This window comes from Saccostrea echinata, unplaced genomic scaffold, assembly GCF_033153115.1.
Source record: "Saccostrea echinata isolate AGI-Se365-2 ecotype Australia unplaced genomic scaffold, CSIRO_AGI_Sech_v1 ptg000029l, whole genome shotgun sequence".
NCBI classification, from domain to species: domain Eukaryota; kingdom Metazoa; phylum Mollusca; class Bivalvia; order Ostreida; family Ostreidae; genus Saccostrea; species Saccostrea echinata.
The window spans coordinates 9175329-9286663 of NW_026889778.1; the positions used below are offsets into that span (position 1 = coordinate 9175329).

Below are 111335 nucleotides of genomic sequence, written 5' to 3' on the forward strand. Positions count from 1 at the left end.
GTTTAAAGTCTCTAAAACTTTCTCCTTTTCTTTCAGCTTTTGGAATTACACATTTGCTGTCTGATTGCTGGCACTGATCTGTGATTGTCCAAGACAGGGGAGGTTAGTAAGGTGCTCAACATTTCATATGGAATGTTTAGTCCTACTGACTTCCTCTAATCTTGAGGCGTCTTGGACATCATTGTCTATGGTCGCATATCAGACAAAATCATCTTTTTTGGACAAGGACAGGTGTTTTCAAGAATTTAGATGTACACTGTGCAAAAATAGTGATCCACCTAGCAGGCAGAATTTATGTGCATTTTAATATAACTATCTCTATACACCCCCCCCCCCCTTTTTGTTCTTAGTAGTCAACTTCCAAGTAATTCCAGAATTGATTATATGTGACATAGACATGGTATGTATTTTCTGTGTTGAACCATTGAAAGTATATGAAATGCTTTATAATTATTTTCTGTTATTTTGTACCTTTCTATTGCAGAGTTACCTCCCCTTTTTCTACAGCAAAGTGAAGAATGTATGTAGGTAAAATGCATGTTTAAATTCCTTTTCTTGTAAATTCAGAGTTATAAAAACCAAAATTTTATAAAATTTATGGTATTTATTGTCTAATCATGCTTATTATTACATGAAACACCCATTAAAGAAGTCTAAATATGACCAGGGATAATCCAATTAGAGTAGTAAGTACCACTTCCTGACAGAGGCTGAATGAACCAGGTTGGATAATCTGCTTATAACAAAGGTATTAATCTTTTTTCCCTAATTTTTATACTGATTTGTTAAAGCATATATATTGTAGAATTTTTTAATATAAGTTTTACTAAAATTAGAATTTGCTAAACATTTTTATTTTTAAAATTTCCAAGAATTTTTTTGCTTTTTGAAGGTATTTTTTTGAAAAATTGTTTAAAATATTTATTTATGTAATAGGTAAAGTTTGCTTCTTGAATTTTGTATAGGACATATTTATCTAGTATACCAAAATATAAAGAAAGAAAATAATTGTAACATATGTGAGTTGTTAGCATTTCAAATTTGAGAACTGTCTGTCTTATGCTCATTTCATCCTCTGATTTAAGGTGTTCCAGCACATCAATTAAAGGGCCATAACTCTGCTTTGGAACCATCAATTTCAATGAAACATCATCAACTGCTTTGTATAAACAAAAGACACCGGCATGTCAGATTTCAGCAAAATCAGACAAGGTTTGTGTCCTTATTAGGTTAAAGGTCAAAACTCACGTTAATCAATTTATTGGCACTTTTTGGATAATTCATAACTAATTATGCAAATTGTTGACAAATTTAATGAAAAAAAATGTATTTTGGAGAAGTTAAATTGATTTAAAAAATTGAAAAGGGGGAGGGGGCACCTGCTCGTGTTTGTCAAAGGGTATGATGTAATGTGTGCAATTGATAAGTGTCAAGAATTTATGCAATATGAATTTTGATTCTATATTTAATATTGTAGCTGACAAAGAGCACATTCCTCACCTATCCAGTTATTTTAAATTTCAAATGGAGTACAAAAAACACAGGTATGTTATAACATTTTATTGTTCTTTTAGACTGCTCTTAGTATTAGAGAAATGCATTATTCCTCAAAACTTTAGTCTCTTTGTGTATATGTAATTATAGTTGATACAATTATTTATTAATTATGAATGTGAATTGAAGTTAAAAGTGCTTTAAAAGTTGAGTTTTTTTTTCAGTGGCTCATTTTCAGTTGATGTGGTGGGATTGTATGCAGTGGCCTGAATGGGAGACTTCTTTCATTTTTAAAAATTCAGGCCAGTTGCCAGTCAGAAGTGAATAAATTTCTACCAGCAGCAGAGACAAATGAGTATTCAGAAAACATGGAACAGCCGTCAACAATATTACTCTACAGTAGCCTTAACTAAAGGTATATAATCAACTGTCTCTTAAGTTTGTACCAATTTTTTTTTTTTTTTTTTTTTTTTTTTGGTAATGTATTCATCTATCACCATCATCTGTCGCCAAACTGGTTTAAAGTCTCTAAAACTTTCTCCTTTTCTTTCAGCTTTTGGAATTACACATTTGCTGTCTGATTGCTGGCACTGATCTGTGATTGTCCAAGACAGGGGAGGTTAGTAAGGTGCTCAACATTTCATATGGAATGTTTAGTCCTACTGACTTCCTCTAATCTTGAGGCGTCTTGGACATCATTGTCTATGGTCGCATATCAGACAAAATCATCTTTTTTGGACAAGGACAGGTGTTTTCAAGAATTTAGATGTACACTGTGCAAAAATAGTGATCCACCTAGCAGGCAGAATTTATGTGCATTTTAATATAACTATCTCTATACACCCCCCCCCCTTTTGTTCTTAGTAGTCAACTTCCAAGTAATTCCAGAATTGATTATATGTGACATAGACATGGTATGTATTTTCTGTGTTGAACCATTGAAAGTATATGAAATGCTTTATAATTATTTTCTGTTATTTTGTACCTTTCTATTGCAGAGTTACCTCCCCTTTTTCTACAGCAAAGTGAAGAATGTATGTAGGTAAAATGCATGTTTAAATTCCTTTTCTTGTAAATTCAGAGTTATAAAAACCAAAATTTTATAAAATTTATGGTATTTATTGTCTAATCATGCTTATTATTACATGAAACACCCATTAAAGAAGTCTAAATATGACCAGGGATAATCCAATTAGAGTAGTAAGTACCACTTCCTGACAGAGGCTGAATGAACCAGGTTGGATAATCTGCTTATAACAAAGGTATTAATCTTTTTTCCCTAATTTTTATACTGATTTGTTAAAGCATATATATTGTAGAATTTTTTAATATAAGTTTTACTAAAATTAGAATTTGCTAAACATTTTTATTTTTAAAATTTCCAAGAATTTTTTTGCTTTTTGAAGGTATTTTTTTGAAAAATTGTTTAAAATATTTATTTATGTAATAGGTAAAGTTTGCTTCTTGAATTTTGTATAGGACATATTTATCTAGTATACCAAAATATAAAGAAAGAAAATAATTGTAACATATGTGAGTTGTTAGCATTTCAAATTTGAGAACTGTCTGTCTTATGCTCATTTCATCCTCTGATTTAAGGTGTTCCAGCACATCAATTAAAGGGCCATAACTCTGCTTTGGAACCATCAATTTCAATGAAACATCATCAACTGCTTTGTATAAACAAAAGACACCGGCATGTCAGATTTCAGCAAAATCAGACAAGGTTTGTGTCCTTATTAGGTTACAGACTACTAATTTTACCCCTATTTCATTGACCACGCAAGTAGTGCCAGTTTAAAAATAGAGGTTTTTTCTTAAAAATTCTTTGGGGTGTATATGGGGTGGAATGGGGTTATTTTTGGGCATAGATGGAAAGGAGAGGGTCTGAAAAAAATTATAAAATTGATAATAATGGGAAATTTTGCTTTTAAGCGCGTAGTAGGAAGGGTGTAAAGAGGCCCATGTTTACCCTTTCCTCGAAGGAAAAGTGAAATAAGCAGGGTAGGGTTATTTGCGATGCCATAGCAGGACTTGCAGACTATGAATTTTCCCCAGAGCCTGAAAATTTTTTGGACTTGAATTGTTGTTACTCTATGCCAAGTTTCAGGTAAGTTGAGCCGGTGTGATTTTTTAAATTAATTTTAACATTATAAAGGAATGTATAGCAAAATAATTGGTAGTCTGTGTCCTATCAGGTCAAAGGTCAAAACTCACGTTAATCAATTTATTGGCACTTTTTGGATAATTCATAACTAATTATGCAAATTGTTGACAAATTTAATGAAAAAAAATGTATTTTGGAGAAGTTAAATTGATTTAAAAAATTGAAAAGGGGGAGGGGGCACCTGCTCGTGTTTGTCAAAGGGTATGATGTAATGTGTGCAATTGATAAGTGTCAAGAATTTATGCAATATGAATTTTGATTCTATATTTAATATTGTAGCTGACAAAGAGCACATTCCTCACCTATCCAGTTATTTTAAATTTCAAATGGAGTACAAAAAACACAGGTATGTTATAACATTTTATTGTTCTTTTAGACTGCTCTTAGTATTAGAGAAATGCATTATTCCTCAAAACTTTAGTCTCTTTGTGTATATGTAATTATAGTTGATACAATTATTTATTAATTATGAATGTGAATTGAAGTTAAAAGTGCTTTAAAAGTTGAGTTTTTTTTTCAGTGGCTCATTTTCAGTTGATGTGGTGGGATTGTATGCAGTGGCCTGAATGGGAGACTTCTTTCATTTTTAAAAATTCAGGCCAGTTGCCAGTCAGAAGTGAATAAATTTCTACCAGCAGCAGAGACAAATGAGTATTCAGAAAACATGGAACAGCCGTCAACAATATTACTCTACAGTAGCCTTAACTAAAGGTATATAATCAACTGTCTCTTAAGTTTGTACCAATTTTTTTTTTTTTTTTTTTTTTTTTTTTTTGGTAATGTATTCATCTATCACCATCATCTGTCGCCAAACTGGTTTAAAGTCTCTAAAACTTTCTCCTTTTCTTTCAGCTTTTGGAATTACACATTTGCTGTCTGATTGCTGGCACTGATCTGTGATTGTCCAAGACAGGGGAGGTTAGTAAGGTGCTCAACATTTCATATGGAATGTTTAGTCCTACTGACTTCCTCTAATCTTGAGGCGTCTTGGACATCATTGTCTATGGTCGCATATCAGACAAAATCATCTTTTTTGGACAAGGACAGGTGTTTTCAAGAATTTAGATGTACACTGTGCAAAAATAGTGATCCACCTAGCAGGCAGAATTTATGTGCATTTTAATATAACTATCTCTATACACCCCCCCCCCCCTTTTGTTCTTAGTAGTCAACTTCCAAGTAATTCCAGAATTGATTATATGTGACATAGACATGGTATGTATTTTCTGTGTTGAACCATTGAAAGTATATGAAATGCTTTATAATTATTTTCTGTTATTTTGTACCTTTCTATTGCAGAGTTACCTCCCCTTTTTCTACAGCAAAGTGAAGAATGTATGTAGGTAAAATGCATGTTTAAATTCCTTTTCTTGTAAATTCAGAGTTATAAAAACCAAAATTTTATAAAATTTATGGTATTTATTGTCTAATCATGCTTATTATTACATGAAACACCCATTAAAGAAGTCTAAATATGACCAGGGATAATCCAATTAGAGTAGTAAGTACCACTTCCTGACAGAGGCTGAATGAACCAGGTTGGATAATCTGCTTATAACAAAGGTATTAATCTTTTTTCCCTAATTTTTATACTGATTTGTTAAAGCATATATATTGTAGAATTTTTTAATATAAGTTTTACTAAAATTAGAATTTGCTAAACATTTTTATTTTTAAAATTTCCAAGAATTTTTTTGCTTTTTGAAGGTATTTTTTTGAAAAATTGTTTAAAATATTTATTTATGTAATAGGTAAAGTTTGCTTCTTGAATTTTGTATAGGACATATTTATCTAGTATATCAAAATATAAAGAAAGAAAATAATTGTAACATATGTGAGTTGTTAGCATTTCAAATTTGAGAACTGTCTGTCTTATGCTCATTTCATCCTCTGATTTAAGGTGTTCCAGCACATCAATTAAAGGGCCATAACTCTGCTTTGGAACCATCAATTTCAATGAAACATCATCAACTGCTTTGTATAAACAAAAGACACCGGCATGTCAGATTTCAGCAAAATCAGACAAGGTTTGTGTCCTTATTAGGTTACAGACTACTAATTTTACCCCTATTTCATTGACCACGCAAGTAGTGCCAGTTTAAAAATAGAGGTTTTTTCTTAAAAATTCTTTGGGGTGTATATGGGGTGGAATGGGGTTATTTTTGGGCATAGATGGAAAGGAGAGGGTCTGAAAAAAATTATAAAATTGATAATAATGGGAAATTTTGCTTTTAAGCGCGTAGTAGGAAGGGTGTAAAGAGGCCCATGTTTACCCTTTCCTCGAAGGAAAAGTGAAATAAGCAGGGTAGGGTTATTTGCGATGCCATAGCAGGACTTGCAGACTATGAATTTTCCCCAGAGCCTGAAAATTTTTTGGACTTGAATTGTTGTTACTCTATGCCAAGTTTCAGGTAAGTTGAGCCGGTGTGATTTTTTAAATTAATTTTAACATTATAAAGGAATGTATAGCAAAATAATTGGTAGTCTGTGTCCTATCAGGTCAAAGGTCAAAACTCACGTTAATCAATTTATTGGCACTTTTTGGATAATTCATAACTAATTATGCAAATTGTTGACAAATTTAATGAAAAAAAATGTATTTTGGAGAAGTTAAATTGATTTAAAAAATTGAAAAGGGGGAGGGGGCACCTGCTCGTGTTTGTCAAAGGGTATGATGTAATGTGTGCAATTGATAAGTGTCAAGAATTTATGCAATATGAATTTTGATTCTATATTTAATATTGTAGCTGACAAAGAGCACATTCCTCACCTATCCAGTTATTTTAAATTTCAAATGGAGTACAAAAAACACAGGTATGTTATAACATTTTATTGTTCTTTTAGACTGCTCTTAGTATTAGAGAAATGCATTATTCCTCAAAACTTTAGTCTCTTTGTGTATATGTAATTATAGTTGATACAATTATTTATTAATTATGAATGTGAATTGAAGTTAAAAGTGCTTTAAAAGTTGAGTTTTTTTTTCAGTGGCTCATTTTCAGTTGATGTGGTGGGATTGTATGCAGTGGCCTGAATGGGAGACTTCTTTCATTTTTAAAAATTCAGGCCAGTTGCCAGTCAGAAGTGAATAAATTTCTACCAGCAGCAGAGACAAATGAGTATTCAGAAAACATGGAACAGCCGTCAACAATATTACTCTACAGTAGCCTTAACTAAAGGTATATAATCAACTGTCTCTTAAGTTTGTACCAATTTTTTTTTTTTTTTTTTTTTTTTTTTTTGGTAATGTATTCATCTATCACCATCATCTGTCGCCAAACTGGTTTAAAGTCTCTAAAACTTTCTCCTTTTCTTTCAGCTTTTGGAATTACACATTTGCTGTCTGATTGCTGGCACTGATCTGTGATTGTCCAAGACAGGGGAGGTTAGTAAGGTGCTCAACATTTCATATGGAATGTTTAGTCCTACTGACTTCCTCTAATCTTGAGGCGTCTTGGACATCATTGTCTATGGTCGCATATCAGACAAAATCATCTTTTTTGGACAAGGACAGGTGTTTTCAAGAATTTAGATGTACACTGTGCAAAAATAGTGATCCACCTAGCAGGCAGAATTTATGTGCATTTTAATATAACTATCTCTATACACCCCCCCCCCCCTTTTGTTCTTAGTAGTCAACTTCCAAGTAATTCCAGAATTGATTATATGTGACATAGACATGGTATGTATTTTCTGTGTTGAACCATTGAAAGTATATGAAATGCTTTATAATTATTTTCTGTTATTTTGTACCTTTCTATTGCAGAGTTACCTCCCCTTTTTCTACAGCAAAGTGAAGAATGTATGTAGGTAAAATGCATGTTTAAATTCCTTTTCTTGTAAATTCAGAGTTATAAAAACCAAAATTTTATAAAATTTATGGTATTTATTGTCTAATCATGCTTATTATTACATGAAACACCCATTAAAGAAGTCTAAATATGACCAGGGATAATCCAATTAGAGTAGTAAGTACCACTTCCTGACAGAGGCTGAATGAACCAGGTTGGATAATCTGCTTATAACAAAGGTATTAATCTTTTTTCCCTAATTTTTATACTGATTTGTTAAAGCATATATATTGTAGAATTTTTTAATATAAGTTTTACTAAAATTAGAATTTGCTAAACATTTTTATTTTTAAAATTTCCAAGAATTTTTTTGCTTTTTGAAGGTATTTTTTTGAAAAATTGTTTAAAATATTTATTTATGTAATAGGTAAAGTTTGCTTCTTGAATTTTGTATAGGACATATTTATCTAGTATACCAAAATATAAAGAAAGAAAATAATTGTAACATATGTGAGTTGTTAGCATTTCAAATTTGAGAACTGTCTGTCTTATGCTCATTTCATCCTCTGATTTAAGGTGTTCCAGCACATCAATTAAAGGGCCATAACTCTGCTTTGGAACCATCAATTTCAATGAAACATCATCAACTGCTTTGTATAAACAAAAGACACCGGCATGTCAGATTTCAGCAAAATCAGACAAGGTTTGTGTCCTTATTAGGTTACAGACTACTAATTTTACCCCTATTTCATTGACCACGCAAGTAGTGCCAGTTTAAAAATAGAGGTTTTTTCTTAAAAATTCTTTGGGGTGTATATGGGGTGGAATGGGGTTATTTTTGGGCATAGATGGAAAGGAGAGGGTCTGAAAAAAATTATAAAATTGATAATAATGGGAAATTTTGCTTTTAAGCGCGTAGTAGGAAGGGTGTAAAGAGGCCCATGTTTACCCTTTCCTCGAAGGAAAAGTGAAATAAGCAGGGTAGGGTTATTTGCGATGCCATAGCAGGACTTGCAGACTATGAATTTTCCCCAGAGCCTGAAAATTTTTTGGACTTGAATTGTTGTTACTCTATGCCAAGTTTCAGGTAAGTTGAGCCGGTGTGATTTTTTAAATTAATTTTAACATTATAAAGGAATGTATAGCAAAATAATTGGTAGTCTGTGTCCTATCAGGTCAAAGGTCAAAACTCACGTTAATCAATTTATTGGCACTTTTTGGATAATTCATAACTAATTATGCAAATTGTTGACAAATTTAATGAAAAAAAATGTATTTTGGAGAAGTTAAATTGATTTAAAAAATTGAAAAGGGGGAGGGGGCACCTGCTCGTGTTTGTCAAAGGGTATGATGTAATGTGTGCAATTGATAAGTGTCAAGAATTTATGCAATATGAATTTTGATTCTATATTTAATATTGTAGCTGACAAAGAGCACATTCCTCACCTATCCAGTTATTTTAAATTTCAAATGGAGTACAAAAAACACAGGTATGTTATAACATTTTATTGTTCTTTTAGACTGCTCTTAGTATTAGAGAAATGCATTATTCCTCAAAACTTTAGTCTCTTTGTGTATATGTAATTATAGTTGATACAATTATTTATTAATTATGAATGTGAATTGAAGTTAAAAGTGCTTTAAAAGTTGAGTTTTTTTTTCAGTGGCTCATTTTCAGTTGATGTGGTGGGATTGTATGCAGTGGCCTGAATGGGAGACTTCTTTCATTTTTAAAAATTCAGGCCAGTTGCCAGTCAGAAGTGAATAAATTTCTACCAGCAGCAGAGACAAATGAGTATTCAGAAAACATGGAACAGCCGTCAACAATATTACTCTACAGTAGCCTTAACTAAAGGTATATAATCAACTGTCTCTTAAGTTTGTACCAATTTTTTTTTTTTTTTTTTTTTTTTTTTTTTGGTAATGTATTCATCTATCACCATCATCTGTCGCCAAACTGGTTTAAAGTCTCTAAAACTTTCTCCTTTTCTTTCAGCTTTTGGAATTACACATTTGCTGTCTGATTGCTGGCACTGATCTGTGATTGTCCAAGACAGGGGAGGTTAGTAAGGTGCTCAACATTTCATATGGAATGTTTAGTCCTACTGACTTCCTCTAATCTTGAGGCGTCTTGGACATCATTGTCTATGGTCGCATATCAGACAAAATCATCTTTTTTGGACAAGGACAGGTGTTTTCAAGAATTTAGATGTACACTGTGCAAAAATAGTGATCCACCTAGCAGGCAGAATTTATGTGCATTTTAATATAACTATCTCTATACACCCCCCCCCCCCTTTTGTTCTTAGTAGTCAACTTCCAAGTAATTCCAGAATTGATTATATGTGACATAGACATGGTATGTATTTTCTGTGTTGAACCATTGAAAGTATATGAAATGCTTTATAATTATTTTCTGTTATTTTGTACCTTTCTATTGCAGAGTTACCTCCCCTTTTTCTACAGCAAAGTGAAGAATGTATGTAGGTAAAATGCATGTTTAAATTCCTTTTCTTGTAAATTCAGAGTTATAAAAACCAAAATTTTATAAAATTTATGGTATTTATTGTCTAATCATGCTTATTATTACATGAAACACCCATTAAAGAAGTCTAAATATGACCAGGGATAATCCAATTAGAGTAGTAAGTACCACTTCCTGACAGAGGCTGAATGAACCAGGTTGGATAATCTGCTTATAACAAAGGTATTAATCTTTTTTCCCTAATTTTTATACTGATTTGTTAAAGCATATATATTGTAGAATTTTTTAATATAAGTTTTACTAAAATTAGAATTTGCTAAACATTTTTATTTTTAAAATTTCCAAGAATTTTTTTGCTTTTTGAAGGTATTTTTTTGAAAAATTGTTTAAAATATTTATTTATGTAATAGGTAAAGTTTGCTTCTTGAATTTTGTATAGGACATATTTATCTAGTATACCAAAATATAAAGAAAGAAAATAATTGTAACATATGTGAGTTGTTAGCATTTCAAATTTGAGAACTGTCTGTCTTATGCTCATTTCATCCTCTGATTTAAGGTGTTCCAGCACATCAATTAAAGGGCCATAACTCTGCTTTGGAACCATCAATTTCAATGAAACATCATCAACTGCTTTGTATAAACAAAAGACACCGGCATGTCAGATTTCAGCAAAATCAGACAAGGTTTGTGTCCTTATTAGGTTACAGACTACTAATTTTACCCCTATTTCATTGACCACGCAAGTAGTGCCAGTTTAAAAATAGAGGTTTTTTCTTAAAAATTCTTTGGGGTGTATATGGGGTGGAATGGGGTTATTTTTGGGCATAGATGGAAAGGAGAGGGTCTGAAAAAAATTATAAAATTGATAATAATGGGAAATTTTGCTTTTAAGCGCGTAGTAGGAAGGGTGTAAAGAGGCCCATGTTTACCCTTTCCTCGAAGGAAAAGTGAAATAAGCAGGGTAGGGTTATTTGCGATGCCATAGCAGGACTTGCAGACTATGAATTTTCCCCAGAGCCTGAAAATTTTTTGGACTTGAATTGTTGTTACTCTATGCCAAGTTTCAGGTAAGTTGAGCCGGTGTGATTTTTTAAATTAATTTTAACATTATAAAGGAATGTATAGCAAAATAATTGGTAGTCTGTGTCCTATCAGGTCAAAGGTCAAAACTCACGTTAATCAATTTATTGGCACTTTTTGGATAATTCATAACTAATTATGCAAATTGTTGACAAATTTAATGAAAAAAAATGTATTTTGGAGAAGTTAAATTGATTTAAAAAATTGAAAAGGGGGAGGGGGCACCTGCTCGTGTTTGTCAAAGGGTATGATGTAATGTGTGCAATTGATAAGTGTCAAGAATTTATGCAATATGAATTTTGATTCTATATTTAATATTGTAGCTGACAAAGAGCACATTCCTCACCTATCCAGTTATTTTAAATTTCAAATGGAGTACAAAAAACACAGGTATGTTATAACATTTTATTGTTCTTTTAGACTGCTCTTAGTATTAGAGAAATGCATTATTCCTCAAAACTTTAGTCTCTTTGTGTATATGTAATTATAGTTGATACAATTATTTATTAATTATGAATGTGAATTGAAGTTAAAAGTGCTTTAAAAGTTGAGTTTTTTTTTCAGTGGCTCATTTTCAGTTGATGTGGTGGGATTGTATGCAGTGGCCTGAATGGGAGACTTCTTTCATTTTTAAAAATTCAGGCCAGTTGCCAGTCAGAAGTGAATAAATTTCTACCAGCAGCAGAGACAAATGAGTATTCAGAAAACATGGAACAGCCGTCAACAATATTACTCTACAGTAGCCTTAACTAAAGGTATATAATCAACTGTCTCTTAAGTTTGTACCAATTTTTTTTTTTTTTTTTTTTTTTTTTTTTTTGGTAATGTATTCATCTATCACCATCATCTGTCGCCAAACTGGTTTAAAGTCTCTAAAACTTTCTCCTTTTCTTTCAGCTTTTGGAATTACACATTTGCTGTCTGATTGCTGGCACTGATCTGTGATTGTCCAAGACAGGGGAGGTTAGTAAGGTGCTCAACATTTCATATGGAATGTTTAGTCCTACTGACTTCCTCTAATCTTGAGGCGTCTTGGACATCATTGTCTATGGTCGCATATCAGACAAAATCATCTTTTTTGGACAAGGACAGGTGTTTTCAAGAATTTAGATGTACACTGTGCAAAAATAGTGATCCACCTAGCAGGCAGAATTTATGTGCATTTTAATATAACTATCTCTATACACCCCCCCCCCCCTTTTGTTCTTAGTAGTCAACTTCCAAGTAATTCCAGAATTGATTATATGTGACATAGACATGGTATGTATTTTCTGTGTTGAACCATTGAAAGTATATGAAATGCTTTATAATTATTTTCTGTTATTTTGTACCTTTCTATTGCAGAGTTACCTCCCCTTTTTCTACAGCAAAGTGAAGAATGTATGTAGGTAAAATGCATGTTTAAATTCCTTTTCTTGTAAATTCAGAGTTATAAAAACCAAAATTTTATAAAATTTATGGTATTTATTGTCTAATCATGCTTATTATTACATGAAACACCCATTAAAGAAGTCTAAATATGACCAGGGATAATCCAATTAGAGTAGTAAGTACCACTTCCTGACAGAGGCTGAATGAACCAGGTTGGATAATCTGCTTATAACAAAGGTATTAATCTTTTTTCCCTAATTTTTATACTGATTTGTTAAAGCATATATATTGTAGAATTTTTTAATATAAGTTTTACTAAAATTAGAATTTGCTAAACATTTTTATTTTTAAAATTTCCAAGAATTTTTTTGCTTTTTGAAGGTATTTTTTTGAAAAATTGTTTAAAATATTTATTTATGTAATAGGTAAAGTTTGCTTCTTGAATTTTGTATAGGACATATTTATCTAGTATACCAAAATATAAAGAAAGAAAATAATTGTAACATATGTGAGTTGTTAGCATTTCAAATTTGAGAACTGTCTGTCTTATGCTCATTTCATCCTCTGATTTAAGGTGTTCCAGCACATCAATTAAAGGGCCATAACTCTGCTTTGGAACCATCAATTTCAATGAAACATCATCAACTGCTTTGTATAAACAAAAGACACCGGCATGTCAGATTTCAGCAAAATCAGACAAGGTTTGTGTCCTTATTAGGTTACAGACTACTAATTTTACCCCTATTTCATTGACCACGCAAGTAGTGCCAGTTTAAAAATAGAGGTTTTTTCTTAAAAATTCTTTGGGGTGTATATGGGGTGGAATGGGGTTATTTTTGGGCATAGATGGAAAGGAGAGGGTCTGAAAAAAATTATAAAATTGATAATAATGGGAAATTTTGCTTTTAAGCGCGTAGTAGGAAGGGTGTAAAGAGGCCCATGTTTACCCTTTCCTCGAAGGAAAAGTGAAATAAGCAGGGTAGGGTTATTTGCGATGCCATAGCAGGACTTGCAGACTATGAATTTTCCCCAGAGCCTGAAAATTTTTTGGACTTGAATTGTTGTTACTCTATGCCAAGTTTCAGGTAAGTTGAGCCGGTGTGATTTTTTAAATTAATTTTAACATTATAAAGGAATGTATAGCAAAATAATTGGTAGTCTGTGTCCTATCAGGTCAAAGGTCAAAACTCACGTTAATCAATTTATTGGCACTTTTTGGATAATTCATAACTAATTATGCAAATTGTTGACAAATTTAATGAAAAAAAATGTATTTTGGAGAAGTTAAATTGATTTAAAAAATTGAAAAGGGGGAGGGGGCACCTGCTCGTGTTTGTCAAAGGGTATGATGTAATGTGTGCAATTGATAAGTGTCAAGAATTTATGCAATATGAATTTTGATTCTATATTTAATATTGTAGCTGACAAAGAGCACATTCCTCACCTATCCAGTTATTTTAAATTTCAAATGGAGTACAAAAAACACAGGTATGTTATAACATTTTATTGTTCTTTTAGACTGCTCTTAGTATTAGAGAAATGCATTATTCCTCAAAACTTTAGTCTCTTTGTGTATATGTAATTATAGTTGATACAATTATTTATTAATTATGAATGTGAATTGAAGTTAAAAGTGCTTTAAAAGTTGAGTTTTTTTTTCAGTGGCTCATTTTCAGTTGATGTGGTGGGATTGTATGCAGTGGCCTGAATGGGAGACTTCTTTCATTTTTAAAAATTCAGGCCAGTTGCCAGTCAGAAGTGAATAAATTTCTACCAGCAGCAGAGACAAATGAGTATTCAGAAAACATGGAACAGCCGTCAACAATATTACTCTACAGTAGCCTTAACTAAAGGTATATAATCAACTGTCTCTTAAGTTTGTACCAATTTTTTTTTTTTTTTTTTTTTTTTTTTTTGGTAATGTATTCATCTATCACCATCATCTGTCGCCAAACTGGTTTAAAGTCTCTAAAACTTTCTCCTTTTCTTTCAGCTTTTGGAATTACACATTTGCTGTCTGATTGCTGGCACTGATCTGTGATTGTCCAAGACAGGGGAGGTTAGTAAGGTGCTCAACATTTCATATGGAATGTTTAGTCCTACTGACTTCCTCTAATCTTGAGGCGTCTTGGACATCATTGTCTATGGTCGCATATCAGACAAAATCATCTTTTTTGGACAAGGACAGGTGTTTTCAAGAATTTAGATGTACACTGTGCAAAAATAGTGATCCACCTAGCAGGCAGAATTTATGTGCATTTTAATATAACTATCTCTATACACCCCCCCCCCCTTTTGTTCTTAGTAGTCAACTTCCAAGTAATTCCAGAATTGATTATATGTGACATAGACATGGTATGTATTTTCTGTGTTGAACCATTGAAAGTATATGAAATGCTTTATAATTATTTTCTGTTATTTTGTACCTTTCTATTGCAGAGTTACCTCCCCTTTTTCTACAGCAAAGTGAAGAATGTATGTAGGTAAAATGCATGTTTAAATTCCTTTTCTTGTAAATTCAGAGTTATAAAAACCAAAATTTTATAAAATTTATGGTATTTATTGTCTAATCATGCTTATTATTACATGAAACACCCATTAAAGAAGTCTAAATATGACCAGGGATAATCCAATTAGAGTAGTAAGTACCACTTCCTGACAGAGGCTGAATGAACCAGGTTGGATAATCTGCTTATAACAAAGGTATTAATCTTTTTTCCCTAATTTTTATACTGATTTGTTAAAGCATATATATTGTAGAATTTTTTAATATAAGTTTTACTAAAATTAGAATTTGCTAAACATTTTTATTTTTAAAATTTCCAAGAATTTTTTTGCTTTTTGAAGGTATTTTTTTGAAAAATTGTTTAAAATATTTATTTATGTAATAGGTAAAGTTTGCTTCTTGAATTTTGTATAGGACATATTTATCTAGTATACCAAAATATAAAGAAAGAAAATAATTGTAACATATGTGAGTTGTTAGCATTTCAAATTTGAGAACTGTCTGTCTTATGCTCATTTCATCCTCTGATTTAAGGTGTTCCAGCACATCAATTAAAGGGCCATAACTCTGCTTTGGAACCATCAATTTCAATGAAACATCATCAACTGCTTTGTATAAACAAAAGACACCGGCATGTCAGATTTCAGCAAAATCAGACAAGGTTTGTGTCCTTATCAGGTCAAAGGTCAAAACTCACGTTAATCAATTTATTGGCACTTTTTGGATAATTCATAACTAATTATGCAAATTGGTGACAAATTTAATGAAAAAAAATGTATTTTGGAGAAGTTAAATTGATTTAAAAAATTGAAAAGGGGGAGGGGGCACCTGCTCGTGTTTGTCAAAGGGTATGATGTAATGTGTGCAATTGATAAGTGTCAAGAATTTATGCAATATGAATTTTGATTCTATATTTAATATTGTAGCTGACAAAGAGCACATTCCTCACCTATCCAGTTATTTTAAATTTCAAATGGAGTACAAAAAACACAGGTATGTTATAACATTTTATTGTTCTTTTAGACTGCTCTTAGTATTAGAGAAATGCATTATTCCTCAAAACTTTAGTCTCTTTGTGTATATGTAATTATAGTTGATACAATTATTTATTAATTATGAATGTGAATTGAAGTTAAAAGTGCTTTAAAAGTTGAGTTTTTTTTTCAGTGGCTCATTTTCAGTTGATGTGGTGGGATTGTATGCAGTGGCCTGAATGGGAGACTTCTTTCATTTTTAAAAATTCAGGCCAGTTGCCAGTCAGAAGTGAATAAATTTCTACCAGCAGCAGAGACAAATGAGTATTCAGAAAACATGGAACAGCCGTCAACAATATTACTCTACAGTAGCCTTAACTAAAGGTATATAATCAACTGTCTCTTAAGTTTGTACCAATTTTTTTTTTTTTTTTTTTTTTTTTTTTGGTAATGTATTCATCTATCACCATCATCTGTCGCCAAACTGGTTTAAAGTCTCTAAAACTTTCTCCTTTTCTTTCAGCTTTTGGAATTACACATTTGCTGTCTGATTGCTGGCACTGATCTGTGATTGTCCAAGACAGGGGAGGTTAGTAAGGTGCTCAACATTTCATATGGAATGTTTAGTCCTACTGACTTCCTCTAATCTTGAGGCGTCTTGGACATCATTGTCTATGGTCGCATATCAGACAAAATCATCTTTTTTGGACAAGGACAGGTGTTTTCAAGAATTTAGATGTACACTGTGCAAAAATAGTGATCCACCTAGCAGGCAGAATTTATGTGCATTTTAATATAACTATCTCTATACACCCCCCCCCCTTTTGTTCTTAGTAGTCAACTTCCAAGTAATTCCAGAATTGATTATATGTGACATAGACATGGTATGTATTTTCTGTGTTGAACCATTGAAAGTATATGAAATGCTTTATAATTATTTTCTGTTATTTTGTACCTTTCTATTGCAGAGTTACCTCCCCTTTTTCTACAGCAAAGTGAAGAATGTATGTAGGTAAAATGCATGTTTAAATTCCTTTTCTTGTAAATTCAGAGTTATAAAAACCAAAATTTTATAAAATTTATGGTATTTATTGTCTAATCATGCTTATTATTACATGAAACACCCATTAAAGAAGTCTAAATATGACCAGGGATAATCCAATTAGAGTAGTAAGTACCACTTCCTGACAGAGGCTGAATGAACCAGGTTGGATAATCTGCTTATAACAAAGGTATTAATCTTTTTTCCCTAATTTTTATACTGATTTGTTAAAGCATATATATTGTAGAATTTTTTAATATAAGTTTTACTAAAATTAGAATTTGCTAAACATTTTTATTTTTAAAATTTCCAAGAATTTTTTTGCTTTTTGAAGGTATTTTTTTGAAAAATTGTTTAAAATATTTATTTATGTAATAGGTAAAGTTTGCTTCTTGAATTTTGTATAGGACATATTTATCTAGTATACCAAAATATAAAGAAAGAAAATAATTGTAACATATGTGAGTTGTTAGCATTTCAAATTTGAGAACTGTCTGTCTTATGCTCATTTCATCCTCTGATTTAAGGTGTTCCAGCACATCAATTAAAGGGCCATAACTCTGCTTTGGAACCATCAATTTCAATGAAACATCATCAACTGCTTTGTATAAACAAAAGACACCGGCATGTCAGATTTCAGCAAAATCAGACAAGGTTTGTGTCCTTATTAGGTTACAGACTACTAATTTTACCCCTATTTCATTGACCACGCAAGTAGTGCCAGTTTAAAAATAGAGGTTTTTTCTTAAAAATTCTTTGGGGTGTATATGGGGTGGAATGGGGTTATTTTTGGGCATAGATGGAAAGGAGAGGGTCTGAAAAAAATTATAAAATTGATAATAATGGGAAATTTTGCTTTTAAGCGCGTAGTAGGAAGGGTGTAAAGAGGCCCATGTTTACCCTTTCCTCGAAGGAAAAGTGAAATAAGCAGGGTAGGGTTATTTGCGATGCCATAGCAGGACTTGCAGACTATGAATTTTCCCCAGAGCCTGAAAATTTTTTGGACTTGAATTGTTGTTACTCTATGCCAAGTTTCAGGTAAGTTGAGCCGGTGTGATTTTTTAAATTAATTTTAACATTATAAAGGAATGTATAGCAAAATAATTGGTAGTCTGTGTCCTATCAGGTCAAAGGTCAAAACTCACGTTAATCAATTTATTGGCACTTTTTGGATAATTCATAACTAATTATGCAAATTGTTGACAAATTTAATGAAAAAAAATGTATTTTGGAGAAGTTAAATTGATTTAAAAAATTGAAAAGGGGGAGGGGGCACCTGCTCGTGTTTGTCAAAGGGTATGATGTAATGTGTGCAATTGATAAGTGTCAAGAATTTATGCAATATGAATTTTGATTCTATATTTAATATTGTAGCTGACAAAGAGCACATTCCTCACCTATCCAGTTATTTTAAATTTCAAATGGAGTACAAAAAACACAGGTATGTTATAACATTTTATTGTTCTTTTAGACTGCTCTTAGTATTAGAGAAATGCATTATTCCTCAAAACTTTAGTCTCTTTGTGTATATGTAATTATAGTTGATACAATTATTTATTAATTATGAATGTGAATTGAAGTTAAAAGTGCTTTAAAAGTTGAGTTTTTTTTTCAGTGGCTCATTTTCAGTTGATGTGGTGGGATTGTATGCAGTGGCCTGAATGGGAGACTTCTTTCATTTTTAAAAATTCAGGCCAGTTGCCAGTCAGAAGTGAATAAATTTCTACCAGCAGCAGAGACAAATGAGTATTCAGAAAACATGGAACAGCCGTCAACAATATTACTCTACAGTAGCCTTAACTAAAGGTATATAATCAACTGTCTCTTAAGTTTGTACCAATTTTTTTTTTTTTTTTTTTTTTTTTTTTTGGTAATGTATTCATCTATCACCATCATCTGTCGCCAAACTGGTTTAAAGTCTCTAAAACTTTCTCCTTTTCTTTCAGCTTTTGGAATTACACATTTGCTGTCTGATTGCTGGCACTGATCTGTGATTGTCCAAGACAGGGGAGGTTAGTAAGGTGCTCAACATTTCATATGGAATGTTTAGTCCTACTGACTTCCTCTAATCTTGAGGCGTCTTGGACATCATTGTCTATGGTCGCATATCAGACAAAATCATCTTTTTTGGACAAGGACAGGTGTTTTCAAGAATTTAGATGTACACTGTGCAAAAATAGTGATCCACCTAGCAGGCAGAATTTATGTGCATTTTAATATAACTATCTCTATACACCCCCCCCCCCCCTTTTGTTCTTAGTAGTCAACTTCCAAGTAATTCCAGAATTGATTATATGTGACACATGGTATGTATTTTCTGTGTTGAACCATTGAAAGTATATGAAATGCTTTATAATTATTTTCTGTTATTTTGTACCTTTCTATTGCAGAGTTACCTCCCCTTTTTCTACAGCAAAGTGAAGAATGTATGTAGGTAAAATGCATGTTTAAATTCCTTTTCTTGTAAATTCAGAGTTATAAAAACCAAAATTTTATAAAATTTATGGTATTTATTGTCTAATCATGCTTATTATTACATGAAACACCCATTAAAGAAGTCTAAATATGACCAGGGATAATCCAATTAGAGTAGTAAGTACCACTTCCTGACAGAGGCTGAATGAACCAGGTTGGATAATCTGCTTATAACAAAGGTATTAATCTTTTTTCCCTAATTTTTATACTGATTTGTTAAAGCATATATATTGTAGAATTTTTTAATATAAGTTTTACTAAAATTAGAATTTGCTAAACATTTTTATTTTTAAAATTTCCAAGAATTTTTTTGCTTTTTGAAGGTATTTTTTTGAAAAATTGTTTAAAATATTTATTTATGTAATAGGTAAAGTTTGCTTCTTGAATTTTGTATAGGACATATTTATCTAGTATACCAAAATATAAAGAAAGAAAATAATTGTAACATATGTGAGTTGTTAGCATTTCAAATTTGAGAACTGTCTGTCTTATGCTCATTTCATCCTCTGATTTAAGGTGTTCCAGCACATCAATTAAAGGGCCATAACTCTGCTTTGGAACCATCAATTTCAATGAAACATCATCAACTGCTTTGTATAAACAAAAGACACCGGCATGTCAGATTTCAGCAAAATCAGACAAGGTTTGTGTCCTTATTAGGTTACAGACTACTAATTTTACCCCTATTTCATTGACCACGCAAGTAGTGCCAGTTTAAAAATAGAGGTTTTTTCTTAAAAATTCTTTGGGGTGTATATGGGGTGGAATGGGGTTATTTTTGGGCATAGATGGAAAGGAGAGGGTCTGAAAAAAATTATAAAATTGATAATAATGGGAAATTTTGCTTTTAAGCGCGTAGTAGGAAGGGTGTAAAGAGGCCCATGTTTACCCTTTCCTCGAAGGAAAAGTGAAATAAGCAGGGTAGGGTTATTTGCGATGCCATAGCAGGACTTGCAGACTATGAATTTTCCCCAGAGCCTGAAAATTTTTTGGACTTGAATTGTTGTTACTCTATGCCAAGTTTCAGGTAAGTTGAGCCGGTGTGATTTTTTAAATTAATTTTAACATTATAAAGGAATGTATAGCAAAATAATTGGTAGTCTGTGTCCTATCAACGTAAGCGTAGCGGAAGGCAACTCTGGATAGAGAATGTGTTATCATAGGGTTTATTCAAGCATGCGTATTAAACAAAACACGCAATATATCATAACCAGTGGCGGTTGGCAGTAAGCAGCTGGCAGTTGGCAGTGAGCAGTAGGCAGTAAGCAGTTAGCAGTTCGCAGCAAGCAGTTGGCTGTCGCATATGGAATTCCATACGTTTTAGCATTTTATTTTAGTTGTACTATGGCAGGCCCGTAGGAAGAAATTCCAGTTTGGAAGGGGGGGGGGGGTTACGGCCATACATTTTTCAGTTGAGGGGGCACTATTTACTACCAAAAATTCCTTGACAAGCAAAAAAGAAAGGTCATCAGACGTTTTCATTGAGGGGGCACAAGCATATAGTAGCTATGTTTTCTATAGTAATCTATATATAATATTATATAAGTTTACTAATATGTTGATGCAAGGCACCCTATGTTGAAAGTGTGATAGATAAGCTCAATACATACACCTTTACACACTATAATTTTCTCAATGTCCAAAAAATATTTTCCTCTAGTGTATAGAGGGTCCTTAAAGTGAAAAAGATTTAAAAAAAAAAACATTATGAATTACTTAATTATTTTTAAAAATGGTTAAAAAATAATTTCAATGTCATCATTTACACACAAAAGACAACTTGAATGTGATTTCTTATCCTTAATTTATATTACACAAAATAATTTCTTAAATTTTCAATCGTACCATTCTCCGCCATTTTGGATTCAGTGTACACCTTTCAACACATGCCCTAAATTTGGTGTAAGAAAGTGTACATCGGGTGTAACCAAAAGTCTACACCCTGCACTTGAAAGAAAGGTGTACATGGTGTAAAAGGTTTTAGTCAATCAAGTTCGCCCTTTATTTAACGTTTCTATAAATGGATCCTCTATTTATTTAGAACCCTCATTTGCGCTGGGCAGTTGAGATTTTTCTTGTGGCATATTTGAAATATAAAATTTTAGAGATATGTGAAATTCATTTGAAGAAAAAAAAATAATACAACAATTTGACTGGATCAATTCATAAAATACATTATGGCAGTGCTTTTTGACATTGAGGATTTATTTAATTCTATATTATTTCATCCTAAAATCTTAAAGGAAAACTATTACATGATACGTAACGCTTGTTTCTCGAGCTCAGTGAAAAATGATTAACAATACGAGTACACCTTTATTTCTTAATACTTTCTTAATTGCCTGACGCCACGTGCGTCAAGCAGTATAAGGATTAATTTTTCAGGAATCGAAACTAAGCGATCATTCTTAATGAACTAGATTTTGTGCAAGCTGATTACATCGGAATTTGTTACCTGCATTTAAGCAAATACAGTTTGCAGAAGAAAAAATCATATAACTGATGCAAAATACTGATATGTTTAATTCCTTCAGGTTTTTTTTTTTGTGTGTTTTTTTTTTTTTTTTTGTTTTGTTTTTGTTTTTTTTGTTTTTTGTTTTTGTTTTTTTTTTTTGTTTTTTTTTTGCATGCACATGTTTATTCTTTGCGATTCTTTGTACGGACATGTCCTTGTAACATTTTTTTCTGCGTTTTTAAACTACTGGATCAGTCCATTTGGCTTCTATGAAAGGGGTGACTCAATCATTTCGCACCAAATGTCACATGTAAATTATCTTCGCGCCTTTTTCTTGGGTTGTTCTATTGAATGTGTGTGATAACTTCTATGGAAATAAATAAAGTTTATTCTTTTAACATGATTCTTATAATAAGCTGCAGAATTTTTATTAACAGTAAATTTTATCTCATTATTTTAAGAGAACATATTGTATATGGACAGGCAACACTACAGCAATGATTTTGCTGATTATTCTTACTATTTACATGTATCCCATAAGTGGACTAGTCTTATCATAAACAAACTCCCTCCACCTATAGTAAATGGAGCATCCCTTCTTGATTCAGTCTGTTGTCCACCTAGCCTTTCTTTCAATATTACATTTATTACTATTGTACGTTACAAGGTTAGGTTTTTAAAAAAAAAAAAAAAAAAAAAAAAAAAAAAACTTAGAAAGTCAGCGAGTAGCATATTACTCCATGCTTTGTGATGAACAAGGGTTTCCTTTTAATACAGTGACAATTTTAAAGAGTGTAGGTCAGTACCCGTAGAGGAATGGGCTTCACTCCCGTAAGGTTCTAAGTAAAGAATCGGCAAAATGAAGAAGACATCATGATCTTTACTGGTCTTCATTTCATAAAAAAGCACGTCATTATAAATATGAGAAAGGTCCGGAAATCGATTGAAAAGAAAAGCTAAACAATTTCAAAACTGTATAAATTATAAAGATATATTTTAAACTCATTTATAATACATGTACATTTATATGGTAAGACCATCATCGCGTGAGTTTTGTCCCCCGGCTCCAAATGGTGCATTTTCCAGCATTTTAGATTGAATTAGTTAGTTTTTGGCCACTTTTTTTTTTCTAGTTTCGGGTTATTAGTATCTTGTTTTGCGCTACCTATAAAATGTACATGTCATTTATATACTTTGATTTCTAGAGCAGCGTTGAAGCATTTTTGTCTCAAACACTTCAAGACAACATGTTATTATTATACTATGGGTTAAAGAATTTATGTTATACTAGGACTATGGGTTAAAAAAAATTATTATCGAAACAAGCGCCGGTGGTATTTTTCATTACCTCTTATTTATTTTATTGTCTGACGTCATGGCGTCAGACAGTACTAGATTTTGCCAAGGCTTGTTGGTCATGTCGTTCAATAGAATTCTTTTGATAACTTGATCTTGGAAACTTCATACTATCTTAACTATCAATTGGAGAGCATGAGGAGTAAAGGAAACATGCTAAACACCCAAGCAAGCCATAGCATTGGAGCTTGATTGTGATATCACATTATACATTACAGGTTATTTAACTCGAGAAGGCATCATTCATGTCCAGCAAAACAGAAGGAATTAAGCTGGTCAGGTAAACACTTGTCGATTATCTTTATCAGATTAAGTAATGGATGTTTATTTTCAATGCATACCAAGTCTCTCTAACCTTAGAATGTTTAGAAATCTACGCATATTCATAAATTGCAGACGTTTGATCAATCGCCTATGCAGAGTTGTCGTTCGTTCCTCTCTCAGACAGTGAATGTACAAGGTTAGCTTTTTAAAAAAAGCTGAGAGTCAGCCACTGGAATACAGAAAGTTTCTTTCTTGTTTTGTGATGGTATATGTTTTGTTTTATTCATCATGTTGTGTTTCTTAAAAGTCATTGTAATCTAAGTTAAATTCGCCTAAGGCCATCTTTAAAAAAAATTGTTTGGTTGCCCTCTCCCGACCGACTGGCTAAAAAAGGCCCCACTCAAAACATTTTTTAACCTCCAGGAAACAATTATTTTTTTTTATGCATTTCAGAAAATACAATTTGAAAATTCAGCATTGATGTTAAAATTTTTTTAGGAAAAAAAATTTCCCACCTACATGTACCTACCCAGACCCAAATTTCATCGGCATCAGTTTTCTGCATCCAGGTGCTCGTATGACGCATTTTTCAGTTGGGGGGGGGGGGGGGGGGTCGAGGACCTGACATAAAAAATGTTATTCGGTGTTTTTTTTTTTTTTTGGGGGGGGGGGGGGTTAGATCGTAAATGAGCTTAGATTGAATACTTAATACCCCATTCCCGGGACCTACAGATACAGATGTAATCTTTAACAGATATGTCCTCTCTTTCAAGAACAACACTCGTCTGGTAAAAACTGGACAACATTATTAAATCTGAAAACGAGCAAGACAGTTTACATGTGGGGTATTTGTGATAATAAATGGATGTCCCCATTTAAAGGTCAAGGCTACATATAGTACATGTATCTTTCATTCGTTATTACAGTTTTAGTAATAAGGCCATAAAGTTAAATCATGATTATTTTAAAATTTACATGTTTCAAGATGGAAGACTTCTTTTTTGTAAAACGTATTTATTTAATCCAGAACTTCTTTAAATTTCTGCTAGAAACATAGACCTATAGTCCACGTATTGCAGTCCTTTTTTTAAAACTTGTCATGTAAATTATAAGATTTTACTGTCTTACAGTGGTCTTCTGATGTTTTCATAACTTTCATCATTAAAGTGAAACGAGATTCATTTTTCACTGAGCTGGGACCTTTGCACAGGTACTTGTGGACAGGACCCCCCCCCCCCCCCTCCAATATGCCCCACAGGTCAAAAAATATTTTTAAGTATTTTTTTCATAAATCCAAAAAAATAACACAGAATTAACGTTTTACTAAAAAAATCATACCCGCGGTATTATAAAATATAATACCGCGGGTATGATTTTTTAGTAAAACGTAATTCTGTGTTATTTTTTGGATTTTTCTTATGGAATACATTGTAAATGTGTACTAGAAGAATAATTTATGAAAAAAATACTTAAAAATATTTTTTGACCTGTGGGGCATATTGGAGGGGGGCTGGGGGGGGTCCTGTCCACAAGTACCTGTGGGACCTTTGTAGCAAGTGGATTATTGTGTGAATTCCGACCCTTACATGTCTTATGCAAGATATTGATCGAGGGTCTTGCATCAGGCATCCAGAGGAATACACACAAATTCATGACTTGCAACGGCGATTGAGGGTACATATATATATATATATATATATATATATATATATATATATATATATATATATATAAAGCACTAAAAACCAACAACACTGTATATCCTAAGTGTCGGATCTACTAAGTAGATACAAGGTCACGGATGGAAATTTATATAAAGCACTAAAAATGACCAACGACACGAACAATAATAATTGTCAAATTTTCGGGACAACCTGTCCCTTCCTCAGGACAAAGAAAAAAGTTAAGAAGTCATAAAAACAAAGGAAATAGAGAAGCAAAAACAACTAGCACTAATACTAAACTACCAAACACTAAATATTTACAAGGTTACATGTTTAATTTGGAGTTTATAAACAGTTGTGAACAAAGAAATCCGGAGCGCTATGAATTGCGTCCGGTCTATCGGGTGTACTCGGTGAAGATATATATATATATATATATCTCAAGGTTTAAATGTGCTGTACATTTTAACTTATCTTCTATAAAAAGCACCGAAATATTTTCAAAGTACAATATAAAACAGTACAAATTTCCCACTTAGAACAATATATGTCTTTAATTTTCGTCGAAAACGAACAAAGAATAATGCAGTCTATAAATAGATCAAGGTCGTTTCTTTATTCAGAGAGTGTGCGTGAAGAAGCAGGCCTTCTGATTGGAGCAAATAGTAAGAGTTTCTTTAGCAGTGTTTAGAACAAGTCGTGTAAATATTTTTCCCAGAATTCCAAATTACGCAAGCGCACTTGCAGTTTCATCCCACCGTAACTAGTCAGCCCGCGGGCTGACTAATGAGCCGATGGTGGAGAGTGACGTTTGATTTGTTCATAGTTAAACAAAATATCAGGGAAGGATAGCTGTTGAATATTCTTTTGCTTAAATGCCCCCCCCTCCCCCGGTTCCTACGTCCATGAAAAAAAAAGAAATTACAAGTAATATAGTGTATATAGAATAAATTAATGTCCAAGTTTTATTTTATGTTGATGCTACTGAATATTGAACTTTTCTTGTTTCGTAGCAAAAGAATTCATTTCATAACTCAGAGTCATGTTGATTACACTGGATATAACTTTTCTTGATTCTTCACGTAATAATCAATTTGCTCATTTCAGACAAGCTTTTTAGGAAAACTAATTAATACTTGTTTTCTTTTATTTCATTTCATTTTATTTTATTTATAATACGACTATTTAATGTAAGACTTACCTAAAATTTAGAAAAATCTGGAGGACTTCCGAAAGAACGGAAAAGGAAAGTATACGTCAAAAGTTATCAAATTTCAAACAAAACCAAACATGTTATTTGTTGTAACTTGTACTCATCAAATTGGGCTGTTGTATTGATGAAAGTCTAATTTTCACAGAACTGGCATATATCATACATGATGTCATGGGATCTCGGGCTGCTGTACTTGTTAATGTTCGTGAGCTGTGGCGTCGGGGTAAACGAAATGGACAAGACTCAGTACGAAGAAGGTAGAACACAGTTTGAAGTTTTGCAGAGACGTTCACAGAATCCAAAGTACGGTAAATGTTGGACAAACACTGTTGTATTGCTACAGGAAGGTTGTAAGCATTTAACAGATGTAACTCAAAGCAGACTAGCATTGTCCTATCTGAACTGCTTCTTAGAAATTCAAGGGAGGACCACGTACCCGTGTGATGAGACCGTGAGCGTGAGAGAGTGTTTGCTGGATGTTACTGAATCGGACAGAACATCACTGACTAATTTCTTTACGCACACCCACAGCATATGTTACTTTCTGCAGTCTCAGGTCTGGCATGAGAATACGCAGAACACAATCACTAGACTCAGCCAGGCATCAGACGAGGTGGCCGAGAATCTGGCAGCAACAACAGACTTACAGAAAGAGGCTCTCAAAAACCAGGAAATAATCATTCAACAGTCCACAAACCTCAGCAACATTATCAACTCATCCTCTGAAAATCTTCATGCAGTAATATTAGATTTCCAAAAAACAACAGATGAACAACGAATTCTCATTAACGACATATTTGACAAAATTGTCCACCTTCAGAAGACTATGTTGGGAGAATTTTCTGGGTTCTACTCCATTGTGTATTACACTGTTTCTATTGTGCTGTCATACCTAATAACATCAACTCCCCGCACTGCTGCAGCTAGATTCTGGATGTTTGGTATCGTGACCTTCAATATCATAATAGAGAGGGTCATTATTTACATGTTCACCAGTGGTTACTTAGAGGAGGATAACATTGAGGTAACACGGCTTAAAATCTGATACCTTTTGCATGCAGGTCTGCTAAAAAACCCTGTCCAAACTGAAAATAGATGATTTCTCCAAATGGTGGTTAAAATTCCCAAATAAGAAACAGATTGAATTTTTCTGTGCTTTAATTCTATCAACTGTCTTGAATTTTGAAACATAACATAAAGATGTTATGTTTTTAACATAAAGATGTGCCTAGAGTATAAGCCTACAATCTAGCCATGCTAACATTCCTTATTCTACTGTAAAATATAAGCTTGAGATAAGTCATCAGTATTTCTAAATTTTGCAACGTTTTTAACATCGAAATCAAAGGGCTACAGGATGCTGTACATGTCATATTGGTCATGTTGGTTCTAGTCAATGCTTCAGTGTTAACTCTGTTATCTCTAATAGTTTGTAAAATGTAAAGACTGAAAATCAAATTTTGTAGAGCAATTATACACAATACAATTGAATATACGAGGTAATCATGATAATTAATATTCTTGTTTCAAAATATTTTAATTTTTTGATAAATCTTTATAGTGTCATAGTGTAGAAAACTTATACACTTGGTTATACACTTTGACAAGTGCATGGTACATGTATTGCTATATAAACATTATAAAGGAAAAAAAATTGTATTAAAGAAATGATAAAGTTTTGTGATTTTCACACAGGAGGCTGCGTACGGCTGGCATGTTTTCTGTCGTAAAGTCAGTGGATGCCTAGCCATGGTCATACTGGTGATTCATGCTGCTCGATACCGGGATCTTAATGTTGTCAACAATCAACTCCTCATGGACATCAAATCAGAGCTACAACTTCTGCGTAATTCTGAATTTTATAGTTTACATTTTAAATTTATTATTATGTTTATCGATAAATAAGCATGATTAAGTTCAATGGCTAGCCAGAGGCTTGTGATTCTTTGTAGGCCTTAAATCATTCTAAAGAACTTTATAGCTCATTAATAGAGACTATATATAAAGCTAAAAAATTAAACTTAATTGCAATTAAAATTTCCTGAAAATTTTCATTGTATTTTTTTTAATTTTTAACATTATACATGTAATAGGTTATAAAGAAAAGGGACACAATTCAGACGAGGTTGATCACATCCTTCCAGGCGTCCAGGAAGCAGCACTGACCCAGGGGCCAATGATGACACCCTCACTCCTTCACTCCCACACATCAGCTGCTGCAGACAGTAAGACTGCTTCATGCTCTCAAAGTTTGAGTATGACTTTGTGCTTACTTAATAGGTCACCTGAGTCACTCAAGAGACTAACTGAAATAATGTAGCCCTCTCCGATTTTTTTTATCTAGTGTTTTCAGAAGAGCTCTTCCCCCCCCCCCCCCCCAATAAAAAAATAAAAATCGGTGAGGGCTACATTATTGCAGCTATTGAGAGACTTATTGCTGTAAATACTCATCTCTCATGCATTATATGTTGTACACCATGCATACATTTCTCATATTTCCGGTTTCATTTAGACCCATGTGGCAAAATTCAAACAAACTTGCCACAAGTACAATTGGGTGTTTTGCATACAAGTTTGTTCAAATGAAGGGCAGCTTTCAAGAGGAAATAATTAAGAAATAGCATAGGTCAATTTAAATTCTTCTGAAGAAATGATAAACATTATTTGGAAATAAACTTTCTGATATAGAGAAGATTCAAGTATATTAAAAACTTGACCCCTGAGGTCATTATTATAAGCGTTGCCTCAGAAGGGGTCCAAAATTTTACATAGAAATGTATAAGAAAAATCTTTTAAAAATTCAAGAGGTAGAAGACAACAAAATTTTCACCTTATTTGTAAATATCCTCATAAAGTGTAGAATCAAGTTTGTTTAATAAACCTCGGTCTCCGTGCAGGTAAAGGGCCATAATTGTACGCCATAGTCTTATGTATAAATAGATAGTAAAATAAATACAAGACCACAAATTGTTTAACTATTATAGAAGCATCCTTTTGAAGTCTGGATTTCAGTTTTTGTATAAACCATGGTTGAAGTGGGTAGGCATGAGGGCCACCAAATAATTAGGAATCCAGAGTTTACATAGAAATGTCTTTTTTCCAAAGAACTTCAATTGATGGCCTCTTCTTAACTTTAAATTCTAAATAATAACCTTGGTATAAAATTGTTAATACTATTTTGTCTGATATACAGGTACTGAGGGTTATGAATCAGATTCTGCTTGGAGCAGTTCATCCGACATGTCCGAGGAATCATCCTACACAGATGTCAGTTACCATCCAAATCTGACAGAAGCTGTCAGGGGAGATCACTCTAATGCCTCCACTAGTAACTGTGGATCATCGCTCATCGGTGAGGAGGAAATGGAATTCCTTAGAAATTCCACCCCAATCCGAGAAGGAAACTTCCAGAGGATTGAGGAATGGAGGAGGACTGGTTACTACACTACATCAAGAGGAGGTAAGTGGAGTAAGATTTTTGAAACTTTTTATAAGTTGTACAGTAAAATGTAAGTGAATAGCTTTTAGTCATTTCTTTCTTGTTTATTGATGTATTATGCTTTAATTTACCCAGTGATGCTTTATAACATGATAATTTCCAGCTATTCAATGATTTGAATTGACTGTCTTCCAGTGAAATTATATATGTTAAAGAACAAGGACAAAATGTGATTTAATAAATTGGTTCTCTTATTGCAGATGCTAGTTCCCACCCCTCTCCTTCCACCCCTGGTGATTCTAAGGTCAGTTAGATTAGTTACTAACCTAATTGTTAGGGCTGTATTGATTAAAAAAAATGATACAATACAATATTTTATAAAGCATTACACAGTGTTTTGGAGTTTGAATCCATTTTATCAGCGAAGTTTTATCAATCATTTTATACATGATCATTTATGAAGGCTGAGTTTTTTTTTTTAATATCCATCTTGTAGTTCTTATCTTACTGTCATTACAAAATAGACTTCTAATTCAAACTTTTAACATTTGTATAACTAACATATTAAAGTATAGTTAAAGTATAGTGGCCTATATAGATTTACAGTATTTATTTCATTTTCTCTGACACAGAGTGTGCAGACCAAGTACAATCTTAGAAAGAGGACACCGACCCAGATAATGAACCCAGCTTTGAGAGAAGAGTCCCCAAGAGTATTCAGAAATAGAATAAAAAACCTGGAGCGACTTGCCATGCAAAACAGCACTGCAATACGAGAGAGACTCCATGAGGTTATTTCAGATTCCGTCTATAGCATTGAGGAAAGAAATTAGGCAAGAATAACTGTGGTAAATATAGCCTAGCTTTGTGTATATTATGTCAAAAAATGTTTTGTATAAAAGAAGGAATACTTGCCAGATTTTATGGCGTAGATTTTTTTTTTTTTTTTAATATCTTCGCTTAAATTTATTATTTCATGAAAAATATGTAGTAATTTACTTTGGTAGTCTTTTTTTCTAGTGTTTAGAAATGCTGAAGCTTGTTCGCTTTTTTTAACCTACTTTGTAGAGTGTTAGAGGTTGATAATTTTGTTTTTGTTTTTGTTTGTTTTGAATGTTTACAGACATCAATCTAATATATGATAACTTTTTACTTACTTTCAGCAGCATTGTGATAAGTATTTAATTTCTCTGAAATTTGTTATCTTTTTTTTCTTTTGTATATTTCAAGTGCTGTAAACTGATGCATGGTATATTCAAAATATTCAACTTTACTTATTTTTTTAACATTTATTTCTCGGAGATACATGTAGTTGACTAGAGTAAAATTATTGTTTAATTTATTTTGTAAGACCAAAATAAAAGTGGTTTACAAATTATGAGCATAAAAAAGTAGATGGAAGCCCAAATACCAGTACTAGTTAAAAATTGATTGGGTTAGTACAAGTAGGACAGCATTAATTTAGCCCTTTTGCTACTACTGGCATTAGATTGGCAATTTTGGCATGTACCGGTAATATACCTTTCATGGTTTAAAATTATTCATGTGAACAAAAGCATTCCAAAGGCTTCATTGTTTGTTTGTTTGTTTTATTGGGGGGGGGGGGGGGTGGTGTGTCTTTTCTTTCTTTTAGTCATAAAGTATCAAATCTCAGGTGAATTCAGACGTGTTCAAGATTAATTGTGTTCAAAAGCATGTTTAACATATATACTGTAGTCACCAAATTTGCCTGCAACTTATTTTTGTGAGATAGCTGTTTGGTATTTATAAGCGAGGAAAAAAAATCACGATTGCTGGTTATTGCTATATATATCCTAAGCTAATAAAAATATTTACAAGAATGAAATTTTCACAAGCAGTTTGTCTGGCTTAATAACGTGAAAGTAAAGCTCTCTTAAACAAAAGTATACAAGACCATGGTTATGTATGAAGGGGGCATTTAAAAAACAAATTTTTATTAGGTATAACAATGCAACAGTTATATAAATGTATAATAATAACAGATAAGTCTATTGTGAGCATTACATGTATTTGGCCAAAACTATTACTGTTTTTAATGTACTTCTTATTCTTAAATGGGTTTTAATTGAGATACAAGATATTTTGAGAAAGTGTTTCAGATTTTTTTTAATGATTTTTGCACTTCTTAGACTCACACATGTCACAATTTAGTTAGATAATGTTTTAAGTTCATGTTTTATGAAGTGGGACATTTAAATTTGTACTTGCTGGTTGGCTCTGATTGGTTGTTCGGATTTTTGGGTCAGAAAGTCAAAAGTCTGTTTCATCTGTTATACCCACGTCAAATATTGCCCAACTGATATATGAAAAAGTCTTTCCTTGATACATGTAGTTATTAGTTTGGTCACCTATCCATGTATTTGAATTAAAATGTCACTGAATTTTCTGCTATAGGTATGTCTCATAATGAGGAACTCATTGCTTAGGGATCCTTGTAGTTGATAGTCCTCCAAGTTTTTATGTTAGTTTGACAATGATTATGGCATGAACCCGAGTGATAATCAGGTCAAAGGACAGCGATCTTTTATTTTGCTATATTCCATGTCAAATATTGCTTGGTTAATGTCTTAGGAATCATTTTCTTATAACTGTTTTCATGATTCATTCACTGTAAGACATTAGATATGACAAGTAGGGAATTGCTTTATTTTTAAAAATGACAATGGTAAAGGAGGGAACATATATTTCTTGTAATTGACTAGCATATGGACATTATAAGACTAAAGAGACATTCATTTAAGATTTAATTCCAAAAAATTCAGTTTCATACAAATATTGATCGAGAGAGAAGCACTAACAAAAATAAGTGAAATTTGGTTTCTTTTGATACATATACATTTAACAGTTTGAAACTTTACTACAGTACTTCAGTCCTGTTTGATGCTTATGTTTTCTTTTGATGAAATTTTATACTTTACAATCATTTATTCCCTGCATTGTTTTGTAGTATATATATATGTGTGTGTGTGTTTGTGTGTGTATTTTTAAGCAAACTGAGTGCATTTTCATGGTTTTATTGTTTTCTGTTTTTTCCAAGAATACATTTTTTGGTACTGTTTTCATAGATGAAGCCATTCTTCCTATGTTTGTGCAACATATATGTACACATATGTGTAGGGTGATATTGAACTTTTGAAATGGTTCTAGCTATTGAGGATTTTATGTATGTTTTGTACTTTGTTCTTAGGAATATTCTTTTAAAAATCTCTTTTCTTTAGAACAGTAGGACCAAGGCTACTTAAGAAATTACTATGGCCCGTGGGCCTCTTATTATTATTATTAATTGTATTCTTTGTGTCATGTTGATTTTTCATATTAATTTTGTGTATGTGATAATCTATTTTCTGCTGAGTCTAATTTTTTTCCCCATAGATTTTTGATTTACAGAGATTGAGAAATGACCTAGCCTGTTAAGTTTATATTTAAAAATGTTGCTCTTTAAAATTTATGGACTAAGATGTTTTGTTTATTTATTTTGCTTTTTGTTTTTTGTTCTAGTGCTTGTTGTTTTCCTTTCTTCAATGTAAATTATTGTACTCCTATATACAATACAGGAAAAAGAACTTGTAGATTTTTCTTTTCTATTCATTTTTAGGTCACCTGCTTCACTCAGTTGACCTTTGTCCGTTGCTGACTGTTTTGCACCGTCCATCAGTCATAAACTTTTGAACATTTTCAACTTCTTCTCCTAACCACTGAACCAATTACAGCCAGTTTTGGCTTGTAGCATCAAAGAATGAAGGGGAACAAAAATTATGAAATTCATGGTCCTGCTCTCCTGGGGCCTTAGGAATGGGGCTAAATTATCAAAATTATTGCTATCTTTAAAAATCTCCTTATTTACTCCCTGACATCAAACAATGAAACTGTTAGCATGATTGTAATAAGCAGTGGGCCTGTTACCAAAATTATTCAATTCATGGCCCCAGGGTCAGGGGTTCTGCAGTTAGGGAAGGGCTCTAATAATCAAGTACTAGTGAAAATTCTTTTAAAATTCCTTTCCCCCTGTATATTTAGGAAATAAACTAGATGCTTTGTTATGATGATCAAAGGAGCCTCTTCCAAAATTGTGAAATTTGTGGCACCAGGGTCAGGGGTTCTGGTGTGGAGAGGAGAGGCTCTATTGATCATATAGTAAAAATGCATTATTTCTTTGTTCTCTGCTCATGGATATCAAACAAAGTAATATTGCACGGTTATGATGAGCAGATCTACCTATTCCAAAATTGAGAATTTCATGGCCCCTAGGTCATGGTTTCTGTGGGGGGGGGGGGGGGGTCACTGATTTTATAGTAAAAACACATTAAATCTGAGAAAATCCTATTTTCTCCAGCTGCTGCTTATTCAGCAGATAAACCAAGTGCATAGTTATAGTGAATAAGGGTGCTCCTTTCAAATTGTGAAATTTGTGGCCCAAGGGTCAGTGTTCTGGTATTGAGGGTAGTCTGTTGATTACATGTATATAATAAAAATGCATTAGTTATTTGAAAATCTTAATCTCTGCTCCTGGATATTAAGCAAACAAAGTAATTGCATAGTTATAATAATCAAGTGTGCTTCTTCCAAACTTGTGAATTTCATGGCCCCTTGGACAAGGATTCTGGCTCTAGGGCAGGGCTCTAATGATTATTTAGTGAAAATGCATTAATTTTTTGAAAATCTCAGCACCTGGGTATTAAGCATATAAATTGATTGCATGAACAAGTGTGCCTCTTCCTAAATTTTGAATTCCATAGCCCCATGGTCAGGGCTTCTGATGTCAGGATAGGGCACTATATATATCAGATAATTCTTTAAATATCTTTTCTCTGCCCCTGGGCATTTAGCAGACAAACTAATTGTATGATCATGATGATCAAGAAAGCAACTTCCAAAAATATGAAATTCATAACTCCTGGGTCAGGGTTTTGGTGTTGGGACGGGGCTCTGTTCAATATATCCTAAAAATGCATTACTTCTTTGAAAATCATATTATCTGCCTCTGGGTATTTAGCAAACACACTTAGTGCATCCAAAATTATGAATTTCGTGTCACCTGCGTCAGGGCTTCTGGTGTTAGGGCGGGGCTTTGTTGATAATATTATAGTAAAAATGCATTAATTCTTTTGAAAATCTTCTTCTATGCTCCTGGGTATGAAGCAGATAAACTAAGTGCATAGTTATAATTAGCAAAGGTGCCTCTTCAAAAGTGTGAAATTTGTAGCCCCAGTGTCAGGGTCTTTGGGTTATGTTGTAAAAATGTATTATTTTTTTGAAAATCCTCTCTGCTCCTTGGCATCTAGGGGGCAAACAGAGTACCAAGTTGTAATAAGCAAGGATATTTTTAACAGATTTTTGAAATATCTGAGCCACTTGGTCAAGTGTTTTGGTGCTTGGCAGGGCTCTATTAATTGAGAGAAGTTATTCCCCTTTGCTATTCACCTATATATGTATGATACTTAATCACTGTAAATAATGTAGTTGAAAGGTCAATTGAATAAAAGAATTTTATGAGAGGGGGCAAGTACAGGGTAGTAGATGGATCTACTTTAAGATTTGTATCAAACACCTTACTAACTATGATCTCTAATCATCCTATTTGTCTTACTTTTGGGCAAAAAAGCTTCATCTGTAAGTAATTTTTAGCTCACCTCGACGAAGTCGAGATGAGCTTATGCTATACCCCCGGCGTCGGCGTCGGCGTCGGTGTCGGCGTCGGCGTTAGCGTCGGCGTCCCAGGTTAAAGTTTTAGGAGCAAGTCCCATTCCCATGTAACTATAAGCCCTACCTGGACCAAACTTGCATGGATGATGCATCTAGGGATGGACACTACCACACTTGCTTCAGATGCTGGATCTGACCTAGATTTTACGGATGAATGAACAGGTTAAAGTTTTAGGAGCAGGTCCATTCCCAAGTAACTATAAGCCCTACCTTGACCAAACTTGCATGGATGATGCCTCTAGGGATGGACACAACCACACTTGCTTCGGATGCTGGATCTGACCTAGATTTTCCGGATGAGTGACCAGGTTAAAGTTTTAGGAGCAAGTCCCATTCCTAAGTAACTATAAGCCCTACCTGGACCAAACTTGCATGGATGATGCATCTAGAGATGGACACTACCACACTTGCTTCGGATGCTGGATCTGACCTAGATTTTCCGGATGAGTGACCAGGTTAAAGTTTTAGGAGCAGGTCCATTCCCAAGTAACTATAAGCCCTACCTTGACCAAACTTGCATGGATGATGCATCTAGGGATGGACACTACCACACTTGCTTCGGATGCTGGATCTGACCTAGATTTTCCGGATGAGTGACCAGGTTAAAGTTTTAGGAGCAGGTCCTTTCCCAAGTAACTATAAGCCCTACCTGGACCAAACTTGCATGGATGATGCATCTAGGGATGGACACAACCACACTTGCTTCAGATGCTGGATCTGATGTAGATTTTCCGGATGAGTGACCAGGTTAAAGTTTTAGGAGCAAGTCCATTCCCAAGTAACTATAAGCCCTACCTGGACCAAACTTGCATGGATGATGCATCTAGGGATGGACATTACCACACTTGCTTCGGATGCTGGATCTGACCTAGATTTTCCAGATGAGTGACCAGGTTAAAGTTTTAGGAGCAGGTCCATTCCCAAGTAACTATAAGCCCTACCTTGACCAAACTTGCATGGATGATGCATCTAGGGATGGACACTACCACACTTACTTCGGATGCTGGATCTGATGTAGATTTTCCAGATGTGTACCAGGTTAAAGTTTTAGGAGCAGGTCCATTCCCAAGTAACTATAAGCCCTACCTGGACCAAACTTGCATGGATGATGCATCTAGGGATGGACACTACCACACTTGCTTCGGATGCTGGATCTGGCCTAGATTTTCCGGATGAGTGACCAGGTTAAAGTTTTAGGAGCAGGTCCATTCCAAAGTAACTCTAAGCCCTACCTTGACCAAACTTGCATGGATGATGCATCCAGGGATGGACACTACCACACTTGCTTCGGATGCTGGATCTGACCTAGATTTTCCACATGTGAGAACAGGTTTAGATTTAGGAGTAGTCTCGTTCCCAAGTAACTATAAGCCCTACCTGGTCCAAACTTTCATGGATGATGCATCTAGGGATGTACACTAACCAACCTGCTTCGAATGCTGGATCTGACCTAGATTTTCCACATGAGTGAATTTTAGCCATATTTTAACCAAATTAGCATGGATGATGTATCTAGGGATGGATACTTCCAGACTTGCCTTGGATTCTGAATCTGACGTACATTTTCCAGATGAGTGACCAGGGTAATTTTTTGGAGTAGCTATATAATATTATGGCCTGTTATGATAAAACTTGCATAGATGGTGCATCTAAGGATGAAAACTTCCAGACTTGCTTTGGATGTTGGAACTGACCAAAATTTTCTTGATTACTAAACAGGTCAAAAGTTTTTTGAGCAGATCTATAATTAAACCAAACTTGCATGGATATTGATCTTGGGATGTACCCTAACTAGAAAAAAAATATGATGTGAAATTTGCCTTACATGTAGATAACATTCGTCGAGGTGAGCTTCGTAATCTTTGATTACCTATGTTTATTAATTTATATTTCTATATATCCTTTACAGTGTTGTATTATACTCAGGTGACGTTAAGGCCCTTGGACCTCTTGTTATTGGTCAGGTAAGGTTGTAAATAATAGATAAATGAAGAGAAAAAATACAATATCTTTGTACATTAAATGTTTTCAAAGAACAAGAGAGGCCAATGTGAGAGGGAATGAGATAAGGTTTACAAATAGTGCTCAAGCACTTATTTTGTCCGCATGGTGATAGTCACTAATGGGGGCAAGTGCATACAAATAAATAAATCTACTTTTAGATTTTTTACTGGGTGTTAGTCTAATTATTTTGTTGCTCAATGATATACTATTTTTCATGCTTTTGGACAGCATCCTTACAAACAAAGATACATAGCGGGTTCCAGTAAATGGTCAACCAAGCCTCTATCTTTACTCCTCACTAAGATATTAAAAGTGGTGAAGGAGAAACTTCAAGAGTACTGTGCAACAATATATTCGAGAAGTGGCGTAAATCAGATGTGGATACTTAAAAATTCCAAGGAACTTTTGGAAAATTTGAAATCACAAGATTTTACCAAAATCAACAGCTTAAAAACTTACGACTTTTCAACTTTATACACAACCATTCCCCACGATAAATTAAAGTCCAGGCTTTTTGAGATCATTGAAAGCTGCTTTTTCAATAAAAAAGGAACTCGTAAATATACTTACCTTGTCATTGGTCATTTGCAAAATTATTTTGTTAAAAAACATTCTGATTGTACACACAAGTACTCTGAAGTTGACATTAAAAAGATGCTTGAGTTTCTGATTGACAATATCTATGTGGTTTTTAGAGACCAGGTCTTCCAACAATCTATTGGAATTCCCATGGATACCAATTGCGCCCCGTTATTAGCAGACCTTTTTTTGTATTCATATGAAGCAGAATTTGTCCAAAATCTTGTACGTGAAAAGAAGAAAACACTTGCTGTGGCCTTCAACTCGACATTTAGATATATCGACGACGTATTGTCAATAAACAATGGCTATTTCCATTCTTATGTCGATACGATATATCCTGGTGAATTTGAGATAAAAGATACCACAGAGTCTGACACATCTGTTTCATATTTGGATATTTTACTTGAAAAAGACGTTAATGGCAATCTAACAACCAAGCTTTATGATAAACGTGATGACTTTAACTTTTCAATCGTCAACTTCCCTTACTTATGCAGCAATATACCTTCATCACCTGCATACGGAGTATATATCTCTCAGCTGATTCGATACGCAAGAGCATGCTCTACGTATGTACAATTTCTAAAACCAGGTAAATTATTGACAAATAAGTTGATGAGACAAGAATATCAGCTGTCTCGTTTAAAGTCATCATTTCGTAAGTTCTATGGTCGATACAATGACCTTGTCAGCAAATACAGTTTATCATTGAGTTAAATGCTGACTGACGTTTTTCATACTAATTGTTAAGCCATTATTTACACACTGAATTGTCGACGGAATTTTCCGTTATTTCCCGACCATGACAAGGAGCACACGGCGGGTGTGACCGGTCGGCAGGAGATGCTCACTCCTCCATGGCACCTGATCCCACCTCTGATGTTTGGAGGTCCGTGTTTGCTCTGCTCCTATTTTGTATTGTTTTATGGACTTTTGAGCTTGAATACAGTTCGTTATCTCCATATATTTCACAGCATAGCTTGATCTATCAGCTTGTTTTATTTTATACGTATTTCTATGGATCCTTTACAATTTGTATTATACTCAGGTGATCTTATAGACCTTTGGCCAACAGTCAATGATGCCCATGAAAAATTTCTTTGATAAAGATAGTATATTTACATTTAGATACTTAGTATTTCTTTTTTCCGCACTCTAAGAAAAAAATGCGACTATTCAATTTAAATAAACTACTGACAAGAAAGAGTGAGAAAAAGAAAGGAAAAGTGACCCCGTCACAGAGAAGTGTTTATGCAGAACTCGTTCAATAATGTATATAGTAAATTCATAGCTACTGGAATCTTCTCTTAAGAAAAATGAAACACCAATAAGAGTATGATATAACGCCACTTTTTTCTTGCTGTTGATACAGGCGCAAAGAGAAAATAATTTTGACTGCAGTTACATGAATCTGTAAAACCATGTACAGTAAGTTATGTTTTATATCTGTCAGTTATGTCTTTATGCTGTTCGTGAAGTTGACATATGTACTAGCTAATCAAGACAATACTAGTCTCGATAGAATTAGAGTATACATTTAGATATGTAACAGTGAAACTTAAAGCTATATGTGACGTATTTTTAAATCAGATAACCAAAATTAAAAAGACCTTGTCCTAGACCTTAACTTTCTCAAAACGATGTAATTTGTTTCCTTGTTAGCATTTCAGAACTAATTAAAACGTCATTCTTCATTTAATAGATAGAATATATAATAAATATGTATTATTGTTAAATCCCCCCTTTCCGACTGTAAAAGACCATTTCCATATGCTTTTTCTGTACATCTTTAACAGATTACCACGTACTCCTCAAGTATAAATGAAAATATATTTTGCCCCTACATGTTATAAATACACTGAACAACAACATACAAGTTGCGATGACAATGTATTTAAAATTCACAATTCTATAGTGAACTTATATCTTCCTCATATAGGAAGTAATACAACAAACAGTGAATCAATTATCTAAAGGATTGTTGTTTTAAGTGTAATATGGACAGCGTTTGGGGTAAGGATATTAATCCTCTATACCTAGGCCTGCATTAATTAGACTTAGTACAAAGATAATAATTATGTTAATTTACTTCATTGAATTCATTAAAGGATTCAGTTTATTACATTTGTTACAAAGTTCATGTTCACAGTAAATGTAACAATCTGTACAAAGTTCAGTTTTTACGTTTGTTACCAAGGTCAGGTAAATATAACGATCTGTACAGGGTTCAGTCATTGCATTTCGTGCAATGTTCATGTTCACAGTAAATATAACAAACTGTACAAGGTTCAGTTAATACATTTTGTACAATGTTCATGTTCAAGGTAAATATAACAATATGTTCAAGGTTCAGTTTATTACATTTCGTACAGTGTTATAAAATCATTATCAGGACATGCTATTATACATGAATAGTTACTATCCATAGGATGATATGTTCGTTGCAATATCCGTAGAGTATCCATACATTTACGTGTTTAAACTTCATGTGTTTTTCAGTTAAGAATGTACCCAAGAATCTTAAGTTCAATGTAAAAACCTTTCAGTAAAATATATGTGAAAGCTATATATGTCTTCTTCCCATAGGAGGCCGGGGAAGGGGGTAACCTCCTTCCCCATCCATAATTTTGCCAATATATGTACATTGTAATATAGTATGGAAAAGAAAGCTTGAATGGCTATGCCCACCCCCTTCAATGAAACGTCTGATGACCTTTTTTTCTTTTATTTTGCCTTTTTAGTATGAATTATTAAGATCATACTTTAAATTCATAGCAAAAAAATACACTGAATATCCTTTAAGTACATGTATATGTTTATCAAACAGCTCCCATACAAAACTGTGGTCCCGACGCGAATTTATGATCTCCCGATTTGTTATCTACGAGTTTTTGGCGATATTAAGTATTCGCATTAAATAAGGAATCTACACTATTTGGATGAACTACTCCTATCAGTCGTAGACAAATCGATTAGTTCTGTAATAGCAGATGACATAACGAACAATCTCAGAAATCAAGAAAAGAATAATTTGAATCATGATTAAGTCAAAACACGGACCCCTGGAAATTCCATTGGTGGTATCAGGTGCCTAGGAGGAGAAAGCATCCCTTGTCGAACGGTCCCACCAGCCGTGCTCCCTATGTATTGATGAGGTAGACGAAGTGATTTGTAGTCAAATTTCGTGTAAATTAAATAATGACCTAAAATTGGTATGGAACTTCTCAGACATAATATCACCCAACCGTAGGTCGTATTTGCAAACAATGTCATAATGATAACTAAAGATTTTGCGAAATGCTAACTTTTAAGGAGGTTGTTGAACTCTCTGTAATACTACTTATTTGACAGTAGTCTGCCTCAGTGTAAAAATTGATAATAACTCAAAACATGCTCCCGCGTATCGAATCAGTCGAGAGACAGAAATACCACTTGCATGTGATGTTTATGTAATATTTCTACATAAATAAGGAAAATGACGATGGAAAAGCTGAAGACATCTCGTATGTCATACAGTTTAATTGCTGGTTTGCCATTATCGTCTATAGTCAGTAAAATATCCAAATGGGATACAGATGTGCATTATGTAGCAGACTCTGAGGGTTTTTTTTTTCGGGTTCACTGGGATATTTTTCCCCGGGTTCACTGGGATTTATCGAGTCGACATACATGTAACTATGAAAATAACAAAATATAAATTGATAAAACGTCGTCGATATATCTTAATGTCGTGCTGAAGGTCACAGCAAGTTTTCTTCTTCTCATGTAGAGGTTTTTGAATATTCTGCTTCGTAGGGATATTAAAACAGGTCGGCTAATAAAGGAGCACAATTAGCGCCCATCGATTTCCAGCAAATTGGTGGTAGAACTAGTCTCCAGAGACTATATTGCTATTGTCAATGAGGAACCCAGCATCTTTTAAATATCAACTTCAGGGTACTTGTGTGTAGAATCAGAATTATTTTTATTAAAGTTATTTTGTAGATGACTAATAAAAAGATACGAAAATTAATGAAATCCATTTTTATTGAAGAAACATTTGTTCATGATATCAAATGAGCTCTTAAATTTATCGTGAGGAATGGCATAAAGTGTTAAAAAGTAATTTTTTTTATGTTATTTACTTTTGCAAATCTTTGTGATATTAAAGCAAAACATGTGCTTTAACGTCATATTATTATATATATAATATATTTGCATTTATCTCTAAGGTAGATTTTAATTAATGTCATCACAACAGGCAATTTGAGAGTATTCCATAAGCAAAACAATCCCCCTACCGGCATGTGAACCCTGTCTCCCTTTAAGAATTAAGGGTCTGCGTCCATGGGTTGTAGTTCGTTTAAAATCATTGAAGCGGAACGAAATTAAACTTGATCTGTAACTCATCAAAGTAGACTCACTTACCAAGATTAAGATCAATTTCTGCAAGCATGTAGAAAAATAGTCCGGAAAACCAAGAAAGATACGGACAGACAGACAAACAAACTCCCCACTGGTTTCAGCAGTAGGGGACTATTGAGTTATTTTCATGTAAACTGCATGTGTGAATAGCTGTGGTCAGGATCTAATGTATCCATTATCTGTGTTTTAATTTTTGAGATATGAGTTTTCCGAAAGTTCTTATCCAAAGTGTACCATCTGAGTTTGCTGTCGTTTAGAAAATTTCCTTTTTTATTATCTGAATCTGAAGTAAAAAGCACATATTTAGTATATCATACAATAACGTCTTCTCGATTTTGTAACAGGTGGCATTGTGGCAAAACTGATGTTGATAAGATATATTACAGTATCTACAGGGACAAATGAATTGAGAATTAAGTAAGTTTTTGTGTTTCTTTGGAACATAATTAGAAAATTTTGTTTTTACATATTTTTTGGAACTTATCTATGATACTGGAAAAATAAAACTAAATACATATTACTAATTTTTAATATGAAATTATATATCATAAATGATAAAACATTATTATAATATTATCATTATTAATTATTTTGTTTTTAAAAAAATACTCTTATTTTATTTTTAAAAACTAGTGTTCAAACATGGTTCGTAAACTCCTCGTAATGAGGTTATCTTTAGTTATGTTTTATGAAGATATGGTCAGAAAAATTGTCGAATTGCTACATCATACCATTATTAAAAACAAAAGTCCCAACATGTCTGTACTTTTGAAGAAAAAAAAATCAATATAGACTATCAAAACCACAGTGATGTCGACACGAATTTTACATGAATATATTAGATAGAGTAAGTTTGAAATCCTTTGTCAAAGAAAGATAAAGAGATTACTCTTCAATGGTTTTTTAATAAATATTTTTATTTATTTATATTTTTTATTAATTTTTTTATTTATTATCATTATTATTATTAATTTTATTATTATTAACTTCTATGAATTTAAAAATCGATGGGCCGATCAAGGAGGGAGAAACTCCATTTAATATCCTTGGACCTCATAACCCCTCCCTGAACAAGGAATACCCGAATATTTATCAGGAAATTTTCAAGACTTATCATATCTATATTATTATTATTATTATAATTAATATTATTATGTGGATTCTTAAACTTCATAAAAATCCTTACAAACAATGATATAATACCGGGTCCAGCAAATGCTTACCAAGCCCCTATTTTCAATCCTTACCAAATGTTAACTGCTTTTAAGGAGAAACTTAAGACGTACTGTCTTACAGCATACTCTAGAAGTTGTGTAAATCAGATGTGAATCCTCAAAAACTCCAAAGAACTTTTAGAAAATCTGAACTCACAAAATTTTTCAGTAGTCTACAACATCAAAACGTACGACTTTTCTACACTTTATACAACCATACCTCACGATATCTCACGATAAATTAAAAACTGGTCTTTTTGATATCATAGACAACTGCTTTTTCAGTAAAAACGGAATTCTGGAATTTTTACATCATCAAATCACTCTGATTCTACACACAAGACAGTATTCTGAAGTATTCTGAAGCTGATATTAAAAAGATGCTGGAGTTCCTCATTGAAAACATTTATGTAGTCTTCGCAGAACAAGTCTTCCAACAAAATGTTGGAATTCTAATAGGCACTAATAGTGCTGCAGCTCCTTTATTATCCGAACTGTTTTAATACTCACATGAAGCAGAATTCATTCAAAAACTTCTACATGAGAAAAAGATGACACTCGCCGTGTCCTTCAACATTCAGATCTATCGACGACGGTTTATCAATTAACAATTAACGTTATTTCAATTTATATATCGACTCTATTTATCCCAGGAACTTGAAATAAAAGAAAGACACCACAGAGTCTACCACATCTGCTTCATAATTGGATGTTTTACTGACTATAGACGACAAAGGCAGCCAACAACTAAATTGTATGACAAACGAGATGACTTCAGCTTTTCCAACGTCAACTTTCCTTATTTATGTACTGTAATATTCCGCTATCACCTGCATATGGTGTTTATTTCTCCCAACTTATTCGATACTCAAAAGCATGATCTGTGTACGATCAGTTTTTAAACCGAGGCAGGCTACTCACACATAAGTTGATGTAACAGAGATTTCAACAACCTCGTTTCAAGTCAGCATTCCATAAATTATATGGTCCTTATAATGAATTTATAAGCAAATATAACATATCAATGTGTCGTGTTTTGGCTGACGTGTTTCTTACCAATTGTCAGACCTTTGTTTTTATACTTAATATGACTACAGAATGTTCCGTCTACTTAAAGCTCACGGCGGGTGTGACCGGTCAACAGGAGATACTTACTCCTCCTACGCACCTGTTCCCACCTCTGGAATATCCAGGAGTCCGTGTTTATGCCCTATTCACAGATTTGTATTGTTTAAAGTATTTATAAGATCAATCACTGCAATATTCATCCATTCTCATTTATTTAACTTTAGATATAGATTGTTAAAACTGTCCTCTAGGATCGGGTTTCGACAAAAAGTGTTTTGCTATAATTGCATGGTTTTTTTATGTTTCAGCATTTGTCAAAACAGTTTAACCAGCGCAACTTCCTGTCCCTCAAAATCAGTACTGAAGTGCTCTGTAGAAACAACTGCTAAAGATACAGGTTTATATTTGTTTAAAGTGTTGTTAATTGCTGTTAATATTATAAATAATGATTTATTCATGAGAGACTTGAAAAGCAAACACATTTTTTATTGACATGGTATTAGGGATCAAATAAACAAAAAAGCTGTTTAAAACAATAAAATGGAAATTCTGCAAAGCTTTAAGGCTCCTAATAAACATATATCGGTATTCCTATTCTTAAGGACAGATGATCCAAACAAACTTTCATAAAACAATCTTGAAAATAGCAACTTAAGTCATGTTTATATTAGTAAAAGAATATGTTTAACCGCATAGATTTTAAAAAAATTATTCAAAGTTTCACAATCTAGGATTTAAAATGATTAGAAGGATGATTGCAGAAAGGTAGAATTTTGAACATCGTGGAAAGTTAACAATTTTTTAATGTTTTAGAAATTTATTATTTGCATCATTTACAACCAAAATAGGTCCAAAAATGTTTACCAATCCAGGCACCTATTTTTTTGTATCATCTGTCCTTAGATTTAAAGCAAATGATTGTATTACTTTTTATCTTAAATTTTCTTTTTATACATATAGATGGCAATGTTTTGTTGACCAATTTACAAGACCGACTAGAGCAAACACAATGCAGGCTGAAGACACAAAGTAATGGAAGTAGGACCATGGATTGCTTCACACTCAGTAATATCTTTGCTTTATGCTTTAACAGTAAATTCGGACTGTGAATTTCCAAGAAAGAATTTTCTGAAATAAAATGCAAAATTTCCCTGTAATCTTTCTTAAGATCCACAGAATTGTTTACCGACATACTCATAAGTATAGATTTGCGATTGTCCGTTGAATGAGTAACATTCAGTTCAAATTAACGTGCTGTAATTCTCTTTAGATGTCCCTTCTGTGTCAACATCAACTTCACCAAATTGTGTTGAAAGTTCACCACCACGGGTGGAAAATGGTAAAGGGATAATGATCATTCAGTATTTTACAATTATACTTATTGAAAATAAGAAGATACTTTGATACAATAGACATAAGGTTAACTTAAAAGGGATATATTTATGCCAGTAAAATACCTTTTTTTCCTCTCCTTTTTTTTATCCCTGCCTTATTGAACTGTTGCTTTTCTATATGAGCATTGGTTGGGGATATTTATTTTATTTCAATTCAAATGCATGTAACCTTATAAAGGAGATAGGACGGAATTAAAACAAATTAAAGAGACACGATCGTTATTATCAACATGCAATTTATTATTTTTAGAGAATAAAATAGAGAAGAAAACCACAGAAGTCTATCGTATTTCAATAGCTCTGGCAGGTTTTGGCGGGATTGTGTTTGGTGCTGCTGCAGCAATATTTACCATGTCTGCTGTAGCGAAAAGGAAGCAAATCAAAAAGAGGTTATCTTACAGATAATCATAATTTGTGATATACATGTATTATCTTTAGTTTTTAGTACATACACTTTGTATGTATAGCACAAACAGTATGTTCTACATTACTTGGGGAAAATATATATATGTTCATTAGTTTAAAATATTTTTTTATAAGGAAGGGGGCCTCCTTTATAAATGCTACGTACGAACATAGTGATTTTGTCATTCCCGCAACAGTGTCAACAGTGTCCGGAAACATAGTAACAGAACCAGATGTAGGTATACACTATATACATATTCTTCATATTTCTTTAGATCTGTTTCATATTTGGATGCTTTATTAGTCCCCTACCGGTGAAACCGGAGGGGACTATAGGTTTCCTCTGAGTCTGTCCGTCCGTCTGTCCGTCCGTCTGTCTGTCTCTCTGTCTGTCTGTCAGTCTGTACCACTTAGTTTTCTGCACTTTTTTCGTAAAAGCTTGCAGATATTGAGCTGATTTTTGGTATGTGAGTGTATCTTGATGAGTTACAGATCAAGTTTGCTTTTCGTTCCGCTTCATTGATTTTTGACGAAATTACGACCTCTTCAATTTTTATGGGTTTTCCTCATTTTTTTCTAAACGCTTGCAGATATTGAGCTGATTCTTGGTATGTGACTTTACCTTGATTACTTATAGATCAAGTTTGCATTTCGTTCCGCTTCAATGATTTTTGACGGAATTATGGCGTTTTCAATTTTTAACGGGAACCAGATTACACTTGCCGGTAGGGGACTAGTATTGCTAATGCAATACTCTCAGAATGCTTGTTTATGTAGTAATATTACATTACCTGCAAATGGTGTGAATGTTTCCCAATGTGAATGTTTCAAGAACATGCTCTGAGTACAATTAGCTTTTTTTTAAACCGAAGCAGGCTACTGACAAATAAATTATGTCACAGGGATTTCAACAACCTCGTTTAAAATCAGAATTTCGTAACTTTTATGGTAGATGTAATAACCTTGTTAGCGAATAGAACCTATCACTGGGTCATATTTTGACTGATATATTTCATACCAATTTTTAGCCCTTTGTTTTCGTAAATTTGAGATTATTTCGTCTACCTGATAAATACATAGGGCTCACGGCGGGTGTGAGCGGTGAATAGGGAATGTTTACTCCTCCTAGGCACCTGATCTCAACACTGGAATTTTGAGGGGTCCGTGTTTTATGCTTTGCTCACAGATTTGTGTTGTGTGTTGATTTTCTGAGATTGATAACAGTTCGTTATATTCGCCTTTTTCATTAAAACCTCTCTTTTCACCTTTCTTTGTTATCAATGAATATAGTTGAGGAATACATTATTATTTTTAGTCCATTCATTTTTTGCTCTTATTGTGAGGAAAAAGTGTTTGTTTTTCAAAAGACATAGGCCTAACATAGAATTTGTTTTTATATTTAATTATGTAATAGCATTATCTTTCAGCTTTTGATTGCGAATTGTCTCTATATATGAAATGCAGTGATACTGTGCATTCGAGTATTATTTCATATGTAAATTGTATACTGTAATTCATTAAAGGAAAACATAGCTAATTTACTATGATAATTATAAGGATGTCATAAGTAAATTATCATACTTGTGATTTATGTAGAACAGATTCAAGCTGAAGATCCCCATTGTGATACCTGCACTTCTTAAGAAATAATTAAGTATAATTATTGTTATTATCCTTGCCCTATTCGTCCGTCTGTCACATTACAATGTATCTTCTTCCTCAAACTCAACACTTTAAATGGAAGCAAATTCATCTATTGGAGCGTGATTGGTGGTGTCCTGTAGTTGTGCAATAAGGTTTTGGAATTTTCATAGGGGAGGCCATTCGGGAGCAAAATACATCTTCTACAATAAACGTGTTTCCATAATTCTCTTTTACATTTTACTCAGTAGCCAATAATCTTTTAGAAAATTGTTGGCACTGTCATATTATTTTAGAAATTTATGGTCGTTTATTTTTCTTGATGAGATATTGATCTTTCCTTGTCCTGCCTCAGAAAAATATTAAGAATCTTTTTAACACCACATACATGTATTAGTAATTATTGATCGTTTGTCAACAGTATAATTACTGACGTTTTTTTCTCGTAAACTTCTATCACACAGCCTCATCGGTTACGGAACGGCAATGAACCCACGAACGAAAAGGGAAGTCATCTTCCCGGAAAAATACAATAAAACAACTTCCGTAGTGAACCATCAAATACAAAAGGTCCTTAACTTACAAGAGTTACTGACAAGAAATGCAGAGGTAACCAGAGAATAACTAAAGAAGAAACAATTAAAAATCAACTCCAGAGGTCGCTGCAAAGGAGAAAAGAAATTGGGAACAATTAAATAATTGCACTAGGGTACTATTTTTGCTTTAAAAACATTGTTGTGATTCAGCAATGAGTGTGCATGTATGATATATATACGTATACTAGATTTACGGTGTATCTCAAGTGTTTTGTACATCAAAGGTTAATTTCCAAATCACATTGAAGAAAAATGTTGTTCGAATTAAGTACGTAACTTGAACTGTTTTGTTTGTTTGTTTGTTTGTTTGTTTGTTTGTTTTTTGTTTGTTTGTTTTTTTTTTTTTTTTTTTTTTTTTTTTTTTTTTTTTTGATTTATTTTAATCATTTTACATTGGCATTACTGATACAGTAAATAAATTATTACAATTAAGAAATGTGTTAAATGTCTAGAATATAATTAAGATTATTAATTCCGAGGGAAGGGGATTATTTTTCCAAGTATATGACCAAATTATTTGATGACAGTGTACCAATTGAAAAGTATGTATTAATGTACTCAATTATATCCTAGGATTCTTCTGACGGTTTCTGATATATACTTTGAACCGCATGTGTTCTTCAAAGTAACATTTATGCATGAATCTGTAATCAAATTAAAAACAATGTAATGCGGATTTGATGAAGAAACACCATTTGAACTTCAAATTGAATGGGTTTTTTTCAAGAAAGTAAAATAGCTCCTCGCGTGTTAACACTAGATTTTCTACCTTTCATTACATACATGTTACATCTTTGTTAAAAAAGAATTCCGAGAGTATTGCATAAGCAATACTAGTCCCCTACAGGCAAGTGAAATATCTGGTTTCCTATAGACATTAAGGATAAATAACGCAAAGATACTTTTTTTCAGAAATCAGCAATATATCTATTAGATTTTTCTTTCATAAATTAGATAATCTAAATAATAAAGTTTTGTAAGATTTTTTAATAATGTCAAAAAATTATATAGATTTATATAGTAAATGGCACAAAGTGGTATATTTGAAAACCAAAGAAATTTTTTAATCTGTAATTTGACAAACTATATACACTCCAAACATGAAACAGTTCTCTGTGGCATACTAGTATTACGATTAATGTATAGCCCAATTTTCAATATCATTGGGTAATGTGATTAAAATACTTTACTGCCTTTGAAGTTAGTACCTCAGTTTTTATGCTCTGTTTATAAATTTGTATTGTTTATTCATTTTTTGAGATTGATCACTATTTGTTATCTTCACCTATTTCATCTGAAGTGAGTGACAGTTACATCTCTTACAAAAGAAGTTAAATTTAGCAACGGGTGAGCTTTGTTCAGGAGAGATTTTCAATATGTAGAATAGCGATATCTCTCTCTATCAACTAATTTATATCTGACTGTTGACCCTGACTTTTACTGTGTTTTGATGTTCGTATTAAGACCAAGAATCTTATCTTTTTATATTCAGAAGGTTTCCGGAGACGACACTTTCTTGTAATGCATAATTATGATGTGTTTCCGGTTTACTATTTGATATTATAATTCCATAATTTTCGTAATATGAATTTAAACTCTACGAATTCTTTTCAATGAGACTGATCACTTTCCTACTATTAAGAGATGTGTTTTATAGAAGTCTAGGATGTACAATGATTCATTTTTAAATATCGACAAACTCTTACATTGTAGAATTCCGAAATTTTGGTAAGAGTTATAGCTCTTTGTTGTGTTTTGTCGTGATATTTTATCATACTTTAAAGGTGCTTGGACACAGATTTGAAGTTAATATTTTCTCAAATTTTCTGTATAATTTCATGACTTATATGTTGCTATAGCATTTCATACTAAAATATAATAAAAATCTTATTTCATCTCGAAGTTATTGAAACTTCAAATTTCTGGACGCGTTTGATTGACAAATCCTTGCACTTTCACTAATTTTAATTTTATTCTTAATACTGAAGAATAGTGACAATTTTGTTGTGTATTAATGAAAAATATTAAAACTATAATCCAGAAAATTCAGAGTAGAAATGTTCGAAAGCAATTCCCCACTCACAGTATTGTCAGTCCGTGCTCAGTGGTGTGTGCAGACTATAACAATTGAACACACTCGATGAATCGTAAACATTAACAATAACAGAGCTCGTGCCCTGTTAACAAAAACAGTTTACGTTTCACGGGTGTATTCAATTTGTTAAACTCTGTATACAACACTGAGCACGGACTGGCGTTATTAGTGAGGGGGTTTGCTTTCGCACATTTCTACTCCGAATTTTCTGGATTATAGATGTAATATTTTTCATTAATACACAACAAAATCGCTTCTTTTCTTAAATATTAAGGATAAAGATAAAATTTGTGAAAGTGCAAGGATGTGTTAATCAAACGCGTCCAGGAATTCGTAGTTCCAATAATTTCCAGATAAAATAAGTTTTTTTATTATATTTTCGTGTGAAATGCTATTGCAATATGTAAGTCGTAATATTATACAGAAAATTGGAGAAAAATATTAACTTCAAATCTGTGTCTAAGCACCTTTAATCAGAATATTTGTTGAATATTCCATATCCTCATTTTGAATAATATTACCATAAATGTATCATTTTTACCCTATTTCAATTTAAAATGTCTCTTTTATATATCTATTCCTTTCTCCCAATTAAGAGTTTTATTGAAGGGAAATTCATTATTACTACCTCATAAAATAGATTTTTTAAAGTGTGATTTTCACTAGAATAAAATATATGACATTCTGTGAATACTATATAAAATATAGAATGATGTGATTTATGTTTAGAACCATTTTTAAAACAGACACGTAGTATCAGGAGGGGGATAGGGTTATGAGTTAGGGATAAGGTTAGGCCTAACCCTAACCCTTTTAGACATTTTTTATTGGAGCTTGAGTATGAAAATGTTCATTGAAAGGCTGTTTGCCCACCCCCACCCCCCACCCCCCACCCTACACAGCATAGTCAAATTCTTCCATGGTAATGTATTTTAAAATTATTCCTTTTCGAAAAAGGCTGGATCCTACCCCACCCACCCCCACCCTTACGAAATAGGAAATTTTGTGTTTAGGAAAATTTTTCCATATTCAAATGTATATTGAAGTGTACATTCCTTCGGGAACAAAAATATAAAATGTAATCATGTCATTATAAATACAAATGTATATTTTCAAATGCATTGAAATATTAGCTTTTAGCATAATTTTAGCCCAAAATAGAGATTTCATCAACTATTGACAAGCTACCTTCTGAGCCACACCAATATACCTCTCCAAAATACAAAATTTTGTCGAAAACCGAAGTAACTGTCAGAAGAAACGTGTAATGTTTCATTCATAATTTATGATATTTAATTAAATTCTGACACCTGTTTAATCCGGCGTGGTTCTTCTATAACAGTGCAGAATTTAACTTCAATTGTGAATATTTCTGCTCTGTCTATCTTCAATTGTGCAGAAGATTTATGAACTCAGTACTTTGAAAGCATACATGATCAATTATCCATTTTAAACAACCTTACACACAATGAACACTTCATGAAGCTATGATAGACCATATACATATATTAACCTGATTTGATATCCCCACGTCATACGGGTACCCGTAAATTAGGGGGACGTGATTTAGACTTTATTGCCCGTAGACAAATTAACACAATGAAATTGACAATGCACCTTAGATTTTATATCAGTAAATCATAATTTTGTCTTTTATGTAAGTGAAATTCTTCGCCATTGAAGGCATTTTTACCAACAATTAATACCTAGTTAAATAATATTTTTCCTGCACTTATATATTATCCTAAATATTTTTTATTTTATAATAGAATGATGCTATAAATAGTTTTCTGGTTTAGAAATCTTTTATCACATGTCTGTCCTTTTTTTTCACTACTGTCAATGATTCTTCTACCCTTGAGTGTTTACAAGGATCCTATGAAAATACATGGATTTCTATATTGCGTAAAATTGAGAAATTGCTCTCTATATTTCTTTTTCTTCCTTTTGAGTTTGGCTTGATAATTACAGTTAGTTGATAATTACAAAAGCAGATTATGCGAACTTCTCATCAAAGAAGTTAAATATAACTGTTGTAAATCGAATATATTGAAAATATATGTATCTGAGAAGACTGTTTTGTTTTTTTTTTAATTGCAAACATCTATAAGCTATCTATTTTCCATATTTTAAATGCTGTACAACTGCTTTTCCAATGTCTATTTCATGTAAACATACATGTACCTAACAAAAATACTTTCGTAAATTCTAGTTTTATAACCACACTTTATAAAAGTTACTATAGTATTTTTTGTTGGGAATGCACCGATACACGTTACTTTAAGTGGTTTAGAGTGAATGAAGTATCATTGCTTTAAAAAAAAAACAAAATAAAAGGCTATGGTAATTGATAACATAATTATTGGTTTATTCTAGCAGACTTACATTATTTGCAGTCTTATTGTGACATTTTTTTGAAACAAATAATTATATGCAATTCTCTATCACTTCCATAAAAAATAAAATACTATATCATTTTTGGGCTAATGAAACAGTAGTATACCTTGTCCTTTCTTATTCTGTAAATATACATGCAAGTAATAAGTAATGTTACTGGTACCTTTTCTATTAAAAAAAAAATCATTTATGAATTTGAATGGAGTGCAATGCATTTTTGTTGGGAAACTGAAATAAAACTGATAGTGTCTTCAGTATATTCAAAGATAATTATTCTGTTATAATTTTAAATTTAAATAGTATCCAGTTTTGAATTTTTATATTCTCGTTGATATTCTGTGTTCTTTTGTGATTTCTCTATTCAGTTTGTACATATATTTTGCAATCCTCATTAAACAAAACACATATAATATATCGTGACTTCATTGCCTGTAGACAAGGGTACCACAAAAGAAAGATCAACTGCCATCTTTACCGGAAGTCATATACCACCCATGCTTATGCCGGAACATGTTCAGATGGACCACGATAAACCTCAGATAAACACGGGTGGGCAGTAAATTCCCGTAAGACATTACACCAAGTCAAGTCAGATCAAAGAAAGAGCATGTTGTTCTGTCAGAAGGCGATGCTTGTTACCTTGTTCATGATTCTGAGAAGGAAACTGTTCTCTTCCTTGTAATATTATCCAAAGAGGAGTGTAAAAGAGACAAATTTATTTCTTTTAGATGTAAAGTACTAGAATCTTTCCATCAACTCACCCAATCTTTTATTTTAACATTGTACAAAATTTATGTCTGTTTGAATATATCAATAAAACATAAGAATTATATTACAATGAAAAATACATTAATTGAGTTTTACTTTAAATAGTCAATGTAATTAATTTTCAATACATTATACAACCATTCCATATGCAAAACTTAAAATCAGGCTATTTGACTTCAAAGACAACTGATTTTTTTTAAATAAAAAATAGAACGGACATTTACATGTCTCTACAAAATCACATTTATTTAGTAAGAATCATTCCGATTCTACACACAAGTACTCTGAAGTTTAAACACGATGCTTGAGTCCTTTATTGAAAATATCTCTCTAGTCTTTAGAGACCAGGCCTTTCAACAGTCTCTTGGAATTCCCATGGATACTAATTGTGTCCCTTTATCAGCAGGCGACGGCATTTTATCAATTAACAATACTCATTTTTATTCACATTCTGATTTGATATTTCCAAATAAACTCGAAATAAATGGCCAAAAAGTCTTATGCATCTGCATTATATTTGGTTATTAAACAATAAAAGATATTAATGACTGTTTAACAATTACACTCTATGATAAACGTTATGACTTTAACTTTTCTAACGTCGGCTTCCCTTATATGTATAAAATTGTGTACGGATCACTCTTTTTATCCGATTAAGAAAAAAAAGGTTTGTGACCTATCAATAGGGAATGCTAACCTCTCAATGGCACCTGATCCCTCCTCTGATGTTTTCAGGGGTCTGTGTTTGCTCTGCTCTCCATTTTTTTTTTGTTTAATTAGATTTTTGAGCAAGATTATTATTCGTTATCTTTACATTCCTTTCAATCCTGTGCATTTTATTGATTCAAAAACAAATATCTTTAGCATATAATCAATTTTTAATACTGTGCATTTTATAGATTTAAAAAGAAATATTTTGAGCAGTGTGAGAAACTGAGGCAACTGACAAAAATCTTTTCCAAACATTTGTTTAAATATCAAGAAACATATGCTCCGAATGTCGTTCTTCGATTTTTTTTATATTTTGCATTTTATAACGTTAAAAATGCTCAATGATCAAACAAAAGTTTGAAACTGGTAACGTATCTGGAATTTTTACAGTTTCAACGAGCATACAAAAATTCACTTTTAACTATGCGATTTCAAAACATATATTTGTTTACCATTCGAAATACTTGTATTTACAAAGTGTAGCGATGCAACATACATAAAATTCTTTTTATCAAAGAACAACACACACCCTTGACGGTTGAGTGTAAATATCTTGAACAATGTGTACCTTTATGTATTTGCTTGTTTTATTTTTTTTTTTCGAAAAAAGGACTTTCCTATGATCCGTACTGCATTTTTTACTGCATATTTCACACGACTTGAGATAAACAGTTGTTTCTGTCTCATCTTCTCGTCAAATTGTGCAAGACAGTGCATCTCCTTGTAATAAACAGCTGTTTGCAAGTTGTACATAATGTACTAGGAAGGATTTCGAGAATATTAAATTGAAAATTATTGCATAGGCAATACGTACTCGTATTCAAAAGAAAGTTTTGTCCAAATGTACTGTTTTTGAACCATTTATATATCACTACCCCTTCTAAAGTCATGAAGATTTGTTTTAATTAAGATAATCGTAACAATACTCATTAATTTTTAAAGTAAATGGCGAGGACTCGGCAGAAAAGTTGTTTTGATGATTATGAATTAATTGACTCTTCTCGAACTGAATAAATTTACTGGTTGTTGAAGCTTTTTTACTCCTTTTTAACAAAATTTTGTCTTCCAGTACTTTCCTCCAGAGAGAAAAAAAAAATAATCAAAATTAATGTAAATCATCGATGCTGCGTAACAAAATTTAACAAGTAAACTATATGTACATGCAAAGTTAATTGTGAACAAGAAATCTGATTCTGTAAAGAGGTAAATACTGATAAAACTGCAGCGTGGTCTCTGCATGGAATTAATATTCTCTTCGTAAAAACTCAGTTGCTGTCTCTCGGGGGAACGTTCTCTTGTTTTTTTACTCCTACGTCTTGATTATGATCAACCCTCTCATACGTTTAATGATGCAATCCTTCACTTCTGACTAAGTACATAGAAATATTGTCCTCGTTATATTAAGTGAAAACATCGTAACCATTCACGGGAACCAAAGTAAAAATTCATCAGAAAACACACAGTTGGATTTCATTATTTTAAGGCAAAATATTCGAATCTTTCGAAAACCATCTTTACAACGATGTTCGTGAAGAGATGCTCGTACAGTGTACACCTTCAAATATATTTTCAGGGAATATTTCATTATATACATGTACATTCTGCTGCAGTGTCCATGATTCAAACTTGTACACATATTTCATTTTAAATTTCTGGTTCTGTAATATAATTCCGGAATACAAAAGTTTATATCAGTTGCTGTGATTTTTTTTTTAAAAATTAAACCTGGATTTATTGAACTATCGACGTTATGTACCTGATATAATGTATGGATAATGTGGGGGTTTTTTTCCGCTTATAATTCTCGTTGCAATATTCGTTTATAAGGTATACTTACATGTACACAGTCCTATTGCACGCAGAAATCACAATAAAAAGGAGTTAAAAAAATTTTTACAGTTGATAAACTAGGTTAACTAAAACTTAACATTTTTTAATCAACAATTTAACATTTCTAAACCATACTCAGTCTACTATTAATAGTATGATTATTAATTTGAAAAGTTTAAATAGCTATTATGCATATTTTAATTTACATATGTAAAATATAGTACATTGTAAATGTATATTTTAAATAAAGGTTCACAATTGGGTAAACTATGAATAATTATATAGTTCTTAATTTCAATAAATAAATATTACAAATATGAATTTATATTTATCAACAAAAACTATCATGATTATTTTTCATTCACAGCTAGATAAACTTGGTTTAGCATGCGTAAACTATATTATTTACAAATGTTAGATATAGTTAACAAATGAAAAATAAAGTTAACCAATCGTAACCTACTAGTATAGTATACTCTTTGCAATCAGGAGTTACAATTGATTAATCTTAGGCTAGTTTTTCAGCTATAAAACTACAATGTATAAAACTAGCTTATTTTTGTGAATTGGTGTGTCATATTCCTACACATCAATCTATACTATAGCCTCTGGGTGTTACACTCAAACATATATAGTGGTGTTCAGATGGTATTAATTACTTAGTCTATATGATTCATCTCATACTGGGATACTTAGTGTGATGAAGTTGTAGAATAAAATAGGCCAGTGGTCTAGTTTCAAAGACTGAGTTTCTGACTCATGAAAAACCAATTTATATGCTATTCACGGCGTACAGTAAGGGGACGATGTCATCAAAATCGATATACATGTAAGAAAACATGGTTATCAAGGGTGCCAGCTGGGAATTTTTGTGTAAAAACTAAAAGAGAAAATTATACTAGTATTTTAATACCATGTGTAATCTACATTGACTTTTAAACATAGGCAAAGTACCCTCTAGGTATTATATAGGGACCGTCTCAATGTACAGTTACATTAACCATAGAATTTTGCATAGGAAAATGTAAGTTTTGTGTACATGTATGAAGTAAATCATAAATACTAGTGTACCATAAGAGCTTTTTTTCTCAATTGTAATTCCACAGTGTACATTGTACATTATACGCATAGGCGTCGAAACCGTAAACCAATTCTTTACAAAGAATTGGTACTGAAAGAAATTCGAACCCCCCCCCCCCCAAACTAAATAGGATTTTCGGGTTTGGAAGATTTTCAATTTTCTTTTTTTTTTTTGGGGGGGGGGGGGGTGTCAAGTTTTTTTCGGGTTTGAATTTTTTCTCTTTCAATTAGCCTCCCCCCTTTCAATTTGCTTCTGACGCCTATGATAAGTAAGAAGGTCAAAATTCTACTGTCTGGTTTTTTAAAGGAACCATCTCAAAATATAAAAAATTACGAAATTTTCCTATTTTTATGGCCAGGAGCTACTACAAAAGATTATGGATACAAAGGATTCATACTGAAAAAACAAAAATGCCTACGTTTAAAATTTCAAAAAGCATATATTTCATCCTTTGTAGTTTTGATTATAAAACCTTCCTCAAAAGAGATCATTTTGCCAGAATGTCATGAACACAAAGACAACGTCTATCTATATATACCTATCAATCAAAAAATCGTTAAAAAATAAAGATCTCAATTATAGTTTACCGTCTGTTTCATGGTTAAGTCTGTTAAATTTGTTAAGTGATGTTATAATAATTTCTTTAAAATTGTACATAGTCTGTATTTCACTAAACTGAGCGAAATATTGCGCAATGAAAACAAAGTCGGTCCCCTTAAATAACCTTGCACATTTTTTTTCCCGAATAAAATCTTCAGCCTTTGATACAAATTACACAAGTAAATTAAAATGTTAATTGTTGCTTAATATATTTACTCATAAATATAATAGAATAATATACTAGGGGGAGGGAGGTAATTATCATGATGTAAATTTTTAATTAATTTACTAGGGTTGTCATGTAATTGTCATATTGTAATTTTTGTATTTACTACCACCCGGTAAATTCAAAAATTACAATATGACATTATATAACCATAGGAAACGAAAGAAATGACTCGAACTATTATTGAAATGGTAAACCTCTCGACTGTGAATATATCCGCTTATACAGTATGCTTCAAAATGCATTGGCTATACAAATTTATTTTGAAAACCCTTAAACACCTAAAATGTAAATGAAAGATAAAAACATATCAATTTCCCTTGCGTAATCTATTTAATTTATGAAGCCCTTTTTCTGGTACATTGTATTGTCTAAGATTTTTTTTCGAAGACACGTGTTGATCATATTCAAGAAAGACAATGACATACTATTCACTTCTTAGTAGGGTAACAGGGTATACAGGGCGTGGATTCAAAATGTCTGACAGACTTTTTTTCTCAGTAAATCTTAGTTTACAGTAATATGTTATCTTTAGTATCCTTGTATGCACGCAAAGATACATACATACATACATACATATATATATATATATATATATATATATATATATATATATATATATATATATATATATATATATATATATATATATATATATATATATATATATATATATATATATATATATATATATATAAACTAATTATTTTTCTAACTAACAGTTATTCAATATTTAACTAAATTTAACAAATGCACCTTGATCTTTGGAGAAAACGTTTATAACTGTTGTTCAATATATACTCTTTAATTTAAAAATCTTGTTCTCAAGAACAGAAAAGCCATGTATAGTCATATTACTAAGGAAACATCCTCAGGTAGTGTAGATTCAAGCTTGTTTAAATCTTGACCCTCACCCCCACGCGATAGGGAGGGACCACAGTGGGGGAAATTTACATATAACACCATAAAGTCTGTGTAACAAATGTGAAAAACATTTATTTCCAATTTTATATCAAAAAATACCCTGTATGTTAAACTTACAGTGCTTATATTACTAGTATACAAATATGAGGATGAACAGTGCATATAAAAATGCTCAATTAAAACAGAGATTTGATAATGAAATACAAACATATAAAACATAATTGATAATTCCAAAGAATAGAAAAATATATCTAAATATAATAATTTAAAAGATGGCAAAGGTTGCCTACATTTTTCTTGATTTTAGCACTGAGGGTACAAAATGCAGACCAAGATTAATTATGGCCAATTCTTAGATCTTGGATGGAAGTTGACAATTAAGTGAGTTATTTTAAATAAAATATTAGAAATTAAAATTATTTTTAAAGAAAATTGAGAGTGTTCATTTATGTTTTTTGGAATCTAATCTGAAAATTCATTTGATTATTTTTAAAATCCATTCAATAAAAAGTTAGAGCTTGAATTGTAAAAACCTGTACAACATCATATTTATCTTTATGTATATAAATGTCAGGTTCATCAAAATTGTATCAATCCTGTATACATAAAAAAACTGCAAAAGAACATTATCAAATAAACATCTAGTAACCGTTAGACACGTGATATGCTTGTATAATTCTTAACCTTCTGTAAACTTGTCTCATATCACTTTAATAGTAATCATAGAGAGGCGATTAAACACGTCAGTACGACACATTATACGTACAAACTGATAAGATTAAGTCGATTTTCCACTTATGTTAAAAATCAAGTTCGATGACCTTTTCCTGAACTCTATATCTGATATTTAAATGAAATAAATCATCATAATTCATTTGAGTTATGGCAGAATTACTGACATATATTACAGAGATGTAAATGAAAAAAATTAAGAATCTTAGGAATTCCTCGTTTTTTGAAAGGGGAGATAAAGATTTTTTTTCAGCATTGTTCAACAATTTACAACACAAAAATAATTGTTAGTTAGTATGTTCTTGATACCTGGCTTTCCTGTAAATGAATGATCATTTTCCATCATTTGAAAAAAGTTTTTTTTCTATAAATGTCACAATTCTTTAAACAGAAAACGATCATCAATTATATTTAAATGAATAAATTAAGGATTCATGAGTGATGATGACCATAAGTTAGGAGCACAATGGAAACAGGTGTTAAAAAATTTTCAAAATATTTACACTTTACGTTTTATAAAAAGGAAGAAAAGAACAGGGCACATGACTTAACAAATGACAAAAAATACGTGTTGCCCTGAATCTATGTACAACTATGTGCAATGCTTTAGAATGAATAAAATGCATGATTGTAATTATATGATTTTAATTCCACACAGTTGCGTATTCAAATAAATAAATGTGTGTGCTTCTTAGGTTTTCAGATAGACCTTAGAATTTCTACATGTACAAATCAAACAAAACGACCCTTACTTCCTCCATATAAACCTTTATGATTTTCAGTAATATTCTACCTTTCTCCGGTAATGTTTCTATATAACTTCTTTTTTTTTGTCTTCTCCAGTTCGATAAAGGATATTGTATTAATGTTTCTGAGACTCGTTACCTAATATCTATACAAACATGATGAAAAATGAATTGATATGAATAACATTCTATTTTCGTAAAATAAATCAACAAGTACTTGCAATAAATACAAGTGTTTATGATAAAATCAGTATATTGAAGAGACGATCTGTCATTGGTCAACTACAGCAGTAACAAATGTTCTGGCAGCCAATCGGAGTGCTCGACACATTTTTCAAATGCACGAAACAGTTTGCACTATGAACCACGAGTCAGTGATTTTTTTTCTCCTCTGTTTCACAGTATATCCCATCATATCTCATTGATAAAGTCGTATTAGCACTTTATAAATGGGCGGAATAAAAAAGCGTTATTTCACAGAGAAGTTTCTATCTCCGTAATGGGGTGGCAAGTATTTGCTTACGCAAGGTCTGACCTCACTTAACGGCAAAGGAGATTTATCCCATTCCGAGAAATATAATAGTTCCTCGTTCACTTGCAGATATACACATCTTCAATTCGTTCACATGTCTGGCACTCAACATAACAACACCACTTAAATTTACACTTGCATCGTTCAACCACTTTCCGTTTAAAAGTGTTATATCCGCGCCCACAGCACAGAAGATTACAACCGTCCATTCCGCTAGACGTTTTACTACACTCCCTCCCTACTGTACCACGTGACCCTGTTTCTGGGTTGGCGTTACAGTAGTCTGGGGAATTCTCAAAGTACACAAGGTCCTCCGACGTGGGTTTATTGAATTTCTTGTTCCTACGAATGAGTTTTGTTCCCCGTTTGTTGAATCTGACCTCCACGGCGCCATCATAGCGCTCCTTCAGCCTATCCCCCACATCTCGGAAGGCAGGTAACTGCTGCCAACACGTCCTTAAACTGCACGAGCCGGAAACTCCATGACACTTACAGGCCACCATAGCGTAATTATACACCGCCTGTAAAAAAGGAGATTGATTAACGTGTTGTTAAGCGATTCACTTACATTAAGATGGACAGAATAAAGTTTGTGAAAATAATAAAAAGACCTCCGACCCATCCCCCTTAATTGGGATTTTATTGTCATTTCAAAATTATAGGAACGTGCTCTGTAGCAGATATATTGACTAGATTGAAGCATTGTCCATATCAAAGGGTGTTCGAAAATAGTTATTGCATTATGCTACTGTATAAGGAAATATAGAAGATAGGGCAGCTGTTTATATCGATGAATGAATTCTTGTTTGTTTTATTCCGGCATACCTGCAAAATAAGGTGAAATGACAGTTCGGAGTTAATTTTTATATCAACAAAATTCTCTATTGTCCCTGTGCTAATTGTCACGAGGCATTGCACAGATTACCAAACCGAAATGTTTGGTGAAGTAAATCGTAGCTTTGAATAAAAGGGGTGCAGTTCGATGTGATCTAAACATTCAAGTATTCAATACCTAAACTTCTGTAGCCCTTTTCACAAAAATTCTTACGAGTAAGATTAAAATTTTACAACTCTGTAATTTCTTTGTTTAATAAAGAAAATTATTTTTTCAGAAGAATAATTCTCACTCAATATACTGTAATGTAATAGAAATATAAGATTTTTTGTAACATACTTCAATTTAGGTACATACAGAAGAATTGGAAAATTTTAATCTTAGTCGTAAGATTTTTTGTGAAAAGGGTTACTGATTACTTTAGCAAACACTCGCTCCACTAAGGTAATGCATCGGAAAATACAGAGAGAGAAAAAAATCTCAACTATGTGTTTATAATCAAATAAACATGTCATTCCCTTATCGCATAGATTTCATAATTCTATATATTTTTGACATCCGTGTAAATATATCTATATGATAGACATTTACAACTTCCGCTTTATTTTTGGAGATTTCACAAGCAAGGTTATGGGAGATTCTTGAGTTTGTAATGAATTCAATATGCAGATATGTTACAAAGTTTTTAAACAATCTTCACTATATGCGTCAACAGAAGTATTTTCCGATTTGACGGAATTAGAAAAGCGCAACATCGAACTCCCTCTATTTCTCTTTTTAAAAAAATGACTTAAGGTGCGAGTACCATACTTGAAGACATAATGAGGTGTTATGTATTCTCTTCCGACATCTTAATTCCAAAAAATGCGCTAAATGACCTTATATCGTTAATCTGTATTATTAATGACCTTTTATCGTTAATCTGTATTATTAATGACCTTATATCGTTAATCTGTATTATTAATGACCTTATATCGTTAATCTGTATTATTAATGACCTTATATCGTTAATCCTTATTATTAATGACCTTATATCGTTAATCCTTATTATTAATGACCTTATATCGTTAATCTGTATTATTAATGACCTTTTATCGTTAATCTGTATTATTAATGACCTTATATCGTTAATCTGTATTATTAATGACCTTATATCGTTAATCTGTATTATTAATGACCTTATATCGTTAATCTGTATTATTAATGACCTTATATCGTTAATCCTTATTATTAATGACCTTATATCGTTAATCCTTATTATTAATGACCTTATATCGTTAATCTGTATTATTAATGACCTTATCTGTATTATTAATGACCTTATATCGTTAATCTGTATTATTAATGACCTTATATCGTTAATCTGTATTATTAATGACCTTATATCGTTAATCTGTATTATTAATGACCTTAAGCTTATATCGTTAATCCTTATTATTAATGACCTTATATCGTTAATCTGTATTATTAATGACCTTATATCGTTAATCCGTATTATTAATGCAATTTTCAAACCATGTTCTTGAGATGACTTGCACTTAAATTCTTTGTGGGGAAAAGTACAGAAATTCTTGCAGCGATGAATGACGTATTTGCTCGTTATTTGCCTCGACACCCTTCTAGTCTAATAGCAGAAAACTTTTCGTTTATCTTCATAAAAGTTATTGTTTTTATTGATGATTTGTTGTTATTTTTTTTCTTACCTTTTTTGTAACAGTTTGAAGCAGTCGGTTTGCATTTACAGGTATATTAGATTTAAAAAAAAATTAGTTACTGTCACAAACCAGATAATATTTAATCACATTGAATACTTTTGTTTGATGAAAAAAGAATACGAGATATGAGAATGTCTCTATAATTCTACCGATGGCAGAACTTGACACATCTGGTGTCAGACAAAACCATAATTCCTGTAGCAATCAGAAAAACATCGATCTTTACTACAGACATGATTTATTGCCGAATTTCCTCCTAAAACCCCGATATGACAGCTCTCCATCAAACTACACAGATCGAATACATTACATACTCAACATTTAGCAAGGTAAACGCTGATTAACTGATAACTTTCTGTCTTTAGCTAACACCTGTGCTCTGGGATTTCAGTGTGTTTTTTTTAAATGTTTAAGTGAAAGCGATTCGTCAAATTTGACAAATCTTTCAAGAATCTTAAAAGTCTCGTGTTTATAACCGCCTTTTCATTATCACCGGTTGGTATTTTCCCTAGGCATTTTATTTCTCAAGGACTCGTTCAATGTAAATTCAACTGACGTGAGAGAATTTCTCTTAATTTGGGGTTAAATTCGAATATTTAGTAATTAACGACTACCTGTCTGATTTTTTTTTCAAAGATGAAAATATAAATCGGTATATTTCTAATTTACTGAGATGATAAGAATAAAATCCCCCTCCCCCTTTTTTTCACTAAAACACATATTTGAGTTCAGAGAAATCTGTATTTTATTACCTTTTCTTATTTTATATGAAGTGTAATTGATTTCAAGTATTCATGTATAATTTCTCTACTGCTTCTTCACACGAATCGCTTGGTCTACTACCCCAAGTAATTAGATGGGACGGCATTTACAACTTTTATGATATTCTCCAATTATAAACTTAAAACGGACACATTAAGATATTTTATGAATGATCAAAGTTCTGCCTTTCTTTGACTTTCATCTCATCACCGATTAACTTTCCCTATTCAATTTAAAAGCTCACAAACTGGGTACTACTTTTTTCTCATACGAAAATAAGGCTAGGAAATACATGTATGTTGAAAAGAATTTGAAAATAAAAATCTGCCATTCAGTTTTATTTTGACCGAAGGCTTTGAAGTCTGTGATCAATAATCAATCAAAAGAAAATAAATACATTCCCTAGAACATGAATACTTAATTACTGCTTATTTGAACAAAAAAATAAGTCCCTGTTTTTGATAAATTTAGTTGGCAATCAAATCGGTTATCGATTTTAAATATGAAATAAATCCCTGAGGAAAAATCTTTTATCTGTTACGTAGCTTAAAGCAAAATAAATTTAATAAAAAGTAAATTTTAAAATCTTGCACAAAGTTGTTCAATTTTGTATACGTTCAGATACCTAAACTCGATTGATTGCACAGTACTTGTAACATATCCAATTTTAGCAATTTTTCCTTATTTCATATAATTATTCTCTTGAGTGTGGAGACAGGATCTTCTTCAATCTACTTCTATGAAACGTTTTTTCACATACATTCATGTAAAATTCTGATTGATATCTATTATTTATCATCATAACTCCCTACTTATTCAATTCACACAAAATCTGTATTTAAAGTATTATCCATATTTTGTCTGTTGCCTCAAATTTCAATATTTATGTCACACTTGCTTTTCAGAACCTCGACATATAACGCTGGCGAAATTTGAGCGACCATTGCTTTTCCCTTGTGTGATAACATTTTTAGCATTTTTTATCTCTTCGTTGATCAGAAACCTTCAAATGACAGCGATGTCTGACAGTATATCTTAACTTATCATCTCAAAATTAAGTGCTGTCATCGGACAGAACCTTGTCTGACAATAACTACCACAAATACCCTGTATCCCCCGTCTGTCTTTTAGCCACGCAGCGAAGAGCACTCCCCATATTGCAATATACATGATATAGTCCTGTAGTAAATAACGCCCTATGCCAACACACTTCGCAGTAAATGAAATTTTGTATATTTTATGTTCGAAGCACGTTTTCTTTCCTAAACTGCACGCCAATCTGTTTTTAAGTATTTCCGTGTGTTTAAATGTACATTAAGGATTCAATGTTTCTCGAAAAAATAACAAGTTTTCATTAAAATGTCGTTTGAATTGGAAATAGCTATATCTATTTCCTCGCTTTCCGCCCAGATCGGAAAATTTATTTGCTCTAGTTTAAGCAATTAACAGTTAAGGCAGTCTTGACAAATATTTCATAAGGTATAGCAGGAGCAAATGTTATTGACACGAAAAAATCATTCTAAACAAATCTATTGTCCAAATAACTTTGCTATGGATGATTCATAGGATTAAAAGACTAGAGATAAGCATCATCTAAATCATTTAGAAATGTAATCTCCACAGAATAAAAACTGAATCATAGCGCATACATGTGTAAATTAACAAATTAAAAACCACTAAAACCGAAGTCTTACATACGTAATACTAATCTTAAATTGTCAATCAAGTTCTTGTTCAAGGTGACAAGTCGAATATATAGTGTCACGTGACAGAAAAAAAAAACAAATCACTTTAAGTCACAGAATAAAAGAGCTAGCACCTGATTCAGGATTTGGGGAGAGAATTACAAAAGGGAGAAATATAAAGATATAATAGGAATATTATGTCTGATTGAGGTTCATGCAGATTTTTTTTTTTTTTTTTTTTTTTTTTTGATAGGCATAGAAGCAATGAATGGAATATGTATTAAAATTTGTTATTATGAATGGGGTAGACAGAATATATGCTTGCAGATTGCCGATTTAATGAATACGTAAGGAGATCAGACAGATTTAATTTTTTTTTATAATCTAGGACAAATTGTGTTCGTAACAAAAAAGATTAAAAGAAGATGAAACTACGCCTATACATGTTAACAAAGAGGGAAACTATGTCTTCTAAATCTATATCCAACAGAAATATTCCGAGATATATAGTTCTTATGGTATGTACATAAAAATTGATTATTTTCACTAAAAAGACATAACAATTAATAATTGGCTTGGTTTCTTGGAAGATCTAAAATGCAGGTGTTGTAATCTTTTAATAATTTGACATCGAAAACGAATTAAGTTGTCATCGGGTAGGGCTTTCGTTGAAAAAGTAAATACCCACGCCAGGATGCGCGACTATAGTGAAAAAAAATGTGATCTTCCGAACTGTTCCGAGCACTCAGTAAACACGACATCCGGTGACCCGCCACTTACGGCAGTCGTAACGACACACTGAGCCTCCTTAACAACAAGACTATGTAGACTGATTAGGAAGCCTCATCAAAAACAATGTCCCCGGCGGTTTACATGAATTATGAGAATAGTGAACTTTCTATACAACCACAAGCCTTAATCTCACTTAAGCTCTTTAAGGTACCACCCCTTTTGGAGGAACTTGATAAAGTGTCTGGCAAAGAAAGTTTGAAAATTATTTCCAGTGCATTGTTTTTATCTATAAAGTAATGAACAAACTTATGAACATAAATAGGACTCTCATGTAAAATTAGGCCAGAGACTCAATATCGAGCAGCTATACATTAGTTTACACGCACTGCGCAGAAATTCACATCAATTCTCGTCTCAGACGATTGGTCGATTGGACAATTTTTTTCAGCTTCGCAGAAAATCTAAGGCAAGTGACCCTAATGACAAATGCTCTCACTCTCTGAACTCGGTGAAAATGCTATCATTACCTTTTGGACAATAGCCTTTGTCTTCCAATCTATTAAGGAAGTGTTTTCTAAGAGCTGTACACATAGTAGAGCGTAAATATTCCAAAAAAGGATCGCAGGTGCGTAAAATCTCAGTTAATGGAATCAACGAGTGGAAGGATTAGTCTAAATCCCGACAAGGCCCCGCCTGATAGGAACAATCATTATTTTAGTCACGGTCAATGTTAATCCTTTAATGTGTATTGTCTTTCCAAAAAAATATCACAAAAGTCTTGAAAATTCAAAACATACATTTTTTTCTCCCATTATCTCCATGTTACAAACAAGATATCCATTGATATACGGTGTTAGGTGACAAGAATAAAACTGTTGGTGTTACATTTAGGCATGGGTTGTAAAATGAACATGCATTTACCCTGTCATAAACCCTCAAATTTAGAAAACGGTGTGTGGTTGTTTTCCAACAAGAGTAATCAGGCGTATATTCGGAATAAATCACTTATTATGAAAATTCTGGTATGCAACGCGACGCCACCCGAGTAGATGTAGGGAATGTTAATATGCAAAACTTAATTCATTCCGGCCAGGGAACATAAATTACTTCACATTTGAGATGTTTTCGAATATTCTTTAAACAATTGAAATAAACCATTCAACCAATCGTGATTAATCTGCTTCGTTTAGCCAAAGAAAGAATTTTTAGGGGAGATAATCTTCGTAAAGCGAAATCGATGAATGGATTGAACTATATTCCGAGACGTCACGCTCAGCTGGCATGTCGTAAAAATATTACAAAAAGTGTAACAGTGATTTCATGTCGCATTCAGTAGATTTACTTCCAAAAAGCATCCCCCTCAATTATAAACGATTAATGAATCGAGGTTCCGAAAATTCATTCACTTCACCTTTCATTCCATGTTATCATTAATCAAAACACTATCTCCGGTTATATCTATTCATGGGAGTTCATTAAAATTTAAAAATATCATATACTACTTTATTATGATAAAATTCAGTTGTTAACTCATCCATCCCATCTTAGATAGTTATCAAATATTTTACCCTAGATATTGAATTTATTAATTTCTAGGTGAATAATTTTACGCTTTTCTTCTTTTAAAATTTTAGTTGTCAAGTTTACTATAGAAGATTGATTAATGATTTGTTCAAGAAATTTTGATATACGAACATATTAGATTTCAAACATACTTCACTCTATAAATATCCTAAAAAAAGACGGCATTTTCTTTTGTTGCTCGCTTACGCCTGTGTTATTTTCTTATAATTCACGACTGCCGTAGGTGGGACTCAGAGCAGTTAGTTACAACAACCGAAAATTACTCAAAATAAATCAGTTTTTATTAATAGATGTATTTCTTATCTTTATTTTACACGGCTGATCCCGTTATGACACGAAAACACATTAGAATTCCATACCTTGCAAGAAAAAATTTGACACATCTATTTTGCAGTCCATTAAACTGTAAGACGTCAAAGTTAATTACATCAAAGAGACAATGATAATTAACGTAATAAGTTTTATAAACATTGAACATTTTAAAAGCTTTTTTGGCCTGCATTTCTGCAACATTTGACTTAAACTTGAATCTGGGACAAATCATTCTCTTCCTATATGAATCAAATGAACGCCGTTTTGAGCGACAATGTGCGAAGTATTCGCACAAAAAGAATATTTACATTTTCTTTTTTGCTGAAAATTATGTACAATATTTTAGAAAAACAAAACGAAGCGCAGTTTGATGGTAACATTACCATTTATTTCAGAATAACATTTACGCGTTTTTATGAACATCCACCGTAACAGTAGAGGGAAATTCCAACCGACTTGAAACCCCTTACTCTGAACTGAGCACACATATATTGCTCTTAGACAAGTTTACGGCATTTCAAACGTAAACCATGGAAGGTAAAACCATGACGTTACTGGCGTGAAGTCTTTTATGAGTTTGTTCAGAGATTGGCAGGGCTGTACTGTTGATGATAACACGATGTGACTTCGTTAGCATAGCGCTGTCTTGCTAATCGTTATATCGGTAATATAACTTCTCAGTGAGGCTAGGGCCTAGAAGCCTGTCACTCAAACTAATAGTTAGTCGGCTCGTGTGGAAGTATGCTCTTACAACATAGCTTATATATATATATATATATATATATATATATATATATATATATATATATATATATCAAAGAAATGTATGGGTTGAGGGAGGACAGAAATTTGCAAGACATATGCAATTTTAAGTTGGAAATTGTATCTGGATAAATTTAAGTATATTCTTGTCAACAAAAATAATAATCTTGCTTCAATTTTATCATCTGTGAAATATAAATATACTAGATTCTTCCTTTTTCTGAATTTTTCTAAGGTTCTATTTATATGTCTATTTAAATTTGATTTTGAAATATTTTTTTCAAAGTTTTTATTGCAGGGCATTAAGAAACATGAATGTTGTCTTTTTGAGGAGGTTATCCAAAAAAAACACCCCGAGATTTTAATTCGAAAATATTCTCTTAACTCCGTAATAGCATGAAGAAGCACTGCATGAACTGCCTGTTATGTCACTTATCTAAAATGTCTTTTAAATATATACAAATTGTTTACATTAACATTATTTGAAACTCTACATGACATCTGTATGCTGAGATTTCCCTTTACCAACAGTTGTAAACCAAAAGATTGTCTACTATAAACTCGTGAAATGTTTATAGATTACAAAGATAAATTTCCATGTAGCAAATGCTTTGTAAAAGAATTGCTCAACTTCAAAACCTTTTATCAAACTTCAAGAGACAAGGTAATCAGAGAAAAAGGGCTCTAAAGCTCTAAATCGTCAGCTGTTACTGAAATATGCAGCATATTACAATACCCTTGTCATATACAGACTTCAAAATGGCGCCAAATACAGGACATTTCTATGATTTACCAAGACTCTTTTTACACAGGAAGCAGTTGCATGTTCCAAAGTAAGTAACCCGGGGGCTGTTTATTTCAGTGCAAAGTTTATTGCACAAACAGACGGGACATTAAATGCTAATTTTCAAAGATTCATCGCAAGCGCACGTGGTAGAACAGGAAATTCTTTGGAATATCGCTCGGGGGAAGCTGTTTCCAAACGTTTCCTTCATGCTGGAATTATGTGATCAAAAGGCTTGTTACGTCAAACAGAACCGACCGTTGCAGGGGGTATAATTTGGATTAAAAGAAGAGAATATCGCTAGTGGTCGTGATTATGTAACTTAAAACAAACATGCAGCATCATGGACAATCTGCTTAGATTGCACATATTTCAATTTTTTCCATCTTTCCTTTCCATTACAATATATTTTGAATTCCCCGCCAAATGCACTTACCCGAAGTCCTGCTTCGTTGTTATGGAGATTCATTAACATTCGCCCGAGTTCCCTGGAGCCTCGCCTGTGGTTCTTGTCTCTTTCTCGTGTATCCACGAAGTATTTGGCAAATCTGTACCCGTACTCTATATTATCCCCGCACCCACCCCAGATCCAGTCTCGCGCCATGTCTTTTGGTCGCCCTGCTTTGCTGCACCCACATTTGCTCAGCTCGCCCTCTTTACATGAGCGACTGACGGAATGGATGACACCAGCAGATGATATTGCATGAGTGAAAGCAGCTTCTCTGCTCGCTGAAAAAAAAATACAATTCGGGAATGTTAAACCAAATGGTACTTTTAGCCTGACAAAATATTTCATTGAAACATTTGGGTTTTGGAATAATTTTCGAAAAATATCTATTAATGTTAATTTTTGGTAATGCGCATCAAGATAATATTCCCTCTTATTACAAAAGAACATATATATGATTTCTATTAGGTATCTTAGCATATGTACAAGAATCTATTTAAGATACATTCTTTTTCTGTCTTTCATACAAATACAGTGCTACAACACATACTGATAACTATCTCCCACAAACTCCCTAAAACGGTCTAAATTGCTTGGAGAAACTCAATAAAAATACATTTTTTCTCGACTACACTCTCAACATCATGTAAATATTAAAATGCCATCTTCTTAGACGAATGATGTCAAGTAATTATAAGAAATTGACCTACAGTGAGGCTTAGAAGAGATTTCATCTCCATATTTCATTCGTATGAACTACGTGTAATGTTCATGTAATACGTGCATTGTTCAAGTATTTGTATGCATAAACTGATTATAATATTGGATAACTATATAATATTGCATAAACATGTGTAATAAAACATCAGATTCATCGGTACAATTTTTCACTGAAAGTTTTACATTGATTAAAACGATATTCCGTTGATATAACAAACGTATACTAGTAATGGGTGGGCCCGAAGATCCGTTTATCGTTGAAAAATACCATTATGTTCATAATACATAGACTGGCCAATTATTGGACTTGAAATGGTTATCGTAAGTACATGGGATCAAAAAAGAGAGACAGGCTTAGTCTGTTCACAGACACCACACGAGATAAAGCCTTATAAAATATTTGTAGTCAATGTTTTTTGGGGTCGCTGAATCCGGAATTATCCGCAGGCAGCGGATTAGCATATTCTGGACAGTATCAATGGCGGACTGACAGTGTGCGATCGTGTCTGTCAAGATTCAGTCAGACGGATTGATTTTTTTCTAATACCTGAATGACAGGCTTGTGATCCTATTAATCATGGCCATTTGCTCTCTAAATCTATTTTTTTAATACAAAGTGTACACATTATTCATCGAGATTAGCCTGATTACGTTTAATCTATTTTCATTTTGAATTAATTGCAATTAAAATATATTTCCTATGTCCTATATCTGAAGGCGGCGGGAAGATTTATCTTACGAGTATTAGAACACCTTCTCCCTTTTCAAAATTGAATTATAATTAATATCTTTTTTGTACAGACGTATTGAAGGTGAGAGAAAGTATTTTTTTAATAAGCGTATTAACCATTAATAAAATGGGTCTCAGTGTTCGAGACATTGATATAAATAGTAGCTTCAGCGACACTTTAAATGTTGTTTCTAGCAAATTTAGAAGGAAAAAAAATCGTAACATGTTTTAACATTCTTGAAAGCTCATAATTCATTCTGCAGTCCCATGTCTCTTGTTTTTGTCCCTTAATTAGCTAACCCAGCGATAAGGGTGGAGCATCGACAACCATTTGTTTATTCACTTGATTAGCTAACACCAACGACTTGTCATAGTTTTTACATACAATTTAAATGCTTAATTAATTGTTCCCTGACCGAAAACTTCCTAAATGTTTCCTCTGAATGGTGGAATTGTCACATCGAATAAACGCAGTTATCAGCTTATTTGAACAAGGGTAACCTTACATGATCGTCTTGTCAGTTCTTTGTGTTTGTTTAATTTGACTGAGACAGTTGTAACAAAACTGAACAAAAATGGCACAAAACAGTGTTGACGTTACATAACAAACATATGCTATTAAAATAAATATACACACGTATATATACTACAAAAGCGTGACTTTTTGTGACATATCTGTTTGGAAAATCTCCAACAGTTAGGTCAAATACCATACGTGATAGTGGGAATATGCTATACTTATCAAATATATACCTGTCTACATAAAATAAAACAAAAACAAAAAAATCTCGCTAACTTTTAAGTAAACACTCATCCCCCTGTTTGCTTAACTCCATTGCAAAACTGTATATAATGTTGAAGTCATCACCGACCCTGACGCAGTACGGGGCTTGTGTTTTTCCCCGACAATTAGCTCACTATAGCTTTTTTTTTTTTTGCTAATTAGCTCCGAGATAAATGGACGAGATCTTACATAGTGTATCCACACCAGCCATTTGGGTTTCTCTTCAGCTGATTTTGCCGTTAATTTTTATCGCTAGAAAACATTTTGTTAATACCTCTATCTCTCAATTCTCATTAATGCACGGAGTATTTCTTTTTCTCTAATTTTCGACATAATCTGTCTTGCGTAAGATTTGTTTGTCATTAATAAAAGACTTGCCTATTCTTAGTATATACATTTATCGCTAGATATTTTCTACAGGTGTTTAAGATATATCAATATCCTCCAGGAAAACGTTAATTTCTTATTTCTGCGTTTAGTTTTATTTAGCTAAATACCATATATACCAACATATTGTAGAACCATCAAATTATATTACAAGAAGGTTTAAATCTTAGGATGTACGCGAAATGTAAAAAGGTAGAAATAGAGTAACAATAATTGCTCAAATTAAAACGTGAATATTTTGATGAAGTAATTCATTATGTTGAAAATTTCACATTCATTACGTGAGGTTAATATAAGATTTATACCTATAATTAAATAGTTAATATATTATTAATTACAAGTTATGTTGTAAATACATGTGTAACTAAATTCAAAATGTACAGCATAAAAGAAATGATTTTTAATTTAGAGGTTTTATTTACACGTACATATTTTTCATTAACTGCCTATAAAAAATTGAATTGATTATTTATGGAATTCTATCAATAGCACTGATCGATCTTTTATAGGGACTCGAATGTGCGAATCAGATTGAAACTAATGCATAGTTTATTGGCAATTTTAAGCGCATTGCCGTTTGAAAATAAAAAAGAAAAAAAAATAGGTCGTTGTGTCCTGCGGGAAAATATGCAAGATAAGTATGACTGGGTGCAAATCAAACTCGGTGCTTGGAAATAGCGTGTAAAAAATGTGTCAAACGTATCAATATATACCACAAAGTCGTCAAGTAAAGTGTTGACAGATATATACGTTCGTGTCGGAAATCATTTACAACAAAACAGAAGATCCCTTCCAGCACAGAACGGGGCCGTTTTGCCTTAATTACCAAACTATGTGACTTTATCACAGCAATCTTCGTATGGAGTCAGGTTCTACCGAATCTTATGTGACACAGCTTTAATATAAGAAACATTAAATTCAAAAATATTTTTTTTGTTTATGCCCCTATCAGATTTCCTGCCAAACTTGTGCAAGGTGCTATCCATGTTAAGAAGATCGGGTGTCAGGAGCGGTTTAGATGCACCTCTTTGCTTGAGAAGGAAACTGTTGTAAAACAAGAGATTCTGATCCACATAAGGTTACCGAACCCGATGCTTACAACAGATTTACTCTGTCATCATATCATTCATAACATAGTGAGCATTAATCATTACATGGTATGACCGCAAAACCTAAGTTTTGGATGTAATGCTTTTCTAAATTTTTAAACACTCTTTGTAGTAGCTATAGGTACTTAACAGGCGAAGTCTGTAACCTTTGATGAAAATTGCACCCTGTTCCGGATACGTTCGTTGTTGTTGAAAAGAAAACCGATTTGTTTCACAATTGTTCTGTATTCGGTAACTATTTGTCATGGTGTCCAGACTTCGGGTTCTTTTGTACTTACCAACATTTAAGACTGGACCAAACACTGAGGAATCTCCCTCTATTGTGGAACAGTTCCAACGTCTATTAGCAAATTGATGCTGACACTCTAAAATTCCGAGCTGCGCCCCTCGGCCCACAGCGGGCATGTGGTCCGTGAAAAGCTGACACAGGCGCACTTGCCCGGGGGAGAGTCCTTTTAATTGGGTACACATTGGTTGTGTACCAATCAAGTATAAATTAGGATTCCTGAATACATTTAGTCTCGATGATAATCCTAAGCTCCTGTAAAATAAATGATACATTTAGTCTCGGTGATAATCCTAAGCTCCTGTAAATAAATGATACATTTAGTCTCGGTGATAATCCTAAGCTCCTGTAAATAAATGATACATTTAGTCTCGGTGATAATCCTAAGCTCCTGTAAAAGAAATGAAATTGGAAAATGCATAATCTGACCTTTGAATCAGTTGAGTACAATATTATTATATTTAGTTCAGTGGTTCATTGCAAGAATCGTATTAGAACCTTTGCTTCAACATGAACGGAGTTTGAAGGTTAGAAAAGTCTTGAAAGAGTGTATTTTCATCGAAGAATATACTCAAAACAGGAAACAAGAAACGGCCACTCAGAGACTAGAGAAATGACAGAATTATGTGTTAAATTGCGATAGATCTTGAATTATCAACCGTCCATTGTAAAGTATAACTCTTTTCACAATTTAACAAACGTGTATGTCAAATCAGTGGTTGGCTTTTTCCCTCCCAAGTGTTAATAATGAGTCCCGACACCCACATTTTAAACGTATTTGCTTAGCTAATCTGAACACGAACAGAGAATTTTTCATTTTCATAAAGACATTAAAATGATCTTCAGAATCGCCGAGAATTTGTCAATACCCAGTGGATATATACCGTACGTATTGATATCAGCAGGTGCTAGTTTGTTTGCGCATTTCACTCGCGCTAGGATTCTAACAGAGAGGTGAAAAGTCATCTATTACTTATCGCTGACAGAAAACATGTCAATGTCTTTTAAGTGCATCCTTTTAAGACATCACATTACCAGGTTCATTGAAAATGCAGGACAAATGAAAATAGCAAAAATGTTAAAAGGGAAATAGATACCTACCAAGTTAGCATTGTTTAATGCTTGCTATTAATGTAAATTCAGATATACAAATAAACACAAGAATTTTAAGAGCTCAGATGGCTTTAAATTATATTTTGAACTCTACTATACTTTAGATGGTTTGGAAATAGCGGCATTACAAGAGGCTCGAATAATTACATGTATGATGATTATGATAGGAATTTGTGAAAGCGAAAGAGAAGTTTATTTTAATACTTACCACCATATGTCACCTATCCCTGACACCAGAAGAGGAAACAGAAGTATATGTAGGAATATCCGAACCGTTAGTGTCCATAATGCACATTTTCGCGCCATTTTCGCATATCACATGGATTTCTCCTGCACCTCTAAGAAAAGAAATAAAGACCGCATATTTCATATCACTTAATAACACACACATCCATGTATCGGATGCACATCACATATCAAAGGCACTATGAGGCTTTATAATGTTCCCTTTTTCCCTAATATTGACGGATTAAATTCTCCTACATGACAATGGCAAAATCTTTGATGAAATTATATGAAGTAGTGACCAAATGAAAGCGTATCATATGCATGTATACAATTCACGATTTCTTTCATTACGTTTAAAAACATGATTGATAGGCGCAAAAGATTGCTGGATGCAGACGACCGAATCGCACGCGCCGATTGGTTCTTCCGTATACAAACTCTTCAACTCGATTCTTGTCTCATAGCGCAGGTTATTATTTGAACGAGCGTTTTGTTTGTAGAATAAAGATATTAAAAAACTTGTGGCTGTAATCGTTTTAAGAGCTATCGAACTGAATGAAGTGCTGTAAAAGAAAATAAGCTGAAGATTTCATTAAGAAAAGAATGCTGCACAGGGGGAGAGAGCTGGCTCGACTCGGAATTGAACATTTCTTCCATTAGAAAAACTTAATTTTTATTTATTAAGACCTTTACACGTTAATTTCTGTTCTTTCGTTGGATATGTAAACTTCAATATTTCAATTTTTGTAAAATTGTGGTACTCATTGAGTTGTTATTGTCGTTAAGATCCCCCCCAAAATCTGTTGACCATCGGTGCGCTGCGCGCAGTTTTTATTTTTGGTCATTTGGTCGAATGATAGAATTATTTCAGGCTACAGATATGTGGAAACTGAACACAGAGCGACATTGTGTTTGATCTGTATATCATTTCTGCCTTCTGCTCTGTGTCGTGTGCACGTGGCGGAAACGTTTTCATGCCAAACTTTGGAAGATAATCACGAAAACAATCGTAATTCTTGACGTACAGCGACATCTAGAATATTATACAAACTAGCAACCTTAATAAAAATCCACAGGAAAAAGTCTGTCGGAATAGACACAAATTTAATTTATTACCGAACATTTGCTTTTTGCTACAATGTATATGTATTTACTTATTGTCCCAACACGCGTATGCATTTAGAAATAAGTACAGGTATTTTGGAGATAAATAAGATAGATGATTAATGAAGAATAAGCAAACACAAAATAATGCTTACCAGAGGTGAGATAAACATAAATTTTGCAAAAGAACAATTTTTTCATTAATTCCTACTGATGAAAACCGATTTCTGATAACTCTCCTCACATGTTTAAAACAGGATATCGTCAGTGACAATTGCTGACTTGTGTCATATATCTTTTGACTTGATCCTTTTAAGAACAGATAATCGGAACTTTACCGATTCCTTTAACAGGGAAATCACACAATCCACGTACTCTCACACGACATGTCGGTAAAATCACGGATATGTTCTCGCCAAATAGTTAATCCTTGTGTTAATCTGTTGATAATCTTGTTAAGCCAGCGATATCCTTCAATCGGTCTTCAGGTAATGTCATAATATTTCGACAATGCATGAAAAAATACACCCATTGTGTTCCAATCATTTCAAAACCTCGTCAAGTGTTCTTGATTGGAGCACCATTAATCAACCACTTAATAACCTCGCTAATCCGCGCTAATCCACGAGAGCAGTGCAGTTGGAAAACAACCGAACGCTCTATGAATTTGTCAAGTTTTTCTTCCCTTTCATTTTTATCGCCTAAAAAATAAATGTTTCCTCCACAGTATGATCTTCTATCGCAGTCTAATTCCCTAAGCAGGTGACTTTTCCCTTTAGCCGAGATAATCCGACCGAAATGAAATTGTAAGGCCCAGCCTAACGCTAAAGGAACACTATATTACTGGCTACACCGCTCAACCGTGTGTTGGAGTGTACCCCTATGATCACGTCTATTTCTCTCCCCGTAAACAGAAAGAAGAGAAGAAAAAACCTCCCCAAAGCCTGCAGCGCCCCTCTTTCCACTAGGAGGTGTAATCAAAATGGTTATTGAAGAGGGGAGCCTCCCACGATAGTTCGGTATTTCATTGAGAAATTCTCATTGCTTTGTTTGCTAGCCCTTTTACGTTATGTCATTGGAGCGGTTTTTTTATCTCTGAGCGTTAGGAAACGCTTTCTCAGCGATCGTATATTTAAAATTCAATTTTAAGAGTAAATTCTTACATTATACCAGTTAAAAAATTAATTTTCGATAAAATGACTGAGATAGTACAAATGTTTATAGCCGACTCGGGTGTCATGTATTGTGTGACCGCGAGGCTTGATTGTTCAACAGCCAGTGCGCGCAGCATGATTTTTAAATATGGTGACATTATTTCATTAAAAGAAGAAGCATCAGAGTGTAATCTACACACTTAATTTACGATTTTGCACTCCTCAAAATCATAGGCAATACCCGAGAACAAGATGAACATCGTCCTAAATTAGACCATAAAAAGTTAATAAATAGTTAATTTGAACCACCCATCAAAATTTTCACATGTTTGTACGTAGAACGATATTTTTTTTACTAAAGCATTGATGTTCAAAGCATATTTTATTGATATAAAACATTTCTGCAACGTGGTTGAAGAAGGCAGGACAAGGGCAGATCATCAAGATGTCTATGGAACGTTCTCAGAAGTCAATTTCTGAATGATCGTGTACAGATAGCCATACTCACTTTTTCTCATGTGTGGGAAATTTTTCTCAATAGATTACAGTAAATATACTATATAAAAATCGATGTAAAAGGCTTATTCTACCTTCAAAAATCGCAAAATATGTGACAAGGAAGAAAGTATAATTAGAAAATTAATTTCTTTTTTTAAATGTCATGTAAACTGACTATTACTTCTTCCAGTAAAAAATAACATGTAATATAAACTGACTTCTGTTTATATGTACCTCTAATGCAAAAGAGTGCGTCAACTTTCATTTTAAGCGGTGTAATGTGCAGTGCAAGTTGCGTAAGTAACCCTTTTTGTATATTTAAAAAAAAATGTTCTCCACCTCTGAAAAAATAATGATATATGTCATATTTACATTTAAATCTAAATAATCCCCATACAACAAAGAGCGCTAGACCTGTGGGGCTAGAGGAATCAATGTCGACCCTGGCGGTACACAATAGAATGAGACGGCGTCAATTTCCCTATGTAATGTAGATGAAATTATAACCCATATACAAAATTTCTTCTCACGGTATGAAAAGAGGCATCCATGTTCATTATGAAATGAATTCCTTTCAATGAAAAAAGCGATGATTGGGTTTTTGAATGTTGAACACGATGGCATATGACAGCCATTATGATAAGATATTTGGGAAATCTTGTTAAGTCCATGTGTAATATGGCGACGGGGTTAAAGTTTGGGTAACAGTAGACGAAAGTGTCAAAGATAATCGTATCAAAAACGATAAATAAGATCTATTTAAAAGCCAGTCATTTATCGGAAACTTAAAATCAACTAGTATACGTTTCTCTACCTTTGGATGACTGAATTGCCAATATCTTCTTAATTTCATTTTTTTGTAATTGTGTTATCATGTACATTTATTAAATTATTTGTCTGTAAGAGATGCGAAGAGGTATTTTCAATATAATTTTATCTGCTCCTTTAGAAATATGGCCTTCCTCTGAAACTGAACTGAATGAATATAATATCATTTGATGTTTTATGTTATGCAACATTATTGAAAAATATACCAAAAATTCCCCTAAAACCATGGAAAATAAAAGAAAAAAAAGTTCATTGCAGTTTCCTTGAGATAAAGTTCGAAAAGCATAAATTATTTCCTCAAATATGTAAAAGAAAATTGAACCTTGTTCGTGATACCCGAATCTGAAAAAATAAATGAATATGGTACTATTCCTTTTACTGCATTAGAGTGCGAAAGAAAAATTCAAAATGGCCATGAATGACCATGTCTTATTCAGAATTTCTGACTGAAGAAAATAGCACAAAATTCTAGGATCTCCGGACCCGATCGATTACCTCTCCCCCCAAGGGTCAGCTATACTTGTCCTTAGGAATTTTCATTTGTCGAGCGCTGATAATTGTCTTTGGCTAAGTTCATGGTAGATAGTATACGGTTTATCTTAAGCCTCAAAACCTAGACCAGCTTTGTTTACATAACTTAGTACAGTAAAATGCATCTTCGCTAGCCAAGGGTTTCTGATACGCTACTCTCCTCATAAGCCCTAAGGGTTTATGAGGAGAGTAGCGTATCAGAAACCCTTGGCTAGCGAAGATGAGTAAAATGGGGCTTACTGGTTAAATGCAATAGTTCATCAACAGAACAAAACATAAAACCACCTTCATTCTACTGCTGAAGAGAGCAACTGAAAAAAATGATTCTTTTGAAAAAAATATCTACCATTTGACAGATGGTGAAATCATACGCTGTCTTTAAAAATGTGATCCATACATGTATATAACGATTTTAGAAATTATGACAACTGTAATACAATAAAAACTTTAAAAATCACTTCGGTTTCTCTTGCACTTTTAAGTGGTATACATGGGTGGTCAAAATATTTGAAATCTGTCAGGAATAAAAGTCTTATTTCTAGAATGGTTTACCAATTAAAATACCAATCAAAGCGAGTGACACAAAGTGCCCCGATGACGTCATAATCGATGCGTTCGAAGTGAACACCAGAATTCATGACACATTAAGAGTGATGATCACTTGAGATAAATGAAGTTTGATGGTGAAAGGCCAAATGTTATGTTTAGAAATTATTACCCTGAATTTGACAAGCAATATAAACACTTCTCGGCTGTAAAACACTTACACGATACCATTTTTCCTTATGTAATAATTCAAAACCAAGTGTGTGTGCCAGGAATTCTCTCCAAATACCCACAAGAGCTCGCACGATCTGTCTATGGAGAGTCAATTATCGCATTATCACTGGATAAACTGTCCAAACACTCGTATTATCCTTTATAAATCGGCTTCACAAATTGTTTTAATCACTTTAGTCTGATTTCTGCAACTCGCATAAATTAGGTACCAGGCAGAATTTGAATTCACTTCATGTTATTCCGTTGACAAAGTATACACCAAAAACTACTTTAAGTCTTTATCCTTTGAATGATTAAGTTCTGTCTCATGAGTTTTTATAACACACAAAGACTGATACAAAATATCTCCTAATACCTTTGAAAACTTCTTCACAGAAGAGTTATATAGATATATGAACTTCCGTCATCTATGATATGTTATCAAAATGGAAAAAAAATATAGAGATCTAGATAGCACTGGGCTTATGGCCCAGGGTGGTGTGAATTCTTTGGGCGCGTTTTTTAACCTTCAGAGTAAGATATAAATATCAGATACATATTAAATATTTGAACCTCTTGACAATGACACTTGTTCTTGTCGCATTGAACGCACACAATTATTAGACCACTTTAAAGGCCGCTATAAGATGTAGTGATACGACTTAAAACGACAAAAGGCGAGAAAACAAAATTTTATTAATTCATTAAGACCAATTCCATGTATTAATAATTTCAACACTTCGCTGACTGCCTTTTAACACCAGAGATATGTATCGGATTTCATGTAAAAGTTAACCCAAGCGAGGCATAGTGCATTTAGTTAATGTAGTTAGCAGGGGCCAGGTGCAAATACACAGGTGTGGATTTCTGATCGAATCTCTAAAATAAGTACACGCTTGGATGGAATTATCATGTAACTATTCAAATTAACTTCTATATCGCACCGACACCCCATTAGATTTGTCATAATTTTATCGCCTTTAAGTTTATTTGATAAATTAGGTACAGTTACATTGCAAAAAAAAAAAACTTTGAATGAATTCAAAATTGAACTTAAATAATGGCTATTTTTATATATAACAGAGCATTTTATTGTGGACGAATAAGTAAACGAATATATGCAGTTTAAGACAAGAGGAAAACTACCCCAAAAAGTTTTGACGTCATGAAAAAAAATTCTTAACTTATAATAACACATTTCTTGCGAACAATATGGTTTAGTGTTTATATTGACAATTTAACTTCATGCAGTTGTTGTTGTTTTTAAATTACAGATTGATGTGCCTAAGCTATTGGATTGTTTGATATTTTGTCGATAATCATAAATGTATTGTACATCTTAAACTGCTTTACAAGATACAATTGGGTCAAACAAACTCCTGTCTCCCCTGTTTGTTTTTGGGTTTTTTTCCATGATCAGAAATTAAATTCTCTGTGAAAGATTTTGTACTTTTTCACATTCTACGTCGTTAACTATAAACATCAACAAACTTCTGCTCACAAATTCATCCAATCTTCTCTATGTTTTGATAACTGGTGTTCGATTTTTTTAAAACTTGTACAACATCTGCTCAATTAATCTAATATTTCTGGGGTCTCTAAGAACGTGAACTATATTTCTTCTTGTAAGGTCAGCGCGAGAAATCCTTGCGTCACCCCGACATCGTAACATCAAGCCCTACTGAGACTAAATGAGCCCAGAAAGTTTTACTACAGCAGGGCTGGTTATATGTGCCGTATCGTAGATGTGGCCTTGACGTTTATTTAACGTAAACAAAATGAAATATACTCCGATACAATATCAAAGTTACGAATCCTTCCTTAGTGACGATTTGCAGTGGGCGTTATACATGAGCCACACCTGTTGACTGAGATTTTAGAGGAGCATGCAGCGTTTTCAGCGATAAATGGGTAAAAATTACGTCATCTTGATCGTTGTACACACTCGAAAATCGAAACTATTGGTAAAATTGTTCTAAAATGATTTTCGAAGAGTAATCTTGATTTGGCTATATTTTAGACAGGTTTTACATGAGTGTCATTAATTTGATGATTATACTATTTAATTTAATCTTAATTTCATTCAAGTCGATCTATCATACGGACAGATTTATATATCGACGAATAAAATGTTGAATATTCTCCAGGGAATGGAGAAATTTTTGCTTTGATGACAGATTTTTATATCCTTCTTCTGAAGGAAAAAAGTAATTGGAATTGGTTATGTTTTTTTAACACTTGAATTAATAAACGCATTGACCTGACATTTCGATCGTTCATTAATTTACACATTATTGATTGCTGCCAGGATTTTTTGAAAGACATTAAACGACCCTGAGCTTATTTATTGATGCAGTCACACAGGAAAAATTAAGAATAAGGCAAACCTTTGAATGGTTGCACACAGGTTCCCAAAGCACTCTTTTTTTCTCTGTAGACGCAATATTCGTGGGACTGTTTTCAAAGTAATTTTCAAAGAGCATCGTGTCAAAGACCTAAACGATTGATAAAAATTATAGCAACTCCTATATGTCATATAAAATCGATGTTTTGTCAAAGTTATTGAAAATTCTTTGACCAAAGCAAATGGCTTTCAAAATGTAAAGGTAAAGGGCGCAATAGAGATAGAATTCAATCGAACTACGCATGCGTAGTTTTAAACAAAAGAAAATCATTGAAGAACCAAAGTTCAAAGAAAATAATTGAAGATGCTAGAAAACTCGGTAAACCGAGTCGACTTGTTTCGGCTAACCGATTTGTTCGTCTTAGCTTTGCACCAGGAACTTTGCCATCGTAGAGAGATAGTATCTTATCGGGCTAATGAACATTATGGACGATTTGGGGAGGAATCTTCGCTGCCGATGTGACCCTAACATGCAATGTAAATGCACACATAACCTTCAATTTAATCATCAAGGCCACCTTAATAAAAAAAAAAAGAAGGACCAGCGCGGCAAAACAAATAATAGATTAATTGAAATCAAATTCTTCTGTGCTCTTGACTAAAAGGGAAAAAAAAAACGAGAAGCATATGCATTGCCCTGGCTATATAGATGTGATATGTGTATTGATGTTAGCATCTACCTATCCTGTAATGAAATGCTGTCAAATCTGATTTTGTGTCAGGCAAAACTGTTTAGTACTTATGTAAAATAGAGTCATTTCATTTGTTGGCACGCGAAAATAACATATCTGACACTGATGAAAACAAGTTGTAAGGTCGATTTATTGCCTGATAAGGAACGCAATCAAATAATTCGGCCTCCGGGCATTGCATTCACTACTCCAGAATCTACCAACTTGAACTCATTTTCTACGGCGTTAACCAGATGGATCATTGGAAGGTCTATTATCCAGTCGGATTGAAATCAGAACGGCCATTAAATGCGGTTATAGTCCAGATATGCTTTTTATATGTTTATCTTTGAAAATTTACACCGTGCCTGAAACTCTCTAGTCTCAGTTTCAAAAGATAACGCGCGTGATACACACTTGTCCTCGGGGAGTGTTCGATTGGACTGATTGTAGTGATGTGTTCGATTAATAAATTTTGACAGTCTTTGTCCCATGGGCGCTTTGGCGTTCATGACGAATATGTTTTGTTTATGTTGACCATTTTTAAGTGTCAAGCTTCTCGCCTAAGATTTATCTCCACTGCTATCGGGTACAAAGTAATAGTTTCATGAGAACACACAGACACATGCCCTGCAACAAAAGTGTCAACGATTAGAAAGAAATCGCCAAATTCTCACCGAAAGTGATAATAAAGGCCGATAGGGCGCTACGCAGCCTCGTTATGATGGAAATATCTGGACCTATGTGTACAAAGCCCAGTTTTAATCCCGGTGTTTGGATGTCAACATTGAAGATAACAGGAAAAATGTCGAATATTTGTCTTAACATTAGAAGGTGCACTACCGACAAGAAACAGTTCATTTACACGATAATTTTATTGGTTTTATGTAATACACGTCTGCGTTTCATTATGATTCTCAAATATCTCATATCCCTGTATTAAACAGTGAAATGAAGGACTGAGAAATATTTTCAACTTTGAGGGTTTTTTTATCCATGGCTTAAAAGAAACATCCTTTTCTATCTTACTGTGGTCTATCTTTTTCTAATGAATGAAATTTCAAAGCAACAATTGTCAATGAAAAGGATACATGTTAAAAGATTTAAAACATTGGAATAAAATACTCGACACGTTTAAAGTGTTTAAATCTGGGCCCGCGGTAGTTAGGTTGTGGGCGGGTGGTCTGCAGAAGCATGTTACGGTAACTTGTCACAACGGTTAATTTGGTAGCATTTCTGTCAACAAACGTCTTGTCAAGGCTATGCTAATTAGTTTATATAAAACAGAAGGTGATTTTATGCAGGGTTTATTCTTTCAGATATTTGTTAGGTATTTTACTCCGAAATTGCTGACGCCATAAAATTAGCCAGAATAATTAATTTCATCCCCCTGAAAATTTTGAAGTTTATTACTAATTACAAGTGCGCAAATCATAATGGAATGGTGCTTTGAATTCTCTCCAACCTGGGTTTCCAAAATCAGTTAATTATTCTATATGCAAGCTCCTTATTATTTTGTTAATTTCCGCACCTTTTTGATTCATAACCCCTGCCTATTTTTGTACTCCTTTGTCTTTGCGAAATATTTTACAGACTTTTTGCAAAAGGAGTTTTACTCCTAACCTTAGACCAAATCACTCGGACATAACTTCTCTAAATTTTTAGGTATAGAAGGGTTTACCTCTGGTTTATTTATTTGTATTTACATTTAAAGGGACATAGTGTGCATTTACTCAAGCTAGTTTGTAGTACACACACACGCAACACAAACTCTCTCTCTCTCTCTCTCTCTCGTCACTTCCTTCCTTGGCTTTTACTTGAAGGCGGTTTCTTAGATTTATTACCAAAAACATAAGGTTCACCACACAATGAACCTAGCCTTTTCATATTTACCACGAAAAAGAATTACAAGTGCAATATCGAAAATTCCTTCCATTATGTAAATATTTTAAGACATTAGGTTTGACGAAGCACATGTATATGACTTTTGGAAATGAATCAGAAAAATTTCAAATATCTAATATTGGAATGGTTGATCCGGTGTAAGCCATGGCCAATCCTTGAATAGTTTATAACACATTCATAATGCAATGGTCAACAACCAATGGACAATAGCTATAATAAATAAAGCACTATTTTGCCTCTCCAGGAATGTGTTAAGTGGTTGTGATTTATAAGGTTCTAATACTCGCGAAAACACCCCGAACAATGCTGATATCATTATAAGAAAATACATCTCATGAATTTAACACCCTCTTTTAATGTCAAATCTTACTTATTATTTACCAAAGCTTTCCCTATCAGGGGCTTTTATTGTGCGGTGGAAGATTTAGTGGTCGAACAAGATAACGCCTGCATCCTGTAACCTCATTATACCCCCTTCTCTGACGTTCGGCGTTTCTTGGACTTCTTCTTTAATAGTCGAGGACATTGGAATTCGGGTGAATATGTCTTATAAAGACGAAGTGTATTGTCTATCGTTTTAGACTTGAAAGGAGAATCTTATCCATTGGTAATCCCGTTCTCTTGTTTGAAATGACGGAGAACAACCGTGGTTTACTGGCAGCAATGAAACACAGAAACGAACTTGGAACTACAAAAGAGAAGGCGATATTGTCTGATTGCTTCGCGTCTTGCGATGTGGGAACCTAACCTGTCAAACACACAATTAAAATTGATATCACTTTCTCTTTAATTTAAAAGATTTAAGTATTTGATTCAAAGCTATTTAAACCTGCTCTCGACCTACATGCAGGGAAGAATTTCTAAGTTTTCCCTCAACTTCTCTGCTAAAAACTTATCAAAAGTTTTCATTTATGTCGTTTGCGATTAGATTAGAAAATAAATGTATGACAAACATCATTATTCAGTAGATAGATCATAGAGTTATTATAATATTTCTACAAGATGTGCGATTTTTATTTTTATTTGTCTCAGTTTTGAAATATCCAATTTCCTCAGAGATATGCTTCAATGTGACAGTTTGTAATTTTGATCTAATTGATTTCGTTTTGTACGATTATTTTGTTTGATGAGAAATTTAAAATAAATATTTTAGCCTTTGTTGCATTAGGTTTAGTACCTTCCGATTTTATAATAGGAAGGTAGTGTAGTGAATTGGTTTTTAAACATAATATACGTACCTGAATTAGCGTTTCGTAATGTATGAATATAATTGTCTTCTTAATGTATTCACAATTTTACACAAGATATAAAATCACATTAATAGAGAGAAAATCCAGTTATGTTAATAATCCAAACATATTAAATAAATTCTCCGTCATAGTCAAACACGAGGATCCAACATCCACGAGACTGTTTACAGAAGTCATACCGTACCGAGGGTCAGAGGTGCGATCACATTTCTGAACCTGGCGAATTAATTGTTTTAAGTTGACACCGAAGATCAGAGGTCTTGATTGTAGCAAACCAATGTCATGCAACCTCGAGACATGACGCGATTCTACCAAATATGATTGACACTTCTCTTCGTGGTATGGTTGGCTGCAAACACCGTGACACGCTCGACTGGCTTCCCAGATCGCTTCAAAGGCCTCTATACGGTTCTGAATGTTCGATAAATTCTTTTTTTCATTATGATATAAATTGCACTTGATGACAGAACACTTTGTAATACATACATCTTGTTTGTTTCCTCGCTGCTGGGGGTTTTTAACACAGAATCGGATGGATGAATCCCTCTGAATTTTTCTTTTAACCATTAAAAGATTGTTTTTCACCATTTTCAATTCATAAAATTAATTCAGTTTTTTTTTAATGTTGTAGGAATATTTTGTTAGGACTTCCTTGAGCCTTCTATAAAATTACATACAGGTGTTACTTGTATCCTGTGTGCCAGACATAAAAATAATTGACTCCTCTTTCCTAAATTAGCCGCTAATTCACTTTTAATTTACCGCATGTATAATTGTAAATAAGATCTAATTAACGTAATTGTCATTTTGGCCCATCACTTCATTGAAATTCTAATTTCAAAGATAATTCATTCAAAACCAACCCGACGCAGAGTCTAATGCTCTTCACTAGGAGTGCTCTCCCTATTGGAAGTTGTTGTAATAAGGACTATTGGTTTGTGTTAATCTGGCCGCAATGTCTTGAAATCAGATGGAATCGAGTGATGTTATAGGTTATCTTCCACATCACAATTCCAGATGAATTACTTTTACCCTAGAACTTTTGATTGGCCTTGGTTGACCTTCTTGTTGCATTATTTAATCATGTTTTCATTTATGAGTTCCTTATCTGTATCACTGCTCAAATCTAAACAAATTGTTTCTTGCTTTCCAGAATCGTACGTTTCTAGGGAAAAAATGACAGATTCGTGGTTTCTCATTTCCTGATCTCTTCGAATATGCATCCAAATATATGTATAAGATTAAGAATTGCTTTTAGGATAAAAATTGTTCCGAGTTGTCTCTTCTTTTTAGATACTTGCCACGTGTCCCTGGTCTTGACCAGGTAAATATTCTCAATAGTGCGATGTTTATTTCTGTTTAATCACCAGAGATCCAGTAAGCTGTTAGTGTCCTCATCAAACCTGTCATCATCTCACCTGGTACACTGCATAAACATAGACACAGGGATTATTCACTTAACAGGTAAATACAAGACATAAAGTTCCTTACTTTATAGTGAATATATTTCCCCCTTTTTAATGCAATAAAGCATATCATAATGCTAGAAATGCTAATGATACAAACTTTGTCTAACACGATGCACAAATGTAAGTTACTACAGAATGTAATATCTTGTGCCTTAAGAGTAAGTTAGTAAGGTGTTTTGAATACCTTATATGAAAATGGACACATCTTTAATTTCCATTTTGAAGAACGTCTTGTGATCGACTTTATCTAAATATTACAAGTATTACAAGAAATGATCTCCTATCTGTGAAGACAAATAAGTTTCTCAACATTGGATAATAATATGTCCCTGCCAATTGATGCAAATATAAAATTTCTAGATATTTGGATACCTTTTTCAATCTTAGAGTCAGATAGTCTGGATATTGCACTTAGGTTATTCATGGAACATGCATATAGATCTCTCATTGCTCAATAGCACTGAGTGCCGTGTATAGGTCTGAATTTGAAGCCCTTCACTGGTGTATATGGTGAGTCTCTGTGTGATTGAAAAATTCTCGAATGGGACTTAAAATACAATCAATCAGGGTACATATAGCTACAACTGTTTCTGTCATCTTCCCAATCTTTTGGCAGTTTTCAACTTTATCTCCAAAACCATTTTACCCAATCCAATCCCACTGACTCGGGACATTTTAAAGCGAGTGTGATTATTTTACTATATAAACGATGGACTAATTCCTTTCCAGAGAAAAGTAATACTTTGTGGAGGAAATAAGGGTTCATGTAAAAAAATCATTTTTTTCTAGAGCCACTCAATGAATAAAATATGTTATGTGGAAGCTTATTTACATGATGTTGGTTATGATTTTAAAATATAAAATTTCAAAAATGAATCAAGCATACAGGCTTGATGTGAAATACTGGAATCAAAATTCTTAAAATGCTGAAATGTTCCAGTTCTGTAAGTGGATCAATAACCAAGTCGTGGCAGAAAGTTTAGATAACTTTCAATTGGTACCTCACAAGAGCACCAAACAGTATATATAGTGTAGGTGTCAGTTTGTAGCTCTCTATGTCTTAGATTTAAAGAAAGGATACATACAGTTATAAAGGAACAAACAACAAGCAGGAGGAAAATATACACCTCTTAGATATAGAAATCATAGAATTGGAGAACAAGGTAACACTTGTACATGTATAGATGTGAAACTGAAGTTATTAGGGAAAGGTATCAATATGGACCTGTTGACCTTGTGTACAAATATAACCTATCATTGGGTCGTGTTTTGGGTGACGTGTTTCATACCAGTTGTTAGGTCTTTGTTTTTATACTAAATCTGACTACGAATGTTCCGTCTACATGATCAAAACTTATGTCTCTTGGCAGGTGTGACCGGTCAACAGGACGCCTCATTCCACCTCTGGAATTTCCGGGGATCCGTGTTTCATGCCCTGCTCACAAAATTGTATTGTTTATAGACTTTTTGAGATCGATCACTGTTCGTAAAAAGAATCATCCCCTCATCTCAGGCAAATATGTCAGTTGACAAAACAGAGACAAATATGGACGAGGGAATACCAAACCATTACAAAAGTTTATAAGTTACAAAAAATTTACTTTGAAAAAGAGTGTTTTGGAGAAATCTTATGATTTGTATATTGTTATGTTTCTCAGTAATGGAGTACATGTTTATTACAGCAGTATTGTTCTGATGTTTGCTTTCAGTTTTAGTTTTGCCAGTAAAAAAATTCAAGATTTACCTCGATGGGATCTTACATGGGTATGTGGCGAAATCTTTGGTTTAAATATCAAACTCTTTTTTTCTGAATATTTGAAAACTTGTTTGATAAGTAAGTGCTCCCTAATATAGGTTACATGTAATATAGCTAAATCCCTAAAAATTTACAATCCTTTTGAAAGTGTTGATAAAAAGTTTAACCTGTCTCAAAGTGATTAGAAGATTCTGGGTGGCGGGTTGTCAAGTAAAAAGCAAGTCAATACGATTCATAGCTCCATTTAAAAGTTTGTATCGGTATAAATACATGAACATCAATATAGTGGGTTGCCCAAACATAGAGAAAAATAGAATATTATGATGTACAAATCTAACCATACTCTTAGTCTTAGGAATAACAGAAGAGTTCAGTAAGCCTGCAGTGTGAAAAAGATATTTCTAGTTTGTATTTTTATACAAATACATTGTATACATGTAAGCACTCATTTTGAAGGTGTTTTAAACCTTAAGCACCAGTGTTATTGGTCATTTAACACGTGTCTTAATGGAAATCCACCTTCAGATTTTATGTACAATTTCTGCACTACCTCAGTACATTATGATTATTCTAGTTGAATTTCTGTAACGGGGTGTGATTGTTGTTGAGATCAGTAGTCTGTGTCTTTTGAACGGTAAAGAGATTGATTTTCAAGTAATTCTATTGTTAATTTATTTATATGTAACAATGGATTAGATTGATTGTTTATTGTTTAACGCCGAGTCGGCAATATTTCAGTCATATTTCGGCGGAAACAATGAATTAGAAGTTTGCATTACATACGCTGATACTAGTACATGTATAGTGTATATTATTTATATGGTAAAGATGTCTTTGTAATATGTAGTATTTGTTACATGTATTGTATGTAAATCATATACGGTACCAATTTTGATGCACTTTAATATTAGGTATAGTAACATGTAGTATTTATTACAAGTATTGTATATAGTCTTTAATATTAGGTATAGTAACATGTAGTATTTATTACATGTATTGTATATAGTTTTTAATATTAGGTATAGTAACATGTAGTATTTATTACAAGTATTGTATATAGTCTTTAATATTAGGTATAGTAACATGTAGTATTTATTACAAGTATTGTATATAGTCTTTAATATTAGGTATAGTAACATGTAGTATTTATTACAAGTATTGTATATAGTCTTTAATATTAGGTATAGTAACATGTAGTATTTATTACATGTATTGTATATAGTCTTTAATATTAGGTATAGTAACATGTAGTATTTATTACATGTATTGTATATAGTCTTTAATATTAGGTAAAGTAATATGTAGTATTTATTACATGTATTGTATATAGTTTTTAATATTAGGTATAGTAACATGTAGTATTTATTACATGTATTGTATATAGTTTTTAATATTAGGTATAGTAACATGTAGTATTTATTACATGTATTGTATATAGTCTTTAATATTAGGTAAAGTAATATGTAGTATTTGTAACATGTATTGTTTATAGTCTTAAGTATTAGGTATAGGAGTCTCAATTTCATATGGTATGAAATTGTCTGTTGCACATACTAGTAGTATATTAAACTATGTTTTAAAACACCATAAGGAAATCTTCATTAAATGGTTTATAAATTTAAAGTATACTTCATTTTAAAAGTATTGATTTCTATGGAGTTTAGAAATAAAATCTTATATTAAATAATATGCATTACGTACACTTTGTTTTTTATGAAGATGTTTGCTCTGTATATGTTGAGGTCAAGGTTTTTGTTACTAGATACTTGAAATTTTATGTAGACGTCTTTATTATACATAAGGTAAATAATTTTGTTCTAAATAAAGTTTACAAATATTATATATATAATCACTGAATATGATACAAAATTCTACTTTCCTTATGATGTATAGTGACTCTCAACCCCTTCCAAAATTTAAACATTTATCAAAAACACGAATCTCTTGGCTTTAAGTTCCATGCAATTCATTGAACAAATTCAAAAAAAAAAAAAGATCCATGCAAAGGCAGCAGAAGGAAAAGATAAGTGAAGACTTCGAAGAGAAATGAGACAAAAGAAACTATGTTCAAAATATCCTTGATTCTCATAATATAAAAACCTGAAAACCAGAGTTAAATCTAAATCTTTTCTATATAACTGATAAAAGCCAGACTAATTTAACGGCGTGTCAAAAACTTTTTTTTTACTTCATGTTGAAAAACAAAAGTACATGAACATTGCTAGCATAACGGCAAATTAATAGGTTTTACCTGAAACAGTTTTAAGTGTTTATTTTGGCAATAAACAACAGAAATCTAGACATCGTTCGAATTTGGTACTGTTTTGTATTCAGTTAGTTAATTTTATTACAAAAGCGTATTTTTTAAATCTATTTTCTTGTATGTTTGATTGACGAGAGGTAATTAGGCTTTTTTTATTCCGAAAAATCTTCTATTCAATTGCTTTTGATTAGATTCCTTTCTTTTCTAAAATTAGAATCTTTTTGCTCTAAAACAACAAAGGGCAACCCTTTAGTATGCATTAATATGTATCTAAGAGCATTGGAAGTGGATTAAAGAAAAACACCAACAAACAAACTTTTTAATATTGAAATTTGCTTACTAAAGGGTATTTGATAAATATTTAAAATTGTATTTTAAAAACATGGAATGGGAAATTGGAACATTATGGACCAGAAAGATGTTAAAATTCAAACTCGAGAAAAAAATTGTTAAAAAAAAAGTGAAAATGCATATTTTTAATAAACATAATCATTTTTATTGCTTTCCTTGAAAGTTTTTCATGGTATTCATCCTGAAAATGAAATGCTGACTGTTTAGTAAACGCTGAACGAATTTATTGGGTTTTTCTTAAATACAGATGCGTTCCTCTCGTTCTTCATCAAGTACTGGCACTTCTTATAAGTAAAGAGAGGTTATTCCCTTCTGCACATTTCTTTGGTTTTTACTGAGTAATGGCAGTAATAAAATCATTGGATAAATCATCCCCTGATACATTGACCCACAACAAACAGACAGGAACTCATCAATCATCCAGTGATTTGTCAATGGCAAATATTATTATCATTTCAATTTTGAAGGAGTTTTAAAAGTCAGAATAAATACCTTTACCATGAGCAAGTCTGGTACATAGTCCTCTTATTTTTACACTCTTAGAAGGTAAAGCAGGTTGTTACGGCGAACAAAGGGGCGTGACCTTATAGATGACTCCAATAATTAACTTAAACGTAATGAGAATTTAATTAGGGAACAAATGCCCCACAAACTAGGAACTAGAAATACAAGAATAAATTGCACTGCATGATTTTAAATACATGTAGAGTAAATGACGTTAAAGACCTGATGGTATCATCGTCTTAATTTTCGATTTGTCGATCGTTGTCGCTGTAAATAGGACCACTGACAAAATGTCATTTGTATCATTTTCTTTGCATGTATGTTAATACCTCACCTATGAAGGCATGTTCTTGTGTAGAAGGATAGATCAATCGGGGTTAATTTAAATGCACTTTTTTGCATTACACAAACCTTTAAGTCGGTGTTTGTGAATTCCATTGCTCTGACGTCATATGGTCATGTAAAATCGGATATTATTAATTATTCATGATACAGGTATAAATGAAAGTTTACTTCTAAAGGATAAACTCTTCCTTTCACGTCTTTGTCTTGGGCTGTGTATGAAGGTGTTGTTTTTAATAAGTCTAAAGTAAACACTCTGCGCTTTAACGGCGTGCATTAAATGTATGCACGAAATAATCCTACTTCGCATAGAAAAAAAAAATGTAAATTAAGATTTTTTAAAATGTAAAGGTCATTGATAATTGCAATTTACAAAAGAGATGTTTTATTGCCCTTTCCCCATACATGATTAGATGATGTCACAGCTGGTAAGAAAGGAGAGAACATTGATAAAATATTTATATGTAACACCCTTATGCAACCTTATAATCAGAATTTCTGATCCAAGAAAAAAAAATCATTTGTAAGTACAAATGTTATTCATATACCATTATAAATTAATATAAGTGGTATTATCTATTTTGTTTTGTGTTTAATTGAAGGACATAACTTTTTTAAGTCAATGAATGAATCTGACGATATTATTAATTTGTGTGTAAATTCGCAAACTTTTATAGCTCCGTGTTTTATTTCGAGATTTGAACTATGATTCAAAAACAGTAGAAGCATTTAATTCATTCATGTTTGACGTTTTATCTCTATTTTTTTTTCCATCCGTTGTTCAATTTCTATAAGGAATACGATGCTGGTGTATAAATAGTCCATGAATTCAATTTATGACCCAAAAATTCGATTCTGTAATTTCTTTAATTCTTGCGTTTCGAATTTTTGTTATAATTATAAGACTCTGCATGTAATATAAAGAAATATTGAATTACTGAAAATAACTAAGTATATTTGTTGCAATACAACATTTTATAGCATTTTAAGACTCTGCTTATTTGGGGGAATACATGCATGTTAAATTAATATATTTTCCAGACGAAATGAATTTAATATGATAGGGGAAAAAGTGAAGAAAAATATAAATTATCCGGAATTTCTTGCAATACAGACCTTTACCATGCTGGGTGTTATATCTTTTAATCACGTGTTATGACAGATGAAGGTTATATTGCTATAATATTGCTGTTTATGATGTCTGTTGACCCTATCACGGTTGGTTTGCAGACGAAACATGAATTTACATTCATACACTTAACAAACCAATTACCTGGGATTATTAGAATGTGCTAAAACTTTCAGTGAAATAATTTCAAAACCAACAAAATGATTTTTGTTTTGCAGGAATTTTTACCCCATTTTATGAATGTCATCTGAATGACAAATAATACTGTGTAAAATATTATTTCGTTCCAAAAATTTTAGTAAAAGGTTTCCAACTTTCAAAGTAATACATCAGAGTACAGAAATAAAGAAACTAAAGTCTATCGTAAGGCTCATATTTAGGTACATGTAATCTTCTATGATATTTAACAGAATGAAATTTATCATACCTATTTTAAATGTAATTTCTTTAATGCTGAATTATTGAACTCGAAATGAAAGACACCCCTGTTTCATATTTGGAGTTTTACTAGGAAATGACGGTTATGGCGAACAAAAACTAAACGTGATGATAAGTGTAATGACCTTACTTTCGATATCGTCAACTCCCCTTATTCATTAGCAATATACGATTATCATTTATGTCTCATTGTTGATTCAATACACAAGAGCATACTCTACGTACGATTGATTTCTAAAATGAGTCAGGCTGCAGGGATATCAACAATATCGTTTAAAGTCAACAATTTGCAAATTTTATGGTTGATATAATGACCTTGTTAAAAATACAATCTGACGTTAAGTCGAATGTTGATTGACGTTTTTCATACGAATTGTTAGGCCATTATTTTCACATTGAATTGTCTACGGATTTTCCCATTTACCCGATTATGACAAACAGATTACGGCCGATGCGACCGGTTGAAAGAGGATTTTCATCTTCTATGGCATCTGACCCCACCTTTCTTTTCCGAGTCAATGTTTGCTCTGCTCACAATTTGTATAATTGTTTTGATTGGACTTTTGAGCGTGATAGGTTCTTTATCTTCACATTTAATTATTCAGAATAACAAATTGTTAGCTAAAGATACAGAGTTTTCACGTTAAACAAAATTTAAAAATTGTTAAACAATATGCAGAGGCATTTGGTACATACAACCATGAAGTAAATTTTGGTATATACGAATATGGAGTCAATTCATGCACCCAGGAACAAGTTCTAAACAAATTTTATGTATCAGCATTACTTATTTTTATGTTTATTATTATTTTTTTTATTATTAAATTGCGTTCATATTTTGATACCATTCTACTGTTAAAAACTCATGTTTTTAGGGAAAACTTTTGATTAATTTCACTATATCACTGTACATTCTTTACGATATGTACATTTAGAACTATTCTACCCAATACAAGTTTCACAGAATAGCATTTATTTTATATAAATTTACAGAACAGTTAATTCATATACTAGAGCATTTATCTACCACTCTAATCTATTCATTTTCAAAAGAATTTTTAACAGAGTTTTTAAATATCAGTAATACTTATATACTGTTTAAAGTTTTACATAATAGTATTTGTCGGTAACATTCTACTCGAAGTTGATTATTCATTTTAATGTTAACATTGAACTGTCCGTCGTCCTCAATTATTTTTTCTAATGAAGCAGAATGTATTCAAAACCTTCTACACCAGAATAGGAAAACCATTGCCAGGCCCGTAATCCATCATTTAGATATGTTGATGACGTTTTATCAATTATCAGATGTTATTTTCATTCATATGTGGACTCAATATATCCAAGCAAACTAGAAATAATGGGCACCAGAGAGTTTGTTACGTCTGCTCTATATCTGGATGTTTTACTGAATGTACATTTTAATTTACTAAAAATGAACTATGGCAAACGTGATGAACCCAGCTTTTCCAACTTCTCCTATTTATATAGTAATTTTCCATATCAATCCCATATCCCGGTGTATTATGGCGTTTATGTCACCAAACTGATTGGAACGCAATAAGATGTTCTGGGTGCAAACAATTTTTAATCCACGCCAGGCTAAAGAGAAATAAGTTGAGGTTAGGGGACTTTCAACAATCTCCTTTAGATTAAATTCCTTTAATTTAAGCATTTCGCAAAATTTTTTATTGATATAATGCCCTTCTTTGAAACCTATCGTTGGGTCATATTTTGACTGATATATTTCATATCAATTGTTAAGCCATTGTTTTATATTAATTTTGTCTACTGATTATTCCGTTTATCCGATCAATTTACAAAGCTGAGAGTGGGTGTGTCCGGTCGACAGGGGATGCTTACTCCTCATTGACACCTGATACCACCCCTGGTTTTCAAGTAGTCTGTGTTTTGCCCTTTTCGCGATTTATTTAAATTATATTTGTATCTTTACCTTTTTTAATTCCATAAGAAATGTTTTTCATTTCAGAAATAATTTTGGTAAGAGTTTTCATTCAGTGCTACAGGGAAAGTTAAGTGCAACAATATAGAGTGACAGAATCCACAAAGACTTTAAAGAAAAAACAATCATTATTATCAAACTTCTTACATTTTATTTGTCAGATACGTAAGCACATGATGACTAAGGATTTTTTTTTCAAATGCTGAACAACGAAATAAAGACGTAGATCATTTATCATTTTTCCAATTTTTTGTGCAATTAAATACAATTTTCATTTTTAAAATGCAAAATATTCCTCAAACTATTCACAAAATTACATTTATCCTCTAAATCGAATTATAAGATTAACTAAGATAGCTGCTCTATTGAAAAGGTCTTTAATGGACATCATTTTTGAGTTTGAAAATAATTTCTAATTGCCCTTAACTGCTTTGAATTCCACGGTTTACTGATGTTTTCATTTTGATATGAATACAATTCATGCTTAATCTTTTATCCATTTTTTAAAAATATTTTTTCTTGACAAATATTCTTACGTTTCTGTTTTCAATGTTAACCAAAACTGAATATATATATAAGAGCCAGTTGATTAGATGTCTCATCTCCATATTGTTTGGTATGATTTCTGTTCGTCTCCGAAATAAGGAAAACAAATTCAGCATTAGACTGCAAAATAGTTTCATCTTGTCTCTATTTTAGAAAAGAAAATTTGTATCAAAACATTATGAAGTAGAGTTTTGTTAGGAGTACAACCTGTAAATATAGAGTATGCAAAGGGTTTTACTAAATATGTAATGTACAGTTTAAAATATATGTGGGTGTATTAAGTTCAAACAGGTGTTAAGATGTTACCATCAATGTACTATGCTTTATGTCTTTAATGACATACAGACTTCTAATTTTATTTTTATTAAAAAGACATGAATCATCGATTGCGTTTTTATGGTCATTACACTGTATGAATATTTATTCTGAACAATTAAAAAAAATGCCTGGTTATACTACGATATTTTTTTCTAACCGCATTTCCAATTCAACTGTAATCTATCTTAAATTACAAAAACTGATCTGTTTGGAATAAATATTATAACGAACAATATAACATGATTACACTTCTGCTGAACCGAGAAAAGAACATGGTACATTACTTCATGATTTGGCACATGTGCAGAAAATTGAATCCGAAAGATATAGGGAGAAAAAGAGTAAGCGTTTAGCACATTAATAGCAGGTGGTTCGTATAATTTAATCAAAGGCCTGCAGAGCTTCGCAGCTGGCTCGCACTCTTGTGTCTTTCGATTCCATTTGATGAGTGGCACGAGTTATAGGTGGGAGAATATAGAACATAGTTAGCTAGGATGTTATGGCATATCAGAATTAATGATAAGCTAATTTCCTATGATAAAGTAATATCAAAAAGTATTTTAGGGAGGAAAGATGCGATCAAAATAAAGAATTCTTGGCCATAAAATTCTAACGGTATTTGATCAATTCTGAAAGGAATTTGCTGGTTCTGTTTTCACATTATCAGACATTTGTCGACACATGTCTTATATGTAGCAATTTTGTTTCAAATTGTATTGATACTCAACATATACATTTTGCCATATTAAAGAAGTGGTATATGATTGGCACTTCTGATTATAGATTTTTACAAATGTAGCATGTCGAAAAAATGTCTATAGAGACAAAAAGTGTAAAGATTTTAAAGCTTTTGTTCTATTGCAAAATCATGAATTATATTAAATATCCTCTGGTGAAAAACATAATTGCATCACTCCGTTTTCCTGATTTGTTCTGAGAAAATTAATAGATTACATAAGGAAGCGTCAAGGTAAAAATGTTGAAATACATATCATACAAACTTATTTTTAATCTTACTTTCCTTTGTACACTTGTGAATGCTATTAATTCAAAAGAGCCAGAAACCTCATTAAAATTTACCTTTAAGTGTTCTGAATTAAATCGTTGTGGGAGGTTATTACGGTGGCATAAATGAAAGTAAAGTTGATAGAATTATTCACTAGTTAAAAGAAGACTGAATTATTTATTCGGAAAATGTTATTTTACAGACCCATCATTTTCAAAGCTGTTAAAAACGGATTTATACTAATTGAAATACTGCTGCAACGTGGTCCATGATCACAGTTTTTACTTGAACACTGCTATTGAAGAGATCAAAGTTTTATTCTTCTATAGTAAAAGTGTTTGATAAACTGAACGAAGAGCGAAAACACCATAAGCATCAAAAAGACTTTTCTTGTGAAAATAAAAATATTCTAAATATTCACTCACGAAAGATTTACAAACAGAATAATTATTATTGCTGTTTTGAATAAAAGATGAGAAGAATGCATTGATAATAACTGCTATATCATGCAAGGATTGGTTACACGTCTGATCATTTTATTACATTTCACCTGACGTTGATTGAATGGAAAAATGCACCAGTAATGTCTCGCTTGATTACCTTGGTGTATTTTTAAACAACCTTGTCGATGGGATGAAAATCGAGATATTACAATAATTTGATTTTAATGTCATAAAAATTCTCTTTTTATTTCTCTGACATACTCGCAAGATCGTCATAACTCTCGGTTTTTTGTAAAGTACGAGTTTTAACCTTCGTCAATTGATGTCTCCCTCGGAGAATGCATTAAGAAATCGTACTGACGAAGCTCTAAGCGGCAGTTCATATTGCTCTCAGTCGTAATAGGTCTATAAACATGTTATACGGGGTTACCTAAGAAGTCCGTCCCCATTAAGCTGGTGTCTCGAGTTGGCTTCAGTTCTAATTGTCAAGAACGTTGGCAAAGGTATGGCAGTAAATGCTGCCTCTGGTCCTTAAGCGCGCTCTCCATTCCGATCAGACATGAGATCGTTTAGGAATACTGCAACAGAAGGAGAGATCCATCACCACTGACAAGACTCGCGGAGGAATATCACACAGGTGTTCCGACATTTTTACTTTCAGACATTCATTGCATAAGACACGTTTCTGAAATAGCTGGTTTATTGTTGTAGAATATTAGTAACTGAAACAATAGAGAAAGGCAACCTTAACTGTATTCTTTATATTTTGTTTTGTTCATAATCTTGGCCGTAATAGAAAAAAGAATCAGCATTTTTCGAGGTAAACATGAATTATACAGATTCGCAAAGAAAAAGCTTATTTTGCAAGGTGAATAACACAAAAGTTGGCAAAGGACGCTAATGAAAGTTATGAGTACAATAGACAATGATCCTCCTTTACACGCCGTTCACTTTTTAACAGGTAAAAGTATTTAAATTCATAAGAGGCATTCTGTGGTATTAATTGGAAAAATCACTTATGTAGATAATCATACTTGCACTGAATGTGTATTACAATACATGTGTCCTTTATGCCAGAACCCATAATACATCTTAATTATCATACTATCATATGCACGTTTTATAAAAATATTTTATTTTTATCATCAACCTGTATAGTTGTCAAAAATTAACCATTAACAAACTCTGGAAACGACAAATAATATACATTGTATATCATGTCAGAAAAAAAATATAATACATGTACATGTAATTTGTGTGATAATTTTTACTTTCAATGTTGATAGGAAGAAGAAAAATCAACCTTGTTTTTGGCAAGGGAATTCTATGATAATATTCAGTAAATAATAAAAATTAAATGTATTCCCTATTTTAAAAAAAGCTTGAAGGTGGTGTGATAAATCTACAGACGTGACCTAAAAACATGGAAGGTGTTGTGTTTCCTTGAACGACACGTCACAAATATTAGTTGCTTTGATCTTCTTTTTTAATAATTCTTTTAATTAATTCTAATTTTATAGCCAGTGAAATACAAAATGTTCTATAAGTTTTCTCCTTCAAAGAAATTGATGACAAATTTATCTATGAATCTGAGATGATTATAACTCAATAAATGCATTACATCATTCTTTATTCAGGCATCTTTAACAGCACCAAATATACAAATGATAATATCTGTGAATTAGGAATCCTTAATTAAATTGTAATAAAGTATATTAACATTGAAAATAACTAGTTAGCAACATATCGATGGAATTGATTTTGAACACTATTATAATGATAGTGAGCATACATCAAGAAGTTGTAGGAGTTAATTTGCATGTGATGGCATAGAGTTCCGTCTTATGCATTTCTAATAATGTCTAGGTAAGCATCTCCTAACTAATGTAGTGATGCATTGTTATAATTACCGGTGCACTAAATTCGTTATATATGAAAATGAGTTTTACAAGTTCAGCTTGATGAATCTTTTCTTGGAGACATTCGCGAGATGGTCACCATATCGTCTATGGGTGAATTCTTAACTTGGAAAATCTAAATATAATAAAAAACTAACGGGACACATTCAAATGGCTTCAGAGTAGCAAAACGTGCATTGGTCGAATTTAAAACTAAATAAAACTATGTTTAAATGTGCTTTATATCTCGCATGATGTTCTCAAGGAAATTTCCCATCTCCAGTAGGTCGACCATATTGATATACCTGATTGAGATTTCATAGCAAACTTTAAAACTGTAATCTTCAATAAACGTATGATGAAAGTGTGCATGATCTAAAATATAAAAAAAAAATCGGACACATAAGAATTCCCAGAACTCAGATCTCATTTTTCAGAATTCAAAATCTAAAGTTTCCTAGGCGATGTGAAGTTATGTTGTAAATTTTGAATTTGCTAGTTATCATGTTGTACATTTTGCATTTACCTCCACCTAGTAAATTCAAAATTTATAACATGATAAAGTATTGAAATTTAGAACATGACACTTATTTACAACCATTCATTGATTTAAGATTCTACAGTATGCTATCATTTTCACTTCATCCCACGGAAATTATAGGATAAAATATATGATAGCTTGTTCAGTTTCTTTGTACTTTCTTAGTTCATTGAGGATAGGTAATAAGTTTGAACATCATATGAGTGAAAGCCGCATGAGAGACATCGGATCATAATCATCTGTCAAGTGGGGGCATTATATTTACATTTCAAAGATGGAATTGATTAACAATCTCAATTAATTAACATAACTTGGCAACTTATTATGTATATATTATTTGATAATTTTAACAGAAACATCAGGGAAAGACATTCAAATGCTTTTGAATAATTTCTGTTTCTTGATTTTCATTGCTGAACCAAATCAAAGGCTTTGGCAAACACTCTTTATACGTAAAAGATCGATATAGTGGTTTCTCCCACGACCTTTATATCTAACAAATCAAAAATATAATTGTTATAACTATAAAAAAAAAAATCGGCTCTCTAATGTAGTCAACAGTAATGAGTTAGAACTGTTGGAGTTCTTTTAATAAAATAAAGACAACGTTCTGTTATTAAATTAGATCTAGCCACTCTACGTGAAAAACAAAAAAAAAGTTCAAACCTAAACAGATAATATTGTTGGCTTTTCTTCTGCTGAACCCCACTGATAGAGACAAATCAGCATCAGCCCTTGATATAGACGCTCCCAAGAGGAGACTTAACGATCATTGCCAAAATAAAATACAATGTAGTGAATGAGATAATTTAAAAAAAGAGACAATAATTATGTATTATAGAAGAAGTGGAATCCTTTTATTTTTATGAAATGTTGCCATCAGAATTTGAGTCAAGAATCAGGGGCTGGCATAGAAAAGCAAACACAAAATTCATAATTATTTCAGAGGAAAATATGAAGGTTATCCATCATCTTTTACGTGGAGAGAATGATATCATCATTAACTCAGCCTCTTGTCATTTTATCTTTAATATTCAGATATTTAGCAAGAAAATAAAATAAACCTTAGAAGAACTTCTTCCTTAGCTGTAAAGGCTCATGCATCAAATTTCCTGAAAAGATACTACATTGTATACCAAAACAGAACATGTATTGTAGTGGCATTAATTGCAATGAAAAATCGAATGATTCTACATTTGCAGGAAAAAACAATCGTTTGAGAAACGGAATGACTTCAGCTTTTCCATCGTCAACTTCCCTTATTTATGTAGTAATATATTCTACTATCACCTGCCTGTTGTGTTCAAGTCCCCCAACTAATTCCATAAGATGAGAATGTTCTGGATACGATCAATTTTTAAACCGAGGGGCAGGATACTGACAAATACGGTGATGGAATTTCAACATCCTCTTTCAGCACTTCGAAAGTTCTATGACTGTAATAATTACCTTTTTTGCAAATAAAACCTTACATTGAGTCGTATTTTGACATATATATCTTTCATAGCAATTGATATCTTTCATATCAATTGTTAGACCATTGTTTTCATACAAAATACCCCTTCTACTTGATCAACACATAGGGCTAACGGTGGGTGTGACAGGGAATGCTCACCCCTCCTAAGACCCTGATCCCATCTCTGAAGTTTCCAGGGGTTGTGTTTTATGCCCTGTTCACAAATTGTATTGATTATAAGGTCAAGATATCGATCACCGTTTTTTTATCTTCACCTTTTTCATTGAGCTATATAGTTCTGAAAAGCAATTGAAAGGAAGGTTGTTTTGGGATATAGTTTTTAGCTCACCTGAGCTGAAAGCTCAAGTGAGCTTTTCTGATCACCCGTTGTCCGTCGTCCGTCCGTCTGTCCGTCTGTAAACTTTTCACATTTTCAACTTCTCAAGAACCACTGAGCCAATTTTAACCAAACTAGGTACAAAGTATCCTTGGGTGAAGGGGAGTTTAAATTGTTAAAATAAGTCCCCTTACAAGGGAGATAAACAAGAAAAGACAAAAATAGGGTGGGGTCATTAAAAAAATCTTCTTCTCAAGAACCACTGGGCCAAAAAAGCTGAAACTTATGTGGAAGCATCCTGGGATAGTGTAGATTCTAAATTGTAAAATCATGACCCCCGGGGATAGGGCGGGGCCACAATAGTGAATCCAAGTTGTACATTGAAATATATATAGGAAAAATTTTTAAAAATCTTCTACTCAAGAACCACTGGACCAGAAAATCTGAAACTTATGCGGAAGCATCCTGGAGTAGTAAAGATTCTAAATTTTTCAAATCAGGAACACCCCCCCCCCCCGGATAGGGCGGGGCCACAATAGGTATTACAAGGGGGGGGATCTGGTAAAGAACAGCATGGCCAAAGTTACTCAGGTGAGCGATGTGACCCATGGGCCTCTTGTTGGGATATAGTTTTCCCTTCACTTGTCAGAAAACCATGCCGATTTGTCGGATAATTATGTTGATTTGTCAGATAATTATGTTGACTTCTTATATCTATTTGTCAACTTGTCACTTGTTGGCGTGTATAGAAATTAAACATGAAAACGTGCCCATGCCCAGCTGTTTGTGTCATCCAGTTGACAACGTTGACAACATATTTTTCGAACAAGTCAACAATAGGATGAAATATGGAGATAACGAACAGTATTCAAGCTCAAAGTCCATTAAAACGATACAAATCGGGAGCAGAGCAAACAAGGACCTCCAAAAACATCAGAGGTGGGATAAGCTGCCATGGAGGAGTGAGCATCTCCGGCCAACCGGTCACACCCGCCGTGTTCTCCTTGTCATGATCGGGAAATAACGGAAAAATCCGTCGACAATTTAGTGTGTAAATAATGGCTTAACAATTATTATGAAAAAGATCATTCAGCATATGACTTAATCATAGATTGTATTTGCTGACAAGGTCGTTGTATCGACAATAGAACTAACGAAATGATGACTTCAACGAGACTGTTGATATTCTTGTTTCATCAACTTGTTTGTGAATAACTTACAGTGTACCTCGTTTTAGAAGTTGTTCATACGTAGAGCATGCTCTTGCGTATCGAATCAATTGAGAGATATACACCCCATATGCAGGTGATAAGGGTATATTGCTGCATAAGGAAGGGATATTTACGCTTGAAAAGTTAAAGTCATCACTTTTATCATAAAGCGTTGTTGTTAGATTAACATTAATGTCTTTTTCTAGTAAAATATCTAAATATTAAACAGATGAGTCAGACTCTGAGGTATCTTTTATTTCAAGCTCACTGGGATATAACGTGTCGACATATAAATGGAAATAACTATTGTTAATTGATAATACGTCGTCGATATATCTAAATGTCGAGTTAAAGGCAACAGCAAGATTTTTTTTTTCTTTTTCTCATGATGTATAAGATTTTGAATAAATTCTACTTCATATGAATACAAAAATAGGTCTGCTAACAACGGGGCACAATTGGTACCAATGGGAATATATTCCAACAGATTGTTCGAAGACCTGGTCTCCAAAAACCACATAGATATTGTCAATCAGAAACTCAAACATCTTTTTAAAATCAACTTCAGAGTATTTCTGTGTACAATCAGAATGTTTTTTAACAAAATGATTTTGCAAATGACCAATGACAAGGTAAGTAAATTTACGAGTTCCGTTTTTATTGAAAAAGCGGCTGTCAATGATGTCAAAAAGCCTGGATTTTAGTTTATCGTGGGGGAATGGTTGTATACAGAGTCGAAAAGTCGTACGTTTTTATGCTATTGATTTTGTGATTTCAAATTTTCAAAAAGTTCCTTGGAATTTTGTAAGCATCCGCATCTGTTTTACACCACTTCTCGAATGTATTGTTGCACAGTACTCCTGAAGTTTCTTCATCACTGAAGTTAATATTTTAGTGAAAAGTAAAAAAGAGACTTGGTAGAACATTTACTGGAACCCGCTATGTATCTTTGCTTGTAAGGATTTTTATGAAGTTTTGGAATCCAGTATAAATATGGTAATTCAAATTCATTTTGGTTGTTGGGAATATTAAAAATATTCAAAACTGACATATGATTTTGAAGAATTTCCTCCCTAGAAAGGGAGTTATGGGTATAAGTTGGATTGCCACTTGTAGAATTAAATACCAGGATCTGACAAGTTGTCAAAATTACCTGAGGAGTCAACATGAATATGTGACAGGTCAACATTACATCCGACAAGTTGACATCATTATCTGACAAGTCGACATATCATCTAACATTTTGATATACTACTTAGTATATAATAAAACGACAGCATTAACTGAATGTCGATTTGTCAAATAATTATGTCAACTTTTAAGAAAAAAAACTATGCAAACTTGTCAGATTATTATGTCGACTTGTCAGAAATTATGGCGACTTCTCAAATATTATGATGACAAGTAAATGTAGTAATTGGAATTAACAAGCTTTAATATCAATCTACCGAGTTCCTATTCATGAGTTGATATAAACATCTGACAAGTCGATATAATTGACTAGTGGTGGCAAAAATACGAGTGCCACCATAAACGAGCTTAGAGGGGAGGGGGGAAAAAAGAAAGAAACATTGTTATGATGGGATTTTGAACAGGACATGGAGAATAAACAAAATGAGAAACAACAGAAAACGAAGCAACTTTAAAGATTTTGAAGTTTTCTACATAAGAGAGATTTCGGAGGAATCTTCTCCTTTAAAAAGGAGCTCGGATATTCATTACTTTTTACTTAACAAATTCAAAATAAAAGTAGGAATAGAAAAAACAATCGTGCCTCCCTTTCAATTTAGCAACTAATAAAAATTAAAAATTTGTCATGATGCTTTTTATGTAAATATTTGAAAATTGTTCATCTTAGAATTATAAATGTGATTTAGATATTGAGAGATGTAAACCTACTACTTTCAAGAAATGTTGAATTTATAACGCGTACATAAAATAAAAATAAAATGAAAAAAAATTCAGAACGTTTTGTTAATTGGACTAAGTCATCATATCTAGAAATAGACAACTTGGAAATGTGCCAGAATGAGTATATCCCTTTTTTGTCAAGAAATAATGAAATTTAAAATGTTAAGAAAATCAATTATTCAGAAAATTACAAAATATCTTATAATTGGAATTTTTCGGAATTTATGCTGTCATGGTTAATTCAATTTGTGAAAATACTACATAATTAAATTATAAATCTAGAAGATATCGAAATTTAGTCACAAAAAAAACTTCTCAACATACAAAATATAAATAAAAATCACATGCAACGTATACAATGTACATTCAACAAAATTGCAGCAAACAGCATTTTAATGTTAACCCTTTAGCAATGGGAGTCAAAATTTTCGCATCAGATAATGAACAACACTACGTAGAAAAAATAATCTGATTAAAAATTCTTTTTTTGACCCCGGGTTCGTTATGTCCCAAGGACATGAACTTTTTGAACCTATCGCAGACATATCTATCATCCCCTATGTTAAAGTCTGCACTAGAATACATCTAATGTAAATCTCCTAATTAAAATGTGAATTTTCTCTATTGAAATGTACACATGGAGATTTGTGATGCAATTTTATGATAACTTTTACATTAACAGGGATTAAGTAAGGACCCATTTGAACATTTTTATCATTCGATGCATTAAATTAATGCACATATTTGAATGGGTTCTTGGTTAATGGCTTAATAACTATTTCACATATGGTTCTTATTTATAGAAATGCAACATAGGTACACCGATATTAAAATTAAATTTTGGTAGAAATGGATATTAAATGTACTGCATAAATAGTTCAATCAGTGAAAATTCAGATTTAATTTAATGAAAATATTTTTTCTGTCTTAAATATCAAGCTAATCTGCATTTCTATCTTGTTGTATTTATGAAGTTTTACTGTTGCGATAGTTGTGTCTGATGCAGTCATAAGACAAAAAAGGGCTCTTGATTTTCTACAATGTACAATGTTACACGTAATTATGATTTGTGTTGAAAATACAGGGTTAACTAAACCATACGATGTCCATATACAGATACGTTCTCCTTGACAGATTAAGATATTTCTTGATCCTTTCTAAATAAATAAATAATTTGGTTGAGAAATAAAAACATTCATTTAAAGTTCAAACACATTTCCTGTATATGGTTAATTGATTAAGAATTGGAGGTGAGAGTTGTTTGTTTTTATAAGTCGTGTAGCCTCCGTTCATGTACCGTTCATTGACCAAGTATGGCTAAAAGGAAATATTTTACTCATATCGTATGCAGCGGCTCGAAAGAAAAAGAAAACTTAGCTACATATGTGCTATAAGAGGGTACAGAACTCATTGAGATCTGTATAAAAATCTTGACATGCATTTGACATTGTTTCTTCGCGCAGACAATTTATAATATATTATTTCATCAATATTTTTAGGGGGTCTCCTTATACAGATCTGTGTTCCTGTATAATTTAACAAGCATTCTAATTCAGATTTGTAAGGTATACTTATATATATTTTATTTTTATTCTGAAGATTAAATATGAAACAAATAGATCTTACTTTATTGCTTTTTATGTTTCTGGTGGTGAAATAATTTTTGCTCTTTCTTTTTTAGATATTTCCTCTGGACATTGGAGATGATGTAACTACTTATGAGTCAGTCTGAAATCAAAAGGAGCAAAAACATCATTGTGGATATTTATTCAGAAGAATTTAAAGTATAAAGGCCTAGTAAAATTGCAAAATCTGTGTTCATATTGCTCGTCGTTAACTTAACCTTTCATATATATCAAGACAAAGATGATTAAAAAACTTAAAAAGAATGTGAACAAGGTTAATAGGTTTACTACATTGATTACTATAATCTCTTCTTTCTCAATCGAAGCCCCATAAAAGTTGGAAACTTTGAGGAATACATGAAAGTTATGCAGCAAGATTTGTTCGTCTTCTGGACACAAACATCACATATCTACGATGGCTGCCCTTTTGTAATTCACTGAATTAAATGGACTACATTATCATGTTTTCTTCATACTACTTCACTGAAAACTTACTTACATTAACACCTATAAGAAAAAGTTTGCATTGCCATTGCAAAATTCAATGAATACCCTGCAGCAATGCTATGTGTGTAAAACGTCAAAAAAAGGTTCTTGTACATCCTACATTAATCTCAGCTGAGATATTCTGCTCAGGTGGATATTTGGCCTTATGTGCTGACCAGTCCAAATATCTAGAATCTAATCCGAGATAACTCTACATCTATTTAAAGATGACATCAAGCACTGAGTATCAAAACAGCAAAAAGAGCAGATTTGGACTAGGGAAGTTGCTGCCAAGGTCCTCTGGTAAATTAAATGAATTATCACAAAGCAATATAAATGTATTTAGTATTTTAAATTTATTAAACAGATATGCAAATATAATGCCTTATGATAATTCATTTACATATTAAAAGACCTTGTCAGCATTTTTCCAAGTCCAAAATTGGTATACTCAAAGGGACAGCACAAAAGGTACCCGGTTTTAGTGTGAGGCCGTTTGATGCTTGATATCTTGAGATGGATGTACGTATACACATAAAACCTTTCCTTACATACATAACATTGGTGCACGTGCATGTGGAATTTTGCAATGGCACTGAATATTTTTACTCATAAATGTTACGTGTAAAGAGCCAACGAGTTCTCGCTGAAACGTTCAAGTTCACACAAAATGTTATTGCAAAATGACTGTCGATATCTGCCATCGTATGGTTATGATGTTAAGAGTGTTCTTACGTTTCATTTTGAAATATTAATCAGTTTTAATCTAAAAAAATTTCTTCTAGTAAGCATTATACACTTTAAATCTAAGTTTTGGAACACTGTTTGTTATTACAATATAATATCTTTGAATCTGAGAGTGTTTGCTAATGAAACCAACCGCATGTATGTTAGAGATACGTACAGAAGCATAAACAATTTTTCCATCTGTAGCAAGCATGTTAATTAAAACGATCGTTCAAAAAAGGGGTCGATTGTTTCCGAATAAAGTACACTTTCATTGATGAAAAGATATCGAAATAGGAATTTCATCGATAACGGGAGCCATGTTTACCAACAACTGCTTCTCTGGCCGGATATGACAGTTCTATCTCTGACAACAGCAACCGATGGTGAAATTAGGTTTTTGTTTCAGTTTTTCGTTTATATCACTTTCAGCTTAAACGCGTGTCTATATCATCCTGTGTCTATTACGTTGATTTTGATATCAATCATTTCCCGTTTTTATTTCTTTTTTATCAGCAGGTACTGTGATTTTCTTTAATGCAGAGTGACACGGGGAAATCAAACTTCCATCTCCGCGGGAGGTGTTATTGAATTCAAGTACCTCCAGATATAAAGACGCAATCAGACAGAACTTTCAATTGCTCATACATTATATACATCATAAAATTCCAGGTTCTCAATTCATAATCTAAGCCTCACAGATATTGGGGCTGTATAAGAATCTATGTAGTAATTATTTATATCTAACCATTACTAATCGAGGAGGGTTTACGGGGGATCGGAGTTCTTTCACTATCCTGTCATCGCCCCCAGTGCCCTTGCCTGACTTCCGAGTCTAAATAACTGTACCGATTGACCCCCTGACAACTCATCCAGACTTGGAGAAGTTTCTCACCCGATTTTTCCTTGATTGACGATGCTGAATTATTAAGTTTATGAATTATCTTTTAATTAAATGCAAATTGTTACCCCATGACGTGTTTTTGTTGATCAGTTACGATCATTCATTAAATTAGGCAATGTTTTGTAAGCTTTCAGACAATAACTATAAACGGCTTGCGTTTGTGGACTATTAATTCTTAC

At 32.6% G+C, this 111335-nt stretch overlaps 2 protein-coding genes and 1 long non-coding RNA gene across 4 annotated transcripts; 2 read left to right on the forward strand and 1 right to left on the reverse strand.

Moving 5' to 3' along the window:
- Nucleotides 1-26488: 26488 nt before the first annotated feature.
- LOC133195574 (uncharacterized) lies at nt 26489-31038 on the forward strand. The gene is made up of 6 exons (XM_061331457.1): nt 26489-27364; nt 28036-28186; nt 28434-28565; nt 29534-29800; nt 30040-30083; nt 30412-31038. Exons 1-6 carry the CDS (start codon nt 26504-26506, stop codon nt 30610-30612), a joined length of 1656 nt encoding a protein of 551 aa, XP_061187441.1. The 5' UTR covers nt 26489-26503; the 3' UTR covers nt 30613-31038.
- Nucleotides 31039-45736: 14698 nt separating this feature from the next.
- On the forward strand, nt 45737-46553 carry LOC133194460 (uncharacterized). The gene is made up of 3 exons (XR_009722087.1): nt 45737-45840; nt 46046-46114; nt 46420-46553. It is a non-coding gene; the product is annotated as an uncharacterized LOC133194460 (long non-coding RNA).
- Nucleotides 46554-59527: 12974 nt separating this feature from the next.
- LOC133195577 (protein Wnt-5b-like) lies at nt 59528-87847 on the reverse strand. Of its 2 annotated transcripts, none has more exons than XM_061331463.1 (5): nt 87522-87847; nt 76410-76539; nt 75081-75343; nt 71061-71353; nt 59528-61974 (listed from the first exon to the last, which is right to left on the reverse strand). In XM_061331463.1, the coding sequence occupies exons 2-5, from the start codon at nt 76505-76507 to the stop codon at nt 61513-61515; spliced, it is 1116 nt and encodes a 371-aa protein (XP_061187447.1). In that variant the 5' UTR covers nt 76508-76539; nt 87522-87847; the 3' UTR covers nt 59528-61512. The 2 variants fall into 2 exon arrangements, with proteins under 2 accessions (XP_061187447.1, XP_061187446.1); XM_061331462.1 differs by lacking the exon at nt 87522-87847 and adding an exon at nt 77689-78445.
- Between the last annotated feature and the right edge of the window lie 23488 nt (nt 87848-111335).

Coding starts and splice junctions, on each gene's coding strand:
- LOC133195574 (XM_061331457.1), top strand. CDS start 26,504: ATGATGTCATGGGATCTCGGGCTGCTGTACTTGTTAATGTTCGTGAGC. Junction 28,566..29,533: donor CACATCAGCTGCTGCAGACA/GTAAGACTGCTT, acceptor TCTGATATACAG/GTACTGAGGGTTATGAATCA. Junction 30,084..30,411: donor CCACCCCTGGTGATTCTAAG/GTCAGTTAGATT, acceptor TCTCTGACACAG/AGTGTGCAGACCAAGTACAA.
- LOC133195577 (XM_061331463.1), bottom strand. CDS start 76,507: ATGGCGCGAAAATGTGCATTATGGACACTAACGGTTCGGATATTCCTA. Junction 75,344..76,409: donor GGGATAGGTGACATATGGTG/GTAAGTATTAAA, acceptor TTTATTTTACAG/GAGCTTAGGATTATCATCGA. Junction 61,975..71,060: donor ACAACGAAGCAGGACTTCGG/GTAAGTGCATTT, acceptor CCTTTTTTACAG/GCGGTGTATAATTACGCTAT.